The 135,306-nt window shown below is 41.0% G+C and overlaps 1 protein-coding gene across 1 annotated transcript; it reads right to left on the bottom strand.

The window, feature by feature from the left end:
• Positions 1-24,000: 24,000 nt before the first annotated feature.
• On the bottom strand, positions 24,001-112,027 carry LOC117515275 (zinc finger C3H1 domain-containing protein-like). The gene is given in 36 exon segments (XM_034175760.1): positions 24,001-24,189; positions 25,748-25,810; positions 29,223-29,262; positions 29,471-29,572; positions 29,901-30,001; positions 33,551-33,704; positions 34,271-34,375; positions 43,575-43,682; positions 46,559-46,653; positions 51,375-51,573; positions 52,897-53,002; positions 55,614-55,851; positions 58,005-58,193; positions 61,362-61,548; positions 61,647-61,824; positions 63,203-63,331; positions 64,783-64,884; positions 66,271-66,392; positions 66,494-66,625; positions 66,722-66,831; positions 66,925-67,268; positions 67,271-67,553; positions 70,585-70,713; positions 71,790-71,964; positions 72,101-72,250; positions 78,352-78,464; positions 79,935-80,075; positions 91,555-91,713; positions 93,123-93,314; positions 93,459-93,550; positions 93,703-93,826; positions 95,240-95,451; positions 95,729-96,173; positions 98,521-98,717; positions 108,599-109,018; positions 111,354-112,027. Coding segments are annotated over 36 exon segments (6,321 nt in total). The 5' UTR covers positions 111,901-112,027; the 3' UTR covers positions 24,001-24,051.
• Between the last annotated feature and the right edge of the window lie 23,279 nt (positions 112,028-135,306).

Raw genomic sequence — 135,306 nt, 5'->3', positions numbered from 1 at the left:
AGTGACCGTGTACCAGCTGCCAGTCTATCACAGGACTAAATGCAGGACAGTAAGAAGGATTTTTTTTTTTAAATGGTGCTGTTGACAGCTGAGCTTGAAGAAGGTGCACAAAAACACATTATAAAACCATTATTTGAACACTTTTATTTATTCACAGTATGAATATTGAAGCATTTTTCAATGGATTTCCTTCTAATTCTTATTTAAAAAATAGGAAAATAAGAACAATATATATCATTCTGATGTTTATTCCATACAAATATGTTATGCATTTGGGGGAATGATGCACTAATCACTGATTTATTTCAGGGTTTCCAGACAGGATTACTTTGAAATTCCTTCTAAAGTTTCCGGTAATCTAATTACAATTCAGGCTTTTCCCATAAAAGTTTGGTTTTTAGAAACACAATGCTGCAGCACTCATCCACTCAACTTCCACACGGGTCACACCAGCACAAAATAAGTCATTTCAAAATCATTTTGTAAAAATGGACATGTAAAATTTGTAAGAGGTAAAATGTAATATAGTCCTGTTCAGCAGTGTGTAAAATTGGTCACTGTAATGCTGAATTTGTGTGACTGCATTTTGTGCTTCCCGGAGGTTTTTGAAGAACACTGTGTTTCAGATGTGCTTCTAACAGCAGCAGCACACACACACACACTCCTCAACAACTGCTACAAAATGTTCTAAAAGTCAGTGCCAGTGTAATTAATACGCAAGATGTTTTTTTCTGATGTCTTGGCAGCGATCTGAGCTTCAACAGACTCAAGAGTTTTCCTCGAACCATCAGGACCCTGAAAAACCTGAGAGAACTGTAAGAGACACACACACACAATATCACTGAAATGGAAAGAGTACAAAAAAAGGAAAGGAATATTTGAAAAACAAGATACCAGCATAGTGAAAAAGTAAAGAAGGGAAGGACAAAGAAGGAAGGGGGAAAGAAAGATAAAGGAAGGAATGATGGACAGAAAGGCAAAGGAAAGAAAGAAGGAAAGGATAAAGGGGATCTTATTCATTCTTATCTGTAGGTCAGGATTCTGACACAATTACACAATTTCTTCAAGAACAGAATCTCAAAGTAAGTTTAAGTTTCACAGAGTGTCATGAATGTCTTTAGCATAGATTAACACTTCTCAGGACAAGAAGCTTTTAAGATGTAATTTTTGTATATATGAATTATTGTAAGAAGCTTCAACTTTAAAACATTGACTGAAATGGGCTCATTAAATGAAGCATTCAAGACATAATTTTTACAGTGGAGAAAATAAGTATTTGATATACTGTCAAAGTTTTCCCACCTATAAAGAATGGAGAGGTCTGTAATTTTTATTTTAGCTACACTTCAACTGTGAGAGACAGAATCTAAAAAACAAAATATCCAGAAAATCACATTGTATGATTTTTAAATAATTAATTTGCAGTGAGATAGTGAAGTGACACAAAAAGCAAAGCAAACCAAAGCAAGAGAATCAAGTGACAGAAAAATCCAAGGGCGGAAATCATGACATGCCCAAGACAAATAATAACTAACGTGAACAAAACAAAGGGGCAAAACAAGGAAATAAAGTGACAAGCCTAAAAAGAGGACAACAAGAAAATTAAAGACTATAACCAAACTCGAACGGACCTCAGAATGGCTACACTAAGATTAAATGAAAATTCAACAATGATAAAAACAAAATAAACACATGATTCAACTAATGATTCCCCAATGTAGAACAAACAACGGCTGGACAAAAACTAGGACAGAACGTGACTCATGACCAAAGTATAGCAAACAGAAAATACATGATAAACAGAAAACCAGACCAGTGACAAAAGCATAATACAAGAAATGAGATAAACAGAACCAAACTAAGACTGAAGTAACTAAGGGCCTTGAGTGAAAGAATAAAACGGTATTACAATAAATGAAACAATATGGCAAAACAACTACAGAAACTAAGACAGAACTACACATATGGCAAAAATGTGATACACAGAAGATAAATCCTGATCAGAAAAGAAAATCAATGATAACAGGAGATAACAGGAGACATGTAGACAAGTGTGTGCCTTTCAAAATCATGTCCATTCAACTAATTTATGCCAAGTGGACTCCATTTAAGCTGAAGACCACATCTCAACAGTGATCAGTGGAAACAGGAGACACCTGACCTCAATTTTGAGCTTCGTGGCAAAGGGTGCAAATACTTACATGTGATTTCTTAGTTTTGTTTTGGGTTTTGTTTGTTTGTTTGTATAAATTTGCAAAAATCTTATAAACAAACAAAAAGAAAGAACCTTTTTACACATTGTCATTATGGGGCATTGTGTGTAGAAGTTTAAGGAACAAAATGGATTTAGTCCATTTTGGAATAATGCTGTAACATAAAAAAAAATGTGGGAAAAGTACAGCGCTGTGAAAACTTTCTGGATGCACTGTATATTTAATGTGATGACTGTTTTTACACAGAAACCTCCAGAACAACAAAATTACAGTCATCCCAGAAGATGTTTTTATTGGAAATCCTTCTCTGGACACAATGTGGGTACCATCAAACTTTACAGTTACTATGTTTCATATATGACACTGCAGAATATGAGGGAAAATATCTGATATTTATGAACTAAGTCAAAACATTGAGGGAAAGTTATCAAAACACAGATGAGACTATTTAAGGTGTATGAAGGAAATTAAAGATGTTGTTATGCATTTTCTTCATTGGCAATTACTTGTTAGCAATACAAGTTTATTTCCACACAATTACAGCATTCTTCCTTTATAATTTTTCTGTTATTGTGTTTAATATTGAAATTATATACATTGTGAAAATTTGACTTGTATGAAAATCTGAACTGTATTTTTGTAAATCTGTGGATTCCATCATAACCCACATCGATGTATTTATTTTTTGAATTTATTTATTTATTTATTTATTTATTGTATATTTTTACTTGGACTCTTGTGTTCCTGCAAAGTTCTTGTAAAATCTTCAATAATAATCATTTGCTTGCTTGTTTATTTATTTATTTAAAGGCAGCCCAAACTGTTTTGGGCTGTGTTAGAAAAATTAGCAGATTTGTTGGTTATGATTTTTTTTTCAACAGAAACATGTGGAACAACCCTGTTCACAGTGTGGGACAATCGGCCCGTCAGCTGCTACCTGACCTCCGACCTCTGTATGACAGCATCAACTCACACAGCTGAAATTATATGCACACTGAGATTTTATTTATTTAAAAACAAACATCTTCTTGAATCACTTTTTGAAGATAACATATTTACATAATAACTAATGTCTTGCACGGAACACATCCCTTTAAAGTTGGCTGAAATAACATTTTAAACACTTATTTTTGATCTAAGGCAAATGATATAAACATCTGACCAGAGGTGGGTCACCCCGACTTCAGTGAGTCCTTGTCCATGTGATGTGCCCCTAACAGAGGTGATCTCATTGATGAACTAATCAGCTGGCTGGAACAAATCAGACTTACTGAAGCCGTGGTTTGCCACAACTTCACAACTTGAAGGAATGATCAAAGTTATTTAATCATTTCTCTCACGGATGCAAATTAATGAAACTTAATTCATCAAAATGTTACAACAAATTGTATCTTGCCTGCATGCAGTGGTATTTCAAGTGTTCAGTGTAGTAAAATGTGACCGGGAGAACCGATGTAGACATCACCGATATAGAGATTGTGGTGTCACCAGTGTTGAGCCTTGGAGCCAGGCTCCTGGCAACTGGCAGCATGCTATTGAGCAAGACTTCTACATATCTCAGTGCCGTCAAAGGTGAGCATGAGAGAAAAATAAGTCGACGCACTGAGTGAGCTTAGAAGAGAATCGACTTACTTCATTTTCCAAATGTATAGCATTTAATACAAGATGATAAACAATGGTGCAGAAAAGGTTTTGTTTTCATAGATAAGAAACAAAACCCATAAGATTTTGTGGGCTTCATAGATAATTGTCAAAGCTTCTGGGGAAAACCTGGTCTTGTTAGGAGAGACGGCATCCATCCCACTTTGGATGGAGCAGCTCTCATTTCTAGAAATCTGGCCAATTTTCTTAAATCCTCCAAACCGTGACTATCCAGGGTTGGGACCAGGAAGCAGAGTTGTAGTCTTACACACCTCTCTGCAGCTTCTCTCCCCCTGCCATCCCCTCATTACCCCATCCCCGTAGAGACGGTGCCTGCTCCCAGACCACCAATAACCAGCAAAAATCTATTTAAGCATAAAAATTCAAAAAGAAAAAATAATATAGCACCTTCAACTGCACCACAGACTAAAACAGTTAAATGTGGTCTATTAAACATTAGGTCTCTCTCTTCTAAGTCCCTGTTAGTAAATGATATAATAATTGATCAACATATTGATTTATTCTGCCTTACAGAAACCTGGTTACAGCAGGATGAATATGTTAGTTTAAATGAGTCAACACCCCCGAGTCACACTAACTGCCAGAACGCTCGTAGCACAGGCCGAGGCGGAGGATTAGCAGCAATCTTCCATTCCAGCTTATTAATTAATCAAAAACCCAGACAGAGCTTTAATTCATTTGAAAGCTTGACTCTTAGTCTTGTCCATCCAAATTGGAAGTCCCAAAAACCAGTTTTATTTGTTGTTATCTATCATCCTCCTGGTCGTTACTGTGAGTTTCTCTGTGAATGTAAGTGAGATAGAGTATCTCGTCAATAGTTTTACATCCTCATTGAAGACAACTTTGGATGCTGTAGCTCCTCTGAAAAAGAGAGCTTTAAATCAGAAGTGCCTGACTCCGTGGTATAACTCACAAACTCGCAGCTTAAAGCAGATAACCCGTAAGTTGGAGAGGAAATGGCGTCTCACTAATTTAGAAGATCTTCACTTAGCCTGGAAAAAGAGTCTGTTGCTCTATAAAAAAAAGCCCTACGTAAAGCTAGGACATCTTACTACTCATCACTAATTGAAGAAAATAAAAACAACCCCAGGTTGATGCCGGTATTTGGTTAGACTCTTTCTCTCAGATTTTTCTGTCTGAGTTATTTTCATTAGTTACTTCATCCAAACCATCAACATGTCTATTAGACCCCATTCCTACCAGGCTGCTCAAGGAAGCCCTACCATTATTTAATGCTTCGATCTTAAATATGATCAATCTATCTTTATTAGTTGGCTATGTACCACAGGCTTTTAAGGTGGCAGTAATTAAACCATTACTTAAAAAGCCATCACTTGACCCAGCTATCTTAGCTAATTATAGGCCAATCTCCAACCTTCCTTTTCTCTCAAACATTCTTGAAAGGGTAGTTGTAAAACAGCTAACTGATCATCTGCAGAGGAATGGTCTATTTGAAGAGTTTCAGTCAGGTTTTAGAATTCATCATAGTACAGAAACAGCATTAGTGAAGGTTACAAATGATCTTCTTATGACCTCAGACAGTGGACTCATCTCTGTGCTCAGTGCTGCTTTTGATACTGTTGACAATAAAATTGTTATGTGGGCCACTGAAGAGGAGGTACTGCTGGCCCACCACCACCAGAGGGCGCCAGACCTGGAAGAAGTGACAGCTGTCATTCATCCCCTGCACCAGCTGTCACTCGTTCATCATCATCACCATCATAAAAGCCGGGCTGCAACTCCACCTCCTCGCCGAGAAATCGACTACCATTAACAAGGTAATTTCTCTGCTGACAGACACTGTGTGTGTTTAACCTGAACTTCTGTTACAGCCGTTTTCCTGGAGTGTTTCCATATCTGAGGGATTGGCGTTTGGTGTGACAGCGACGGCTTCGCCTCACATCTCAACCCAGATAAGTGGTTAAACCAGGAGCTGTACGAGTGTGTGATTGGAGGTGGAGGAGCTCCCTCCTAACTGTGTATGGACTGTGAATTACTGAGTGTGCGGACTCACACTCATACATCATATCTCTGCTTTCTGCCAGCAGTACCAGGGTCGACAGCCGAAGACAGAGGCCACCTGGGGACTCGGGACTTGGCGGCTCCGGTGTTCTTCAGACCGTTGGTGGTGGAAGCCGTGTGGGACGCGGCTTCTCTCTCGTCAGGGGTCTTCTATCTTCGAGCCTGCCCACACGTCACCTGGTGTTTATTGACTGTGCAAATTTCTGTACATTTAGTTGTGTACTATCACAACATTAAATTGTTACCTTTTGGCTTATTCATTGTCCGTTCATTTGCGCCCCCTGTTGTGGGTCCGTGCTACGACACCTTCCCAACAAAAATTTTATTACAGAGATTAGAGCATGCCATAGGTATTAAAGGCACTGCGCTGCGGTGGTTTGAATCATATTTATCTAATAGATTACAATTTGTTCATGTAAATGGGGAATCTTCTTCACAGACTAAGGTTAATTATGGAGTTCCACAAGGTTCTGTGCTAGGACCAATTTTATTCACTTTATACATGCTTCCCTTAGGCAGTATTATTAGACGGCATTGCTTAAATTTTCATTGTTACGCAGATGATACCCAGCTTTATCTATCCATGAAGCCAGAGGACACACACCACTTAGCTAAACTGCAGGATTGTCTTACAGACATAAAGACATGGATGACCTCTAATTTCCTGCTTTTAAACTCAGATAAAACTGAAGTTATTGTACTTGGCCCCACAAATCTTAGAAACATGGTGTCTAACCAGATCCTTACTCTGGATGGCATTACCCTGACCTCTAGTAATACTGTGAGATATCTTGGAGTCATTTTTGATCAGGATATGTCATTCAATGCGCATATTAAACAAATATGTAGGACTGCTTTTTTGCATTTATGCAATATCTCTAAAATTAGAAAGGTCTTGTCTCAGAGTGATGCTGAAAAACTAATTCATGCATTTATTTCCTCTAGGCTGGACTATTGTAATTCATTATTATCAGGTTGTCCTAAAAGTTCCCTGAAAAGCCTTCAGTTAATTCAAAATGCTGCAGCTAGAGTACTAACGGGGACTAGAAGGAGAGAGCATATCTCACCCATATTGGCCTCTCTTCATTGGCTTCCTGTTAATTCTAGAATAGAATTCTTCTTACTTATAAGGTTTTGAATAATCAGGTCCCATCTTATCTTAGGGAGCTCATAGTACCATATCACCCCAATAGAGCGCTTCGCTCTCAGACTGCAGGCTTACTTGTAGTTCCTAGGGTTTGTAAGAGTAGAATGGGAGGCAGAGCCTTCAGCTTTCAGGCTCCTCTCCTGTAGAACCAGCTCCCAATTCAGATCAGGGAGACAGACACCCTCTCTACTTTTAAGATTAGGCTTAAAACTTTCCTTTTTGCTAAAGCTTATAGTTAGGGCTGGATCAGGTGACCCTGAACCATCCCTTAGTTATGCTGCTATAGACTTAGACTGCTGGGGGGTTCCCATGATGCACTGAGTGTTTCTTTCTCCTTTTGCTCTGTATGCACCACTCTGCATTTAATCATTAGTGATTGATCTCTGCTCCCCTCCACAGCATGTCTTTTTCCTGGTTCTCTCCCTCAGCCCCAACCAGTCCCAGCAGAAGACTGCCCCTCCCTGAGCCTGGTTCTGCTGGAGGTTTCTTCCTGTTAAAAGGGAGTTTTTCCTTCCCACTGTCGCCAAGTGCTTGCTCACAGGGGGTCGTTTTGACCATTGGGGTTTTTACATAATTATTGTATGGCCTTGCCTTACAATATAAAGCGCCTTGGGGCAACTGTTTGTTGTGATTTGGCGCTATATAAATAAAATTGATTGACTGATTGATTGATTGATTGATTGATTGATTGATTGATTGATTGATTGATTGATTGATTGATTGATCAACAAAGAAAGGACAGTGAGACTTGTGTGACAGGCTTTGATCTGCATGGAATACACATTGATCATTTGTATATGATGAAGAACAGGTGGTTGCTTGACACCCGTGGTTCATGAAGGACATGAAGGAGACCTTTAATGTCTGGATCGAATACATGTTGCACCTCGGCATATTAACACCCACTGTTGGACATGGGACATGAAAAGACAGTAACATGTATAAAGCAGGAGCAGACAATAGGTCGCCACCCGGACCGGAGTTCTGTCAGCAGACATTAATTTGCGTGGGATACAGCTTTGTGTGGCAAGCAGGAAAAGACACTGTGAAATTACATATGACTTTATGCTTGGTGACTGAAAGCTGCTTATGGTGAATTTGTGTCTCAGAGGTGGAGCTTGGTCGCTACAACCTCGATCTTTGTCCTTCAGCTGCTCAACAATCTCTGTATCTGTCTCCATATCGCTCTGTCCACTGCATCTTTTTCTGTCACATCAACCACCCGCGTGTACTTCTGAATGACATCCACAAACCTTGACTTTGTCCTCCCTCTTCTCCCACTGCCTGGTGACTCCATCTTCATTATCCTTCTCCTGATGTACCCTGCATTCAATCAATCAATCAATCAATCAATCAATCAATCAATCAATTTTTTTATATAGCGCCAAATCACAACAAACAGTTGCCCCAAGGCGCTTTATATTGTAAGGCAAGGCCATACAATAATTATGTAAAACCCCAACGGTCAAAATGACCCCCTGTGAGCAAGCACTTGGCTACAGTGGGAAGGAAAAACTCCCTTTTAACAGGAAGAAACCTCCAGCAGAACCAGGCTCAGGGAGGGGCAGTCTTCTGCTGGGACTGGTTGGGGCTGAGGGAGAGAACCAGGAAAAAGACATGCTGTGGAGGGGAGCAGAGATCGATCACTAATGATTAAATGCAGAGTGGTGCATACAGAGCAAAAAGAGAAAGAAACAGTGCATCATGGGAACCCCCCAGCAGTCTACGTCTATAGCAGCATAACTAAGGGATGGTTCAGGGTCACCTGAGTGGGGAAAAACGGTTAGAAATGTGAACGGGTTGGCGGTGTACACGGGGCTTCTGTTTAGGACTATGCTTCCTCCTCACAGTCACCCAGTCGGCCTGCTTTCCCGGCTGCTCGGGATCTGCCAGGGGGTAACTAACGGCGGCTAAGCTACCTTGGTCCGCACCGACTACAGGGGCCTGGCTAGCTGTAGAATTTTCCACGGTGCGGAGCCAAGTCTCCAATTCGCCCAGCCTGGCCTCCAAAGCTACGAATAAGCTACACTTATTACAAGTACCGTTACTGCTAAAGGAGGCCGAGGAATAACTAAACATTTCACACCCAGAGCAGAAAAGTGCGGGAGAGACAGGAGAAGCCGCCATGTTAAATCAGCTAAGAGCTAGTAGCTACGCTAAGCTAGCGGATTCCTAAAAACACGCAAAGTGAATAATGTGTAAATAATTTAGAGGTGATTCAGCAGAAGGAGTGCTTTAGTTAAGGCACGTAAAGATTACACTGGGAAACAAATCGTAATCTAGATAACTAGATCAATCTAACTGCGCAGATTAAACAGCTAACAGATACAGAAAAACACCGCTGTGGTCCGGAACAGGAAGTGATACAATACCGCAGTGAGAGCCAACCACCATTCCTCCTCTGCACCTGTCAATTTCACCTCCATCATATGTCAAATCATATATCTATGTCTCCAAATCACATGTCCCGTGCTGCCCATTTAATTCAACTGAGTTTATTGGCACCAAATCACAACATACAGTTGTGCTCATACGGTTACATACCCAGGCAGAATTTTATTTATTTATTTATTGGCCATTTTTCAGAGAATATGAATGATAACACAAAAACTTTTTTCCACTCATGGTTAGTGATCATAATGACAATAGAAACTACCCAAATGACTCTGATCAAAACTTTACATACCCCAGTTAGTAATACTGTGTATTACCCCCTTTAACATCAATGACAGCTTGGAGTGTTTTGTGGTAGTTGTAGACAAGGTTCTTTAATTTCTCTGATGGAAAAGCTGCCCATTCTTCTTGGCAAAAAGCCTCCAATTGCTGTAAATTCCTGGGCCGTCTTGCATGAACGGCATGTTTGAGATCTCACCAGAGTGGCTCAATGATATTGAACTCAGGAGACTGAGATAGCCACTCCAGAACCTTCACTTTATTCCACTGTAGCTAATGACAGGTCAACTTGGCCTCGTGTTTTAGATCATTGTCATGTTGGAACATCCAAGTATGTCCCATGCGCAGCTTCCAGGCTGGTGAGTGCAAATTTTCTTCCATTATTTTCTGATAACATGCTACATTTATCCTGCCATCAATTTTGACCAAGTTTCCTGTGCCTTTGTAGCTCACACATCCCCAAACCATCAGTGATCCACCTCTGTGTTTCACAGGCGGAAGGGTGTACCTTTCATCATAGGTCTTGTTGACTCCTCTCCAAATCTAAAAAAAAAAAAAAAAAGTTAAATTTTGGTCTCATTACTCCAAATGACTTTGTTCTCTGTGCTGTTTGGCGTATTGTAAGTGCCGGAATACTTTGTGGCATTTGTGTAGTAATGGTTTTCCTCAGGCGACTCAACCATACAGCCCATTTTTCTTCAAGTGCCTTCTTATTGTCCATCACACCACTTTTTTTCAGAGAGTCCTGTATTTCAGCTGAAGTTATTTGTGGGTTTTCCTTTGCATCCCAAACAATTTTCTTGGCAGTTGCTGCTGAAATTTTTGTTGGTTTCCATGACTGTGGTTTTATTCCAACAGAATCATTCATTTTCCATTTCTTAATTAGAGTTTGAACACTGCTGATTGGCATTCCCAGTCTGTAGGATATATATTTTATATCCCTTTCCTGTTTTATACAGTTCAGTTACCTTTTCTTTGACAATTCTTTTTGCTTTCCCTATGACTCAGAAACCAGAAACATCAGTGCAACACTGGATGAAAGATTCAATTCCATTCAATTCAATTTTATTTATATAGCGCCAAATCACAACAAACAGTTGCCCCAAGGCGCTTTATATTGTAAGGCAAGGCCATACAATAATTACGTAAAAACCCCAAAGGTCAAAACGACCCCCTGTGAGCAAGCACTTGGCTACAGTGGGAAGGAAAAACTCCCTTTTAACAGGAAGAAACCTCCAGCAGAACCAGGCTCAGGGAGGGGCAGTCTTCTGCTGGGACTGGTTGGGGCTGAGGGAGAGAACCAGGAAAAAGACATGCTGTGGAGGGGAGCAGAGATCAATCACTAATGATTAAATGCAGAGTGGTGCATACAGAGCAAAAAGAGAAAGAAACACTCAGTGCATTATGGGAACCCCCCAGCAGTCTAAGTCTATAGCAGCATAACTAAGGGATGGTTCAGGGTCACCTGATCCAGCCCTAACTATAAGCTTTAGCAAAAAGGAAAGTTTTAAGCCTAATCTTAAAAGTAGAGAGGGTGTCTGTCTCCCTGATCCGAATTGGGAGCTGGTTCCACAGGAGAGGAGCCTGAAAGCTGAAGGCTCTGCCTCCCATTCTACTCTTACAAACCCTAGGAACTACAAGTAAGCCTGCAGTCTGAGAGCGAAGCGCTCTATTGGGTTGATATGGTACTATGAGGTCCCTAAGATAAGAAGGGACCTGATTATTCAAAACCTTATAAGTAAGAAGAAGAATTTTAAATTCTATTCTAGAATTAACAGGAAGCCAATGAAGAGAGGCCAATATGGGTGAGATATGCTCTCTCCTTCTAGTCCCCGTCAGTACTCTAGCTGCAGCATTTTGAATTAACTGAAGGCTTTTCAGGGAACTTTTAGGACAACCTGATAATAATGAATTACAATAGTCCAGCCTAGAGGAAATAAATGCATGAATTAGTTTTTCAGCATCACTCTGAGACAAGACCTTTCTAATTTTAGAGATATTGCGTAAATGCAAAAAAGCAGTCTTACATATTTGTTTAATATGCGCTTTGAATGACATATCCTGATCAAAAATGACTCCAAGATTTCTCACAGTATTACTAGAGGTCAGGGTAATGCCATCCAGAGTAAGGATCTGGTTAGACACCATGTTTTTTTAAGATTTGTGGGGCCAAGTACAATAACTTCAGTTTTATCTGAGTTTAAAAGCAGGAAATTAGAGGTCATCCATGTCCTTATGTCTGTAAGACAATCCTGCAGTTTAGCTAATTGGTGTGTGTCCTCTGGCTTCATGGATAGATAAAGCTGGGTATCATCTGCGTAACAATGAAAATTTAAACAATGCCGTCTAATAATACTGCCTAAGGGAAGCATGTATAAAGTGAATAAAATTGGTCCTAGCACAGAACCTTGTGGAACTCCATAATTAACCTTAGTCTGTGAAGAAGATTCCCCATTTACATGAACAAATTGTAATCTATTAGATAAATATGATTCAAACCACCGCAGCGCAGTGCCTTTAATACCTATGGCATGCTCTAATCTCTGTAATAAAATTTTATGGTCAACAGTATCAAAAGCAGCACTGAGGTCTAACAGAACAAGCACAGAGATGAGTCCACTGTCTGAGGCCATAAGATAATTTGTAACATTCACTAATGCTGTTTCTGTACTATGATGAATTCTAAAACCTGACTGAAACTCTTCAAATAGACCATTCCTCTGCAGATGATCAGTTAGCTGTTTTACAACTACCCTTTCAAGAATTTTTGAGAGAAAAGGAAGGTTGGAGATTGGCCTATAATTAGCTAAGATAGCTGGGTCAAGTGATGGCTTTTTAAGTAATGGTTTAATTACTGCCACCTTAAAAGCCTGTGGTACATAGCCAACTAATAAAGATAGATTGATCATATTTAATATCGAAGCATTAAATAATGGTAGGGCTTCCTTGAGCAGCCTGGTAGGAATGGGGTCCAGTAGACATTTTGATGGTTTGGATGAAGTAACTAATGAAAATAACTCAGACAGAACAATCTGAAAGAAAGAGTCTAACCAAATACCGGCATCACTGAAAGCAGCCAAAGATAACGATACGTCTTTGGGATGGTTATGAGTAATTTTTTCTCTAATAGTTAAAATTTTATTAGCAAAGAAAGTCATGAAGTCATTACTAGTTAAAGTTAAAGGAATACTCGGCTCAATAGAGCTCTGACTCTTTGTCAGCCTGGCTACAGTGCTGAAAAGAAACCTGGGGTTGTTCTTATTTTCTTCAATTAGTGATGAGTAGTAAGATGTCCTAGCTTTACGTAGGGCTTTTTTATAGAGCAACAGACTCTTTTTCCAGGCTAAGTGAAGATCTTCTAAAATAGTGAGACACCATTTCCTCTCCAACTTACGGGTTATCTGCTTTAAGCTGCGAGTTTGTGAGTTATACCACGGAGTCAGGCACTACTGATTTAAAGCTCTCTTTTTCAGAGAAGCTACAGCATCCAAAGTTGTCTTCAATGAGGATGTAAAACTATTGACGAGATACTCTATCTCACTTATAGAGTTTAGGTAGCTACTCTGCACTGTGTTGTATATGGCATTAGGGAACACAAAGAAGGAAACATATCCTTAAACCTAGTTACAGTGCTTTCTGAAAGACTTCTAGTGTAATGAAACTTATTCCCCACTGCTGGGTAGTCCATCAGAGTAAATGTAAATGTTATTAAGAAATGATCAGACAGAAGGGAGTTTTCAGGGAATACTGTTAAGTCTTCACTTTCCATACCATAAGTCAGAACAAGATCTAAGATATGATTAAATTGGTGGGTGGACTCATTTACATTTTGAGCAAAGCCAATTGAGTCTAATAATAGATTAAATGCAGTGTTGAGGCTGTCATTCTCAGCATCTGTGTGGATGTTAAAATCGTCCACTATAATTATCTTATCTGAGCTAAGCACTAAGTCAGACAAAAGGTCTGAAAATTCACAGAGAAACTCACAGTAACGACCAGGAGGACGATAGATAACAACAAATAAAACTGGTTTTTGGGACTTCCAATTTGGATGGACAAGACTAAGAGTCAAGCTTTCAAATGAATTAAAGCTCTGTCTGGGTTTTTGATTAATTAATAAGCTGGAGTGGAAGATTGCTGCTAATCCTCCGCCTCGGCCCGTGCTACGAGCATTCTGACAGTTAGTGTGACTCGGGGGTGTTGACTCATTTAAACTAACATATTCATCCTGCTGTAACCAGGTTTCTGTAAGGCAGAATAAATCAATATGTTGATCAATTATTATATAATTTACTAACAGGGACTTAGAAGAGAGAGACCTAATGTTTAATAGACCACATTTAACTGTTTTAGTCTGTGGTGCAGTTGAAGGTGCTATATTATTTTTTCTTTTTGAATTTTTATGCTTAAATAGATTTTTGCTGGTTATTGGTGGTCTGGGAGCAGGCACCGTCTCTACGGGGATGGGGTAATGAGGGGATGGCAGGGGGAGAGAAGCTGCAGAGAGGTGTGTAAGACTACAACTCTGCTTCCTGGTCCCAACCCTGGATAGTCACGGTTTGGAGGATTTAAGAAAATTGGCCAGATTTCTAGAAATGAGAGCTGCTCCATCCAAAGTGGGATGGATGCCGTCTCTCCTAACAAGACCAGGTTTTCCCCAGAAGCTTTGTCAATTATCTATGAAGCCCACCTCATTTTATGGACACCACTCAGACAGCCAGCAATTCAATGAGAACATGCGGCTAAACATGTCACTCCCGGTCCGATGCAAGGGTCTGACAGGAGCCCAGAAAATCACTGACCTTTGATGCAAACACACTGATTACAAGCAAACAGACCACAGGTGAGGATGATTACCTTTAGTAACCATTCAAACCTGTTTGTATCAACTTGTGTGCATATCAGGCCAAAATTACCAGGGTATGTAAACTTTTAATGAGGGTTATTATGATTTAAAAATAGTAAACAGTTGTTTGACAATAAATGGCTTCACCTAACCACTAACCATGAGTGAAAAAAAGTTTTTGTGTTATCATTCATATTCTCTGCAAATGGCAAAAAAAATAAAAATGTAAACATTTGAGCACAACTGTATGTATGGTCGAGCATGATATGATCACATTCTCAGTGTACATGCTTCCTTTATTCCATTCAGTTCATACATGGTAAAGGGTGCATGCCTTGGTTTTGTTCAAATACTATTCCCCTGTACGTAAGCAAAGTGATGGTAGCAGGGTATTGTTTTCACTGGTGTGTGTGTGTGCGTGTGTGTGTGTGTGTGTGTGTGTGTGTGTGTGTGTGTGTGTGTGTGTGTGTGTGTGTGTGTGTGTGTGTGTGTGTGTGTGTGTGTGTGTGTGTGTGTGTGTGTGTGTGTGTGTGTGTGTGTGTGTGTGTGTGTGTGTGTGTGTGTGTGTGTGTGTGTGTGTGTGTGTGTGTGTGTAAAATCTGACACTAAGATTAAAAAAGCAGAATTTTGAGTTAAGAAGTTATGAAAATAAATTCAATTTTCAGAATAAAGCAAGTATATTAAAAATTATGTAGTATTCCTTTTCCCTCCGTAATACTGAATGATTTTTTTAATATGAAACATTTCAAACAAATGGTTATACTTTAACCAGTACAGTAATACATTTAAAATGTGCATAAAACAACAGGGCATTAAACTTTCTTTGGCTGCTTTTTGTTCTCAGATCTTTGAGTGCAACCAAAAGAAACGGCCGTCACCCGACGAACAGACTGGAAACACTGTAAGTTTGGTCAAAAATACTTCAACAACAGTTTGATCCACAAACATCTGTACACCGTTAGTCCAGTATCACTCTCACAAAGACTCACATCATCAAATTTTACATTTTAAAGCTAAATATTAAAAAATAAATAAAACATTGCAGACCTGTTGTGTTTCAGAACATGATGTTTAGTTGATTTATATATCTGCAGTTTCAGACTGAAACCATAAGAAAATGTTGAAGGGTAAAGTTTTTGTTAAAATTCCCACAACTACAGCTTTATCATTCTAAAATTTGAGATTTTACCTTCCCCAAACCCAGAGTTTGGTGATACTTGGTTCATTCTGATCATTTAGTTCTTTCATGCTATTTTGTGTCACCTCATCTATGAATAAATCATTAAATATGAATAAACACAACAACTCCTCTTTAATGTCAATAAGTGCTTCACAACAACAAACAAACAAACACATTGTGAGAAAAGAAAGCATTACAGACATTAAGTCAATAATTTTGTCACCTGGACAGCAATTACAAAATCAAATAAAATGAATCACATCATACCCTTTTATTATTATTAATTAATTAATCAACCATGTGAGTGTTCTGGATGAAGTACTTTTTGTAGGTGCAGTTTGATAGAAATGACTGCTTCTCATGGCAGCACAGTGGATTAGCGGTTAGCACTGTCACCTCACAACAAGAAGGTCAAGGGTTCGAGTCCCACCTGTGGCCTTTCTGTATGGTGTTTGTGTGTTCTCTGCGTGTTTGCGTGGGTTCTCTTCGGGTGCTGCGGCTTCCTCCAAGTGACATGCAGGTTAGGTGGACTGTAAACTTTAAATTGTCTGTAGGTGTGTTTATTTGTCTGTATGTGGCCCAGCGACAGACTGGCGTCCTGTCCAGGGTCAACCCCGCCTCACTCTGCCCCTTAACTGGAGTAAACAGATATAGAAGATGGATGGATGGATGGACTGCTTCTTGTTATTGAAAACACTTTTGGCGCCCCCAGGTGACTGAATAATATACAGATCTAAAATTAAAAAAGTTGAATGAATGAATGAATGAATTTATTCGGCACACACAGTCCAAAATAACAACAAAAAACTTACAATGAAGAAAGAAAATGAATTACAATGCATCTGTGTGCCTGAAAGGGTATAGGCAGAAGCAAAGCGTATTAATGCCTACCCCATTAACCAAACAGAAAATTATCTAGTCCAAAAGGAGTGGGTGGGAGTAAAAAAGCCACTTCAAACTCTTCAGGAGTTAAAGGACACAATCCGAATGCTACCAAACAAATTCACATTTACATTTACAACTGGCAACACACAAAACTCATCCTTCTCCAGCAGATACATATCTTGAAAACATCATGCCTTTATATTGATTTTTACTGAAACTTAAAAATGCTTATCAAATATATTGAATACCTGAGCACTCACTCACTCATCTTCACCTGCTTACCTCATTAAGAGTGGGGGCGCTGGAGCCTATCCCAGCAGTCATAGGGCGTGAGGTGGAGTACACTCTGGACAGGACGCCAATCTGTTGCAGGGACACATACAGACAAACACACACCTTCACACCCACCTACAGACAATTAAAGCTTCCAATCCACTTGACCTGCATAACATTTAAATGTGGGAGGAGGAAACCCACGCAGACACGGAGAGAACACGCAAACTCCACACAGAAAGGCCCAAGGTGGGAATTGAACCCATGTCCTTCTTGCTGTGAGTCAACAGTGCTAACCACTAAGCCACCGTGCTGCCTGAATAGCTGAGCCTTTAATATAATAATGAATTGTATAAAATAATTATTGTAAGTTGTATATATTGCCATTTTTGAACATAACTGGACACATGCTGCTCCATCAAAACTCACCTGCTTTTCACTTCTTGTTACAGCATCACTTTTTTTTGGTGTGACTGCTGCACTTGTAAAGCATTTTGTGCTTCATCTTCGATGTCACTGTACTTTTGTCCTGTTACTTGTTCAGGGTGGCAAAGCTGCTGTTTGTCTTCCAGTCAGTCACAGTGGACGGTAAGAAAATAATGTTTTCAATCAGGTCTGATCAATTCTTTAAGTAAGTAAGCAGCACAATTAGATCAATGGGCAATATGACAGTTTGGAGCATACGTATTTGGACACATTTAGGATTCTGTTATAAAGTTTAGGTTTCTGGCACCACTTTGAAGTTGAAAGTAAATAAAGAACGTTCAACCTTTATGGTGTTTCAAAGAAAAAGCAGATGAACAGTATCAGAAACACAGCCGTGCTTGTGTGTGGTGTTCACATGTAATTGGACATTTGGATACTTAACAGCCAGCTGTGTTATTTTCTCATCATGTGATGTACAAATAAGCATATAAAAAGCAGCCGATTTCACTCATTACATTTGGAATATGTTCACTCTCACTGCCAGGAAAGTAATTATTAGACAGGAAAAAATTTAAGAAAGTCAGAGAGAGGAGAAGCATTTGATGTGGCTAAACCCTCAGTTGTTGGCCAGATGAAAGAACACACTCCGAACACACACTGTCAAAGTTAGTCCTCCTACTGTGAAAGAATGACATTTTATTAAAAAAAAGTGGAAAGTACTGTTGCAGCAAGTCAGTCACCTGAGCCAAATCTGCAGAAGAGATATTTGCTCATTAAACCTGAATTCTGGTGTTTGTCTGACCCACCTCCAGGTCCAAACAGGCCACATATGTTGGCTCATCAGTTCATTCGGTCCAGTATTTGGTTCATCTTCGTCCTCTCCATCATCTTCAACTTCCTAGTTCTGCTGTCCATCATCACGTCTTTGGATTGGGAGTGCTGTGCGGTACAGCATCTCCATGGCGCACTCTTCTGCCTTTGGTTGTTGTCGGGGATTTGCGGCGCCACCTCACACGTCAGCAGTTTGGACTGCTTTGGCCTATCGGGCCTGCAGATGGAAGCTGAAACCGGATGTGGACTCTTGAGTTTCCTGTTCACTCTATGCTCTGAGGCCTGCCTGTTCCTCATCGTGGCCATTACTCTGGAACACCACAGCTGGCTGAAGGCGTGGAGCCCAGCTCGCGCTCAGGTTAACTGCACGGCGTGCTGCGGCCTGGCGCTGACTCTCACTGCCTCACCTGTCATCATGAGAAGCTTCAGTTTCCACCTGTGTCTTGACCAGGCTTACAGCACCACTCTGCTGGTGTTCAACAGTTGCTGCTACCTGCTCACAGCCCTCATGCAGCGCCGGCAGGAGCCACGGGGAGTCCGACCTGCCGCTGCACTGCCCACCTTCCTGGTGCACAGCCATGCTGTGCTCTTCTCTTTGGCCAGCATCCTCACCGTCATCATGGGTGTGCACAGATGTGCGGTTCTGCTCACTGTGGCTCTGCCTGCCTGTCTGGATCCACTCGTGTACATGATCCTCAATCCACACTTCAAACACAACCTTCTCCAGCACATGTCACCAAGTGCCAAAGCTCTGCAACCTCACACAGCATAGAGGCGACTCCCACCACGCAGCTCCTCATCACTGCTTTTTCCACCCTAAATTGTTTTTTTTGGGGGGGGAGGGGGGTTCAGCTACTCAGTCTTGCCAAATGGACAATTTTCAAGATCCTGCTAGACAGCGCCTACGCGCATGGTGATGGCGTCACAACTCTGTCCGATTAGGGAGACACGGTTCTGTTCAACAAAAAGAACTGTCAAGAAACTTTCTTGTGTGTGGTTGGAGCTGGGTGGAGGTAGGCCTTTTGAATGCTTGAATAACGATGTCAGGCACACAAAGAAATCAAATAATAGTGAAAATGTGCTCATTGCGCCCAGAATGTTGGTGTTTTGGTCGTTGAACTTTCCTAGCAACAAATGTAAAGCCCCAGTCACACGGCACTAACGAAGGACACTAAAGCCAGAACGAAACAAGAAATCTGGACCTACGTTGACAGTCAACTGCTCCGTGAAACGTCATAACAACGGATCAGTCAGCCGCTCGTGAGGCGTCCTAACAACCGGGAGCGACTACTGACCCGGCAGCCGGGTACCTGCAGTCAAAGCTTGCTATTCGCCCAACTGCTGTCTCTCTCTGCCCGGTGTGAGGGGTTCAGCACTCCCCTCACACCAGGACCACAAAGAAGCTCCTCAGCAGAAGTCCATCACTCTTCTGTTTTTTTGGATAACAGTCAAATGGAACGCTGACAGTACAGGAATTATGCAAAGGATGAGGAACCGTCAAGACAGAAAGCAAAACGGAATATGGACGACTTGAAGTTGTCGGGATTTGTACAGGAGCAAAGCTGGACGACGGTTAAATGATGTCTCTGAAAGTCAGTGTTAAGTCCAGATTCATTGTTTTGTTTTGGCTTCAGTGTCCGTTAGTACCATGTGACCGGGGCTTTAGATTGATATTCACACCACTGCAGCACTCCTTCTCATTCCTTCAGGGTTAACAACAACGACAACAAAATTACTCCCGATACGACGTGGAATTCGCCTCCAGTAGCCATTTCACTCCCTGGAAATCTGACAGCTGAGCAGGTGTTTCTAATGACACCAAACACGAGTGAGAGGCTCACTAACCGGAAGTCTCAGTTTCAAGATGGCGGTGGATCTTGAAAATTGTCCATTGGGTTGCAAAGAAGTGAAAAAAAAAAATGCTGGTGAAAACATGATTGTTGAAAAAATCATTCCCTATGAGGGCAACACAGTGTTTTAGTGGTTAGCACTGTAGCTCACAGCAAGTACGTTGTCGGATCACTTCCCCAGAGCTCTCAAGTCTCACTCAAGAGTGAGACTCGCACTTCAAAACAGTCCTGTCAGGTCCCATGCACTCGGCGTGAGACTCGATATGTTGTCATGCTCTCATGCTAATGCATGACATTCCACCAAAATGAACTGCAAGACAAGAGTTTGTGGAAAATAACCCCTTGAGTGTATCTCAAATTGAGAGCTCTGCTTCCCACCTGGTCCTTTCTGTGTGGAGTTTGCATGTTCTCCCTGTGTTCATGCGGGTTCTGTCCTGGTGCACTGGCTTCCTCTCACATGATCCAAACACATGCAGGTTATGTGGATTGGAAATTATCTGTAGGTGTGTGAATGCGTTTATATGTGGCCCTGTGATAAACTGGCACCCTGTTCAGGGTGTTACCCTGCCTCGTGCTCTATGACTGCTGGGATAGGCTCCAGCCCCCCATGACCTTTGACTAAAGCAAGTGGGTATAGAAAACAAATCCTCTATAATTCCCTCCCTGCAAATGTCCCATTCACATAGTAAAATGAAAGCATTTACTCTCAAGCTTTTGGTTTCCGCGCTGGATGTGCTTGTGCTAAGGTACAGTTGGTGTGGCTTCAATATTCATGCTTTAGTCCGCAGAATTGTAGAAATGATCCGTGCATGTGGTGGAACGCACACTGCATACAGGGGGTGTAGGCCTCAGCAGCTCAGTGTATGTGATTGAATAATGCACTGTGCAGGGTAAAAATATTCAACGAAATTTGCAGACTACTCTTCATAGACTAATCTTTAATTTCTGCAAATTTCCATTTATTCCCATATATTCCTGTGGAAAGTTTCTTAAAAATTTTGTTGGTTATTTTCACACCCAGTGTCCACATCATTCAAATAGCGAGTGCAGTTGTACTTGTGCGCTCCTGTGAGCATGTTTGGGCTGTCAGCTGGGGTCAGCTGCATTAGTATAGTAAGAGCAGAAAGAGACTGCACCTTACATCACCTAAAACCTGGTCTAAACTTGGGTGGATTTCTGTTTCTATGGCACCAAGATGTCTCACAGAGGTGGGTTTGAGACACGTGAAATTGAATTGACAAATTGACAAACTATAGACTAATTGGGGTAAAAACAAAACTTCACTGCTTCACCTCAGGTAGCTTGTGGCTGCTTTCCACTCAGGTTTTGATGCTGCACCCAGATTGGTTACTTCACCAAAGCATATGAGCTTCCAGAGGACTCTGGCTCTTACAAGTGATGACAGAAGGCAGTCAGATTGGTTTAATTCATATTCTGCATAAAGCACTCCTACTGCTCCCAGGTTTACATGCCCAAATCAACTTGATGTTTTAGAGCAGGGGTGCCCAAGTTCAATGAAATGAAAGGCTCATTAAAAGCCTGCTAATGAGTCTCACTGGATTCAGGTGTGTTGGAGCAGGGAGACAACTAAGTGTCAGGAAGGTAGAGCTCGAGGACCGAACTTGGGCACCCGTTTTAGACTGTCCCACAGGTCGTGGTAGGACCCCAAGAGTTAGTGAGGTGTTGGATCATCATGTGCAGCTGGAACAGCTTCAGTGCACCTCAGCACAGATTTGGCAGGTCTGCAGAGTACCGAGCTTCCAAAAGCTACTCTTGTCACTTGGCCTCTTGATGATGATGGTGGTGGAGAGCGCCAACACGTTGGACCAAAATCTCCCACAGGTTCAGGTGGGTTGAGATCTGGATGGAAACACCTACTGGGTTTCTCCTGATTCAGGGTTTTTGTTTTTTGCCTGTGATATACCTGTACATTAAAATGTGTCATATTTTTAGTTGTCCACTGCAACTTATAAAGAAGTCAAACATTTAGATTTTATTTTCAATAAGATTTGATAACCTGATAATGAAATGTGTGGTCGACGTTCTCAGGTTTTGCAGATTTCAAATTTGAAGAGTCACAAATGAAGGAAAAGTCCAAAAATGATCACCTCAGGTGGCAAAAGCTTTTGCACGGTCCTGTGATGTGGAACATGTAAATAACCTTCAGTATGGCCAAACATTGTAGATTTCATGCTTGTTTACTTTGTTTTTTTTTTTTTTTTTACATTTATGTGCATGTTTATGATAGCTTTTAATTGTGATATCCATGTTTTTATTTTGGAATAGTGATGTCAGTGGAACAGATTGTAAGGGACAACTCAACATTAAATTTGTTTTACATCCAGCTGATATTCTTATTGTGCTCGTTTTTTTGTTTTTTTGAGCCGCAGCATCAAACATTTTGTTAACCGATCAGTTTCAGAGAGCATCATTCATTATTTTGTTCATTTTTATTGACGTGCAAATAGTCACATTATAGAATGTGTTTGGTTTCCAGCACGTCAATATTTATGTGATTGTACATTTTTTTCTGCATCAACCTCAACAACAGTCACGTGTTCAGTGTTGGGAAAAGGCACAATGAATGTAGGACAGTGAAACTGGTTTTAATTTGCCAGCCTTATTAACTCACTCAACACATTTAAAGTTAAATCACTAATGTTGAAAATATACTGTCAAGCAAAAAGCACACACAGAAAATGTTTGTGATCAAAAATTACATTTGTATTAAAAAAAGTGTAGAAACCACAAACCAAATGAGTAACTGATGAGTCCAATATTAAAGATGCCTTTTTTTTTTTCTTTTAAATTTTATTTAAACATCTACAAACCTTTGTGCATCCATATAGATTTATTTACCCCGATAAAGGTCATGTTTTTATTTCTATTTCTCAGCTGACTAGAATTAGGCACTCTAGTTCATTAGCCCATTACAGGCGGTTTCAATGAGATTGATGGAAATTAGCAAACATAAATAAATAAAAGATTTTGTTGTGGATGTGAAGCCGGATCAGAAAGGCATTAGTGGAGGTGTCAGTTTAATATTCTCCACCTTCTTTCGTGTTACAAAAACAAAGTGGTTTTGGAACTAATCCCTGCCACATCAACACTGTAGTCATGACAACATGAACACATTAACAACAAGAGACCCGTGAGCTTTCTTCACAAAATAATTTAATAACATTTAATTCAATTTACAAAAGAAAAAAAAAATCAATACAGTGAAAGGACTTCAACCTCCTCGCATTGCTAATACTCTGTGATTATAGTAGAATTTAGTCCCAAAAACAAAAAAGGCAAATTGCACATATGAGAAGTTGTTAGCGAGGTCCTTGACTATAGCAGTAGTGCTTTCGAGGTGGTCGGCTGGAGGACAGTCGCAGCGTTGATCCGTCCTTGTGGCAGTCTCACAAATACAAGGGCCAATGTGGAAAAGCCAAATCAAATACCATGAGGCAGCGCTGTGGCGCATCGACTTCAAATTTTCAGTTTGTGGGGAGGGGTGTGGCTTTTTTTGTGTGTGGTTTTGTACCAGTATAGACCACAAAATAAAAGTCCCCTTTTCTTTCCTCGGGAGACTTCGGGACACAGAAATACAACATACAGATGTTGCAGCATCTCTAAAACATCACTTAAAGGACACAAACTTAACACCACAGTGAGATGTGACGGTCCGACCCAGCACCAACCCCGAGATAATAAAACAGGAAAATCCAAATGAAAGAACACGGGGGAAAGGAAAAAAGGAAAAAAAAAAAAAAGTGGCTGGGAGACAAATTAAAAATGGGGAAAAGGCAACACTGTTTCCCTCAGCGGGGTTGATACTTACGTACACGCTGTAAGACGATATAAGCAGGTCCAGGGTTTGGACTTTGGAGGATCACATTGGCCTCGGTGGTGAGTACTTCTTGTGCCGTGGACAATGAATGGAGCTGCAGCTTCTCCGGCTTACCTCTGCCGTGTCGAGAGATCTGACTGAATAATCTAGAGCCTTTTTTTTTGGCATTACCGTTTAACTCATAGCGAGCAAACGGTAGTGAGCATCACCGTTTGTCTTCCTGTGCTCTGCCCAGGCCTAAATTTAGTGGCTCACTTAGACTGACTCCCACCTCTTGACACTTTTCAACAAGTTTCCTCAGTTTATCTGTTTTACCTCCTTCAGCAGCCTCAAATAGCAGACGCTAGAAACAGGAGGGGAGGGGGCCAGAGAGGGGGTGGGGGGAGAGAAGGGAAGGGCAGCAGGTGAACAAGCTTCCACAGGGGGGGTGCCAGCAACAATAACACTAGAGTATTCAAGACCACTGCTGCAAAGAAAACCATGACGGGAAAAATAATATAAAATCTAGAGTCACTTTACAGCCTGCTAGTTATTTCATTCCCCCTGACCACCAGAGGGCAGTGCTGAACTATTCCATGCACCGCGGCTGAAACGCTCAAAATTTCTGGCATGCAGAAATTTCATGTCACTTGTGTGAACATTGCACAACCTATTTGAAAACACTGTGTGTCAATGTGTGTCACTGCGCACAGGGCATCTGAACAATTATGACAAGATGTTACATCAATAAACAATTTTACAGATAGATGATCTAATTCATGAGAAAGAATGAAAATGCAAATGTTTGAATGGTTTCAGCCACGTTCTGATGTGTCATCTAATATGAAATTAATATTATATATAGCGTGGCGTCAAGCAGGACAAAGCAGAAAGCATTGGCACAACGAATTGGGTGGCAGTGCGGGGATCAAATTTGTGCAAGTGTCAAGGTGCCTTTATAAATATATATTGTATTTGCACGTCAGAACATCCAGGGCGTTCCATACAAAATTATGCCTGAAAAGGGGGTGGGCGGATGCACAAAGGCACAGTCAGTATCATGTTTGTCAAATGCCCATTCCATATATTTCAACAAAATGTCTGATTTCATCACAAATAATTCACCTGTTTAGTCCCAGATAGTGCTAGATCAGTTTCACTGTATGCACAACTCTGGAATTGCAAACTTTCAACTAGGGCAGCGCAGTCTCATATGAACTCTGCGTGATATTGCAGAATTTGACCACTTATGGGGACAGCTGCTGTGATTGCAGTTGCAAAATATATACACAGCTTAACTTCACATGGGAAAATGGTGGACTGTTTTGTTTTCAGCTGCAATCACAGAAGCAGTCATGAAAAGTGCAGGTTTTTTTTTTTTGGTTCCCTGTGGAGAAGGGAAGACGAGGCAAATGGGAGAGGTTGTGTCGGTAAGTGTTAGCCTACACAGCTAACCAGAACAGCTACGTTCTCTCACATGCACAACTGCCTCAACACGTTTGAGCTCCAGGTCATAAACAAACTGCAACACATGTCCACTTTCCACTGCATCATCACTTTTTCTTTGTATTTTCACTTTGTTTGCGTGTAATTTGCCCAAAATCTCACAGAAAGTGCCAAGTTTCTGTCCCTGGAAGTAGAGAAATTACGTCGTGTGTCATATTTACCCCTTTATCATTATGCCATGACAGAAATTCACTATGAAACTTGCCTCAAAATATTTCAAATGTCAGCCTGCAAGTGACAACTGAGATTATTTCTCATACTAAGGCTTCAGTTCCAAAGCATGCAGACTTTAATCTTAAAACCTTAAGATATTTTTTTCTTTAACAACAGTGGCCCAAATACTCTGTCACAGTTTTAAATCTGAGTTATGTGTCAGCATGTCTTGAAGGTTGAAGAGAAACTAAGGGGTAAATTACATCTTTCCAAAGGTCAGCACACAGTGGAAGGTTTTGGAGAGCTTGCTGATATAGAAGTCGAACCTACACAGAAACAAACAAAAAAACATACAAATAACAAAAAAAAGGGGGGAGGGGAAAGAAAAAAAACAAAGGCCGAAGCATTGTGTCAGTTTAATGAAGGACAAAGACAAAAAAAGGAAAAATAAATAAAGGTGAAATGAAGTCAAACATTTAGTCTACACATTCAATCAAGAAGCTAAACCACCACATTACAGATTTTTTGTGAACTGTGACAAAAAAGCCTGTCAGGGAAAAGATTCAGTAAAAGCAGGTAAGAGTTATGTAAGATAATAAAAATTATACATGTCAGGCAAGGCGATTATAAACGATCCCAGTAACAATTAAAGTTTGCTTTAATGACAAAACGCTTAATACCGATATGGACTCAATTTAAGAACCTATCACACACCAGAAATAAAGCTGACAGCAACACCTGCAGTGTTTCAGGTTGCACATCAGTGTACTACGTGACAATTTTAAAGTGATGTCTGAGCTACTGTTGGCGACTTCAGAGAAAGCACTGGAAACAGGAGGGAAAAAAGGAGAGTGGAACTGATCAGGGGAAAGAAAAGCCACATTGTTGACCAAAAAAGGAACCTCATTAAAGCCCTGGTCCCACTGAATAATAAAGCCATGAATAATGAGCCACATATGTATTTGTCAGAAATTTCAGTGATTATTTGAGTGATGAGCCACATATATGAACACTGTGCAAACAATTAAAAACACTGCATGTGACTGACTGCATCAGCAAACACAGAGCAGCTCATCTGATTGATTATAACGAGAAGTAAATCTATCAAACATACTTTTACAGCTGGTCATAAGGAATGAACACGCAACTGTTTTACCAAGCCATTACAATATAAACATTACAATTAATTACCTTTTAGACTGTTCCAAATATGTTCTCCACCTCATGAAGCGCAGGAGAGAGGGGGGGAAAAAGGCTTCAACTGAATCGGTGCTCTGTGATTAGATAAGCAATGAGAGGTGTTTTCAACAGGAATTTTCTGAGAGAAAATGATTAATTTACTGCGTAATAATTATTTTATGTATGCAGCGTCCAGCGCATAAAGCACAGCATCCAACAGAACAACGCGGGTGGGTTTTTCACGACGACGTGCATGAGAGTGCGGAGCCAAAACAGCCGGTCCTGTCCTCGTAGCCACCAGGTACTCCAGATAATGGGCTTCTAACAGCCTCGTCCTAACCACTAACATGTATCTAACATCCTCGTTTGTCCTCATAGTAAAAGCCCATTTACACGAGCATACCTTTGTTTCACGCAACAGCACGAACTGTGTCGTGATGATCCCACCAACTGTGTTCACAGGTGAATGCCATTCTTTGTTCTATCAGCTGCCACGCGCTCTGCGCTTGACGCTGCATATATAAAATAATTTTGTGGCGGATTAATCATTTTTTCAGCAAATTGGCCATTGAAAACTGCTCTAATCACTTCTTGAATCACAGAAGAGACTGCAGCCGGAGCCGTTCATGCATGCATGCACGCACGCCTAACAAGCCGCAGAAAGCATTTTGAGCTGTCTAAAAAGGTAATTATTTGACTTGTTTACATCATCATGGCTTGATAAAACAGTTGCGTGTTCTTTTCTTCTTGTGTGGAGCTGTTAAAGTATGTTTGTAACAGATTTAACTTCTTGTTATAATCGTTCAGACGAGCTGTGCTCTGATGCGATCCGTTGACGTCACCACTCGCTCTGTTCACTGCTTGTTTACTCCACGTTTTGTTGAAGACTAGATCGCGCCACATAGCACAACATTTGTGCGTGAAAGATTTTTTGAACAATTCAAAAGTCTCTGTGCGTAATAGCACACACCGGCGCCCCTCTGGCGTCCTGTCTGCACCAAGACGAGTTTACGCTCCAGCACGACACAGGTCGTGATGTGTCGTGAAGCAAAGGCATGTTCGTGTAAATGCCCCTTAACCCGTCCACAAACTACCCCGCACTGTTTTTGCTAAATTTTTAGCTTCTAAAAATTAGTGCCACGCTCAGAGATGTGCCTTGTTAGCTGAACATTCTGCCTCTAAGAGCCTCTCAGAGCCACTATTCTCCGACGATTGTTGAGTAACTTGACTTGTTCAAAAAAACAAAACAAAAAAAATGCTCCGTGGCTCATTATTCATCGTTCATTATTCGGTGGGACCAGGGCTTCAGGGTCATAGCAGCATGAACAGTTTCAGCAGGATGAAAAATAAAGACATGCAGTCTGTGCTGTGTCAACAGATCACGAAAATGTATAGATTCAATTAGACAGAATTTTATAGATCCCTTGGGAAGACTCCCTTAGGGAAATTGAGGTTCCAGCAACATTGTATCACAGCACAGAGGGTAAGAAGCACACAGAGTATCAAAAGTGAAACTAAAAAAGAAAAACAGTTTGCAAATATAAATATGCGCTGAAGTCACCATTAAACACAGAAGCAAAATTAAATTCCTCCCTCACCGTTCACAATAATACTACACTGCTACCACAATAAAATATTTGTGCAGCAATCTTGACCCTCATATATAAAGTGATTCCCAAAATAAAAAAATCCAAGTAAATAAATGCAAAAATTGTGTGTTTAATTTATCAACACTCTGACTTCCTCAGGTTTCACGCAGTAGGGATACCCTTCAAAATAGAGCATGATTAAAATTACATCGTAATAAATAGCAATTTCATAAATACTTTTTGCCACAAACAGAATGTTTGTTCTGTGATTAACAACAACAAACAGCTGACAGTCTATAGACTGTCTATAGCAGGACTTAGACTATAGTTTAAGTCTATAGCAGTCTATGCTGCTATAGACTTAGACTGCTGGGGGGTTCCCATGATGCACTGAGTGTTTCTTTCTCTTTTTGCTCTGTATGCACCACTCTGCATTTAATCATTAGTGATTGATCTCTGCTCCCCTCCACAGCATGTCTTTTTCCTGGTTCTCTCCCTCAGCCCCAACCAGTCCCAGCAGAAGACTGCCCCTCCCTGAGCCTGGTTCTGCTGGAGGTTTCTTCCTGTTAAAAGGGAGTTTTTCCTTCCCACTGTCGCCAAGTGCTTGCTCACAGGGGGTCGTTTTGACCATTGGGGTTTTTACGTAATTATTGTATGGCCTTGCCTTACAATATAAAGCGCCTTGGGGCAACTGTTTGTTGTGATTTGGCGCTATATAAATAAAATTGATTGAATTGATTGATTGTTAACACTTTGTTCATCGGTAAAGCTAAAAAAAGAAAGAAACAAAGAAAAAAAAAAACACGAACAAGCTTTACTTTATATTTAAATTAAGCTTCCTATACTGGCATCCACAATTCGTTTAAGTTGTTTAAGAAAATCTTCAAAATATTTTCAACTTTATTTCTGTATTTATCCATCTCTTGAAGGAAACCAGCTTTAGACCCTGAAGCCTCCATCACTAACTCACCTCGGATCGCTCCTTTAGCTCCTTCTCCACCGCTATCACTCTGCCGAAAGACACAGCAGAAACACTGTGAGCTTCACTTCTGCAAAAACAACTGAGGACACCAGACGCCAGCTAGCGGCTGAATAAACTAGCAGTGGGTGGCTTTACAACTCCGACAGCTTTGTGAACATCTTCCATCTCTGCAGTCAGTCCATGTTAAAATAAGTGAATATCGCACTGATTCTGTTGGGATACATATTGGGACTTACATCTTCCAGCTGGCCAAACACTTTGGAGAGCTACTACTCAAAATCCTGGCCTGGAATTTCAGATGCTCTATGATTCCATCCTGCCACTCTTGGTGCACCAACCTGTACGGTAACAAATCAGCAGTAACACCATCGACTGAACGCAGCAACAACTGAACTGTTCAGTTCAACTGCCTCAAAACAAACAAACTAAACAAATGCTGTAGCTGCTACAGACCAACAGCTTACCAGCTACTCTCGTTTGTCAGGTGAGGAGAAAGACAAGCAAAAAAAAAAAAAAAAAAAAAAAACAACAACCCCGCAGGACAGAATCCCAAAATGATGATGACCTGTTAAAAGTGGCTTTACTGTCAGAAACGTCTCAACTTCATTTGCATGCAGTGGGGCTGAACCTTGCGCTAAGTGTGTGGGGTCATTCATGGTGTCGTACCTCAGGCCCAGGTCAGTGTTGTTGGGCATAGCATTTCGCAATCTCTCCAGGACAAGTGCATGCTGGGACTCTGGCAGACAGCTCAGATAAAAAGCCACCACCTAAAGATCCAATAAAGAGCAAATAAACTCAACATTATTAAATTATGCACTCAGGTCAACGTGCCCTTTCTTGATTTCACCATATTTCCAGTAACTCAGCTTTTAAGGTACTTTTTTGTGTACTTCCCATGTGTTGCATATCAAAATGTTCACACAACATTCTCACCTTACAGAACGTGTTATATTTGTCTGGAACACTATGTAGAAATAAACTGGCTCTAAATAATAATGAAAAAAGAAATGTGTTTTTAGAAAATTCTTCAAATCTTTACGGAAACTAAACCGTTCTTCATGTGGATGAACTACAACCCCAAGTCCAATGAAGTTGGGACGTTCTGTAAAATGTAAATAAAAACAGAATACAATGCAAATCATCTTCAACCTATATTCAATTCAATACACCACAAAGACAAGATATTTAATCTTCAAACTGATAAACTTTATTGTTTTTGTGTAAATATTTGCTCATATAGAAATGATGCCTGCAACATGTTTCAAAAAAGCTGGGAGAGTGGTATGTTTACCACTGTGTTACATCACCTTTCCTTCTAACAACACTCAATAAGCGTTTGGGAACTGAGGACACTAATTGTTGAAACCTTGTAGGTGGAATTCTTTCCTATTCTTGCTTGATGTACGAATTCAGTTGGTCAACAGTCCGGGGTCTCAGTTGTCGTATTTTGCGTTTCATAATGCGCCACACATTTTCAATGGGCGACAGGTCTGGACTGCAGGCAGGCCAGTCTGGTACCTGCACTCTCTTACTACAAAGCCACACTGTTGTAACACGTGCAGCTTGGCATCATCTTGCTGAAATAAGCAGGGATGTCCCTGATGGCAGAATGTGTTGCTCCAAAACCTGGATGTACTTTTCAGCATTGATGGTATGGGGGTGTGTTAGTGCCCATGTCAGATGCTGGCTTTTGAACTTTGCACTGGTAACAATCTGGATGGTCCTTTTCCTCTTTTGTCCGGAGGACACGACATCCATGATTTCCAAAAACAATTTGAAATGTGGACTCATCAGACCACAGCACACTTTTTCACTTTGTGTCTGTCTGTCCATTTCAAATGAGCTCGGCCCAAAGAAGGCGGCAGCGTTTCTGGATGTTGTTGATGTATTGGTTTCAATTTGCATGGTAGAGTTTTAACTTGCACTTGTAGATGTAGCGATGAACTGTGTTAACTGACAATGGTTTTCTGAAGTTCCCCTGAGCCCACGCGGTAAGACCCTTTACACAATGATGTCAGTTTTTAATGCAGTGCCACCTGAGGGATAGAAGATCACGGGCATTCAATGTTGGTTTTCGGCCTTGCCGCTTATGTGTAGAAAGTTCTCCAGGTTCTCTCAATCTTCTGATTATATTATGGACTGTAGATGATGGAATCCTGAAATTCCTTGCAACTGACTGTTGAGAAACATTGTTCTAAAACTGTTGGACTATTTTTTTCACACAGTTGTTCACAAAGTAGTGATTGTTGCCCCATCTTTGCTTGTGAAAGGCTGAGCCTTTTGGGGATGCTCCTTTTATACCCAATCATGAGACCTGTTTCCAATTAACCTGTTCACCTGTGAAATGTTCCAAACAGGTGTACTTCGAGCATTCATCAACTTTCCCAGTCTTTTGTTGCCCTGTGACAACTTGTTTGAAACGTGTTACAGGCATCCATTTCAAAATGAGCAAATATTAGCACAAAAACAAAAAGGTCTATGAGTTTGAACATTAAATATCTTGTCTTTGTGGTGTATTCAATTGAATATAGGTTGAAGAGGATTTGCAAATCATTGTATTCTGTTTGTATTGACATTTCACACAACGTCCCAACTTCATTGGAATTGGGGTTGTATTTTGGTGCTCAAAATGGGTTCACCGGGGTCTTTGGCTCAAAAAGCAGTATAATAAATGAGGAAAACTGTAGATATTTTTTTTTTAGTACACTGCTGTCTGTTACTCTACAGGTGCATTTCAAAAATTACAATATCATCAACAGGTCAATATTTTTTGTCAGGTATTTCAGAGTGAAAATTTTAAATAATCTAGTTTCAGTACATGGAAACTAAAATGTTTCAATGTGGATAATTACAGCCTAGTCTTGATCAAAGACAGCTACACCCCATACTTCAGAATAGCTGCACAGAGAGCAGTGGAACACCCCTGTAGTTCTTGCAATCCATTCCTTTGCAGAAAGGTACAATTTCCTTTACCCAGTAAGTTGAAATGATATACATTTCCCAAATGGAAGTCAAAATGGCTTACAACGCTTTCCCTTCAGCCAGAAGAGATCCTTTCAGTTCCACCCACCCTCATCTGTTTCACCACCATTAGACACAGGCCCCAAATCGTTATTTTGAATAAAAACTCCTAAGAAAATTAAATCGTCATTCAAATTAACTTCAAACATAGTTTGTAAAGTGCATTGGGGATTTGTTTGTTTTTTTAAGATACTGCAAATGGTGTATCAGAGAAGTTAACAACTACGGTTCCATGTTTCACATGTGAGAAAATACCTTTCCTCTGTGACACACAAAGATTTTCAGCAGAGAAAAATAACTGATGCACTGAATAGCACTTGGTGTTGGCAACCTTCACTCGGCTGCAAGTGACATCAATGATGTAGTCAAACAGCTGCACTGCACCAGGCCATCTGGTACACATACAGAAGGAGCTTAAGCCCCTTTCACACCGGGCCCACTTCAAGTTGCGTCGTGCGGCGTCATGACGACGCCACGTGGAAGCAACCCAGTGCTGAGATGAGGTAGCTCAATGCCAGAGCAGCACAAGGGATGCAAAGGATGAAGCGAATCGGACGCCAAAAATTAAACGTTTAATTTTTTTTGCATCCTGTGCTCGATGCAGAAATTAAGAGGCTTCAGCACAAGTCAGGGCAACACGACGGTATTCAACGTGACTGGAAGCCACACTCTCATAATACGTTACCCGACGCCAATTTATGATTCCTGCTGTGTTCCATTGTTCCCAAAGTATAAATCATGCAGGATTGTTTTTATACTGTGTACACAATGCAGCAAAACACACGCTCAAAAAGAGCAAAGAAAAAAAAATGCTTTTTGCAGCCTGACTGCAGCTGTAGCTACTCGCTCTTAAATTCTCTCACAACTGTGTTTAAATAAAGTCCACAAAAATCCTGCTCACAGACTGATTGTCAGAGACAGGACATGTCCACATTAAGTATAACTCCAGACATCTCCACATTTACACATGGACGGTTCATTCGCACGCGCAGCTCGCGGTCATAGGAGGAAAGATAAACTATAACAGGACTCAGATCACAGACCTGCAGCTCAGCACAAGAACAAATATAAACTAGAAGAGAAATCAGAGTGCACTGTCTGTCTGCAGCCAGACTGTGCACTCTGATTTCTCTGTGCATAGGAGGATCTGCAGGCTGTGTCCTCACCTCCTCTCCGCCCCCCTGTTTCGAGCACCTGACACAGACATTCCTGCATCGGCATGACGCCACATGAAGCAACTCGAAGCAGATCCGGTGTGAAAGGGACTTTAAACACTAGAGCCACACTTATCTTGCCTTGTTATGGAAGCAGTAACAGCTCCAGTACTCTGCTGGGTTAAAGGGAACCTCCAGCCGAGATGGGACGGTGCTCAAACAACGCTGAATCAAATCTGACAACTGCCTAGAGCTGGGGCCACGGGCCTGCTGACAGCTGCTGAAGAAAAGATAACTAGAGGAAGAGCAGGGGAAAAGAGGAAAAGAGACCTTTAAGCCCAACAGGTCAAAACACCTATATATATATATATATATATATATATATAAAGTAACAGTAAAGTTACAGTAAAGGAGCACAGAACTCAGAACTCACTGATTTACAAAATCATAATTTCAATTTAGTTCATTTATATAGCGCCAAATCACGGCAAAGTTGCCTCAAGGCGCGTCACACAAGTAAGTTCTAACCTTACCAACCCCCAGAGCAAGCACACAGGTGACAGTGGTAAAGAAAAACTCCCTCTGAGGAAGAAACCTCAAGCAGACCAGACTCAAAGGGGTGACCCCCTGCTTGGGCCATGATACAGACACAAATTACAAAACAATTTCCTAAACAAACATTTAGGAAATGTTGCCAGTGCACAGGACAGGATAATACTTTTGCAAACTGTTATACTGTATTTACAAAATACACTGGTGGACTCACATGACATTTTAGCATGTTACAATAATAAAAAAAAAAAAATCTTAAAAGAAGTTCAATACAGAATACAGCTGGTGAATTTTATGCATGTCACTTACGCCAGCCAGAGTTTGTGAAGTATGTCGAGCTGCATTGGTGTGCCCAGTGCGCGCTCAAATGCATCCACCGTCTCTTGCACAGTGCCATGAAGCCATTGCCATTGGCTGAAAAAACACAACACCAGTTGAGGTACAAGTGTATAATTTACAGGAAATGAGACAACAATGTCAGCTTTGCCAACCATTCTTTGTTCAAAAATGTTCATTTGATTTGTATTTACAATTAAGTTGCAATCTGGAGTTACAAGACTGAAAGGCCTGTGACCAGCCAAAGCTGAAGGTGTAGTCAAACTATGATGGACTAAGTAATACATAATTTGTCCAGTGGCAAATACTGCTTAATCAGTCTTCTGTGGATTAAAATTTTTTGCAAATTTATTAAAAATAAAAAAACTAAAAATCACATGCACATACAGTGAGGCAAGTAAGTATTTGATCCATTGTCGATTCTGCAAGTTTTTTCCTCAAATGCCAGGGACGGTGGCCAAGTGGTGAGTGCACTAGTTTTAATGCGGAAGGTTCCCGGTTCAAACCCCACCCCTGCCATATTTCTCCATGTAATATGGAGTTGTGTAAAGATGGGCATCTGATGTAAAACATGTGCCGAATCAACATGCAGATCCACCTCAGATTTGCTGTGGTAATCCAGATTAAAAACAAGGGAGCAGCCGAAGGGACGTACCATAAGATCTTTATTGTGTGGGATGTAAACATCTATATTAATAAACCGCTTATTAATGTTGGGGAGAGGGATCAGGAATACGTTAATCATTTTCCAAAGCTGTGGACTTTCTGCCAGCTCGGCTGTGCATGCACTTCTTCAGTGGGTTCAAAACCATATAGGGAAGAGACAATGGACACTTCGTCCTCAACTTAATTTTTTGAGAGATTGTCATTCTTTTTTTTTTTTAATCCAGATGTGAGTGGAGCCTGCTGTCTGTAGCAGAGCACAATAAGGCTGCAACCGATCTGATCCGGTATCAGGATCGGCTTCCGATACTGAGAATTCAAGTATTGGAAAATACTGATCCAACCCGCGACGTTTCCTGATACATGAGGAGCCACTGTGAATCCTCTCAACTGCTGCTGTTTCCTCTCTGCTTTGTCTGCTACCAAGTGTGAGGAGGGGAGGCGGGGAGGTTTCTGGAGCCAAGCCGTTTAAGAGAGCTCTCTTCCGCAGTGTTCTAGCTGCGGGCAGTGGCAAATTTCCGCCCGGCTATCAGGTTCAAATTGTCTGTTCATGGAGCATGGATTTTCAGAAAAATGAAGTGAATTGTTGCTGAAAAGTTTGCCACTTCAGCGTCCCGAGGCTGTGAAATGTTATGAAAAGCCAGCTCAGATCGCAGCTGAGGAGGACAGCTGATTCTGTCCACTATTGTTAGACTCGATTGGCTTTGCTCAAAATGTAAATGAGTCCACCCACCACTTTAATCATACCTTAGATCTTGTTCTGACTTATGGTATGGAAATTGAAGACTTAACAGTATTCCCTGAAAACTCCCTTCTGTCTGATCATTTCTTAATAACATTTACATTTACTCTGATGGACTACCCAGCAGTGGGGAATAAGTTTCGTTACAGTAGAAGTCTTTCAGAAAGCGCTGTAACTAGGTTTAAGGATATGATTCCTTCTTTATGTTCTCCAATGCCATATACCAACACAGGGCAGAGTAGCTACCTAAACTCTGTGAGATAGATTATCTCGTCAATAGTTTTATATCCTCTTTGAGGACAACTTTGGATGCTGTAGCTACTCTGAAAAAGAGAACCTTAAATCAGAAGTGCCTGACTCCGTGGTATAACTCACAAACTCGCAGCTTAAAGCAGATAACCCGTAAATTGGAGAGGAAATGGCGTCTCACTAATTTAGAAGATCTTCACTTAACCTGGAAAAACAGTCTGTTGCTCTATAAAAAAGCCCCCCGTAAAGCTAGGACATCTTACTACTCATCACTAATTGAAGAAAATAATAACAACCCCAGGTTTCTTTTCAGCACTGTAGCCAGGCTGACAAAGAGTCAGAGCTCTATTGAGCCGAGTATTCCTTTAACTAGTAATGACTTCATGACTTTCTTTGCTAATAAAATTTTAACTATTAGAGAAAAAATTACTCATAACCATCCCAAAGACATATCGTTCTCTTTGGCTGCTTTCAGTGATGCCGGTATTTGGTTAGACTCTTTCTCTCCGATTGTTCTGAGTTATTTTCATTAGTTACTTCCTCCAAACCATCAACATGTCTATTAGACCCCATTCCTACCATTAATTAATGCTTCGGTCTTAAATATGATCAATCTATCTTTATTAGTTGGCTATGTACCACAGGCTTTTAAGGTGGCAGTAATTAAACCATTACTTAAAAAGCCATCACTTGACCCAGCTATCTTAGCTAATTATAGGCCAATCTCCAACCTTCCTTTTCTCTCAAAAATTCTTGAAAGGGTAGTTGTAAAACAGCTAAGAGGAATGGTCTATTTGAAGAGTTTCAGTCAGGGTTTAGAAATCATCATAGTACAGAAACAGCATTAGTGAAGGTTACAAATGATCTTCTTATGGCCTCAGACAGTGGACTCACCTCTGTACTTGTTCTGTTAGACCTTAGTGCTGCTTTTGATACTGTTGACCATACAAGTTTATTACAGAGATTAGAGCATGCTATAGGTATTAAAGGCACTGCGCTGCAGTGGTTTGAATCATATTTATCTAATAGATTACAATTTGTTCATGTAAATGGGGAATCTTCTTCACAGACTAAGGTTAATTATGGAGTTCCACAAGGTTCTGTAGTAGGACCAATTTTATTCACTTTATACATGCTTCCCTTAGGCAGTATTATTAGACGGCATTGCTTAAATTTTCATTGTTACGCAGATGATACCCAGCTTTATCTATCCATGAAGCCAGAGGACACACACCAATTAGCTAAACTGCAGGATTGTCTTACAGACATAAAGACATGGATGACCTCTAATTTCCTGCTTTTAAACTCAGATAAAACTGAAGTTATTGTACTTGGCCCCACAAATCTTAGAAACATGGTGTCTAACCAGATCCCTACTCTGGATGGCATTACCCTGACCTCTAGTAATACTGTGAGAAATCTTGGAGTCATTTTTGATCAGGATATGTCATTCAATGCGCATATTAAACAAATATGTAGGACTGCTTTTTTGCATTTGCGCAATATCTCTAAAATTAGAAAGGTCTTGTCTCAGAGTGATGCTGAAAAACTACTTCATGCATTTATTTCCTCTAGGCTGGACTACTGTAATTCATTATTATCAGGTTGTCCTAAAAGTTCCCTGAAAAGTCTTCAGTTAATTCAAAATGCTGCAGCTAGAGTGCTGACAGGGACTAGAAGGAGAGAGCATATTTCACCCATATTGGCTTCTCTTCATTGGCTTCCTGTTAATTCTAGAATAGAATTTAAAATTCTTTTTCTTACTTATAAGGTTTTGAATAATCAGGACCCATCTTATCTTAGGGACCTCATAGTACCATATCACCCCAATAGAGCACTTCGCTCTCAGACTGCAGGCTTACTTGTAGTTCCTAGGGTTTTTAAGAGTAGAATGGGAGGCAGAGCCTTCAGCTTTCAGGCTCCTCTCCTCTGGAACCAGCTCCCAATTCGGATCAGGGAGACAGACACCCTCTCTACTTTTAAGATTAGGCTTAAAACTTTCCTTTTTGCTAAAGCTTATAGTTAGGGCTGGATCAGGTGACCCTGAACCATCCCTTAGTTATGCTGCTATAGACTTAGACTGCTGGGGGGTTCCCATGATGCACTGTGTGTTTCTTTCTCTTTTTGCTCTGTATGCACCGCTCTGCATTTAATCATTAGTGATTGATCTCTGCTCCCCTCCACAGCATGTCTTTTTCCTAATTCTCTCCCTCAGCCCCAACCAGTCCCAGCAGAAGACTGCCCCTCCCTGAGCCTGGTTCTGCTGGAGGTTTCTTCCTGTTAAAAGGGAGTTTTTCCTTCCCACTGTCGCCAAGTGCTTGCTCACAGGGGGTCGTTTTGACCGTTGAGGTTTTTCCGTAATTATTGTATGGCTTTGCCTTGCAATATAAAGCGCCTTGGAGCAACTGTTTGTTGTGATTTGGCGCTATATAAATAAAATTGATTTGGGGAAAAAAAAACTCCATTAAAGCCCTGTGCGTGAGTGTCACTGATGATACATTTAGAAATTTACGGTTGATTTTACAGTTGAAAGACTTCTTGTTTCCAAAAAGGTTAACGTTTAAGCACCTTGAGGCAACTTTGTTGTGATTTTGCACTATATAAATTAAATAAATTGAAACTGAAGTTTGCACAGCACAAAAAGAGCGAGCGAGAGAGAGAGATGGAGGGAGAGAGAAAGAGAGAGAGATAGAGGGAGAGAGAAAGTAAGCAAGAGAGCGAGTGAGAGTGCGAAAGAGAGCCAACGAGAGAAAGTGCAAACAAGAGACAGAAAGAGGGAGAGAGAGAACTTAATTTTTACTCTTAGCACTTGCTTTGACAATGTAAACATGCTTCCCATGTCAATAAAGGTCCACTGAAATTGAAAATTGAGAAGGAGAGACACACACACAGAGAGAGAGAGAGGACTTAATTTTTACTCTAACAATTGCTTTGACAATGTAAACATGCATCTCCCACATCAATAAATCTCCACTGAAATTGAAAATTGAGGAGAGACAGAGAGAGAGTGCCGTCTTTTCTCTTTAAGTCTATAAAAATAAGTCTACAAAAAAATAAGGGTACTTGATTCTTTCACCAAAACATCAAATCTAAGTTTTCATCTTAGATACACCTTCTGGCAAATTGTAGCTGAACTTTCAGGTCTCCTTTTTAAGAAAATCCTCATAAAATCAACAATAATGATAATATATTAAAGCAAACAGAGCTCTGGTATCGGATTGGAAAAGTATTAGTATCAGCAGATATCCAAATTCAGGTATCGGGATCGGATCAGAAGTGAAAAATTGTAGATTGTATATCCCTAAAGCACAAGGCTGTTTTAGCAGGCTGAACATGTAGCTGTATTTCTCTGACTCTACACTTTTCACCGTTATTGCATCTACAAAGACACATGAGCGTGCACCAAACTCTAACAGAGCATGGGCCTCTTTCAACAGGCTGCGTTTATGACTGAATGACAGGCCCACCTATCTGCAATCCCTCCACTCAGTGTGATTTTATCATGACTAGATCAAAATTAACACATCATCACTTTAAAAACCAGTCATCAAATCAAATCAATTTTATTTATATAGCGCCAAATCACAACAAACAGTTGCCCCAAGACGCTTCATATTGCAAGGCAAAGCCATACAATAATTACGGAAAAACCCCAACGGTCAAAACGACCCCCTGTGAGCAAGCACTTGGCGACAGTGGGAAGGAAAAACTCCCTTTTAACAGGAAGAAACCTCCAGCAGAACCAGGCTCAGGGAGGGGCAATCTTCTGCTGGGACTGGTTGGGGCTGAGGGAGAGAATCAGTCATAATGGAAAGATCCCACTTTTGTAGACTTTGCAATGAATCAGCAGTTCACACATGTTCAGTCAATACGGACCACAGATCAACCGTGATCCGTGACACCACCGCTTATTGTAAAATCTTGTCCACTTAAGATTCAATCACATTGTTTTATAAATATATACATTTTAAGGGTAAATGTAGGAGTGTAAATGGTGCAGCTCTAAATTAGAAGGGCATTTTTTTTTATCTTGCCTGGTGGCACATTAAATTACAAATATGCATTATCAGCTGCAAAGAGGATTTATTATTCTGAACTAATTATAAAAAAACAAGAATAATCCAAGATTCCTCTTTGATACTATGGACAAAGATATTAAGTTCTCAGCAATAAGCTGTTCACCAATCACATCCTAAAACGTGCAAGAATACTTTAGCAAAATAGAGAATAAAATACAGGATTTCAGGACAAAAATATCCCAGCAAACCTCGGTCAGTCACAATGATACAGTCAGTAAGTTAGGCATTAACTCGGATAGAAAACCAACATATACCATTTTGAAACTGCCAAGCTTGGAATGCTGTTGTAAATTGTGGCTAATGCTAAAAATGCCACTTTTCTATTTGATCCATTGACAAATTTAAGCATTGATCATGTTTATTATGAACCACCATCCTAAAAATTGTTCATCTGTCACTGACAACTCAGTCACTACATGCTTTAAAGCTGCAGTGATTAAACCGCTTCTTGAAGCCCCTTTCACACTGGGCCCACTTCCAGTTGCTTCCTGTTACGTCATGATGGCGCAGGAATTTCTGCGTCAGGTGCAAGCAGCAGGGGGCAGAGAGGAGGTGAGAACACAGCCTGCAGGTTCTCTGCACAGAGAAGTCAGAGTGCACAGTTTGGCTGCAGCCAGACTGTGCACTCTGATTTCTCTTCTAGTTTATATTTGTTCTTGTGCTGAGCTGCAGGTCTGCACGCTGTTCTGTTACAGTTCATCTTTCCTCCTTTGACCATGAGATATGCACGCGTGCGAGCAAACTGTCCGTGAGTAAATGTGGAGATGTCTGGAGTTATACTGGATGTGGACATGTCCGGTCTCTGACAATCAGTCTGTGAGCAGGACTTTTACGGATTTTATTTAGACATTTGTGAGAGAAGCTGCAGCTGCTTCGCAGTGCCTCTCTTCACCAGAGAGCTCCGCACACAGAAGGAGCTGCAGCTGCAATCAGCATTTTTTTTTCTGTGAACTTTGAGTACACGGTATAAAAACACTCCTGCGTGATTTATACTGCGGGAACAATGGAACACAGCAGGAATCATAAATTGGCGTTGGGTAACGTCGTCTTGTGAGGGTGTGGCTTCCAGTCTCGCTGAGTACTGTCCTGTTGCTCTGACTTGCACTGAAACCACTTAATTTTGCATCGAGCAGAGGGCGCAAACAAAAATTAAACATTTAATTTTTGTTTGCGCCCCTCGTGCTGTTGTGGCACTGAGCTGCATCATCTCTGCACTAGGTTGCTTCCACGTGGCGTTGTCATGATGACACACGACGCAACTGGGAGCAGCCCTGGTGTGAAAGGGACTTAAGAAACCCAAACTCTATCCTGGTTTGCTGGCTAATTAGAGCGTAACAATCCTACAGTTCATTTAAACCATAACTGAAAAAGTGCTTTCACAACAGCTTGTGTCTTATCTGGCTCACGATGATCTCTGAGCATTTTGCGGTTGGCATTTTGGGACTAATCACTCCACGGAAACACCACTTGAATGATCTTCTGCTTACAATAGAATCAGTGGATCAGCACTGGATAGGGTGGATCACTGCATGTTGTTCAGGCATGTGAGAGGCAAATAAAGAAAAATGCTTAAAATGGCTGGGGGTCAAAAGGGTCCTGGTTGAGGGTCTGGGGGGCAAAGCTGAAGGGTTTTAGCCATGCAAATGCTCCCCACCATTTTCTACAGTGAATGTGCAAGGAGAGATAGGGAGGATGGAGGCACCAGTTTACCCAACTCTTTACAAGCTGGACAAAATCTATCTTCATATGCCAGCAGCTTCTGCGCTGTTTGAGAGGGTCTTCTCCAAAACTGAAGAAGCTGAATGCTATTGAAATGATCTTGTTTTTAAATAAAAACCTTTGAAGCCCCAAATCCCCTTCATTTTGTACAACTATGATCATAACAGTCACTAGTTGCATTTCACAATATCTATCTCTATTACATACAGAATTTTATGATGGCACAATCACATTATTACACAAGTATATTATTAATTCCTTTAAATAAAAATATAGCCAAAAATTTCAAATGCACACACAGCCTTTATTATTTAACATACATAACAGTGCATGACTGTTTTATTGTTCCATGCAAGTGCTATGTTAAAGACTGGCCAGCAGATGTCCCCACATTTAATTGTATCGAATGCTTCCAAACACTGAACTATTTCAAAACAATTGCTTTATATTGATTCAGTGGTTCAAAACGCTTCAGTTTCTCCGTGACTAATAATTAGCAATAAAATGCATCATCGACCAGTAATTATAATCGCATGTGCACGGATAGACTTACAATCATGAAGACTTGCTAACCAGGACATTAAATAACATGCAACACGTCCTTTAAACACTAACTTACTGTAGAAAGAAGCACAGCAACTCGCCAGGTCTCACACAATACCCAGGCCCCACACAATACCCAGGCCCATGGCTACCTGATTACTGTTTTTCTGTCAATGTTCCTGGCATTCCAATCACCAGTTTTGTCACTTTCTATTTTCTCTCCACAGATTCTGACTAATTCTGTTTGGCTTGATGAGATTACAAAGCAAGGTTTTGATTTTTTTTTTTTTTAATTTGAGCACTTTTCAGTAATTTGCGCTCATTTACAGTGGCATTCAGATTAAAGACTGCACTGTTCTCTTTACCTTGTAATTACTAAAGACATAGCTGAATTTAATATGCAACATTTCTGTCTCTGCATGTTTGACAATTGTTTCTTGTGCTTTTAGTTTATTGGTTATATATTTTTTTTTTTAGTATGGACAGAGCACATGGTCACCCGACTGAGTCTCGTGTGCTTGAGGTTTCTTCCTATAAGCAAATTCCCAGAGTATTTCTTTACCGCTTTACCAATGTGCTTGTGGTTAGTCCTTCCTACTGTATAGTGCTTGGGGTGGCTTAAGTTGATTTGATCCTGTATAAATTAAATCAAAACTGAACAGAATTAAATATACTCTTGAAACAGCCAAAAAATAAATTGCAGTTCCTTGACTGTGGCTGATTACAAAACGGAGCACAATGCCATAGGAGAAATGTTAAATTGTTTGAGTATTTCATTACAAACACCTACAATAATATGGCTTGCTGTGTGGCGAAATGTCCTAATGTGTCTTCTAAGACATCTCTACTGCAATATTCATGCTGAGTGAAACTCTCGCATTTAATGTTTTACCCCTACGACGTTAGAACCACTGTGCAGTCACCAAAAATATGATTTAATAAACATCTGAACCGATGTTAGCCTGTTAGCTTGGGTGGATCGGTCTCAAAGCCACATTTTTGCAGGCTTCTTTTGTCAGACTGAGCCAGCCACATGCCACCCCTTTATGCATTAATGAGTTCATCATAAATCTGTGAGGCAGCTGCTGTCAACATGGCGATTCCCAGACACGGATGTCATACTGGCTGTTCCTGTCTCTATAGAAAAATCGATGGTGGCGTCACATAGGGTTAGTCCAGTATATATACAGTGTGTGGACTGAGGCTATGTAAAGAGCAAAGTTAAACAGCCTACACTCATGTTTCAATCTGTGACATCACATTTAAACAAATCTGCACATACCAGTGAACCAGATGGAGGTACGGCATCTGCTGGCTGAGCTGTTCCTTGAGTTCCTTTTTGACAATTGAGCCTTGCAGGATGCCCTCAGTAGGAAAGCCAAGGATGTGTCTGGTGGAACAGAAAAACTGAGGTCCTCTCCAAAAGTGCAACTGAGACGGTATTTGTTATGCTTTACAATATATTCACCAGAATTATGAATTGTGTACTTCAGTTCAAGGAAATAAATGATAAATGAGAAGGGCGGCAATGCTTTTTAGTTGCAGTTTCGTTCTATCACCAGATGCGGTGCATACGCACTGCCAGAGTTGTGCGTATACAGTAAAACATGTATAGAATGGATTCAGGTGGACCAGCAAATTTTGTCCATTATAGTCAAAATCTGCTATATGTATAAAACTGGCAAAAATCCATTACATGTACGTAATGGATTACACTGTTACAGCCAGGAGGCGCCAAATGATCTACCGGGAGTCCACAGCACCAATTTCTGCGTGTGTGTGTGTGTGTGTGTGTTCAGGTATGAACAATTATGCAATATAAACCACTATGTTACATTGTCATCAGTTAACATTGACATTAAAGTGGATATGACACTTAAAGACAACAGTCTTATTACCTGTAACAAAGGTTATATAATTCGGTCAACCTAAGTGTTTTGGGAAAATGGACGCAGTTCTCCCATTATATATAACATATGAACGTCCCACTGAGGTCCATCTGTTCCTGTTGTTAATCTAACAAAGACGTGAATCTACATTCTATGACGTCACGGCATCACGTGACCGCTGATGAAACGCTACCAGTGCGCTTTCCAAGAAACACACTTTTGAGAAACTGTACAAACTTTATTTCTCAGTGATAATTAAAACCACTTTCAACTTACTATATTGTATGTATATTTTGATATTTATATCAGTTTTACCTAATTTTTTAGGTGTCATATCCACTTTAATGTAGGTGACCGTGAACCCACCGCTACACTGTCATCTTCACAAAAACAACTTACAAAGACTTATTAAATCAAAACCTTTCCTGTCCAAGCAAATGGGGAGCTGGTTTGTAGTTAAGCCTGGGTCCCACCGAATAATGAACGATGAATAATGATTTACGCAGCACGTTTTCTTTGCTACGAGAGAGTTTCTTCAACTATCGTGGGAGTTTCGTGGCTCTGAGTGGCATTATCTTCAGTTAACGAGGCTCCTCTCTGAGCGTGGCGCTAATTTCAAGAAGTTCAAAATTTAGCAACAACAGCGTGGCACAGTTTGTGTACGAGTTACTGTGACGGCTTAGAGGGATGTGGGTGGTGCTTACGAGGCTGCTAAAAGCCCATTATCCGTGTGCCTGGCACCTACGCAGGACCTGAGAGGCTATTTTTGGAGTGGCTGCCCTCTTGTGTGCACAATTCCACCTGCTCTGTGTGCTGTATATGAAAATTATTTTGTAGCAGCATTTTCTGCCAAACTTTGGATGCTGAAAGCACCTCTAATCACTTCTGGAATCACAGAGGACTGTTTCATCTGGAAACTTTTTTCCTTTCTTTCCTGCTTCATATGGAATGTATTTTGAAACACTTAAGATACTTAGGATAACTATTTTTAATGTTTTTATAGCTTGATAAAACAGTTCCTAGCTGTAAACGTATGTCTATGGTTGATTTAATATCTTGTTAATGGATCACATGAGCTCCGCTGTATGTGCGCACTGCACACTGACTAAGTGACTCATCATCACGCTCCATAGGAGCATGTAGGCAGAACGCAAGCTCACAAAAGAGTGATTTTTCAGTCAATATTGGACGAACACAAAGTAAAAATTTGGATGACTTGCATAAAGTGGATGTGTGTTTAAAGCCATGGAAGAAATAACTCCAGTGAAGCCGCTAAAAACAGCGCTGAGCTGTGCGGCAACACAGGAGAAGCATGCAAAAGACCGATTTTGAAGACATAACACAAAGTTAAAAGTTGTATCATGGTGACTTGTAAGCTGCGGAATTTTATATATATATTTGTTTTTATTTTTTGGAAAGTGATCCACAGGTGTATTTAAGCGGCCACCTCATTCTGTATGCAGAATGGCACCGCGTGCAAAAGATCGATTTTGCAGAAATAAACAGACGAACACAAAGTTAAAAATGATCACGGTGTAAATATGACTGTGTTTAAAGTCAGGGAAAAAATAAAGCCAGCAAGCCATGGATGGAATTTAAGCCAGTGAGACGGAGCACAAAGGCGGCTGTCCAGGAATGGACAACAGCGGCGCACGCGCAAAAGAGCGATTTTGCAGAAATAAACGGAAGAACATAAAGTTTATAGTGGGATCATGGTGTGTGTTTAAAGCCACAGAAGAAATAAAGCCAGTGAGCCGCGGAGCCAGCAAGGAGCACAGAGGCGGATCTCCAGGAACCCGTGGTTCGGTTCTAGCTGGTCTGGTGTATTACAGGTGGACAGCAGCCTGGCGCACAGTGCACAACCGCGGGACTGTACAGGAGCGTCTATTTTTGGACTGCATTTAAAAAAATGTGACATCTTTAAATGCTGCTGTGAATTGAAAACCCACACTTTAAAGGGACCAGGTGTGGGAGAGCTGGAGGTTTGGGGCAAACCCATGCCTAAACGTGCACCAACATCGCATTGTCATGGCGCTATCACGGCACTACGTGGCTTAGTATGGCTGATGGGAGCCATTCGAGGCTCTAATGACAAGTCGGTCGTGGCTCACTAGAGGAGAGGAGCATGTGTCATGTGGCAGGGCACATGAGGGGTACAGAGAGGCACCTTCATAGCGTCTACGTGATAGATGAAAACGTGGGTCATTCTTCGAATAATCACTGACACACCCATGCGTGGCTCATTATACATCCTTCATTATTCGGTGGGACCCAGGCTTTACATTTATTTGCTATATAGCATCACATTTATCAGGCTACTCGCTGGGTTTGAATCTTAACTGGTAGTAAACCTTGATTTGAGTTTAACTGAACCTACCGTAGAACATCCACAGGTTTCTGCTGGCTCTGCTCATCCTCACAGAGGGACAGGATGAATCCACGAAACAATGGTGCAATGGCACCAGACTTGTCCTGTAGACAATTGGAGCAAAACCCCAAACTTAAAACATCAGCAATTCAGCGAAAAACATGCTCAGATTTATAATGTGACAATTATTGCAGTTTGAACAGTGCTTGGAAATGCAAAAAAGAAAAAAGTGCTGTTAAACCACAAAACGTAAGTGGAGTGTTTCGGGGGGGACAAAGCATTTTGGCTGGGAGGGCATTCCTGTGAAATACTAGAATAGACAGTTAATGTGTTCACACAGCCAGACCACCTGTGTACATCAGGCTGTATGTATGGTTTGGAATCTCTCAGATAAATCCCATTTGATTACCTCAGAGGTCATCAATTCCTGTTTTCAATTCCTGCATGTTTTTCTGTCAGTTCCACACTGCATGAAACATTTGACTGTATATACTGGGCAAACCCTCCATGACGTCACCAGGCACTACTCCTTTTACTCCAACAATCATAACTCCCATACCAGAATAGATTTATTTCTATTATCGACACAAGGTACCCAGAGAGCTTTAGAATCTATTTACTGATAATACTCCCAGATCATTCGCAATTCTATTCCATTTCCAGAGAAAATGCAAAACTTGGACAGGTAACGCTTGAAACCAACCCTTTAACAAAAAAAAAAAAAAAAACAACTGACTTCTGCAAGTTTATTGGGGAGCAGATGAAATTATTTTGTGACAAATTGTCGTTCCTCTCCCAACAGTTTTGTACGTTAAAACTTTAAGAGGACAGATCATTTCTTACACAAAAGGACTTGAGAAGAAATATTCTGCAGAATTAGAAGCGTTAGAAAAATACATCCTTCAGTTCTAAAAGAAGTTCCAATGATCTAGGGATAAAAATGTGTACAGTGTGTTCGTTAACCCTCTGGGGTCCGAGCGCATTTTTTGGACAGTTCACTCGCCTGGCATAAATGTTTTATTATTGCTGTTAACAGCTCTCCCTGCATCTTACAATCAAGTTTTATGTCTTTTTTTTTCTTTTTCAGGACAACCTGTGCTTTCATAATATATATGCTTTTGTTGTGTTTTATAAGTGTAATAAAGGTTTACAATCAGAAATAAGAACGGAAAAAGTAAAGCAGAAAATTTTCCACACACATTTATTCAAAACACACAGCAAACTATAATAAACAACTGTTTTGACACTTTATAAAGGTAAATTGAGGTCTTGTGTGAAAGACTGTACAACAAAAAGGTTCAAACAATAAATACAAATGCACATTTTGAACAATATATACAAAATGGTCTATGCATTTTGTTTGTCTTCATCTCAAAGCAATTTCTGTCTGCTATTACACAAAGGTTACATCACAAACTTCTACTTCACCTGTGTTTTGGAGTGTTCTGTGCTGCTCCTAAAGCAGCTTTCATTCACACTTTGGCTCCTTACAGTCTGAGGAACGGACCTCCCCCTCGCTCTATTGATATGGTAAACAGTGCTTTATGCCGAGAAAGCAACAGAGTTAGCCAGTAACATTCACATACAAACTAGTGGGGCAATCCTGATAGTTACACACTCTTTGTCTGAGCACGTGAGATTGTCATTAGAGGCTCTCCATCTGCTTTCACTAATCGCTGTGCGTAATGGCGGAGGGCGCACTGAAGCCCAATAGTATGTACTCACTGGAGCACCCAGGAGGCTATTCAAAAGGGCCAAGTAGTAACATATCACTCCTGAAAACGATCTTTGGCTGGTGAGGTAAATCTGCCCTACGATTGGATTTTGGAAAACCATGTGACGGTGAACCAATTCTGATTGGACACTCACACTGCGCATGTCATCACACGGCTTCTGTGAGGAGTACAAAGATGGCTGGCTCGAAAGTCCGCGGAGTTAACTTTTCAGCAAAAAAACAAACAAAAAAAAACAAAAAAAAAAGTAAGTTTCTATCTCATATCATTAAAAAGTTATTTACAGTTTAGTCTTAGCCGTCGTATACAACGGCGTCGGCCCCGGAGGATTAATAAAAAAAATTAACAATACATTCTGTACCTATAAGACTGACAGAAACATTCTGAGAATGAAACAAAGATGCAATGAACTGGGTGAGCAAGCTCACAAAGTCCTGGCCTGGTAATTGAAGGCGGAAGAAAGTTCAAGAACAATTAACTGTATTCAAAATGAGGCTGGCAACACCACACATAGCCCAAAAGAAATGACACTTTAAACAATTCTATGAAAATGTATATAAATCTGAATTGCTAAAATAAAATAGATGCCTTTTCTATCTAATGCTGAACTGCCCAAAATGGATCAACAGGAACAGAAGAATCTAGACCTTCCTAACTTGCCCTAATTTCCTTACCATCTAATTAGTCACCAGGGGAGGATGGTTTAAGGACTTACAGTAGTGTTCAGAATAATAGTAGTGCTATGTGAATAAAAAGATTCATCCAGGTTTCAAAATATTTCTTATTGTTACATGGGAAACAAGGTACCAGTAGATTCAGTAGATTCTCACAAATCCAACAAGACCAAGCATTCATGATATGTACACTCTTAAGACCATGACATTGGGCTATTAGTAAAAAAAAAAGTAGAAACGGGGGTGTTCACAATAATAGTAGTGTGGCATTCAGTCAGTGAGTTTGTCAATTTTGTGGAACAAACACGTGTGAATCAGGTGTCCCCTATTTAAGGATGAAGCCAGCACCTGTTGAACATGCTTTTCTCTTTGAAAGCCTGAGGAAAATGGGACGTTCAAGACATTGTTCAGAAGAACAGTGTAGTTTGATTAAAAAGTTTATTGGAGAGGGGAAAACATATATGCAGGTGCAAAAATTATAGGCTGTTCATCTACAATGATCTCCAATGCTTTAAAATGGAAAAAAAAAAAAAAAAAAAAAAGACACGTGGAAGAAAATGGAAAACAACAATCAAAATGGATAGAAGAATAACCAGAATGGCAAAGGCTCACCCATTGAACAGCTCCAGGATAATCAACAGATCAGCAGATGCTACTATTGTTGTGAACACCCCCTTTTCTACTTTTTTTTTTTTTTACTAATAGCCAAATTTCATAGTCTTAAGAGTGTGCATATCATGAATGCTTGGTCTTGTTGGATTTGTGAGAATCTACTAAATCTACTGGTACCTTGTTTCCCATGTAACAATAAGAAATATACTCAAAACCTGGATTAATCTTTTTAATCACATAGTACTACTATTATTGTGAGCACTACTGCAATCAATGGAGTGTCCAAAACTCAGAGCCTCCCCGATTCATTCTCTATGGCTATAATTACGGTACTTCATAAGAAAAATAGAAACCCCTTAAAATGCTCCGACCAATGTCACTAATGAACTCTGATTATAAAATTATCTCCAAAGCCATGATCAACAGGCTAAGTGAGCATTTATCAAAATGATAGACCCAGACCAGACCAGTTTTATTATAAAAAAAGATCCTCTGAGATTAAGCTTTGTAGGTTACATAATATTCACTTGGCAACCTCCAAAACAAAGCCTAGCACAGCCATTACGCTCTATGCCGAAAAAGCTATTGATAGGCTGGAGTAGCCTTATTAAAGCAATCAGACAAGACCTTTAGGGTGGGCCCCATAACCCACAAAATAAACCTTCTTTCAGATAATAAAATTCTATAATTGAATAGCCCATTTGATTCTCTTGATAAATTATAAACCCTAATAGATGCTTTTGGGATCATCTCAGGATACAAAGTGAATTGCGAAAAAAGTCAAATTATCCTACTCTTAAATTTTAACTATGCTGAATATCAATAATGGAGCCCACAAACAAGGGAGCAGCCGAAGGGACTTACTTTTTTATTTAGTAATATATCATATTTACAAAAATGAATTTACCTATTACACTGATTGGCCAAATATATTACCCAAGCTATCATACTTTTTCTAGTCTTTACCTATTCCAATACCAAAGAGCTTCTCTACTGCTCTCAATAAGCACATCAGACAATTCCTATGCAATGGTAAAAATCCATGTGACTATGGAAAACTCACCTGGGATTACACTCTGTGTGGCTTTTGACTACCTTGTTTTAAGAAGTATCGTTTGGTTGCTCATATGTCACTTGTCTCTTCTTTGACTTGTCTCTCTTCATTGGAAGGCATACTCTTGGTGAGAAAGCACCTGGGGAATTTATTTACTAATGGACCCCAACGACCAGGACTATAAAGACCAACAACCCCGTTTTGATGCATATAACCAAAGTATGGTATGAGGTCCGCAAATGTCTTGGACTGGAAGCTAGTCTGCCACCCAAAATACTTTTGAAACAGAATGAAGTCATACCTATGACTATAGACAAGATTTTGGTATCAGAAAGGGATTCTCTACATGGAGGACCTATGAGGATGGATCTCTCAAATGGGTTTCATTTGCTCTGCCCAGGTCACACAGGGTCTTGCCAATGCTCCACTTATGGGTTGTCCAGGACTGGGACGGCGTGAGCACTGTCAACACGGTGACACTCAGAGACACACTATTTGATCTTCAAAACCCACTCCTCAGAAAATCTGTGTGTGACATCACAGAGGGTTTGTCTAGCAACTACACAGTCTATGTTTAAAGAAGAGCGAGGGCAACTGCAATGACTAATTTTGAAGGTCATTGACCTTTATGACTGCATGACTTTTTTTTTTTTGGGCTGTAAAACAAGCAGGAATGTACAACACCCCCAAAGAACCACAGTGAAAAACACTACTTGAGAACAAGTGGTTATAAAAGAAACATCTGGGCTCACCTGAGCCACGAGGAACTTGCAAGAGTGATAGAAGACTTCAGCATTGTTGGGACACTCAGCCAGAGCATGAAGCCACATGCTGACTGCCTGATCACCACTTCCTTTCCTGATGTACAGGTCAGCTAAATCGTCACGCAGGGTGCAGGATTCAGGACAGAACTCCAGCAGCGATTCACACATGAGAATTCCTTCATCATATCTACAAATAAAAAAATAAATAGATAAAAGTTTCAATGACTCACTGGACAAGCTATTAATGATCACCTCCAATCATTAGTGTCACCACCAGCAACAAGGATTTTGAGTATTTCTAAAGCTAACTCCAATACATAAACACGCACAAATTCCCACTCATTGCTGACAGAGCAGCACTATCCCCCTGCTCCACCACAGACTGCTCCACTCATTATCACACCCTGCTCCGGTGAATTTTAACCCTGCTTCAATTAAATCACTCAAAACAAAATGACTGTCAAACTAAATTGCAAATAAACCGTATCAGTGAATAATAAAATAACACTCAAAATCATGGGGAAAAAAAGAGAAAAAAGAAGAAAAGCTGATCTAAATTTATTAAAAAAAAAAAAAAAAAAATCCAACACAATGAGGATGTCTACATTGTCTGATGACAGAGGAATAATAAAAATTTTATTTATAGCACCGCTTGGATAAATACATTTGTATGACCCACTGATCCAAATTCATACAGATTAGCGGTCCTGCTGAGCAGATCCTCAGAAAAAGTTGGGAATGCACTGCGAGCACAGCAGTCGGTTCAGGGGGTTCAACACTGTGCAGGGGAGAAATGGCCAACACTTCATCCTGTACCCTTAAAATTTTGGGGGAGATTCTTTCCATGTTTGGATCTACAGCCCACAGTCCAAAAGTATCATGAGACTGTTTTAACAGCCCGTGACCCAGGGTTTCCGTGACCATCCCCTGTTCTGAGGTATCCCATATCATCTGTATCGCTCGTAGCCTTGGAGGAGTCACATTAATGAGATACCATCCCTTTTCCTCAAAAGGGCATATCCCAAGGTTCCAAATCAAGGTGAAAATGAAATGTGAAGTGCAAAACTACACATCTCCCACTATCTATGTCTGGTTATATTGCATTTGTATCTGTAGCCATGTGAAGGGACATTTTGGACTGACAGACTGACGGTGAACCCCAAACCTACAGCAATGCAATGCAGCTAGACTTTAGCAGGTAACTTTGAATGACAGGATGATGCACATCATGTACATGTATGTAGCTTAACATATTGGCATATATACTGGTACTATCAATACATGTCATGCTGGTGACCTCATTCACATCATCAGCAGTCAGAAAGAGTTGATGACCTACATTTTCTGAATATGTCAGTAGGGCAAACATAATACAGATATGCAAAAAGAGGCAGTTCTGATCTTTCAATATGACAAACTCTGTCCTTTAATTCACAATCAGAACAGTCAGCATTCACCTCTGACTTTAGTCTGCACAGTGTATTTGAAAAAACAGCAGCATTGAGCTTACCGTTCCAGGAGTTTGTTCAGAAAGATGAGGTTTGTGTGAAGAGGCAGGCAAGCCAGAGTCCTCTCACTCTGAGGCAGAGTCTCATCACTGCACTGATGGATGGCATCTTGGGGACAAGTCAGAATTCCAATTAGTGCCAGACAGAAGTCGTGTGTGTGTGTATATGTGTGTGTGTGTGTATATATTATATATATACACACACACACACACACAGTAACCGAGCAAAATCCTGGTTCCAAACCAACAAAATTAATGCCTCGCAGATGTGAAGAAATCATGAAAAACTGTGGTTATACAACTAAATACTAGTTTAGTGATTCACAGGATTGCTAAAAAGCAGTTTGAACATAATAGTTTTGAGTTTGTAGCGTCAACAGCAGATGCTACTATTATTGTGAACACCCCCTTTTCAACTTTTTTTTTTTTTACTAATAGCCCAACTTCATAGCCTTAAGAGTGTGCATATCATGAATGCTTGGTCTTGTTGGATTTGTGAGACTCTACTGAATCTACTGGTACCTTGTTTCCCATGTAACAATAAGAAATATACTCAAAACCTGGATTAATCTTTTTAGTCACATAGCACTACTATTATTCTGAACACTACAGTATATATATATATATATATATATATATATATATATATATAAAATTAATTTTCATGATTTTCTTTTATAAATCATTGGTTGTCCAGATCAGAAATTTCAGTTAAATATATCATATAGCAGATGAACACACTGATATTTGAGAAGTAAAATGAAGTTTCTAGTATTTACATAAAGTGTGCAATTATTGTTTAAATAAAATTGGGCAGGTGCATAAATTTGGGCACCACTGTCATTTTATTGATTTGAATATATTTAGCACGAATTACTGTAACACAAAATTGGTTTGGTAAGCTCATTGACCCTTGACCTCCTTGCACAGGTGAATCCAATCATGAGATGGGGTATTTAAGGTGGCCATCTGCAAATGTTTCCCCTCTTTGCATCTCTTCTAATGAGTGGCAACATGGGAGCCTCTCAAATAACTCTCAAATGACCTGAAAACAAAGACTGTTCAACATCATGGTTTAGGGGAAGGATACAAAAAGCTGTCTCAGAGATTTCAGCTGTCTGTTTCCACTGTGAGGAACATAGTGAGGAAATGGAAGACTGCAGGCACAGTACTAGTTAAGCCTGAGGTGGCAGGCCAAGAAAAATCTCAGATAAGCTGAAGTGAAGGATAGTGAGATCAGTCAGTCAACCCACAGACCTGCAACATGATAGTGCTGCAGATAGTGCCTCTGTGCATCTGTACTTAAAATCTGTGGTGTGATTTTAAGTGGGCTGTCCATGCTTGGAAACCAACAAACCTGAGATGTTTTGTAAGAATGGTCCAAAATACCTTCAACCAGAATCCAGACTCTCATTGGAAGCTATAGGAAGCGTTTAGAGGCTGTTATTTCTGCAAAAGGAGGATCTACTAAATATTGATGTATTTTTTTCTGTTGGGGTGCCCAAATTTATGCACCAGCCTAATTTTGTTTAAAGAATTATTGCACACTTTCTGTAAATTCTATAAACTTCATTTCACTTCTCAAATATCACTGTGTTTGTCTGCTATATGATATATTTAACTGAAATGTCTGATCTAGACAACCAATGATTTATAAAGGAAAATAATGGAAGTCATCAGGTTTTTTTATATATGTCAGTATTATTTTGGAATAGGCAGTGCATGGTTTCAAATATTAAAACAATTCACACGCTCAGTAAACAAAGTCTTGATCGTACCTGTTACATTGTTTCAGTCAGATTCATCATCACAGCCAGATGAAAACTTATCCAAAAGAAGCATCTTTAATTTGGAAAACAACATCTGGAAATACTTTAAATCTGTGTTATGGCTATAGAAATGCAGCATTTTGAAAGAAATCCCTCTGTGTTTGTCTGCTCCAGGTGCGTTTGTCAACCCGAACCAAAGGATGTCGGCGCTTTGTCACAATACAGCAGACTAACTGCTCACCATATCCAGCGCTGATACAACAAAAATATGCAGATGGAACTACCGGTGTCGCAGAAACAGTCCGCCCCTAAAAATCAGTCCACCTTTTGCATCTGCGCGTGTGCCACATTGGAGCTCTGCCGCTCGTCTAAGACTGTCTCGTCACCCAAAGCGATCAAATGGATTAATGGAATTATTAACCATCAGATGATAAAGGTAAAACCTCTTAAATCATTCTAAAGTCAGTTTTAAGCAGAAACTCGATGAAATTCCGTGATGCTTTGAAATGGCCAACACGCAGTGAACGCATCAGCTAGCAGCTCGTTTAGCCGTGGTGCTCTGATCGCTTCTGCCGCCTTTTATGATGAAATAATGCTGAATTTATGTGGAAATGATTGTTGTACAAAAGCTTCAGCTATCTGTCGCTGAGATAAATGATGACTGGAGTGCAGTTTTAAGCAGAAACAAGGTTTTAATCCGTGAACCGCAGCTAATGGCTCATGCGCAGATACAAAAAGCGGTGCGATTTTTAGGGGGGACCGTTTGGTCGGCAACACCAGTACAAGTACTGAATGTCTTATACCAGTGATTCGGTAACAGTGACCCAGTACAGACCCTTAATCCTACCTAGAAAAACATGTAATGTTTAGCACATAAAGCTAAATAGAATTATACAAAATTTAACAGTAAATTTTTCCACATTACCCTGTTTCCTTTTAGTACACATGTACCTTTGAAGAGTGCAATAAGTATGTCAAGCGGTGTGCTGATGTCCTGTGATGTTTGCCAGGGGAGCAAAAAGGGCTCTGTGCTGACGAGTCTGGAAGGATTGGAGTTCCCTGGGTCGTACAGGCTGACCGGCAACCGATCAAACTCTGTCAGATGAATATAAGAAAGCCACACCAAGGCCCGGTTGCTTGCCGTCAGGTGGTCAGCAATACTCCTGTCGTGGGCTGATTTTAATGCATTCTGGAATAAATCAGACCGAATTTTTAAAAAAAATGCCATTCACTGGTCTCAAGAGGGTAAACATCACAATAAAGTGCAACAGCAATTTAACACACAGTCATATTTAACACACTTGCATTTTATAGTACGACGCACTGCAAAGTTTTAAAATGCAAAGGACATTTTTTTTGTTGATGCTATGCATTATTTTTTGGAAGTGTTTTGTTCTCTTCAAAGCAAACAAAAAAAATGTTGAATGATTGAGGTGTGAGAGTACCACATTATTTGAGAAAAATATCCATGCTGAGGCACTGCTTGGCCTTGTGAGGTTAAAAATAACTGAAACGTGATGTCAAAGGGGGGCATTAACAGGCACGCTGTGCTGCGCTACGCTCAGAAAATTTGAAATCATATAAAACTGTCGGTTTAAAGCATGTGCAGTGTCTTATTTGGGAGTTACAACATTATGTACAACTCCTGATGTACAGTGTTTTTATGGAAAGCACAAAAACCATGTCAATTACATTTTAAACCATACAATTTTTACAACACACTCATACAACCCCAATTCCAATGAAGTTGGGACATTGTGTAAAATGTAAATAAAAGCATAATATAATGATTTGCAAATCCTCTTCAACCTATATTCAATTGAACACACCACTAAGACAAGATATTTAATGTTCAAACTGATAAACTTTGTTGTTTTTGTGCAAATATTTGCTCAAAAAAGTTGGGACGGGGCAACAAAAGACTGAGAAAGTTGATGAATGCTCAAAGAACACTTAATTGGAAACAAGTGAGTGTCATGATTGGGTATAAAAGCAGCATCCCCAAAAAAGGCTCAGCCATTCACAAGCAAAGATGGGGTGAGCATCACCATTTTGTGAACAACTGCATGAAAAAAAAATACTCCAACAGTTTAAGAACAATGTTTCTCAACATTCAATTGCATTCCATCATCTACAGTCCATAATATAATCAGAAAATTCAGAGAATCTGGAGAACTTTCTACACATAAGCAGCAAGGCTGAAAGCCAACATTGAATGCCCATGACCTTCGATCCCTCAGGCGGCATTGCATTAAAAACCGACATCATTGTGTAAAGGATCTTACTGCATGGGCTCATGAACATTTCTGAAAACCACTGTCAGTTAACACAGTTCGTCGCTACATCTACAAGTGCAAGTTAAGACTCTACCATGCAAAGCGAAAGCCATACATCAACAACATCCAGAAACACCGCCGCCTTCTCTGGGCCCAAGCTTATTTGAAATGGACAGACGCAAAGTGGGAAAGTGTGCTGTGGTCTGATGAGTCCACATTTTAAATTGTTTTTGGAAATCATGGGCATTGTGTCCTCCAGACAAAAGAGGAAAAACACCATCCAGTTGGTTAACAGCGCAAAGTTCAAAAGCCAGCATCTGTGATGGTATGGGGTGTGTAAGTTGCCCATGGTTGCCCATGTAAGTTGCCCATTCCAAAGCGCTTGTAGGCTGAGCTGTAGATATTAATGGTTTGTTGGAGATCTCCTAGCGATGCGCTGATTGTTGCATTGTCATCCAAGCAACGTCTTTTTCAGGGACATCTCTGCATATTTCAGCAAGACAATGCCAAGCCACATTCTGCACGTGTTACAGCAGTGTGGCTTCATAGAAAAAGAGTACGGGTATTAGACTAGCCTACCCTGCAGCCCTGTCACCCATTGAAAATATGTGGCGCATTATGAAGCGCAAAATACGACAACGGAGACCCCGGACTGTTGAACAACTGAAGTCATACATGAAGCAAGAATGGGAAAGAATTTCACCTACAAAGCTTCAACAATTAGTGTTCTCAGTTCCCAAATGCTTATTGAGTGTTGTTAGAAGGAAAGGTGATGTAATAGTGGGAAACATACAACTGTCCCAGCTTTTTTGAAACGTGTTGCAGGCATCCATTTCAAAATGAGCAAATATTTGCATAAAAACAAAGTTTATCAGTTTGAACATTAAATATCTTGTCTTTGTAGTGTATTCAATTGAATACAGGTTGAAGAGGATTTGCAAATTGTATTCTGCTTTTATTTACATTTTACACAACATCCCAACTTCACTGGAATTGGGGTTATACATAGATCAAACAAGATGCATTAGATGCACGCAGTATTAACTTGCTGTGAGTCGCACTTCACCTGTAAAATGGCCAGCGCGCTCTCCATCCGGCCTGTGAACAGGCTGAGATCAACTCTGTAGAGCAGAGCCTCCATCAGCTGAAAGGACAGCTGGTCTGTGACACCAGAAGTTGCCTCTGTGAGGAGAAACTGCAGGAGACGATCGCATACGTAATCCTTCCCTTCAAAGGAGCTCTCCAACTTCAAAAACTGCAGTGACCAACAGAAAAAGCACCTTAAAACCAAGTCTTTGGACAGGTTCAACGGGTGAAAACGAAAATCAGTAATGATCAGTCAGAACAAAAATGGAAACATAAACTTTACATTTTTCAATCTTTAGGAAGCATTTGGAATAATGGCAACCGGTTAATTTTTGTTTTTTTTTACATTCTTTTATTTCCTTCTTTCAGTAAATCTGTGCTGAATTTCACTTCCTTCTGTTTTCAGAAAATCATGTGCAGTACCAGCGAAAAGGTTGGACATACTTTTCCCTGCATATCCCGAGTCCCTCCTCTATCCATGTCCAAACCATCTCAATCTCACCTCTCTGACTTTTCAAACTGTCTGAACACGCTGTAGTATATGGTGCTGTAATGCTTCCACCACCACAACAACAACAACAAAAACCAGAAGATGTGTAGTATGTGCGAAGCGGTGTCTGTTCAAGTCTGTCCCGCTGCGTTATTTGTCCCGCTGGTCTAAAGAGCTAATCAATGTAGCAGCAACTTTGCAAAGCGGCACAAAGTATAAAGTATTTTAATCTCAGCTGTTGCCTGCCTTCAGTCAGACTCATCATCAAAGCCTGTGGAAAAACTCTTATCCACAGAAAACGCCCTTGTTTTAGAATACGACGCTTGTAAATACTTTCATCTGTGGGGAAAAAAAGTCCATCGGTGTGAAAGAGGTGGGGCTATGACATCATCATTTCAGAAGCCTGACCAATGAGATGTGCCATAAGAAATCCCTCCAGGGGAACTATGTGCTGACTGATCAAGAGCGCAGTCGTTTGCGGTGGAGTCGCAAAACAGTCCGTGGACCACTCGAAGGCTCACACAAATCAATGAAAACATAGATATCTGTGACTGGTGAAGCTGCATATCGTAATCAACAACAACAAGACCCCCCCCCCCCCCTTTTAAATTCTCATCGGATCACCATTGATCTTATATTTGGCATTTTGGCAGCCCAGATGACAGAAAGCTGTTGTAGCAACGGACAACTTTAAATCCCTGCATTTTGCAAGAAGAGACATGGGGAACCTCAATTTGATCAGTTCTCTTGTATGAAAATGCTCATCTGTTCTTATGGTGCATTTACACATGAGCAAGATGTGTTACAAATGTCATTTTTCGGTCATTTGTGACACATTCCTGACATTCTTAACGTGACTTAATGCATCTGAATAGGTTTCTTAATAGTGCGTGTTGGTGCATGATATTCTTGGAGCATGTTTTTGCCTGTCAAAAAATCTTCCACGAATGTCACACACCACCCTCATTTCATCTCATGTCGTGGAGATCGCAACTGAGCGTGTTGATCCGTCTTGATGAGTAGTGATCCTTAATAGAACATGACAACGTTCGTAGTGGTTCCTGTGATGGTTCTTGGAGCCCAAACTGTCATGCGTTATTATGAAGTGAAACGAAAACTGTCAAGTTTTGACACGAGTTGTAACGCAGCGTCACATTTCATTGCACGCCACGACAAATCAGTTTTCTGTCATGTGCGCACAATTAAACTCGGCTCCACAGCGTTCAGTTTGATACAGTATGCCGAAGAGGAACAGTGACGCGAAGTCAGCCAAGTGTCATTTCACAGTTCCTGCTGAAGCTCCTCAGCGCACTCCTGCAGGTGTTCCACCTGCTGTTATTGAGCGGGAGAACGAGTCTGAGCCAGAGGAACCAGAGGAGCGAGAGGAGACTCACGTAAAGCCAGACATCTCTGCACCTCCTCCAGTCCGGCGGAGGAAGAAGCGCGCGCACAATTAAACCCTGCTGCACCACTTTCAGTTTGATTGCTGACACCAAGTCGGCTAAAAGTCATTTAGCCATTTCAGTGCTCTTCAGCGCGCTCCTGCAGGTGTTCCACCTGCTGCAAGTACCTGATGTTTGGGAAAACGCGCGAGCCGCATGAAGCCACAAATCTGGCTTTGTCCGTCTCCTCCTCCTCCTCTCTGCACCACTCCATGGCACAGAGCCCAACTACACATGCAGTCACAAAGTTCTTCTGAAAAACTGGAGCGATCTGAATTCGGTTGGATGAATATGGGTGTGTGTGGAGACAATTCACCTCGTTCACAACGTGACAGAACTTAACGATGCGCTGTTACGCGCAACAACGCGGAACACTATTCTTGACCGTGCGTAATGGTTCCTGATAATTCTCCAGCAACATGTGCCATTAATCGTAACGTGTGGTAACAGGTTGCAGCAGTTCCTAAGGACACCTGACGCCTCTGCCCTGAATCATCACATTCGTGATCAGTGGCCAAGAATGTGTACTTCGTGGCATTCGTGACTTGTCGTCGTTATGTGTAAACGCAGCTTTAGTCACAGTGAGGCTATGACTGGTTGGTGCAACAGACAAAAGTTGCACTTTTCAGTTTTTATAATGACTATTTATGTAGGACTTTCCCAGGAATCAAAGCACTAAACAAAATGAACCAATAAAAGTATAAACTAGCGTGTTGCCTGTGGGGATCCATGGGTCTAGATTAGGTAGTGTTTATAAAATAGGTAGCTGACATTTTTCAAGGGTGGTAAAGTAGTAGATTAGTTTAAATATTTGGGGTCAACTGTCCAAAGGAGGGTGTGGTAGAGAGGTGAAGAAGAGAGTGCAGGCAGGGTGGAGTGGGTGGAGAAAGGTGGCAGGAGTGATTTGTGATCAATGAATGTCTGCAAGAGTGAAGGGGAAAGTCTACAAGACAGTAGTGAGACCAGCTATGTTGTGCGGCTTAGAGACGGTGGCACTAACAAAAAGACAGGAGGCAGAGCTGGAGGTGACGAAGCGGAAGATGTTGCAATCTCTTTGGGAGTGACGAGAATGGACAGGATTAGGAATGAACATATCAGAGGGACAGCTCAGGTGGGACGGTTTGGAGACAAAGAGAGTTGAGATTGAGATGGTTTGAACATGTGCAGAGGAGGGACCCAGGGTATATAGGGAGAAGGATGCTGAGGATGGAGCCACCAGGCAGGAGGAGAAGAGGGAGGCCAAAGAGGAGGTTTATGGATGTGCTGAGGGGGACATGCAGGTGGTTGGTGTGACAGAGGAAGATACAGAGGACAGGGTGTGATGGGAATGATCCATTTGCTGTGGTGACCCCTAACAGGAGCAGCCAAATGAAAAAGAATGAAATTTCTGATTATTGGGACTTACACTCCACCACACTTGATAATCAGGTGCGTGCTCCACAGCCATCTCACACATCTCCTGGACTTCCTCCTTGCTTCCTCGCTTGGAGAACAGCATGAGGTAGTGGCTCCAGACCTCTGGGTTGTCACAGTTGTTTTCCAAAGCACGAGATAATGTGTTCAAGGCAGCTTCCAAACAATCTGATGCAGAACTACAGAGGAAGGATTAAAAAGGAAAGCTATAATGATGCCAACATGGAAGGCAGTGCTGCCTCTGTTCTTCGCGATAATGAGGTGTTCGGTCACTTACGTATCATTCTGACTGAGATATCGAAATGCTAGCTTGATCCAAAGCTGAGTGTCACAGGGATTCTCCAGAACACTGGTCTCCAAGTTGGATATGTCATCTGTCTCGCTGATAAAATAACGTTTGTCATCTGATGTGATGCAGACATCCAAAGCAGACAAGCTGGTCTTGGAGCAGTCATCTGTGCAAAGACAAACACAGCAATGAGAAACTGGTCTGGAGCTGATCACAAACAGCATCCAGCTTGTTCACTATATGAAAATCAAACATCTGAAGTGGCTTTTTTACAGGAATCCAGGAATTCAATAGTTTTGCTTAGGATTATGGTCACAGGTGAATTCTAAAGACAGCATTTGAAATATGTTCAGAAATAAATGCTAAAGAAAATAGCACTGGTATACAAATATTTGTAAGTTGCCTGCTTCAGAAAAAAAAAAGCTATTTATTATGGATTTTGGCATGTTGAATTAAAAAATGACAATAATAATGCCTAATTGGCTACTGTTTCCAAGAAATATAAGGCTTTTACTTTTTGCATCTCCGTATATTGTGTTAACAGTAGAGTTTTGATGAAAAATCAAACATAAAAATCAGCACAAGGGTTATATAGCAACCCTTAGTAGCACAGTAGTAGCATTTCTTAAAACTACAGCCAATCAACAATTTCAAACAACATTTTCATTCTCAGTGGCCCAAATTAGTAAAGTTTGAGCATCTTTATTTCAGAAGCACTTTGGCTGCAGACCAGTGTAATCAATGCTGTATTTAAGAATGATTCAAACTTGAGCTCTGAGAGCAAGCTCATGAAATGCAAGGAGCTCAAATGCACACCAGGAGATTAAGGGCCTTGCTCAAGGGCCCTTAGTTTAAATTCCTGTCAGAGTACAAAATCACTGACAAACACCTGGTCTCAAGCCCAAGACAATAATCCCAAGACAATCATAAGTGCATAACTGTCAACAGATTTTCCCCCAAAACTCAGTGTCCTCCGTATACAGTCCAAATGACCACATCTAGAACCCGTGGTTCCCCACATGTCAGAGTCATTTTTTATTTTACCTCAACTGCAAAGAGAAATTACATAAAGACTAATATCTCATTTTGTAGTAGGCTGTTAATTTATTGTAATACTTTTATGCCTTTTGAATGATTAACGGATTATGCATTTGCAGCTGCTCACATTTCACAATTTCATATGTAAAAGTGCCTTAATTTCTTGCCAGCACCCTGCCCATTTTGAACGCTAGCTGGAACACTGAGGAGGGATTACTACTTATGGCTTCTTAAAATGGAAGGACTTGTAAATAAAAATAGCTGTAATTCCTAAATGGAAATGCAATTATTGTCAAACCCCTTGAAGCCAATAGTCGACACTACAAGCACATCAGGACTGCTTCATTTCAACTGGTGTACCAATGCAAGTTTACAAAATTTTTGTCCCTCTCCAAATATTTATGTACTCCACTGCATCTACTAACCTGTAAATAGAAGAAGGATGATATGCATATGTGACTATGAAACTGAACAAACAGTACAATAAACAATCTCATCTTCCTCACCAAATTTCCCCGTCATCTGATGATTGTCTGTCGTTTCATCCTCGCTGTTATCTTCAGGACTAACGTTGGTCTGCAGCGATGGCTTTGGTTTCCACTTCCTCATTTCTTTAAATGTGGTGTAAGGAGGAACTGGAAGAGCAGGAAGACATTTAGTTTAGATTTACACTGTAATCGCAGTACTTAAAAACAACGCACTGCTAAAATACCCTCGGACACATGAGCATTGTCCTCTTTATAATTTCCAAGTTTAACTGGCATCCCAGTGCAAAGTGTGTGTGTCTATATATATAATGAGTTATACATTTGTTGTTATTTACATTAATTATTAAGATCATTATGTACAATTTGTACATGCTCAATAAAGCCCATCTATCAATCAAAAACAATATTTACATTTTAATGGGGTCTGCAGGAGCATGTGCGCATACATGAGCTTTAGACAATAGCGTAAGTTAGCTTTGAGTTAGTGTGAATGCTGACATCCACAAAATGTCTGTTATCGGGTTACAAAAACAGTGGTTTCAATTTTAGAAGTGTTTATGTCTCACAAGCTTAATATATGACAAAAAGGTTATATTTACATACAAAGAAATGATTACTTGATGCATCTTTTTGTCTATACGGGATTTATTTTTTCACACTGTGACAAATCAAAAGTATTTGTAATGATCCACAATTAATTTATTTCCAATATATTCTGTAACAGTTCAGCCATAATTGTACCCATGTGTGCATCTCATTCACAGATTCTACATTCCAAAACCCAGGGGTTGCTATTACCCTGTTCCACCTGCTAAAGCCACCTGTGTAAGTGCGGGTTCAGACTGACTCATGTTTGGAATGTTACCGCTGGGAAAAAAAAAAAATAGAAAGGTCAGACTCACATCTGCACCTTTGTCATGTCTTTACCGTAAAGGCGCCTCACTGGCATGCACACTGGCTGTGCTGCATTAAACTGCATGCTACTTGTGCTGGAATAATTTAAAACAAGAACACATGCGCTCCAGCGCATATTACAATGAAAATATTGGTGAAGGTGATTTAGATGGAACCAGCTACAATACTTTTACTCTTTAAAGAAAATTTCAGTGATGAAATATGACTGGACAATAAGTTTTTAATTGGAAGTCAAAATGCAAAACAATGCAGGTGCATTTTGAAACATTTTAACGAGTCATCTTGTATTCAATGCCACTTCAGTTCTGCTTTCTGAGCATTAATTTTAATATGCAGTAATTGCATTTGCAAGGACTGTAGATGGATTGAAGGACTAGCCACAAGCAACTCAGTGGCTTCTAGCACACATTTGTTTCTTTCTGCTCACCCAAATTAGCTCCTCTTTTCACCCCCAACTAATGCCCTTGTAAATCAATCAATCAACTCTCTCCCTAATCCCTGTTCCATTAATATACTGTATCAAAGTATATGATGCAAAATGTTTTAATGCTTCAGGTTCAATGAAGGCAGTAAAAAAAAAAAAAAAAGGAGGATGCTGTAAACACACCAAACCATAATCAGGTATACTGTTTTAAAATGTATGTTCCAAAAATAAGCAAATTAAATTAAGAAGCTTCACCTACCATGCCGTTTGCTTTCATTCACTTTACTAACAAGGAGGACGGCTTTCTGGTCAATTCCCATACGGTCCTTGTTTGCACCAAACAGCTTCTTGATATATTTCTCTAAAAATAAAACAACAACATTAATAACAAGATTCAAAGAAATGTATTGTCATATGCACAATATAGAACATGAACATGTTCCCTGCACAATGAAATGTGTCTACTGCATTTAACCCAATCCTAATTGCCAGTAGGAGCAGAAGTTGCCATTAGGTGCCCGGGGACCAGCTCCAGATGTACATCCCTGCCTTGGTCAACAGCAGGGCTGAGCAAACCAACACCGACCCATAACAAACAACACACACACAACACACAGCACATGGGCCGGCCCGGTACATAAAACATATATATGAAAGCAAAACACGACGGAAAAGGAGAAGAAAAAAAACCCTCATAGCTGCTGCATTACACAGCAGCAATGAGGAAAAAAAAAATCCCCATCAGCACAGAAAAACAATAATCACAGAGACAAAAACAAGGACAGGACGACAACCGAGATCTGAAAGGACCAGTTTATCAGAACACTCCGGAGGCAGCCTGTTTGGCGCCGTCAACGGCCTTGTCCGACAATCCTGGAGGGGGGGGGGAGCAGCCCTGCGCAGTCTGAGCAGTCCTGAACAGTTCTAACAGAGCTGGAGAAGCTGAGGGGAGGGGGGAAGACCAGGGAGCGAGGCTTAAGTGTTGATCTTCTGAGGAGGTTTTATCACAGCGACCTTGAAGTGCAGCTGTATTTGGGGAAGCCAAATGAATAGCCAGATTAGCAGACGCCTGAAAGATTCCACAGTTCTGAGAACGGAGTGGCTCTCAATGCATCTGAATGTAGAATGTGGTCTTCACAGACGGTCATAGCGGGTTTCCAGGGCCGCAATCCTGCTCGAGATGTTTTCCAACGCGCGGTTAACCCCCGCCGACTGCGCAGCCACTGCCTTCCCAATCGAATCAATCATGTAGGGCAGCCTGGAAGGACCAATCAAAGCTGCTTCCACTTTCTTGATTTTCCGGTAAACCAGCAGAGTGCCTGCTCCACACATCAGAAAGCCGGTCACCACCAAGCCGAATATGTACACATCTTCAACGTCCTCCACAGAAAGCATGTAAAGGCACGACCTGCCATCTCCTCCACGAGTCCATCACGTAACCCATCACATGCGTCCCCGCAGGACAGGTCGGGTCCTCCGCCCCCGAATGTCTTGTAGAAAAAATAGTGTCAATTGCGTTCAGAGACCACTTTAACAGATCCATTTTTGTCGTTTTCCAGAAGAGCAAAGCTGCAGCCTCACAGACAACACGCCACAGAAGCAGGAGAGATAAGGAGGGAGGGAGAAGAGAAAAGTGCGTCCGTCTCAGTCGAGTGCAAGCTGGCAACAATAAATAAAAACAAAGTATGGCCCATATCCAAAAAGTAACATCAATAAATAACTGAACAAAACACTGTGTCTTACTTACCTGTGGCAATGCTGACTTCTTCATCGGAGCTCATCTCAGTACAGCCAATCAGAGACAGGTTGTATGATAGAACATCATGAAAAAGTTGGTTTCCAACCAAAGTGCAATTTCTCATGTGCTGCCTGGTGCATAAAGGAAAATGTACAAAGCCATTAAACACACACACACACAAAAATCAGAAACACCATACATTTGGTGAAGAAAAGAATGATTTAATTTTTACCATCTGCAGTCATCGTCATTACAGGTACCAGTGAGGTCAAAGCGACAAAAACTCTTTTTTGAGTCAATGGCATTGCTGTATGTAACAGATCTTAGGGACAACTTCTCTTTGGTCCTGTAATAGGGACTAAACCTGAGGAGGACAACACAAGCCTTTTAATCTAAAGTTTAAATGTTTTAAGTTCAATGTGTCTCAATTTGATACCAAGATACCAATTTGATACCATACCTATATGATTTGAAGACCAGGAGAGGACTGTGATATGGTTCAAAAGCTACAGGCTTCTCCTCTGAAGCCACTGATTGGTTTGTGGCTGAATCTAGCTCCAATGGAGTCACTGTACAGTGGACACATAGGAAAAACACAAGCATTGAGGCAAACTACAGCTTTGGAAATACTCCAAGTTTGGATTGTAAAACATTTGATCATACCTTTCCATATGGGGGAGGTTGCAGAGTCTCTCCCACCTTCTGTAGCTCTCTCAGCAGCAGATGTCCCAGCCGGGGCTGCTGGTGATACCTCTGCTTTAGTGCATCCATGTCTAGACCTGCAAATACCTCTGAAGAACCTAGAGAGGTGTTTAAGGTCTTTGCTGGCTTGAGAGTGCTGATCTCTTTCACTTGACTTGCACCCAGCTGCTCCAGATTGGGCTTGGTGGAGGAGTTTGACTGGTGAAAAGAGTGGCGACGGGTGCCTTTGGTGGTGACGGGTACAGGTGTGGATTCTGGTTCATGATCCTCTGACTCTGTGATGTCTTCGCTGTCTAGCGTCAGCTGTCCTGGGTGAGGTCGTGTAAGGAGGGCTGGGGTAGTGGAAAGGGGCTGGCATCATGTGGCAGCTGGTTCTGAAGGTCTGGTGGGGTGGAGGCTCGTAAGGGTTGTTCTACAGAAAGTTCAGGTGCAGCTCCTCTGTTGCGCAGAACTTGGGCCTCCTTCAGCTTCTGGATCTTGAGGGCATATTCAGACTCCAGCTGCTGCAGTCGCTGCTTCTGAGCAATGAGCCGAGCAAAATGATGGTCTGAAGCACGAGGGGCTCCATCCACAGACCGCAGCTTATTGGGCTGAAAGGTAAAAACACAATCTCAAGTCAACTGCTACATTCAGTAACAGAAAGACATGTTGAACAGTTGCCTTTTCTAAGATTTAAGTGAATGGGTTTTCATTAAAAAGGCTTCTACCATTCAAACAAATAAGGCAATGCCCCCTCCCCTCACAATGGGATTTTGAAGACATTAAAAGGGACCTCTTGTAAATTTATTGGTATACAGTGGTCCCTCGCTATAACGCGGTTCACCTTTTGCGGCCTCGCAGTTTCGCGGATTTTTTTAGTGCAATTTTGCATGTTTTTTTTGTTGTTTTTTTTTAAACAGAACATTGTGTTCTGCGTCCTTATCAGGCGGGCCAGTCGCGGCACCGATCGGAATCACCGCGATTGCTCTCACTGTCTCCGATGCACTTACTGAGTCTGTGGGCTCGGTAAACGCCGCAGCGGGCCACTCACAGTGCCCCCTCTCTGCTGTGTGGAGCTGCGGACAACTTTGGCAACAGGTACAGAGACTACGCTCGCTGTTTTGATGCAGAGCGCTCCGGCAGCCCACAAGGATAGACTTCTTGCAGATAAATCCACCGCGCCCGCTGCATGATCTCGGTAACCGCAGCCACAGAGCTCCTTGGCCATGACTTGGATTCTTTGTGGGTCCCGCATCCATACCCCCGGAGGCAGTGAGCGAAGGGAGAACATGCGCACTGTTCTGCGTGTGTCTGTTTATAATCTTCTTGCCCAGAAGAAAAAAAGAGAGTGTTTACACAAGAGAGAAAAGTGAGAAAATGTTAATGTCTGTTTGAGAAAAGTGTATAAAGTGTGTAGTGAGGGGTTTTATAGCCTTAAAACATCTATAATAATTGTAAAAAAAATAATGCTGACTACTTCGCGGATTTCGCCTATCCCGGGTTATTTTTGGAACGCAACTCTCAACTAATAGAATCATTATAAGTAGTAAATAAAACAAATATTTACTTATTTTCAAAATTAACATTTTCTATCAACATTAACTGTGAAAAACATTTGCTAAAAATGAATCACCACAAGAGGTGCTGCAGTGTGATGTCAGCGTGTGGTAGTGCAGCAGCAAGACAGAAGCTCTGAACCACTTTCGCTTCTTATAGGATGCCAAACAGAACAATTTGATTAATTTTATTTTAGTGTCAGTGGATAACGATATGTTTTTTCATTGCGGGAAGAGTCGACTGATGGCTGTGATAAACGCTGACATGTGAATGATTGAGGCACAGTGACTCTTCAAATTTTAATGTAACTCCATTTTCTTGTGGAACAAAAATGCCGGCGTTCTCTGGTTAAGGCTTAAAACTCAGAAGGGACTTCTTTTAAAACACTACATTTCAGCCACGACAAGGAAATATTTTCAGACATAGATGTCCACAATCAGGACACGTTATGTAGATAAGTTTTCATCAGGCTGTAAAGACTGACTGAAATGGCGTAACACGTAAGAGACTTTGGCTGCAGCTGAGCCCCGTTTTTACACACTTACTGCAGTCAAGTAAGGTTGGAACTGCAGTATCTTTCAGCAAGTTATGTGGTTTTGAATGCATTCTTAGCGTGTGCAGCAATGGCGTTAGTGGCCGCATCTATAAGTGAGTGAGTTACACTGTATTTTTAGACAAGCAGGGAGCCAAATGCACCCAAACACAGAGGCTGCATGTGACAGTCACGCTGATCACACCTATTGTGAAACTTTTGTCATTCCATCTTATGAACACTCTCCCTCTGTTGCACATAGAATTAAGTATGGATACATTAAGGCGGGAGCTTGGTCAACCACATGCTTACATTATAAAATTTCTGACCAATCAGTGGTGTCTTTATAGTTTATTATCAAAAATAAAAAGTCATAAGAAAATGCATGTTTTCAGTGTTTTATCAAATAAAATGAATTATTTTTAAGCTAATTCATCTGTCTTTTTTATACAAAGCTTTGTTAACATTTGTTTCTAAGAAATAACATCTTTAGGAAGCTGTTATTTAGCTGACTCACAAAGTACTAATGCAGCAGATAACAGAATATTTACAGAGGACTCTTTAAAATAACAAGTAATTGGCACAACTACTCCTTAGTAGGAGTCAATTAAAGAATTACACAGAGGTCACAATATAAAAATGCTCCAATCATATTGAAAGGTATTTCAGATTATTTGTCTGATCACAAAGATTCCAAAAAGGTATAGTTTGGACCATCTATGACTGAATTCTATGGAGGTTTGGGGTAAAAATAGCAAAAATATTGACAACGGTCAAAAGTTAAAGTTGCTCCAATTTTGGTTAAAAGTGATGAAAATTATTGGTCAAGTTAAGAGAGTTTAAAAAGGAATAGTTTGCACCATGTGTCATGGTTAGTTATATTACAGGGTGACATGTCACATGCCATCGAATCCAATAGACATCGACTGACTTTTACTGTTGACAACAAACATTCAACACTGTCAAAACTCTTCCATTTATTAATCCTATTAGCTCAACCAATAATCATCACTTTTTACCAAAATTAGAGCAATTTAACTTTTGACCCCAGTAAAACTGAAATTGACCTTTGTCACTATTTTTGCTGTTTTTATCACATAACATTCAGTAAGATAGTCCACACTATATCTTTTTGGAATCTTTATGATCAGCCAAATAACATGGTAGTTTTCAATATGACTGAAGAATTTTTTAAATATCGACCCCCTGGGTAATTGCTCACTGCCCCCTACCTGGCCGCCTATTGAAAATTCAAGTGGGCAGACTGCTATTTCAAAAGGGTAACGACTAAGGATTATTTGTGCTGTGTTTGGTGCTTTTATCACCATTTGAAAGATCGTTCCAGTTATCTGCTGCACTATACAGGGATGATAGTCTCACACTGCAGCTAAAAAATATTACACCACCAGTCCATGTGCATACCACTGGCTTCATGCATCAGTCACCTCTGTCCAATAACCAAAACTGACAGATGCAAAGAACACAGGATGGAGTCCCTGAAAAGTAGCTACCCTGGATGACACAGCGGCAGCAGAAGATTTTGTGCCACTCACAATATGCTGGGTGAAGTCTTGTTTGCGCTTTGATCCTCTACCAGCAGCAAGCTGGGCCTGAGCCAGCTCTTTCTCCAGCTTGGCAGAGAGGCTCCTCTTCACAGACACACGGTGTTCAACATGATGCATCTACAAAAAAAGAGCAGGAATCCAAATCAAAACTCAAGAAACAGCTCCCCACATCTCTTCCTTTAATATACTGCTCAAAATAATGAGGGGAACACAGTGTTCCTCTCAGGAGGAGGTGGTGGTGGTGATAGTGGCAGGTGTGTGTGCCAACATGGTGTAGATAAACACTCATTCATATAAATGTTTAGCCTTTCATATAAATGAAAACGCCCCCCTACCCCCTTTTTCCAGTTGCACCTATACAGGTCTAGGGATATTGTTCAGTACAGTAATGTTATTATGGGTTTGTGTGTTTATATGCACTTCAAACCTCTACACCTTTTGGCAAACTCCAGGCGGGCTGCCAACTGCCTTTTACTAAGGAGTGGCTTCCGTCTGGCCACTCTACTATACAGTGGTGGATTGTTGCAGCGATAATTTTCCTTTTGGAAAGTTCTCCTCGCTCCACAGAGGAATGCTGGAGCTCTGACAGACTGACCATAGGGGCCTTGGGTCACTTCCCTTACTGGGTCTGAAGGTCTTCCATTTACAGATGATGGAGGCCACTGTTGGGACCTTATATGTAGACAGGTGTGTGTCTTTCCAAATCATGTCCAATCAACTGAATTTACCCCAGTTGGACTCCAATTAAGCTGTAGAAACATCTCAAATATGATCAGTGGAAATAGGATGCACCTGAGCTCAATTTTGAGTTTCATGGCAAAGGCAGTGAATACTTATGTACATGTACATGTGATTTCTTAGTTTTGTTATTTTTAACAAATCTGCAAACATCTCAAAGACCCTTAATTCACATTATCATTATGGGGTATTGTGGCTAGAATTTTGTGGGGAAAAAAAAAATTCCATCTTTTAGGAATAGGGCTGTAAAATAAAATGTGGAAAAAGTAAAGCACTGAATACTTTCCAGATGCACTGTACACACCGGGAGTAACTTGGGATTAAGGACCTTGCCAAACAGCACTTTGTGATTTTCCAGCCCGACAGGTTTGAACACAGGCTCCTCTGGTCTCAAGCCCCCTGTTTAACCACTAGCCCATCACCTCCCCTCATACATCCAGGTCATTTCTACCCACCTGTTCCTGAAGCTTTTTAAGGAGTATCTTGTTTGCGCTGACAATCTTCTCTGATGCTTGTAGTTGCTCTCTCAGCCTGACCACCTTCGCCTCTGCCATCTTCAGAGACTCTCGTTTTTTCAGCTCCTGCTGGAGCAGCTGCCTGAGAATGGCCTCGTCCTTCTGCAACAGGTTTCTAGGTGGCAGGTGGAGATGGAACAATGATTCAATGAGTCACAATGCTGCTGCTGTTATTGATAATACCAAACTGCATCAACAACAGTAAATGAATGTTCAGATGTTTTCTCCGTTACCAGTCTTGAAGGGCACACCTGTGTTTGTTCAGCTTCTCCTCTGCTTCAGTCAGTGTCACCTCTGCTGCTGTTTTTGCTGATGAGTCCAAGACAGAAGAGGATAAGGTGCTCAAAGCAGCACTAAAAGAGCTTTGAGTGTGGTCCTTTAATGTCTTCTGCTTCTCCCTGCTGAAAACAGCCAGGACACGATTCCAAATTAATGCATCTGACTGACCAAAACATAACATTTTCCCAAACTAAAAATTGCAAAGTATCCCAAATTAAGACACTGCTGTTCATAAAACAATTATTTTCGCACAAAACCTAAAAAAATTAATAAAAAGGCATGACAATACTAATTCTTTTCAAAGAACAGAAAAATCACATGGACATCGTTGGATGAATGAGTGAAAAAGGAGTGGTTTAGTTTGTCGAGCAAAATCTGGAAATCAAACTACTATGAAGGGGGGGGCTAGCCGCCTTCCCCCGAGAAACATAGAAAAAAAATGACATGCTTTTAGATGCATTTCAGCTCATACTTTGAGGCATAAAACTTGGCTTTACAAGGACCCCAAGCACCTGAGACCACTGTAGTTCAAAATGGCTGTGGATCTAACTTACATTTTTCAGACAGTCTGGCTAATTTTAGTTTTATCAGCTATATCTGGGCCCACAAAAGCTAAAAACTTGGAAGAAATTATATTCTATTCTAAAATATAATTATTTATAATTTGGCAGGTCCCTGCTGTGGATGCAAACATTAAAAATGTTTGTATCCAAATCATTATCTGTCAGTAATATAAAAGAAATGACATCTGCAGTTTGTGATGTGCATTCTGCATTGCCTTTTTTTTTTATTACAAATGTTTGAAAACATGATAGACAACCCGAGAAATGCCATGTTGAAAAATAATAGGGGAGGTGATGGTCTAGTGGTTAAGGTGTTGGGCATGAGTCCATAAGATCATGGGTTCAAATCCCTGCCTGACTGGAAAAAAATCACTAAGGGCCCTTGGGCAAGGCCTTTAATTCCCTATTGCTCCCGGTGTGTAGTGAGCGCCTTGTATGGCAGTACCCTGACATCGGGGTGAATGTGAGGCATAATTGTAAAGCGCTTTGAGCATCTGATTCAGATGGAAAAGCGCTATATAAATGCAGTCCATTTACCATTTTAATAATAATAAAAAAAACAGGTGTTACAATTGACAGTTAATACTTGAATGTTTACTTTTCTTAAACCATCTCAGGAGTGCTGAAAATTATGCTACGTTTCCTTCCCACAGGTTAACCGTTTACATTTAGTGTCTCTGAAAATTGATCCCAAAGCTGCCTGCAGCTCATTTTTCCACTCTGAAGTTTTTTGGTCACCCACTGATTCAAAAACATCACGATTAAAAAGGTGCACTCTGATTGGCTTTAGGCACCTTCCGTTTCAGCTCCCTTACATGCAAAACCACAGCGTCAGCATTTATCGTGTACATGGTCCGATTACCTCTTAATTTAACGTTAAAAATAGCGTCAGCATCAGCAGTGGAATATAATTCTAGTGCTCTAGTGCTTCCGGCCGTTGATATATAATGGACCGCCATGCATGACACTCGCTGCTGGTCCTCCCCAGAGAGGCTTGCATTGACTGACGAATGCTATATTTGCTACATTCAGTGTTTGGAGGGCGCCCCCAGACTTGGCTCTATAACCAAACAAAAACCAAGGATTAGCTGAAGCCCGATCCCCATGCATACGTCAGACATACTTCCGGGTCTACATTCAGTCAATCAATCAATTTTATTTATACAGCACCAAATCACAACAAACAGTTGCCCCAAGGCGCTTTATATTGTAAGGCAAGGCCATACAATAATTACGTAAAAACCCCAACGGTCAAAACGACCCCCTATGAGCAAGCACTTGGCGACAGTGGGAAGGAAAAACTCCCTTTTAACAGGAAGAAACCTCCAGCAGAACCAGGCTCAGGGAGGGGCAGTCTTCTGCTGGGACTGGTTGGGGCTGAGTGAGAGAACCAGGAAAAAGACATGCTGTGGAAGAGAGCAGAGATCAATCACTAATGATTAAATGCAGAGTGGTGCATACAGAGCAAAAAGAGAAAGAAAGAAAGAAACAAACACTCATTGCATCATGGGAACCCCTCAGCAGTCTAAGTCTATAGCAGCATAACTAAGGGATGGTTCAGGGTCACCTGATCCAGCCCTAACTATAAGCTTTAGCAAAAAGGAAAGTTTTAAGCCTAATCTTAAAAGTAAAGAGGGTGTCTGTCTCCCTGATCCAAATTGGGAGCTGGTTCCACAGGAGAGGAGCCTGAAAGCTGAAGGCTCTGCCTCCCATTCTACTCTTACAAACCCTAGGAACTACAAGTAAGCCTGCAGTCAGAGCAAAGCGCTCTATTGGGGTGATATGGTACTATGAGGTCCCTAAGATAAGATGGGACCTGATTATTCAAAACCTTATAAGTAAGAAGAAGAATTTTAAATTCTATTCTAGAATTAACAGGAAGCCAATGAAGAGAGGCCAATATGGGTGAGATATGCTCTCTCCTTCTAGTCCCTGTTAGTACTCTAGCTGCAGCATTTTGAATTAACTGAAGGCTTTTCAGGGAACTTTTAGGACAACCTGATAATAATGAATTACAGTAGTCCAGCCTAGAGGAAATAAATGCATGAATTAGTTTTTCAGCATCACTCTGAGACAAGACCTTTCTAATTTTAGAGATATTGCGTAAATGCAAAAAAGCAGTCCTACATATTTGTTTAATATGCGCTTTGAATGACATATCCTGATCAAAAATGACTCCAAGATTTCTCACAGTATTACTAGAGGTCAGGGTAATGCCATCCAGAGTAAGGATCTGGTTAGACACCATGTTTCTAAGATTTGTCTAATAATACTGCCTAAGGGAAGCATGTATAAAGTGAATAAAATTGGTCCTAGCACAGAACCTTGTGGAACTCCATAATTAACCTTAGTCTGTGAAGAAGATTCCCCATTTACATGAACAAATTGTAATCTATTAGATAAATATGATTCAAACCACCGCAGCGCAGTGCCTTTAATACCTATGGCATGCTCTAATCTCTGTAATAAAATTTTATGGTCAACAGTATCAAAAGCAGCACTGGGGTCTAACAGAACAAGCACAGAGATGAGTCCACTGTCTGAGGCCATAAGAAGATCATTTGTAACCTTCACTAATTCTGTTTCTGTACTATGATGAATTCTAAAACCTGACTGAAACTCTTCAAATAGACCATTCCTCTGCAGATGATCAGTTAGCTGTTTTACAACTACCCTTTCAAGAATTTCTGAGAGAAAAGGAAGGTTGGAGATTGGCCTATAATTAGCTAAGATAGTTGGGTCAAGTGATGGCTTTTTAAGTAATGGTTTAATTACTGCCACCTTAAAAGCATGTGGTACATAGCCAACTAATAAAGATAGATTGATCATATTTAAGATCGAAGCATTAAATAATGGTAGGGCTTCCTTGAGCAGCCTGGTAGGAATGGGGTCTAATAGACATGTTGATGGTTTGGATGAAGTAACTAATGAAAACAACTCAGACAGAACAATCTGAGAGAAAGAGTCTAACCAAATACCGGCATCACTGAAAGCAGCCAAAGATAACGATACATCTTTGGGATGGTTATGAGTAATTTTTTCTCTAATAGTTAAAATTTTATTAGCAAAGAAAGTCATGAAGTCATTACTAGTTAAAGTTAAAGGAATACTTGGCTCAATAGAGCTCTGACTCTTTGTCAGCCTGGCTACAGTGCTGAAAAGAAACCTGGGGTTGTTCTTATTTTCTTCAATTAGTGATGAGTAGTAAGATGTCCTAGCTTTACGAAGGGCTTTTTTATAGAGCAACAGACTCTTTTTCCAGGCTAAGTGAAGATCTTCTAAATTAGTGAGATGCCATTTCCTCTCCAACTTACGGGTTATCTGCTTTAAGCTGCGAGTTTGTGAGTTATACCACGTAGTCAGGCACTTCTGATTTAAAGCTCTCTTTTTCAGAGGAGCTACAGCATCCAAAGTTGTCTTCAATGAGGATGTAAAACTATTGACGAGATACTCTATCTCACTTACAGAGTTTAGGTAGTTACTCTGAACTGTGTTGTATATGGCATTAGAGAACATAAAGAAGGAATCATATCCTTAAACCTAGTTACAGCGCTTTCTGAAAGACTTCTAGTGTAATGAAACTTATTCCCCACTGCTGGGTAGTCCATCAGAGTAAATGTAAATGTTATTAAGAAATGATCAGACAGAAGGGAGTTTTCAGGGAATACTGTTAAGTCTTCAATTTACATACCATAAGTCAGAACAAGATCTAAGATATGATTAAAGTGCTGGGTGGACTCATTTACATTTTGAGCAAAGCCAATTGAGTCTAATAATAGATTAAATGCAGTGTTGAGGCTGTCATTCTCAGCATCTGTGTGGATGTTAAAATCGCCCAGTATAATCATCTTATCTGAGCTAAGCACTAAGTCAGACAAAAGGTCTGAAAATTCACAGAGAAACTCACAGTAACGACCAGGTGGACGATAGATAATAACAAATAAAACTGGTTTTTGGGACTTCCAATTTGGATGGACAAGACTAAGAGTCAAGCTTTCAAATGAATTAAAGCTCTGTCTGGGTTTTTGATTAATTAATAAGCTGGAATGGAAGATTGCTGCTAATCCTCCGCCTCGGCCCGTGCTACGAGCATTCTGGCAGTTAATGTGACTCGGGGGTGTTGACTCATTTAAACTAACATATTCATCCTGCTGTAACCAGGTTTCTGTAAGACAGAATAAATCAATATGTTATGATATGTTATATCATTTACTAACAGGGACTTAGAAGAGAGAGACCTAATGTTTAATAGACCACATTTAACTGTTTTAGTCTGTGGTGGAGTTGAAGGTGCTATATTATTTTTTCTTTTTGAATTTTTATGCTTAAATAGATTTTTGCTGGTTATTGGTGGTCTGGGAGCAGGCACCGTTTTTACAGGGATGGGGTAATGAGGGGATGGCAGGGGGAGAGAAGCTGCAGAGAGGTGTGTAAGACTACAACTCTGTTTCCTGGTCCCAACCCTGGATAGTCACGGTTTGGAGGATTTAAGAAAATTGGCCAGAAATGAGAGCTGCTCCATCCAAAGTGGGATGGATGCCGTCTCTCCTAACAAGACCAGGTTTTCCCCAGAAGCTTTGCTAATTATCTATGAAGCCCACCTCATTTTTTGGACACCACTCAGACAGCCAGCAATTCAAGGAGAACATGCGGCTAAACATGTCACTCCCGGTCCGATTGGGGAGGGGCCCAGAGAAAACTACAGAGTCCGACATTGTTTTTGCAAAGTTATACACCGATTCAATATTAATTTTAGTGTCCTCCGATTGGCGTAACCGGGTGTCATTACTGCCGACGTGAATTACAATCTTACCAAATTTACATTTAGCCTTAGCCAGCAGTTTCAAATTTCCTTCAATGTCGCCTGCTCTGGTCCCCGGAAGACAATTGACTATGGTTGCTGGTGTCGCTAACTTCACATTTCTCAAAACAGAGTCGCCAATAACCAGAGTTTGATCCTCGGTGGGTGTGTCGCCGAGTGGGGAAAAACGGTTAGAAATGTGAACGGGTTGGCGGAGTACACGGGGCTTCTGTTTAGGGCTACGCTTCCTCCTCACAGTCACCTAGTCGGCCTGCTTTCCCAGTTGCTCGGGATCTGCCAGAGGGAAACTAACGGCAGCTAAGCTACCTTGGTCCGCACCGACTACAGGGGCCTGGCTAGCTGTAGAATTTTCCACGGTGCGGAGCCGAGTCTCCAATTCGCCCAGCCTGGCCTCCAAAGCTACAAATAAGCTACACTTATTACAAGTACCATTACTGCTAAAGGAGGCCGAGGAATAACTAAACATTTCACACCCAGAGCAGAAAAGTGCGGGAGAGACAGGAGAAGCCGCCATGCTAAACCGGCTAAGAGCTAGTAGCTGCGCTAAGCTAGCGGATTCCTAAAAACACACAAAGTGAATAATGTGTAAATAATTTAGAGGTGATTCAGCAGAGGGAGTGCTTTAGTTAAAGCATGTGAAGATTACACTGTGAAACAAATCGTTATCTAGTTAACTAGATCAATCTAACTGCGCAGATTAAACAGCTAACAGATACAGCAAAACACCGCTGTGCTCCGGAACAGGAAGTGATACAATACCGCAGTGAGAGCCAACCACCAGTAGAGGCAAGCCTCAGTGTCTGTGTGTTTTGAGTTAACCAGGTCAGAAATACAATACCTTATAATTTCCTCCTTCAGCAGGCGGTACTCAGCTTTTTTGGCTTCAGGCAAATCTTCTGGGGTTCTGAGTGGGTTGTTCTCCTTTTCTGATGCCGTCTTAGGTTTTGCCGCCTGGAAACGTTACAGACCAATTTCAATTCACACGTCTCATCAGATAAGACAGATTTCTGAAGTCAGCATTTCTCCTCCAGACAAGAAAGGGTGGTAGGGTGGATGTCAAGTATATTACACATAAATTATTGATAACATCTACAATAAGGAAAATTTTCTAAATTAAAAATAACAATAATAATAATAATAATATAATAAAAAGAAGTACAAAGCATTATAGAACAAAAACTATTTTACGGTCTATAAGATGCACTTTTTTTTTTTTTTTTTCTTTTTTTTTTTAAGTCTTTTGCCTGGTGCTGCAACATATTTTGAAGCAACTGTCAAAAAATACTACATTATCCTCTACGGCCAGAAGATGGCACCACCTACACGTGATAAACTGCTCCAGTATACTGATCTGATGGACACACGGTCTTATCAACACTCTGGAGCAGAATGTGGCAGTAATGCACCATTAAACCATAAAAAAAAAAAAAAAAAAAGTATAGCTGAATGAGGAGGAAATGCTGGGTCTTAGAGAATGAATGAAATTCATAAATAATGCTCTGAAGCCCAAACACCACAATCTTAATTAACGAGTGACTGTCATGCACTTTTCATTAACCCTCTGGGGTCCAAGGGCATTTTCTGGACCGTTCATTCGCCTGGCATAAATGTTTTATTACTGCTGTTAACAGCTCTCCCCGCATCCCACAATCAAGTTTTATGTCTCTTTTTTCAGGACAACCTATGCTTTCATAATATATATGCTTTTGTTGTGTTTTATATGTGTAATAAAGGTTTGCAATCAGAAATAAGAAAGGAAAAGGCAGAAAAAAATTTCCACACATTTATTCAAAACACACAGGAAACTATAATAAACAATTGTTTTGACACTTTATAAAGGTAATTTGAGGTTTTGTGTGAAAGACTGTACAACAAAAAGGTTCAAACAAACACAAATGCACATTTTAAACAATACATACAAAATGGTCTATGCACTTTGTCTTCATCTCAAAGCAATTTCTGTCTGCACAAAATGGTCTATGCACTTTGTCTTCATCTCAAAGCAATTTCTGTCTGCTATTACACAAAGGTTACATCACAAACTTCAAATTCTACTGTGTTTTGGAGTGTTCTTTGCTGCTCCTAAAGCAGCTTTCATTCACACTTTGGCCCACTTTGGCTCCTTAACAGTCTGAGGAGCGGACCTCCCCCTCGCTCTATTGATATGGTAAACAGTGCTTTATGCCGAGAAAGCAACAGAGTTATCCAGTAACATTCACATGCAAACTAGTAGAGCAATCCTGACAGTTACACATTCTGAGCACATGAGATTGTAATCAGAGGATCTCCATCTGCTTTCACGGATCGCTGTGCGTAATGGCACAGGGCCCATTGGAGTCCAATAGTATGTACTAATTGGAGAACCCAGGTTTGTTATTCAAATGGGCCAACTAGTAAGCAGAAGTACCAAATGTGACCCACCTCTACCGTCCTTCTGGCTTCTTTGATCATAAACTCCAGGCCTCCAAACACCGATGCCTGCATGGAGCTAGAGGTGTCGATATCAGAGTCACTGTCTTCTGAATCATTGAGCGACACCACCACTGACTTGTGTTTTGGCAACTGGAACGACACACACGCACACACACACACACACACACCCAAAACAGGATGCAATTAGCAGAGTGATAGCGTTTTCAAAACAAACTGCTCACTGCAGCTTCAAAAGAACAGAAAAGTTCTATAATAAAACAGACACCATCAGTCTGAAGTTTTACATGTCTCACTCGGTCTCTGAAGTCAACACAGTTTTTCCCATGATGATATTATATTTAATCTCAGAATCATATGACCAGCAGGAGGCTGGGATGAGAAGAAACTCAAACTGAAGCAGGTCAGGAAAAAGAAGTCTTTTTGGATTTACTGGTTGCTCTCACTACATTTTTTTTCCTGCAGACAGAGGAACTGGATGCCAGAGTGTCACAGCAAAGGCAGGTCCCCAAGCCGACCGCTGAACCAAGATTGTGGTTGAGGACTAAGCTTACGCTTCAGTTAAACAGTTTCACCTGCAGACAGTTCACAGCCTGTTCGGCTGATCATGAAGGAGTAGCACCATAACAGAGTTCTCCCTTCTCCACCAGCAAGTCATCAAAACCCTTTTAATGTCCTGAATGAAAACAATTTTGCTCCACTCTATGAAACCAAGCAACTGCCAGCTGACTGGCACAGTCCAAAGTCACCACCCCCAATAGTTAAGCCTAACCGCTTCCAACAGCAGCACACACAGGACGGTGTTCAGTAAGCCTGATGGTGGCGCACCACTCTCCACAGTCCAGTACTACAAGAACACCGTCAACAGACTTTAAAGGTCCCTGTGTCTCCAGTAAAGGATTCAAGTTGTCAAAGACATCAAATCTTTTGATGATGTCAGATTGACAGAAACAGGTAGGGAGCAAATTCCTGACAGGCAATGCAGCCGACTGGGCAAACACTCCATCTCCAGTTTGTCACATGAAGGAGGAGATGATTCTATGACACCTCCTTGATGGGGCCGAAGTCCATCTCAGGTTATTCCCAAACCACGGGTGAAATAAGTCAGTAATGAGCAATGTTCTCTGAAATGTGAACTTTTTTTTTTTTTCCCCCCTCAGGCACTAATTTGCAGACTTAATAGGCTACCAGGGCTGTGAAATGAAAATTGCAAATTTGGAGGAAAATTTACAGGGGGTCTTGGGGGAGTAGGTGTAGAAGCCTACAGGCCCCAGAATACAAATTAATTTAGTACCTAATGATACATTTTGAACAACGCTTTGCGATAGGCATTTTCCTCCGCGGAATACATCAGATTTTTTAAACCAGTACGATGTCGTAAAAAAATAACACTTTGCGATAGGCATTTTCCTAACTTGTGATGATCACAATTATAGACCATCGGCAGAGTACAACACCCCCCCATGACGAAATTCTGCAGATTTTTTTACAGCCCTGGGCTAAGCAGGTGCAGGGTCCATTTCAGCCACATTCGCTCAATCAACCATCGCTGCAAAAATGGGTGCTGATGACGTGGCACAAAGTGAAAATCAGTCACAGAGCGTATTCCGATCATGTTCAGTCTCCTGCCACTGTATTCGCATTATACACTGCCAGAAAGGCAGTTCTTTTATGTTTCTTTTAAGACGTGTTTGTGATCCAAAGGTGCAGCACCTTTGGATTCTCTCACACACGTCAGACTTTTTGAATTGTGCACTGCACACAGATAAAAAAAAAAAAAAAAAAAAAATCCCACATCATTGAGAAACATTTGTTTTGTGTCTGGTGGTCAGGTATGCACAGAAGGCATACAGCAAAAATGTGAAAGACACAAAACTTGAAGCTACATGAAATTACCAATGAGACCAATTCATTTTTTCCAGAGCTGAGGAAAAAAAAAAAAAAGTGCACAATCCTGTAATTTACTATCTTTTTTGAGGAGTGACTAAGCGGTAAGCTATGATGGGCTCAGATGAAGCCCAACCAGAAGAAAAAAAAACTGCAGTTATTTGACTAGCAACATGAGAGAGTAGCTTAAAGAGAGTAGGTTCTCAAGTTCACATTAAAATGTCCAACTTCAGAGCAGACATAACATGTTTACAGTGGTTAAAAAAAGAGAAAAAAAAAAGTTTTTTGATAGTTTCCCTCACCATGAGAACTGTATGGGGGATGTTTTTAAAGCCATAAACCTCTGCGTGATTACAGGTGTGGACGCTTTGAGTGACAGCGGCTGAGCTGGTCCAACCTTGTAACATCAGTACCTCAGTGTTCGCTTGTAGTGTTTTCTCTCAAAAATTCTTGAAAGGGTAGTTGTAAAACAGCTAACTGATCATCTGCAGAGGAATGGTCTATTTGAAGAGTTTCAGTCAGGTTTTAGAATTCATCATAGTACAGAAACAGCATTAGTGAAGGTTACAAATGATCTTCTTATGGCCTCGGACAGTGGACTCATCTCTGTGCTTGTTCTGTTAGATCTCAGTGCTGCTTTTGATACTGTTGACCATAAAATTTTATTACAGAGATTAGAGCATGCCATAGGTATTAAAGGCACTGCGCTGCGGTGGTTTGAATCATATTTGTCTAATAGATTACAATTTGTTCATGTAAATGGGGAATCTTCTTCACAGACTAAAGTTAATTATGGAGTTCCACAAGGTTCTGTGCTAGGACCAATTTTATTCACTTTATACATGCTTCCCTTAGGCAGTATTATTAGACGGTATTGCTTAAATTTTCATTGTTACGCAGATGATACCCAGCTTTATCTATCCATGAAGCCAGAGGACACACACCAATTAGCTAAACTGCAGGATTGTCTTACAGACATAAAGACATGGATGACCTCTAATTTCCTGCTTTTAAACTCAGATAAAACTGAAGTTATTGTACTTGGTCCCACAAATCTTAGAAACATGGTGTCTAACCAGATCCTTACTCTGGATGGCATTACCCTGACCTCTAGTAATACTGTGAGAAATCTTGGAGTCATTTTTGATCAGGATATGTCATTCAAAGTGCATATTAAACAAATATGTAGGACTGCTTTTTTGCATTTACGCAATATCTCTAAAATCAGAAAGGTCTTGTCTCAGAGTGATGCTGAAAAACTAATTCATGCATTTATTTCCTCTAGGCTGGACTATTGTAATTCATTATTATCAGGTTGTCCTAAAAGTTCCCTAAAAAGCCTTCAGTTAATTCAAAATGCTGCAGCTAGAGTACTGACGGGGACTAGAAGGAGAGAGCATATCTCACCCATATTGGCCTCTCTTCATTGGCTTCCTGTTAATTCTAGAATAGAATTTAAAATTCTTCTTCTTACTTATAAGGTTTTGAATAATCAGGTCCCATCTTATCTTAGGGACCTCGTAGTACCATATTACCCCAATAGAGCGCTTCGCTCTCAGACTGCAGGCTTACTTGTAGTTCCTAGGGTTTGTAAGAGTAGAATGGGAGGCAGAGCCTTCAGCTTTCAGGCTCCTCTCCTGTGGAACCAGCTCCCAATTCAGATCAGGGAGACAGACACCCTCTCTACTTTTAAGATTAGGCTTAAAACTTTCCTTTTTGCTAAAGCTTATAGTTAGGGCTGGATCAGGTGACCCTGAACCATCCCTTAGTTATGCTGCTATAGACGTAGACTGCTGGGGGGTTCCCATGATGCACTGTTTCTTTTTCTTTTTGCTCTGTATGCACCACTCTGCATTTAATCATTAGTGATCGATCTCTGCTCCCCTCCACAGCATGTCTTTTTCCTGGTTCTCTCCCTCAGCCCCAACCAGTCCCAGCAGAAGACTGCCCCTCCCTGAGCCTGGTTCTGCTGGAGGTTTCTTCCTGTTAAAAGGGAGTTTTTCCTTCCCACTGTAGCCAAGTGCTTGCTCACAGGGGGTCGTTTTGACCGTTGGGGTTTTACATAATTATTGTATGGCCTTGCCTTACAATATAAAGCGCCTTGGGGCAACTGTTTGTTGTGATTTGGCGCTATATAAAAAAAAATTGATTGATTGATTGATTGATAGTGGTAGTGACTGCTAGCTGTTGTGGAGGGGTGTGTCTGTCGCTTTTTCAGCATTTTATTATAAATACTTGGAATAATATGGTTTGCTGGGTGGTGAAACATCCTAACGGATCATCTAAGCTGTGATCAACCAATCAACTAGTACTAGACACATGAATGAGCTAATCACCTTGTAAGAGCAGAAAGACATTGGAAATTTAAATTTAAATAAAATACAATTTGGGACAAACCACTTAAAACCGGCAAATGAACAACACATTTAAATTATGATGCACAAGTTATCCAGTTATTATCAGGTGTCAGGTTTATTGTAGTCACTTGCAGGGGCGCCAAAAAGGGAGGAATAAGGAGAAGGACTCTAGGGGTCAATGATTGACAGGTGCCGAGAGAGGCCCCGAATACAATTATAATACTGACAAAAAATATGATGCTCTTACTTAAACTCAAACTTACAATCACAGATATAGTTTATTTTAATCACAATGTATTGGTAACACCAAGTTTATTTGTTTTGGAAATGTTTCTCAACACCCCCACCCCCACCACCACCACCTGTATTTACGTAAAATGGTGTAGTCAGACTGCTGCAGAAACTTTTCACAGACAAGCGGTGGATGTGTGGCAGGACAGCCCAGAGAGCCAAAAAAAAAAAAAGCTTAGACCAGAGGAAGAAGCGAATGGTCAACAGTATATCATAGGTATTAAAGGCACTGCGCTGCGGTGGTTTGAATCATATTTGTCTAATAGATTACAGTTTGTTCATGTAAATGGGGAATCTTCTTCACAGACTAAAGTTAATTATGGAGTTCCACAAGGTTCTGTGCTAGGACCAATTTTATTCACTTTATACATGCTTCCCTTAGGCAGTATTATTAGACGGCATTGCTTAAATTTTCATTGTTACGCAGATGATACCCAGCTTTATCTATCCATGAAGCCAGAGGACACACACCAATTAGCTAAACTGCAGGATTGTCTTACAGACATAAAGACATGGATGACCTCTAATTTCCTGCTTTTAAACTCAGATAAAACTGAAGTTATTGTACTTGGCCCCACAAATCTTAGAAACATGGTGTCTAACCAGATCCTTACTCTGGATGGCATTACCCTGACCTCTAGTAATACTGTGAGAAATCTTGGAGTCATTTTTGATCAGGATATGTCATTCAATGCGCATATTAAACAAATATGTAGGACTGCTTTTTTGCATTTACGCAATATCTCTAAAATCAGAAAGGTCTTGTCTCAGAGTGATGCTGAAAAACTAATTCATGCATTTATTTCCTCTAGGCTGGACTATTGTAATTCATTATTATCAGGTTGTCCTAAAAGTTCCCTAAAAAGCCTTCAGTTAATTCAAAATGCTGCAGCTAGAGTACTGACAGGGACTAGAAGGAGAGAGCATATCTCACCCATATTGGCCTCTCTTCATTGGCTTCCTGTTAATTCTAGAATAGAATTTAAAATTCTTCTTCTTACTTATAAGGTTTTGAATAATCAGGTCCCATCTTATCTTAGGGACCTCGTAGTACCATATCACCCCAATAGAGCGCTTCGCTCTCAGACTGCAGGCTTACTTGTAGTTCCTAGGGTTTGTAAGAGTAGAATGGGAGGCAGAGCCTTCAGCTTTCAGGCTCCTCTCCTGTGGAACCAGCTCCCAATTCAGATCAGGGAGACAGACACCCTCTCTACTTTTAAGATTAGGCTTAAAACTTTCCTTTTTGCTAAAGCTTATAGTTAGGGCTGGATCAGGTGACCCTGAACCATCCCTTAGTTATGCTGCTATAGACGTAGACTGCTGGGGGGTTCCCATGATGCACTGTTTCTTTCTCTTTTTGCTCTGTATGCACCACTCTGCATTTAATCATTAGTGATCGATCTCTGCTCCCCTCCACAGCATGTCTTTTTCCCGGTTCTCTCCCTCAGCCCCAACCAGTCCCAGCAGAAGACTGCCCCTCCCTGAGCCTGGTTCTGCTGGAGGTTTCTTTCTGTTAAAAGGGAGTTTTTCCTTCCCACTGTAGCCAAGTGCTTGCTCACAGGGGGTCGTTTTGACCGTTGGGGTTTTACATAATTATTGTATGGCCTTGCCTTACAATATAAAGCACCTTGGGGCAACTGTTTGTTGTGATTTGGCGCGATATAAAAAAAATTGATTGATTGATTGATTGATATCACCCAGTTCTTCCATAGGCAAGGCGAGTCCATGATGGAATGTTAGCCTGTTGTCTGTTCCCAACTTTGTCCATAGTTTATAAGCTAGCTCACTTTTCTCCTCATGTTAGCTCACTTTGCTGGAGAAAACTCTGGATTTATACAACCCCTGGCAAAAATTATGGAATCACCAGCCTCGGAGGATGTTCATTCAGTTGTTTAATTTTGTAGAAGAAAAAAAAAAAAAAACAGATCACAGACATGACACAAAACTAAAGTCATTTCAAATGGCAACTTTCTGGCTTTAAGAAACACTATAACAAAATCAGGAAAAATAATTGTGGCAGTAAGTAACGATTACTTTTTTTAGACCAAGCAGAGGGAAAAAAATATGGATTCACTCAATTCTGAGGAAAAAAATTATGGAATCATGAAAAACAAAAGAACGCTCCAACACATCACTAGTATTTTGTTGCACCACCTCTGGCTTTTATAACAGCTTGCAGTCTCTGAGGCATGGAATTAATGAGTGACAAACAGTAGTCTTCATCAATCTGGCTCCATCTTTCTCTGATTGCTGTTGCCAGATCAGCTTTGCAGGTTGGAGCCTTGTCATGGACCATTTTCTTCAACTTCCACCAAAGATTTTCAATTGGATTAAGATCCGGACTATTTGCAGGCCATGACATTGACCCTATGTATCTTTTTGCAAGGAATGTTTTCACAGTTTTTGCTCTATAGCAAGATGCATTATCATCTTGAAAAATGATTTCATCATCCCCAAACATCAAATCAAATCAATTTTATTTATATAGCGCCAAATCACAACCCAGCCAATATGGTGCTGAAAAGAAACCTGGGGTTGTTCTTATTTTCTTCAATTAGTGATGAGTATTAAGATGTCATAGCTTTACGGAGGGCTTTTTTATAGAGCAACAGACTCTTTTTCCAGGCTAAGTGAAGATCTTCTGAATTAGTGAGACACCATTTCCTCTCCAACCTACGGGTTATCTGCTTTAAGCCGCGAGTTTGTGAGTTATACCACGGAGTCAGGCACTTCTGATTTAAGGCTCTCTTTTTCAGAGGAGCTACAGCATTCAAAGTTGTCCTCAAAGAGGATATAAAACTATTGACAAGATAATCTATCTCACAGAGTTTAGGTAGCTACTCTGCCCTGTGTTGGTATGTGGCATTGAAGAACATAAAGAAGGAATCATATCCATAAACCTAGTTACAGCGCTTTCTGAAAGACTTATACTGTAATGAAACTTATTCCCCACTGCTGGGTAGTCCATCAGAGTAAATGTAAATGTTAAGAAATGATCAGACAAAAAGGGGTTTTCAGGGAATACTGTTAAGTCTTCAATTTCCATACCAAAAGTCAGAACAAGATCTAAGGTATAATTAAAGTGGTGGGTGGACTCATTTACATTTTGAGCAAAGCCAATCGAGTCTAACAATAGATTAAATGCAGTGTTGAGGCTGTCATTCTCAGCATCTGTGTGGATGTTAAAATCGCCCACTATAATTATCTTATCAAGTCAGACAAAAGGTCCGAAAATTCACAGAGAAACTCACAGTAACGACCATAAGAAAAGTGTCCAAAATATCAACGCAAACTTGTGCATTTATTGATGATGTAATGACAGCCATCTCCTAGTGCCTTTACCTGACATGCAGCCCCATATCATCAATGACTGTGGAAATTGACATGTTCTCTTCAGGCAGTCATCTTTAGAAATCTCATTGGAACGGCACCAAACAAAAGTTCCAGCATCATCACCTTGCCCAATGCAGATTCGAGATTCATCACTGAATATGACTTTCATCCTGTCATCCACAGTCCACGATTGCTTTTCCTTAGCCCATTGTAACCTTGTTTTTTTCTGTTTAGGTGTTAATGATGGCTTTCGTTTAGCTTTTCTGTATGTAAATCCCATTTCCTTTAGGCGGTTTCTTACAGTTCGGACACAGACGTTGACTCCAGTTTCCTCCCATTCATTCCTCATTTGTTTTGTTGTGCATTTTCAATTTTTGAGACATATTGCTTTAAGTTTTCTGTCTTGACGCTTTGATGTCTTCCTTGGTCTACCAATATGTTTGCCTTTAACAACCTTCCCATGTTGTTTATATTTGGTCCAGAGTTTAGACACAGCTGACTGTGAACAACCAACATCTTTTGCAACATTGCATGATGATTTACCCTCTTTTAAGAGTTTGATAATCCTCTCCTTTGTTTCAACTGACATCTCTTGTGTTGGAGCCATGACTCATGTCAGTCCACTTGGTGCAACAGCTCTCCAAGGTGTGATCACTCCTTTTTAGATGCAGACTAACGAGCAGATCTGATTTGATGCAGGTGTTAGTTTTGGGGATGAAAATTTACAGGGTGAGTCCATAATTTATTCCTCACAATTGAGTGAGTCCATAATTTTTTCCCTCTGCTTGGTCTAAAAAAGTAACCGTTACTGACTGCCACAATTTTTTTCCTGATTTTTTTATAGTGTTTCTTGAAGCCAGAAAGTTGCCATTTGAAATGACTTTAGTTTTGTGTCATGTCTGTGATCTGCTTTTTTTCTACAAAATTAAACAACTGAATGAACATTCTCCGAGGCCGGTGATTCCATAATTTTTGCCAGGGGTTGTACATTTCACTGTTGTTTTAGTTAAATAATCAATGCAGGCAAATTTTTAGCAAGCTGCTCTGCTCAAAAAAAAAAATGACGTTTGTTCCAAACACACGTCAGGAGCAGCAGCACATCTGTCAGCCCACCTGAACAATCCCAGGAACCCCTTCAGGAAGGAGGTGAGCAGCTGTGTGTTGAATTAATCAATTATTATGGAGAAAAAAAAAAACATTAAAGAATTAAAAAAAAAATCATTCTGAAACAGAAAGACTATAGTCTATTTCTTTCAGAATGATTTTGATGGTTTAAAAAGCATCAACTGTCACGGAAATATAATGTTTGGGCAGTAGTTTGGGACTCTCATCCCCCTGCTGTGCAGTAGGAACAGAGAACATTTCTTGTGCGTGCAGACTGGGTGACTGCTCTCAATCCAATCAGAGAAATGTTTCCATTTTCTGGAAATCAGACGATTAAATACCAACAATCAGCCTCATATGTATTTTTGACAGTCTAGAGTGTCAGTCTTGTAGCAAATAATTCAACCTAAATGGATTTCATTGTATTTTTTGTGCTTTCCCTACCAAATAACTGCCAAATCATGTTTTTCTTTTTACAAATATGGAAATGATAGTCAAAAATATCATTAAAATGCATAGTTTTATGTAGCACAGTATGAAAATTTTCCAGGGCCCAGTAAGATTTCTTTTCATGGGGCCCAAAATCCCTGGCGGCGCCCTGGTCACTTGTCCTCTGCATACGACAGCAGTCAATTTCATCCTTGTGATTCAAACCACATTTGTTCCAGTAAAAGCTCATGTCATTCAGTCGTGTGTTTTCCATCCATCCATCCATTTTCTTCCGCTTTATCCGGAGTCGGGTCGCGGGGGCAGCAGCTCAAGCAAAGCCGCCTAGACCTCCCGATCCACACACACCTCCCCCAGCTCCTCCAGGGGAACCCCAAGGCGTTCACAAGCCAGCCGAGAGATGTAATCCTTCCAGCGTGTCCTGCGTCTTCCTGGCCTCCTCCCAATGGGACGTGCCCGGAACACCTCTCCAGCGAGGCGTCCAGGGAGAATCCGAAAAAGATGCCCGAGCCACCTCAACTGACTCCTTTCGACTTGGAGGAGCAGCGGCTGGACTCCGAGCTCCTCCCGAGTGACCGAGCTCCTCACCCTATTTCTAAGAGAGCGCCCAGCCACCCTGCGGAGGAAACTCATCTCGGCCGCTTGTACCCGCGATCTCGTTCTTTCGGTCATGAGCCAAATCTCATGACCATAGGTGAGGATCAGAACGTAGATCGATCGGTAAATCGAGAGCTTTGCCCCCCTACTCAGCTCTCTCTTCACCACGACGGTCCGATACAGCGACCGCATCACTGCAGACGCTGCACCGATCCGTCTATCAATCTCACGCTCCATCTGTCCCTCACTCGTGAACAAGACCCCGAGATACTTAAACTCCTTCACTTGAGGCAAGGACACGCCACCGACCTGAAGAAGGCAAAGCACCTTTTTCCGGTTGAGAACCATGGCCTCGGATTTGGAGGTGCTGATTTTCATCCCGGACGCCTCACACTCGGCGAAAACACACTTGTGTGTTTTCTTCTGAATCAATTCTTCTCTGTTGGCCATTTTGACACTGGGGATGCTTTGTGTAGTTTAAAATTTCTTTACAACTAATGTAGCTGTATTTCAAGTCTAGCAATCTTCCCATGAGCGTGCTTTGTAAAAACTGAAGACTGCAAATTACTTACAAACAGAAAGTCTTGCCTCACAGTAAAACTTAATTATCAGTACATGAATCTGGGTGGCAGCATGGTGGCTTAGTGGTTAGCACTCACAGCAAGAAAGTCATAGCGTCACATTCTTTAGAGTTCTTTGTGCATGGAGTTTGCATGTTCTCCCCTTGTTAGGTACAGCTTAGGTGAATAGGAAACTTTAAACTGACCAAAGATGTGTGTGTGAATGTGTTTGTCTGTCTAAATGTGGTCCTGCCATAGACTGGTGTCCCGTCCAGGTGGTACCCTGCCTCTCACCCACTGACCACTGAGATAGGCTCCAGGTCACCTGTGACCCTTAACTGGAATAAGCGGGAAGAGAATGAATGAATCTGGGTTAAAATTAGAAGGCACGGGTATAACAGACAATAAGTGACAGAAAGGGGGGAATCAAAGCCAAACCCCTCTGTATTGTAGTAAAGCGGAGGTTACTTCCCAACATCAAAATTTTAAATTTTAACTAAGTGTTATGAAATTGTATAATCTAAATCAAGTCAATTTTATTTATATAGCGCCAAATCACAACAAACAGTTGCCCCAAGGTGCTTTATATTGTAAGGCAAAGCCATACAATAATTACGGAAAAACCCCAATGGTCAAAACAACCCCCTGTGAGCAAGCACTTGGCGACAGTGACTTGGCGACAGTGGGAAGGAAAAACTCCCTTTTAACAGGACGAAACCTCCAGCAGAACCAGGCTCAGGGAGGGGCAGTCTCCTGCTGGGACTGGTTGGTGCTGAGGGAGAGAACCAGGAAAAAGACATGCTGTGGAGGGGAGCAGAGATCAATCACTAATGATTAAATGCAGAGTGGTGCATACAGAGCAAAAAGAGAAAGAAACAGTGTTTATCTTGCAGAGACTAAACAGATTCTCTACTAGTAGAAATTCAGTTATTTCAAGAGAGCAGAGCTAACTAACCTACCTCAGGCAAATGTGGCTAATGACACTTTTTTTTTTTTTAATTCATGCATCTTTTACAACTGAGCTCCTGTTCTTACCACGAGCGGCGGTCTTGGAAGGTGATGCCCTCTGGTGAACTTGTTGGTCCGTGGCTGAGGCACTGTGTTGAGGCAGACAGTGCTCAGGTTTACCCTGGGTTGCGGCTGAATGCTGACAGCCTGGAAACTTGGTGATGGAGGACCACTGGAGGTCTTATCCTTGAGAAGAAAGCAAACATCACTAAGAAAAAAAAACTGCCTTTATACTCTGTTTTATTCAAGGCTTTGAACCGGTTCAAGGAACAAAAATGAAAACCAGAACCTTTGTAATTTTGTTAGGAACAAAAATGAAACCAGAAACTTTATACTTCTCTATGTTCCCGGAAAATAAGTTTCTTAAATAATTGTAACTGGTTAATACAGTTATTTATTTCATTTTTGAAAAGGCTTCTGCCTACAATGACTCTGTGAGAACATTAAGCTCCATTAATGCTCTCCACCCAACAGGTGGTGGTGGTAATGCATCAGGCTGGTTTGCAAACCGCCAATAAACTCGACAGAAGAAGAAAACGCGGTAAGGTTCACTTCTGCCTGCATTTTGTTTTGGTTGTTGTTGGCAGGACAAAGCACTACTGTCCTGTATTTCACTCTGAGAAACACACCAGGAGCAGACAAACATCGACGGACATCTTTAAAAAAAAAAAGTCCATTTATTGGGGTCATTATTAAGCTTCATTTTTTTTCTTGGTGGATCAAGTAGGATTTATTTTCATTGCAAGCAGAATGCTAAAGAAATGTCAGATGGCTGAACGTTGGCGGGAATATATTTCAACTTTTAAAATAACTTATTTTTCTTGCTGATGGGACAAAGCACTGGAGTTCTCTGGTTCAGACTAAGAATCACGTCCTGAGCAGACAAACACTGGGGGATTTCTTTTAAAAACACTGCTTTTGTTCAGTAATTTCCAAAATAAGGAATTAAAGTATTTCCCAGGTGTCATTTTCCAAAACAAGAATGTCTTCTTGTCAGGATGTGATGAAGAATCTGACTGAAGCGATGTAACAGGTCAGATTAAGACTTTATATTTATTCAGTGTGTGAATGGATTCAGGAAGTGGCTATATGTACAAAGCTGTGTTAATAACATTAATACATATCAGCCTTGTTATGGTTATGGTCGTGTGAGGACTTGCTTTAGCTGCTGAGCCAACAATGGGCAGCCGTGGGTTTGCACTGTCTTCTCTGTGATGTGGAGAGCAATACAGACAGGGCCGTGGCTTTTAAAAATACAAGCACACTGCTTCACTTTAAATACACAATAAGTCTATTTTAGCTGATCAACGCAGACTCCCTATATGTGGTCTGACAATGGATTGGTGACCTGTCCAGGGTGTTCCCCGACTCACACTTAATTGGTAGGATAAACACTGCCCCGTGACACTTAACTGGAATAAGCAGGTATAGAAAATGAATTAGTCCAAGCTACTGTGGAATGACCTTCTCTGTGGTCTTAAACTTTAACTTTTTGTTCCTTCAAATATTCCCCCTTACGCATTTAAATAAATATTTTGCATACAATTTATGAGCACAACACTGATTAGGCCCCTGGAGGCACAGCAGAGACACACCTCTGTTGCAGAAACCCTCTTGCTGGCCATGGACATGAGACAGGTTTCTCTAAGCTGCATCTCCTCCTCCTCCTCTTCATCAGCAAAGGGGGGTTTGGGAGGTGGCTCCAGTTCATCTGGTGGTGGAGGGAGAGGAGGTGGAGGAGGAGGAAGACCAGACACCATGTGTGGCATAAAGGGCTGAACAAAATCCTGAAATAAAGAGGCAAGAAAGAACATTAGTTCTCACGCTTATGTTTGCATCTGATTCTTCCACATTTTATAACTTCTTTTCTGTGCTGGTAATGGCACTGGACTGACATACAGTGGTGCAGCTAAATTAGGTGAGGACTATACCATTCCAAAGTGAGAAGGATCCACCATGCAGAGCGGCATCTGAGGGAAACACCCTGGAACCTCTACAGCAAAGGGGTGTTGTGGTGAAAGCACTGTTTCAAAAGACAGATTGCATTTTGTTTACCTTCACCAGTGTACAGTGCTAACTTCAAACTTTATGATCAGACATCATTTCAGTCATTCTTCAATGAAGTAACAGATTCATAGATTAAAGGTTCCAGCAGAGCTTCTGATTGGCGCTCACCAGGTGAACTGGTCTCACTGTCTGTGTCCATGGCAACCTCATCATAGTTGTCATACTGGTAGAGGTTTCCTGAGGTGTCCAAGCCTTGTTTACCTGTTGATTTCCTGTGTTCTCGATCCCTACACTGAAACACAACACCACCACACATAGGACAATCACATTATTTGTTCTTCATATAAACAGAGCTCATGCAATTTCAAGCATACTGGAAGATCAACATCTTAACTTCCCAGGTTTCTATTTGTCTGGTCAAACCCTGTCTATGTGTACCAATGTAAAATATCTAGGTCACATTGTTAATGATAAGATGGAGGAAGATGCTGACATGCTCAGACAAAGAAGATTGCTGAATGTCAAAGCCAATGTGTTAGTGAGAAAATTTCACAACTGCTCTGATGAAGTGAAGGTGAACTTGTTTAGAGCTTACTGTACTCCTATGTACATGGCCCCCCCCTTTGGGTGAGGTATAAGAAGAGCTTGCGCAAACTTCAGGTTGTGTATAATGACTGTCTCAGAATCCTGCTCAAGAAACCCAGGGGTAGTAGTGCCAGCAAGCTTTTTTGTGATTTAGGGTTAAACACCTTTCAGGCCACCCTGAGAAGACTGATGTACAAGTTTATATGTACGACTGCAGGGGTCCAAGAATAATCTCATCATGCAGTTGACCAATCCCAGGTGCAGTTCTGTCAGATACCAATCCCATATGTGGAAATACTGGTATTTGTGCCTTTTATAGAATGTGTATGCAACCGCTGACAATACAATGTCAGAACCCGCCGATCCATAAATGACCGCACTAGTGGGGGAGCCCAGAACATTTATTCAAGTGAAAAGGGCCAGAACGTTTGACCTCATAGAGCTGAAGGGGTCATCCCCCCACATCACAAAAATGCATTGCTGCCAGATCACAGCTGATTCCCAAAAACCACCCCTCACGAATCGGAACGTAGGTGAACAGATGCTCAGCAACAACCCAGGAACCATCAAGGCTCAGGCCTGCCATGAAGTGGAAACTGCTGGAACACCAGCGTCACTGTCCACAGTGAAGCAAGCTTTACATCAACAAGCGGGTACCGACCAAGAAAGCTCCTGCTCCAAAATCAACGAGGTGATCGAAATGTGGTCAAATTTCCAGCCAGAAGCTTGTTGATGGCTACCAAAGGCACCTGGTCAAGGTGCAGCTTGTTGAAGGCCACTGAACCAAAACCAAATAGTGGGATGCATGTACACATTTGTTTTATCACTCAGTGGTCTCTAGTGTCATCTTCTACGCTGTGGTTCGCCAAGTTGAACGGTACGTTCCATCTTTCACCGAATTAATTATTTGTACCATTGATCTCAAACATTCATTATTTACTTCTGTCATATGTTCTTTAGGAATAGGAGCCACCCAGTAACACATGCCACTTTTGGTCACCAAGTTACACTACTTGTCAGTAATTAATGCTGAGGGAATTCAAATAATGAATTCCATTTCAGAAAAACAACACAGCGCCAGCATTAAGTACTACATTCAGATTTGTCTGCACCATCTTACTTTGCTAAGTGTTTGCATCTTTCCTCCCACCAGCTTCATGAATCGGTTGTACTGCTCATCCTGGTTGGACAGGTCTCGAATCCTGCGAATTTCTTCCTCACGCTTGCGTCGCTCTTCTTCTTCTTGCCGTCGCTTCTCCTCCTGCTCCTGTTGTTGCTGTAGCTTCCAAGTCCGCAACTGCTGCTTCCTGAACGCCTGTTTGGCTGCTGAGCCTGCGTGAGGTGAGAGAAAACTTACATTTCAGACCAAATTGTGGTCAGGTGTAGCTTTGTGTGCTGGGGCACCAATGTACATACATTTGAGAATATTTTTGATGCGGTTGGGAAGGAAAAAAATAAATCAAGTTTTTCGGAGGGCAGCAGCATCCACATTTCCCACAAGACACTTTTTTAAGTGACAATGCAATAAAATATGAAACTTGCTTAAATCTTAGTTTTAAAAGATAAACTAACTTCATCAAGTGAGTTATAGGGAACTGACATTTCTCACGTGTGTTCATCATCTTGGCCAAATAGGGTTTGGCTGGAGTTCGACCCCTCTCCGGTGGAGGTTTTTTCCCAGGCTTAAACCGTTCCCTTTCCAAAGTATTTGGCCTCTCCCTGTCTCGCTCTGGAGGCCTTGCTCCAGATTTGGGCCCAAGCTTGGGCCTGTCTCGCTCCCTCTCCTGAGGTTTGGACCTGTTTCTGTTCCACTCAGTAGCAGCAGCAGCAGCTGCAGCAGAGGAGGCAGACCTGGTGGTGACCCTCTGTCGAGCAGGAGAAGTGGCACTGGGGCCCGAGCCAGCACTTTTCTCCTGAGGGCCCTTGCTGATACGTTCCTTACCCTTCTTCATCACCTGCTGCTCCTTCTGCTGCCACTTCTTACTAGCCGACTGCAGAGCCAAGAGGCGCAGCTGCAGCTCTGACAGTTCCTCTTCCTCGACCTTTGCCCCTGTCTGAATGCAACAGAAGTTTAGAGTTATTAACTTAAACCAAACAATTATAGCAGGAGGTGGTAAAATCACATGTCAGAATTTCACTACATCCACTTGGGAAATGATTCACAATGTTAATACCAGCATTTTGGCATCAAAATTAATCTTATATCTTGAAAATAACCCCCACCCCTTGAATGTAACAAAGTATGGTCTATTTTCAATTATCTGGCTATTCCGCTATGTGTGAAGTTTGTCCATGCTCTTCAAAAATTTTATGAACACAATTCTTTCACAAAGGTTTTATTTCAGTCACACTGTGTGAATAACAGAACTTAGGAGGAGGCCATGCTCTTCAAAAACTTTAAAAACTTAAACCATTGTCAAAGGTTTTATCAAATTCTTTAGCATGAGATCTTGTTTTTGGCTTGGCCATGACACTTGATTTACTACAACTTGCCATGCTGTGACTTGAAATTACATGTGTAATTGCATGATCACTGTAATAATATCAGTACTTATGTAGCTTTTGTGACTTCTCTAAAACAAGTACTACCAAGTAGTAAGTCCCTTCGGCTGATCCCTTGTTTGCACTCGGGGTCGCCACAGCAAATCCAAGGTGGATCTGCATGTTGAATTGGCACAGGTTTTACGCCGGATGCCCTTACTGACGCAACTCCACATTACATGGAGAAATGTGGCAGGAGTGGGATTTGAACCTGGAACCTTCTGCACTGAAACCAAGCGCATTAACCACTTGGCCACCACCCCTGCTCAAAACAAGTCCTAACAAGTCAGGAGCATTATATATCATAAACTTGAATGTTGTGTTCAATGCAGGGTTCATCAAAATTAATCATGAAATCAAAACAATTACATTCTAATATTTCAAAAGATGTTAAAATTACAGTATATATTGCAGTTTTCTTTTTTGCATGGGGTGGGGGGAATTTGTCATGGGAGACACCCACTTCCTATATGAAATATCTCCCAAATTACACAATGCACAATCTCTGAAGTGGATGTAAGCATATATAATAGGGGAAGAGAGAAAGAAAAATCGATTCACGCCCGCATTACGATTCTTATTTATTCCGATTCTGAATCAATCCAAAATGTCCAAGAATCGATTTTTAAAAAGCATTTTTTAAAACATTTTCTTACTTACTCACTGCATGTACTGTTTGTCAGACAATGGCTTCCATACTACAGCGTCCCCTCGAGGGGAGGGTCCGGCATGCTTCAAACATTCATGAGCTGTAGCTTAGCATGGCGGACAAAGAGCTAATTCAGCCAGCACCGTCTTTGCTGAAGGCAAATGTTTGGGCGCATTTTGGATTTTATTATTTTCTGCGTAAGAAGGAGCTTGACATGACTTATGCAGTGTGCAAAATCTGCAAAATGAAAGTCAAGTACTTCGGAAACACTTCAACTCCACAAGCCTACATGCTACGCTGTGACCCGGAGCTAAAAGGAGCGGCGCAGCGGTAATTGCCGACGACTGACCAACGCTTCGCTAAACTGCCAGCCAACTCTGAACAAGCAAAGCAGGTAAGTAAATTTACATCTAGAATCACTTGATTAACCTTGTAAAGCTGCATTTTCTTAAACATAAACATTTTTAAGTAATATAACTATTTCTCAGAGCTCTTTGAATCGAAAATCGATTCTGAATCAAATCGTCACCCCAAGAATCGGAATCAAATTGAATCGTGAGTTGTTGTACGAGTCACATCCCTAATATATAAGCATAATATATATTTCCTACCATTACCACGTCCTGCTAACAATTAATTAAAAAAAACAGTCATGTGTATCTGATAAAAGCAACAACAGCTAAACTACAGAGTACTGCAGAAACAAACTGATTACCATTCTAATCTATATGAAGCCTGTTTTTACTTTGTATTTTATACCTGTGTAAATGTCACCAAGTTTTTTTTTTTTTTAAAGCTAAACCAGGGCTGACCAATTGGGGACTGAGGGCCATGTGTGGCCAGTCATAAAGCCCAGTACACCATTTAAGGGAAAGAGTTAGTTTTAGATATGTTACAATGGAAGTCTTAAGAATTACTGCAGTTCCATATCTGACCACAATTTTACATGTAAAGCTTGTATGGAGTTTCTGTCATGGTCAATGCGCTTTAATTTAATTTTTTGTATGACTGCTCCTAAATATAATTTGGTCAAGATATGGACTGACATGAAGCTCTAACACAATGTTGGAGGTGCTCTTACGAACGCTGTTCATAAGTTTTAATATTTAGTTTTAATATTCTGCAACAGACATGCTATGTTTTGCCTGCTAATGTCATTACTCCAGCTGCAACCCGACCTTCAGTAGGGAAGGTTACTGCCACTGTCGCACCTTGTCAGCAGAAACAGAGTCCTCGCTGTGACCAGATGACTCGCTGGAGGCTGTAATTAACTTTTTGGCTTTCCCCTTCCCTCTTTTCTCTGTTCCTTCACTGCAGCACACACATGGCTCTACCACTGAACTGTTGCCAACCTCTGTGTTGGTTTTTTGTTCCATCTCCTGTCCCTCCTGTGTCGTTTTTGTCTCACCTAGCAGGACAAAACACAGCAAATGAAACCATAAAATGATGCAAGACCAACAGAGCACTCCTTAACAACAGTTAAAAAAAAAAAAAAAAAAAAGCCTCAACCAAAACACAGCTTTCAGCTTGTATGGACAACTGGAATGTAGTACCGCAACAATTAATTAATGATTATTCGACTATTTTGATAACTGATTCAACGTTTCAAGTTTGTTTGTTTTTCAGTTTGTGTTGAAATATCCAAATTCTGTGATTTCAGTTTCTTAAATGTAAATACTCTCTGGATTATTTTAGTAATTTTTTTGTTGTTGTTTTTTACTCATTTCTAGCAGTAAACTGAATATCTCTGGGTTAACCACTCCCCAAATTATTCACAACTTTGGGTCTTACAATAGCTCAAATCACACATTGGGAAGGGCACGCAGCTTGCAGCAATGTCACGAACTGAAAAATGTCCCACTGGTTTTGCAGCTTTTGCACCATGGGTGTACCCTACCTCACCAAGGTTTCCTCTATGTGAGCTGCAAAGTTATTACAGACAAAATTATTACAGCATTATTACAGTCAGTCAGGCACACACTATACAACCCCTGGCAAAAATTATGGAATCACCAGCCTCGGAGGATGTTCATTCAGTTGTTTAATTTTGTAGAAAAAAAAAAAGCAGATCACAGACATGACACAAAAGTAAAGTCATTTCAAATGGCAACTTTCTGGCTTTAAGAAACACTATAAGAAATCAGGAAAAAAAAAATTGTGGCAGTCAGTAACGGTTACTTTTTTAGACCAAGCAGAGGGAAAAAAAATATGGAATCACTCAATTCTGAGGAAAAAATTATGGAATCATGAAAAACAAAAGAACGCTCCAACACATCACTAGTATTTTGTTGCACCACCTCAGGCTTTTATAACAGCTTGCAGTCTCTGAGGCATGGACTTCATCAATCTGGCTCCAACTTTCTCTGATTGCTGTTGCCAGAGCAGCTTTGCAGGTTGAAGCCTTGTCATGGAGCATTTTCTTCAACTTCCACCAAGATTTTCAATTGGATTAAGATCCAGACTATTTGCAGGCCATGACATTGACCCTATGTGTCTTTTTGCAAGGAATGTTTTCACAGTTTTTGCTCTATGGCAAGATGCATTATCATCTTGAAAAATGATTTCATCATCCCCAAACATCCTTTCAATTGATGGGATAAGAAAAGTGTCCAAAATATCAACGTAAACTTGTGCATTTATTGATGATGTAATGACAGCCATCTCCTAGTGCCTTTACCTGACATGCAGCCCCATATCATCAATGACGGTGGAAATTTACATGTTCTCTTCAGGCAGTCATCTTTAGAAATCTCATTGGAACGGCACCAAACAAAAGTTCCAGCATCATCACCTTGCCCAATGCAGATTCGAGATTCATCACTGAATATGACTTTCATCCAGTCATCCACAGTCCACGATTGCTTTTCCTTAGCCCATTGTAACCTTGTTTTTTTCTGTTTAGGTGTTAATGATGGCTTTCGTTTAGCTTTTCTGTATGTAAATCCCATTTCCTTTAGGCGGTTTCTTACAGTTCAGTCACAGACGTTGACTCCAGTTTCCTCCCATTCGTTCATTTGTTTTGTTGTGCATTTTCGATTTTTGAGACATATTGCTTTAAGTTTTCTGTCTTGACACTTTGATGTCTTCCTTGGTCTACCAGTATGTTTGCCTTTAACAACCTTCCCATGTTGTCTGTACTTGGTCCAGAGTTTAGACACAGCTGACTGAACAACCAACATCTTTTGCAACATTGCGTGATGATTTACCCTCTTAAGAGTTTGATAATCCTCTCCTTTGTTTCAACTGACATCTCTCGTGGTGGAGCCATGATTCATGTCAGTCCACTTGGTGCAACAGCTCTCCAAGGTGTGTTCACTCCTTTTTAGATGCAGACTAACGAGCAGATCTGATTTGATGCAGGTGTTAGTTTTGGGGATGAAAATTTACAGGGTGATTCCATAATTTATTCCTCAGAATTGAGTGAGTCCATATTTTTTTCCCTCTGCTTGGTCTAAAAAAGTAAGCGTTACTGACTGCCACAATTTTTTTTCTTGATTTCTTATAGTGTTTCTTAAAGCCAGAAAGTTGCCATTTGAAATGACTTTAGTTTTGTGTCATGTCTGTGATCTGCTTTTTTTCTACAAAATTAAACAACTGAATAAACATCCTGCGAAGCCGGTGATTCCATAATTTTTGCCAGGAGTTGTAGCTGGCCTCTGACCTCTGTAATACGTGGAAAACCCCCGCCAGGCCAGAAATGTGTTAATAATGCTTGGGGGAAAAAAACAAACAAAAAAAAAAAACTGGCAAATATCCATTAATTTGGATGTCATATCTTACTGGCAGCCACCTGACAAGAGCACAACTATTAAAAATTTGGAAACTGAGATTCTTAACATGCTCTGCATGGCAGACTGTGGCACAGCAGCTTGCCTACTGAGTAGTACATGAATGATTGTTACCAACTGCCACCTCACGGGCCATAATACGCCCAGCCTCCGTTTGTGTGCACATGCTTTACTGAGGCATATGGACTTTGAAGAAAAAAAAATGACTGGGGAGGGGGGATTCTGGCAATAAATGAGAGCGTTCACAATGCTGAGCATAAAAAAATGTAGCAGTGAATATATATATATATATATATATATATATATATATATCCATCCCAGCATATATGTGTTCCTCAATCTTGGGTCCTCTGCCAGAGACCTGGGAGTTTTAAGGTTCGACGCAGTATCTTAGCTGTTCCTAGGACTGCACTCTTCTGGACAGAGTCCTCTGATGTGCCTGGAATCTGGAACCTTCTTTCTGATGTTGCTGTCAACTGCCACGTCGATCACAACTGCAGTTTTCTTTCCCTTCTCAACCACCACTATGCCTGGGTTGGTTGGCCAGCAGCTGCTTGTCTGTCTGGAATTTGAAGTCCCACAGGACCTTAACCCTGTTGTTCTCAACCACCTTTGATGCCATCTCCCATCAGGACTTTAGAGATGAGTATTGATAAGATTTTATTGATATTGATGCCATCATCGAGTCTACTTATCGATCCAATTCCTAATCGATACCGCCTGTGAATTTTCTGTGTAGTAAAAATAGGCTTTTCAGGTTTTCTCTGTCAACAACATTTTATTGAGTCTTAAAGTAAATAAATATGAAATTGGTCACTGGATCCTTGTTTTCTGGACATAAATAGAAATAAACAAAATCTGTAGTTTTTATCAGAAGTACTTACTTTCAGATAATAATGACAAATGTAAACCGACAGCCTCTGAACTGAGGTCAGCCGGCTGCGCTGCTCATCAGGATGTAATTCATAAAACACGGACGATGTCTCATTTTGTGAGAAAAAAAAAATGTTTTGGTTTGTTGTTTGTATTACAACATTTGGAAAGAGGTGTCATTTGATTTAAAACAGCGATTCGCTTTGAAATTATTAATTCCGACTGGACTGTAACTTGACTCAGAAGAGAGCATAGGTGTGGGGTGATTATTCGAAGAATGACCCACGTTTTGATCTATCACGTATCCACTATGAAGGTGCCACTATGTGCCTCTCTGTACCCCGCATGTGCCGCGTAGCAGCCTCTAGTGAGCCACGACCGACCTGTCATTACAGCCTCGAATGGCTCGCATCAGCCACACTAAGCCACGTAGTCCCATGATAGCGCCATGATAATGCCATGTTGGCGCACATTTAGGCATGAATTTGGTCCAAACCTCCAGCCCTCCCACACCTAGTCCCTTCAAAGTGTGGGTTTTCAATTCACAGTAGCATTTAAAGATGTCTTTTTTTTTTTTTTTTTTTTTAAACGCAGTCCAAAAATAGACACTCCAGCACAGTTCCGCAGTTGTGCGCTGTGCGCCAGGCTGCTGTCCACCTGTAATGCACCAGACCAGCTAGACCCGAAACACGGGTTCCTGGAGAGCCGCCTCTGTGCTCCTCACTGGCTCTGCGGCTCTCTGGCTTTTCTTCTGCAGCTTTAAACACACAAAACTTTATGTTTGTCCATTTATTTCTGCAAAATCGCTCTTTTGCGTGCACGCTGCTGTTGTCCTTTCATGGACAGCCGCCTCTGTGCTCTAAGTGGCTTCCTTTCCATCCGCAGCTTGCTGGTTTTATTTTTTCCCTGGCTTTAAACAGTCATTTTTACAACATGATTCCACTTTTGACTGTGTGTTCGTCCGTTTATTTCTGCAAAAGTGCTCTTTTGTGCACGGTGCCGTTCTGCATATAGAATGAGGTGGCTGTTTTATTATATACACCTGTGGATAATTTTTAGTATATATTTCTTTATTTCTTCTGCAGCTTACAAGTTATCATGATACAACATTTAACTTTGTGTTATGTCTTCAAAATCGGTCTTTTGCGCGCTCTCCACCTGTGTTGCCACACAGCTCCTGCTCTTAGCTGCTCCACTGGAGTTATTATCTTCCATGGCTTTAAACTTTACACATCCACTTTCACGCAGTCACCCAAATTTTAACTTTGTGTTCGTCCAATATTGACTGAATTATCACTCTTTTGTGAGCTGGCGTTCTGCCTAAATGCTCGTTTGAAGCGTGATGATGAGTCACTGCCTCAGTGCACACACAGCGGAGCTTCTGTGATCCATTAATTCCAGAAGTGATTAGGGGTGTTTTCAGCATCCAAGGTTTGACAGAAAATGATTAATCCGCTACAAAATAATTATTTTATATAGAGTCCAGTGCACAGAGCAGGTGGAATTGTGTGCGCAAGAGAGCCACTCCAAAAATAGCCTCTCAGGTCTTGCCTCAGTGCGCACACACAGCGGAGGTCATGTGATCCATTAAGATATTAAATCAACATACTTTTACATACAACAGACACCAACATACAGACATACTTTTATAGCTAGGAACTGTTTTATCAAGCTATAAAAAAAACACATTAAAAATAATTACCTTAAGCTGTTCAAAATACATTCCACATGGAGCAGGAAAGAGGAAAGAAAGTGTCCAGATGAAACAGTCCTCTGATTCTAGAAGTGATTAGAAGTGTTTTCAACATCCAAGGTTTGGCAGAAAATGATTAATCCACTACTAAATAATTATTTTATATAGAGTCCAGCACACAGAGCAGGTGGAATTGTGTGCGCAAGAGGAGAGCTGTTCCAAAAATAGCCTCTCAGGTCCTGCGAAGGTGCCAGGCGCACGGATAATGGACTTTTTGCAGACTCGTAAGCACCACGCAAATGCCTCTAAGCCGTCGCAGTAACTCGAACACAAACTGCGCCACGCTGTTGTTGCTAAATTTTGAACATCTTGAAATTAGCGCCACGCTCAGAGAGGAGCCTCGTTAACTGAAGATAATGCCTCTAAGAGCCACTATACTGCCACGATAGCTCACGAAACACACACACAAAAAAAAAAAAACCAGGGTGCGTGGCTCCTTCTTCATCCTTCATTATTCGGTGGGACCGCGGCTTTACACGTCACAAAAGAATAAGAAGGGTTTGTTTGTTTCGTTGTTCTCTACAGTCATGTTTTGAGAAAGAGCACGTTTCCTGTCAAAATTATGCCATAAAATACTTTTTATATATATATATATATATATATATATATATATATATATATATATATTTTTTTTTTTTTTTTTTTTTTTTTTTTAAGTTAGCGGTTTTATATGATGAAATAAATGGAACATGGAAACAAATTTTTGATGAAAATCTGTATACAAACGCTGGTTTTGCAACCCTGAATTTCACTTCAGTATGTACACAGTATAAATACCTGCACCACCTTTCAAAATTTCAGTGATTAACATTTTAACTGCATGAATAGAATTATTGGACATGCGCCTGAACACTGGATTTTCAGTCGCTGACCGGTGTCAGAAGCTCAGCACTCCCCCTTACTGGTACACGTGCTGTGGGGCTTTGAGGCTCGCTGTGCCCCTTCCACGCTCTGACCCGGGCAGATTAGTCCATTTAATATTAATTTAATGACATGTTTCTTCGTCTTGTAGTCTTCTTCCAAGGTTTTGTTGATGAAATACGAACATAACGTGCAGAGAGCTTTACCTGGGAGTTCAACTTTGCAGACGAATTCACACATTCTTGCCTTTGTCCCGTAAACGTCCACCTCCTGCTCCAAACATGTCCACTTAAAACTATTTTTTAATACCACTATCGGTGTCTTTAATGCGGTCTTTGTCCTCTCTCTTGGTTGGCCATGGTACAGACGCAGCTCGACAGCACAAACTTGCAAAAAAAAAAATCAAAGTGTCCACATCCAGGTACTTTCAGTGACTTAAAGATTTTGATTGGCTGAAAGTTTGCTGTTGTAGAAATGTAACCAATGACATCTCACGTTTTAGCAATGCAGCTCTGTGCATATGAGGAAAGGTTTAATAAGTACGGTGCACCCATCCCCACCCCAATTTTTCTCAACGGATTTACAATGATCTCAGAAATGGCCCAGAAATCCAGAAAAAGTCAGAAATCCACAGATCTGCAGAGAATTCTCATCTCTGTTTTTGGTTAAACTTTCTGAAGAAAAGGGGAAATTAATTTCATTAATGCTTCCAAAGATCCTGGGTCAAACATTCCAGTTACTGGCTGTTTTCCTCTGTTCAACTTAAACAAAGCAGGCTGGGGAAAGAAGGACCCCACCTTCCTGCACACATCATGAAACTGAAGGGGCAGCCTTGTCAGATAAAATCAAATGTCTGTGACTTGTGGGAACAAATACGTACGTCTATAATCCTACTCTGCAGCCTCATATCATGGTTTCTGTGCACTGAACCGCCGTGTATGTACCGTCCGATTCAATATAAATACGTGTATTGTGGCACCACTACTTCTAAAAAGAAACTAAAACCCGAGAATAATTACACAGACTCAACAAGGTTGCAAGCTTTGCCACGGAAGCAAATATGCCTCGGGCACTGATAAATAAACAATTGTATTCATACATATATAATATTAAGGCTAAATACAACATTTTGTTTCCAAATTAATGCTAGAGCATTGCTTTCACAATATCTGACAACTGTAATGCAATTGTAAATCAAATTGTCCCATTATACTGTATTTCCACAAAATGGGGACCATGTCTCCTTGGCTTCTTTTCCCTTCCAGATCACTGTTAAACTGATGATTTATTAAAGCTCCTCCAGCTGCTCCCTTATTTGCACTCTGTGTCACATACATGTGACAAATAAACTTGAAACTTAGAAACTGTGTCATTGGATTGAGCAAGTACGTAGCGCTGTACACATGTTCAGCAGAGAGCACTGTGCTTTGTAGATGCACAGGCCTGAACCAAACCAATATCCGGTCAGATATTGACAAAGTCACTTTTTGGATAGCAGTGGGACAGGGTAGAGCCATAGATCCAAGCAGTCAATGAACCTTACTGTGGTCAAGATTTAAATCTGGAATATTGGAATTATCAAATCTGTTCTTTACAAGTTAAAATGTAAATGGAAAAATGATTCATACAGGAGTTTGTTTTCCTACAGGTCCACATTTCAACAAATAGGCGAGTATGTTTATCGATCAGGAGAGCAGGAGGCATGAACGCAGGAGGGCAGGGCATGGGAGGCTGATGGAGATTTTCTGAGTTATCATTTATTTAATTAATCATTGCCTGCTTACATGATATTCAATGTAATAATGTAGTAGTAGTCTGAGTTAAGTTTCTGTTTCTTGTGAAATGAACTGTTTCAACTATCTGTTATCTGTGTGATATGGGAGTGAAACCAGCCACAAGACTGAAAGAATATGTGTCTTAGCTGACTTGTTAAAGGATTCTACATTTATTACTGTCTGAATTATATTCTTTTATACTTCATTTACTCATTTAATCATAATAATTATGTACCCATTCATATATGCTGCACTTAAGCTAAATGATTGCTCAGCCACAGTGATGAACTCAGGACTCTGTTCACATCGAAACTTAACAGCTTACTCCCTTCTTTTGGTGAAAGAAACAAGCATGTTTCACAGGAAACCGTAACTCACAAGCAACCGTTCACCCCTCCCTTCCCCAAACACAATGTACCCTGATGCTATGTTGTATTGTTTATGATTTTTTTTTCTTTTCTAATAAAAGAGCAGAGCGCCGGAGGGGCGGTGGAGAGGAGCAGGAAAAGCAAGGTTGGTCTTAGGTTTGTACGCTCTCTCCGAAGCTTCTCCCCTTTGTGCAAAGCTCACAAAAGAGATCTCTGTCTAATGTTGTCTCTTTTTATGTGATTGTGCTTTGAGAAACTGTGTTTTGCAGGATACGATCTCAGGCAGTTTAAGTACCAGGTCCAGTTAGGGCAACGGACCTGACAGAGGCGGAGGGCAGGTTGCAGCGCCCTCAGAAATCAGGTTAGCCAGAACACAGTGAATCATTACGAAACACAAACAGCCCCATGGCATTGCTTTGGTTAAAAAAATTTGGAAATACATCATTTCAACAGGTTTGCTGGAACTGCATTTTTCACAGAAATACTTTTAATGAATTTTCAAAAGGCAAAATATGATTCCATCATGGGTTTTATCCAGACTGGATGTTTGAAAATGTAAAGTGAAAAATACCTGAAACACCTCTAATTGTTCCACCCCCCACACATTCCACTTTTAGACATCCACTTCCATAGAGGATACACACTGACATCATGAAACCACACCCTGAGACAGGTATACCTCATGTTGAGTGGAAAAAAGTGTTAACCTGCCTGTTATGATGTGTGTTGGTGCCTTTCTTGGCCAGGTCACCCTTGTAAAATAGGATACAATCTCAATGGGCTTTTTATCTGGCTAAATCTGGCTGAATCCATTTAAATAAAGGTTATTATTATTATTATTGCCTATGTTTTAGGGGCTGCTGGCAAGCAAATCCATCTCTAATATCCAGTAAATGAACATCTATAACTATCTTGCCAGGTATGCACATACTTTGTTGCGGGGTCCGTGAACAAGATCATCTCATCATAGCAAAGTTGAGCTGCTTTGTGTACCATTTTGTTTTAATTTTTTTGTTTGTTTTTAAATAGCAGCAAGGAATATCAATCTATTGGCGCATCCACAGTGCACTGGTTACTTTAAGTTGCTTCTCCCACTCCTCCTCCTCGTTAGCGAGACATGCACTTAAAAGTACATCAATTACTTTTCATACAAAAGTAACTTGCTTTAATGATTGTCATTGTTTTACCACAAATGCGAGAGTTTGTGCGTTTAGTTATGTTAATTCACAAAACAGTGGTTTGGCTTTAACGATCATTAAACAGCCTCAGCACAAATAGGTTTAAAACGGTCTAAAGCTGATTCATGATGTCACATGTGGACTGTCCCATCATCCATATTGTGAGATCCAACAACACCGATGGTTCGGCTTTAATGATCTTTAATACAACCAGAGCTACCACAGACTTAAAACAATCTGAAACGGTTTGACTCATTATGCTTTGATTCTAAAATGGTTTGGTTCAAGTTGTCACATGTGGACTGTCTCGTCGTCCACATTGTGACATGTGACAACGCCGCTGGTACAGCTTTAACGGTAGTTAATAAAACTACCTCACAGAGCTCCGTCAATCTAAAACAGTTTGATTCTTGATGTTTTTCTATTTCTGGTTCATGTTGTCACAGTGTGGGCTGTCCCATCGTCCACACTGTGAGAACCGACAACAGAGATTATGGATGAGCAAACGCGGTTAGCTGTCGCTTTGTTTACCATCCAGCATGGCAGTACACTGCTGCCTTCCGGGTTTGACCATGTCATGTGCATACTCTCTATTAAATACTAATGTGATGAATACAGTCATATCAGCTACGCTATTGTGGCCTGTATTCAGGAGTAAAAACACCCAACAAAGTTTATGTAGTTCCAACTCACCATCCTTACTGTCGCCATCACCACTCTTATCTTGCTCAACACAGGTGATCGTCATTTCATCCAAATCACTGGGCGTGAGGAGTTTCTGACGAAGCGGTTTGATGTTGAAAGCCAGGAAAACTTTCTTCTGGGCCATGTCCAGTTCAGGTATTTCCTCTGCGGCTACTGGTATCTGGTCAGCTACTGTTTCGGTTACTGTACTGCTTTCAGAAATACTGGCGGCATTCTCACATGGCTCATCAGTCACAGAGGAACCTTTCGGCTCCAGAACCATGCTTTCTTCTTTGCGGATGCATTCCAGCTCGAGCTGAATCTGCTTATACTTTGACAGCAAGTCCTCGAAGGTCTCGTCAACACTGCTTTCTGATTTGGCAGCAACGTAAAGCGGTTTTCTTGCTTGATTTCTTCCTAATTGCTTTGCTGAGGTAAAATGTTAAGAAAAACTGAAGGGCCGAGGCTCTGAACATATAAAATTATTTTTTTTTCACAAGCAAACAGAACATCCGTAAATTAAACATCAACACAAAGTGCACTCCTGGTCACTCAAGACCCATTTAATGACCGTAGGGAATATGTGATCACAGACACATAGTTGTAAATAATTGCACAACCCACATAATGACCCAAATAACTCAAGTTTGAGGCACTTAACTGTCTTAGGGCTTTGTTCAAACTGCAAGTTCAAGCAGGACTGACTGCATACCTGATCTCACTGATTAACTGTTCATATTATACATAATGAGCAAATGACAAGATCAGATTTGTGTCCCTGCAGCAAGCTATTTAACCCTTATCCACATCAGTTGCTACAGTAATGCAGTCACACAGGGAAATGGTCACATGACTGCTGTCAGCATCACGCTGCAGCTCACATGCTGCAACTTGCTGCACAGTGTTCTGAGATATGTGGATTATAATCTCAGTTGATGCTGAGTTGATTTTTTTTTTTTATATTTATGAGTGTCGGCTGCACATAAACGCGCAAATTTAAAATGTGACTGTGCTGCCCTAACTCGCATTGGAAACATGGTCACAGCTAGAAGACAGTGGAATCATGTGGAATAAAAGTGATGTGGAAAGACTCAACTCTAAGGCTGTTAGACAAGTTGTACAAGAAAAAGGAATAGGCAGTAAATATCTGTATGTATTAATGTAATAATTGTATTTATACAAATTTCTAGCACTTCTGACTGGTTAGGTGATTATAATGGTTGAAACACTTTTTTTTAAATATGTTTTCTATCTGTATGTAGGGCCAAAATGACAATCCTTAAACACTTTCCGTAGTTCCAAAATATTTGTAATTATCTATCATTTTAACTACACTGCAGTCGCTTAATACTTGAAGGCAAAAAAAAATTTAACATGATTGGGACTCTAACTTGGGGCTGCTAGCACAGATGGCTGACATTCTACCTCTCACAACACAGCATCTCACAGTCTGGAACAGACATCACCACACGTACTAATGGAGAAACCCTAAAGCCAACCTAAAACCTAACCATATATCTTTAGTCACATATATAACATATGGCACAAGTACAGACCTAACATGGTATGTACATATGAAGAGTTCAGATGCAAAACCCAGTAAGTGCTTTTTTTTTCCAAATGGAGATTTAAAGGAAACCCTATGCAGAAATGCACAGACTTTCATCTATAACATGAAAACAGTTTGTTCAAATTCTTTCATATTTTGCACACTGATGGTCTCCTTGACAGCCAAGTGTTGGCGTCAACTAAAAATTTATGGTTTTGGAGATACTCGGTTTTGCATATGAACTCTTCATATAGAATTTGGCATCAATACAGTGATGTCTGGATGACCACTTTGAAAGGAATAAGATATTCTATCGATAGATGACTTCAGAGTCCCAAAAACCTTTGCACTTATTGAGTGGTTCCATCACATGCTAAAATGAGGTTGTAAGGGAATCTATTGTTTCCTCACAGTTAAGGACCTACTGAATGGGAATATTAATGGTATGTAACCTGGGGGGGGGGGGATATACATATACATATATACACACACACACACACACACACACACACACACACACACACACACACTAACTTAAATTTTTCTGTGACTGCACTTAATGCTGGTTTATGGTTCCTTTACGATGAACGGCGATGACATTTTTGTTATTTACAAACAACGAGTCAAACCGGTGTCACAGATTACCCCTTACCATATTTGTATATTCGCTATCTGGACATGTGCGAAAAACAGGAAGTTTGTCGTTTCCTGTGTAGAGCGAAATCAGGTTTAATGTGAATAAATTCTGATCTTATCTCTTAATGATATTACTTCCCTGGACTCATTCAGCAATACTGTGTCTGGACAAGGTTTAAATCATATGAACAAGTTATTTTTGAAACAAGCTCTCCTTTCCACACACAAAGGGCAAAATCAGTACAGAACAAACTTCCAGTTTTTGCACACGTGCAGGCAGCAAATATACAAATCTGGTACTGGTACGTGAGACCGGAACCACCCCTAGTGGGCAGGAGATGATGGATCCCTGAAAGGCCAGTCTCTAAAAACAATAATCCCAGTTCAACATTTAAGGACTGTGTAGCCTTGGCTGAGGTGTGCACAGAGTGCTTCTCTAATTCTCAAAGGAAAAAATAAATAAATTAACTGGCAATCAGTTAGGTTAAAACACAGACCTTATCTGGGCACGTGTTTACAGCCCGGTGCATTGTCATTAAACTGAAATGTAACAGTAATTAAGTGCTGCGGTAAGGATACGTTTTCTCGGTGGAGAGTCCATGATGTGGCTCTCTCCGGGCCCGTAACGACCGGGAAGAGCTCTGGCGTTTCCATCGCCCCAGTTTCCTCGGTTCCATCCCCCGCGTCCGACATTGGGCATGGCTCGGTGGCGAAACCTGCCCAGGGCGCCGTGACTTCGCTCCCAGAAGCTGGACCTCGGGCTGTTCTCGCAGAGAGGACCGAGCCCCGGCAGCGGCGGAGGGACAGGAGGCGGAGCGGGAGGCCGCTCGGGCCCGCTAGGCCCGCACTGCGGCCGGTGGCCCGGGCCAAAAGGGTCGTGTCCGTGAGGGCCGACATTGTAAGGCAGCCGACGGCGAAAGTCGTGCGTCTGAACCGCCATGAGTGGCAGCATGTTGTGTGAATGTTGGTGAGGCTTCCGTGCCCGCGGAGGAGGGCCGCCGCCGCCGGGCCTCCGACCACTTCCCACCGCCACCGAAGCTCTCTCCTCCGGCTCATCGTCGCAGATTTCTCCGTCTTCGAGCTCCCCTTCTTCTTTCGGAGAGAGAGTGAGTGTTTTTGAATCCATAGCTGAGTGAACCCTTAGCGGTCCGCTGGAGAATTTAAATTTATGCTACTGTACCCGAGTAAAGTCATAATGTGGTTCTGCCGATTACAAAAGTGATACACTTTCCTGTCGCGTTTGGGCAAAGTGCTAACGCGATAACAAACGAGACCGGAACAAACACACCATATAAGGATAAAATCGATACAAGTCATTTTTTTTTCTCACATTCTTCAAAAAATAAAATAAAATACGAGCTGTAAGTGTAAAGTTAATATACTGCAAAATTCACTTAATAAAAAATTAATTTGCTATGTTTTTATTACAAACAAATCAACAGCAAAGCACAAAATTACCAAACTCACCCATTTTCCATTATATATATATATATATATATATATATATATATATATATATATATATATATATATATATATATATATATATATATATATATATATATATAATAGTAGCGTGTTGGCCAAGATTTGGGAGTGTTTATAAAATGGGTAGCTGACATTTTTTAAGGGTGAAAATTATGCAAAGTTTCAATAATGATTTTATCTGAAAGTGCAGGAAATTATTAATGGTGACATCAGTGCCCATTGTTCACTGTTTTTACCTAATATTTCAATTTCAATTCACAACAATGTTGCCTCAAGGTGCTTCACACAAGCAAGGTCTAACCTTAACAACCCCTAGAGCAAGCACACAGGCAACAGTGGTGAAGAAAAACTCCCTCTGATGATATTGAGGAAGAATCAAATCAAATCAAATCAATTTTATTTATATAGCACCAAATCACAACAAACAGTTGCCCCAAGGCGCTTTATATTGTAAGGCAAAGCCATACAATAATTATGGAAAAACCCCAACGGTCAAAACGACCCCCTGTGAGCAAGCACTTGGCGACAGTGGGAAGGAAAAACTCCCTTTTAACAGGAAGAAACCTCCAGCAGAACCAGGCTCAGGGAGGGGCAGTCTTCTGCTGGGACTGGTTGGGGCTGAGGGAGAAAATCAGGAAAAAGACATGCTGTGGAGGGGAGCAGAGATCAATCACTAATGATTAAATGCAGAGTGGTGCATACAGAGCAAAAAGAGAAAGAAACACACAGTGCATCATGGGAACCCCCCAGCAGTCTACGTCTATAGCAGCATAACTAAGGGATGGTTCAGGGTCACCTGATCCAGCCCTAACTATAAGCTTTAGCAAAAAGGAAAGTTTTAAGCCTAATCTTAAAAGTAGAGAGGGTGTCTGTCTCCCTGATCTGAATTGGGAGCTGGTTCCAGAGGAGAGGAGCCTGAAAACTGAAGAGCGAAGTCTGAGAGCGAAGCGCTCTATTGGGGTGATATGGTACTGTGAGGTCCCTAAGATAAGATGGGACCTGATTATTCAAAACCTTATAAGTAAGAAGAAGAATTTTAAATTCAAATCTAGAATTAACAGGAAGCCAATGAAGAGAAGCCAATATGGGTGAAATATGCTCTCTCCTTCTAGTCCCTGTCAGTACTCTAGCTGCAGCATTTTGAATTAACTGAAGGCTTTTCAGGGAACTTTTAGGACAACCTGATAATAATGAATTACAATAGTCCAGCCTAGAGGAAATAAATGCATGAATTAGTTTTTCAGCATCACTCTGAGACAAGACCTTTCTAATTTTAGAGATATTGCGCAAATGCAAAAAAGCAGTCCTACATATTTGTTTAATATGCACATTGAATGACATATCCTGATCAAAAATGACTCCAAGATTTCTCACAGTATTACTAGAGGTCAGGGTAATGCCATCCAGAGTAAGGATCTGGTTAGACACCATGTTTCTAAGATTTGTGGGGCCAAGTACAATAACTTCAATTTTATCTGAGTTTAAAAGCAGGAAATTAGAGGTCATCCATGTCTTTATGTCTGTAAGACAATCCTGCAGTTTAGCTAATTGGTGTGTGTCCTCTGGCTTCATGGATAGATAAAGCTGGGTATCATCTGCGTAACAATGAAAATTTAAGCAATGCTGTCTAATAATACTGCCTAAGGGAAGCATGTATAAAGTGAATAAAATTGGTCCTAGCACAGAACCTTGTGGAACTCCATAATTAACCTTAGTCTGTGAAGAAGATTCCCCATTTACATGAACAAATTGTAATCTATTAGATAAATATGATTCAAACCACTGCAGCGCAGTGCCTTTAATACCTATAGCATGCTCTAATCTCTGTAATAAAATTTTATGGTCAACAGTATCAAAAGCAGCACTGAGGTCTAACAGAACAAGCACAGAGATGAGTCCACCGTCTGAGGCCATAAGAAGATCATTTGTAACCTTCACTAATGCTGTTTCTGTACTATGATGAATTCTAAACCCTGACTGAAACTCTTCAATAGACCATTCCTCTGCAGATGATCAGTTAGCTGTTTTACAACTACCCTTTCAAGAATGTTTGAGAGAAAAGGAAGGTTGGAGATTGGCCTATAATTAGCTAAGATAGCTGGGTCAAGTGATGGCTTTTTAAGTAATGGTTTAATTACTGCCACCTTAAAAGCCTGTGGTACATAGCCAACTAATAAAGATAGATTGATCATATTTAAGACCGAAGCATTAATTAATGGTAGGCCTTCCTTGAGCAGCCTGGTAGGAATGGGGTCTAATAGACATGTTGATGGTTTGGAGGAAGTAACTAATGAAAATAACTCATGAAAATAACTCAGACAGAACAATCGGAGAGAAAGAGTCTAACCAAATACCGGCATCACTGAAAGCAGCCAAAGAGAACGATATGTCTTTATAAGAAACCTCAAGCAGACCAGACTCAGATGGGTGACCCACTGCTTCGGCCATTCTAACATTTACAACATTTTTACAAAGCTTAAGAAACAGAAAACAGGAAATCAAACAACATGACATAATAAAAGAATATGTATTTGATGAGAAGTCCACACAGCCGTTTATGCCACAGGCAGGGGTCATCCAGCAGTCCTCATGCCCTCAGTTGGCCTGTTCCCGCAGCAATGTCCATTCCAAATGCAGACTGCAGTATGGAGTCTGTCTTTCCCGCACCCTGTCTTCAGTAGCCATCCCGCTATCCATACCTTGGACAAAGAGAAAAAGAGCAGAATTCAGTCTCTTGGAAAAACTACATATAAAGTATAATTAATCGGCAGTACAGCGACAGGAAAGCAGAGAAAATACTAAGGTGAGTGACAGCCGCTAACCCTAAGCTTTACTAACAGACCCAGAATTTAGATAGCGTTGAGGCTGAGATCTGTTCCATTAGAAATAAAATAAATTTAAAAGGTTCTGAAGCACAGATCCATATTATATACAGGCTCTGTATGCTTGTCATTTGATTGGTGGCTTGTATGTCACGTGACACAGATTATTCGTACCATTTGCCATTGTGTTTCATTGACCGTGCAATAATTCTTTTACCGTGCAATTTTGGTGCTATATGAAATGTGTTATTGCACACTCCGACCACCGTGCATGCTCACCCTACCGGGGGCGGTGTTTAGCTAAACATGGCAGAGTTTGTTTTGCTGGCGGACGACAATTTGAAGGAGCTAATTAATGCTGCTAATTCCTCTAACACAAATAATAAATAAATTCACCACACTGTAAGCCATCTGGAGGCATGAAGAGCTGTTAGGATGAAGTGAGGATGAAAAGCTGGACAAATTTCTAACACGATTTTTCGCTGGAGTGAAGAAAGCAGATGGCGGTCTCTACACAAAGTCAGTGGACAGTGGTATTATGGACTTCTGAAAACAATTTTGGACTCCGACTTAAAGTTTATGTTGGACTGTTAAGCACCAGTGACGAACACCAAAATGTAAGTCAAATGACAAGGATCTATTTTATTTTTATATAAAACAAATAATGAATGTTTTTCCATTCTTTCAATGGAACAAATATTTAATTCAGTGAAAGCTGGAACGTAGCACTCAATGAGGCTTCACCTCATTGAGTGCTACGTTCCATCTTTCACCTCATGAAATAGTCGTACCATTGAACTCATAAACATTCATTATTTGTATACAGTGCCAGAATGCTAGCCATACAAAAGTGGAGAATAAATGCATCTTAAGTCTGGACTTGAACATCTCTCCAGAATCAGAGTGTTTTATCTCCACAGGGAGATCATTCAACAAAACAGGTGCACGATAAGAGTCTGCGGGCTCTGTGGCCCGCAGACTTTTTATTCACCCTAGGGACACAAAATATCCTGTGCCTTGAGAACACAGAGCGCTGGTTGGTACGAGGTCTGTTCATAAAGTATTGTACCTTTTTATTTTTTTTTTAAACTATGTGGATTTGATTCATATGTTTTCACGTCAGACAAGCTTGAACCCTTGTGCGCATGCGTGAGTTTTTCCACGCCTGTCGGTGAAGTCATTCGCCTGTCAGCACGCCTTGTGGAAGGAGTGGTCCCACCCCGTCGTCGGATTTTCATTGGCATGTCAGAGGACAAGTTTGGACATGTCCAGCTCTCCACAATTTCACTGATACTTACTGGACTGGTAAGTATTGAAAACCGAGATAGGCATGTCCAAACTTGTCCTCTGACACGCCGAAACGGAGGTGTTCCTTTGTCTCGCTTCCAAAGTGAATCGGTTGTGACGCGCAAAGCCTCCGCGCAGCTTTCCATGACAAAATCTCTTGTTAAAAGTGAAATCTGATGGAAAATGGCTGATGTCCAGCTCTTGTGATAACCAGAGAAAGAGCACACGACGGTCTCGTGTCCACAGAGCCATCAGCTCAGAAATAGTCCGGTGGCTTGTGCCGTGTCGTCGCAGCTCGGAGCGCGGCGCGTTGAGCGTCCTTAAAGGGGTCCTTAAAGCTGTACTACCAGACCTTATTCTCTGTGAAGCCCGTAAAATTTTCACCGAAAGCCAGATAAATTTTTTTGAATAGTTTCCAGGTGCCAGTCTCTAACAGCTTCTGAAAAAAATTCTGATGGAAAAAAACCCCAAATCATTCCGCCATTTCCAGACAATGAAAATCCGACGGGACCATTCCTTCCACAAGGCGTGCTCACAGGCGAATGACGTCACCGACAGGCATGGAAAAACTCACGCATGCGCACAAGGGTTCAAGCTTGTCTGACGTGAAAACATATGAATCAAATCCATATAGTTAAAAAAAAATAAAAAGGTACGATACTTTATGGACAGACCTCGTACATAAGGTTTAATTAGGTCAGCTAAGTAGGGAGGTGCTAGTCCGTGAACAATTTTATAAGTTAATAGGGGGACCTTAAAATCTTATCGTACAGAGACAAGTGAGTGAAGAGATGCCAAAATGGTTCTCTTCACTGGCTAATATCCCTAAATTCTCCCAAAATTTTAGTTCTATCAACTTTCTGTTTTCATAGCATTCATCCTTGACTTAAAATCCATTAAGCATAACAAATGGAAGATGTCATCTCTCCCCAATTTCTCAGTGATCGAAGGTACACACACGAGCGCGCGCACACACACACACACACACACACACACGCATGCATGCATGCATACAGGCTTACACGTACACACTACGCAGAGGCCACTTGGCTTTTAATACTGTATATAGATATCTTACTCCAGTTAAAGGTCTCTGCTCAGGGTTCATGTTGGGCCTTCATGGTTACCACAGTGGCCACAGGACACTCAAGGTCCCCACCATATTTCAACCCAACAGACGATCCCCTACTTGTTCATCTGTATATACTAACAGTTACTATTTATAACAGAATAGAAATGATTGATCGGATCTATCTCATATTCCAGATCTTGTATGTGATGCTCGGTATACTGAAAAGGTTGTAATTCCTGCAAAGCAGGAAATTCAAGAGATTCAGCTGTCATAAAATAAAAAAGAAAAAAATCACAAACGAAGAAAACAGTCAACTAAAGTCTAGCTACATGATATAAACATTTGCATGCTATGGAAAAATTATACTTGAATGTCTTTGACAACACAGGCATAATCCATTGATAAACAAATAAACAAATGCTCATTACTTCAATCTTTCCAAGTCTGAAAGCTCCTTTAACATTATGATTTCAGCTTCTTCCGGAGATCCATTTAAGTGATGATTAAGAATTTACATTTCTTAGTTATTCACTTTATATTATTCATTAATAGCTCCATCTATGACATACTGCATTTAGGTTTTATATATATATGAGGTCTGTCAATAAAGTATAGGTCCTTTTTATTTTTTTCAAAAACTATATGGATTTCATTCATATGTTTTTACGTCAGACATGCTTGAACCCTTGTGCGCATGCGTGAGTTTTTCCACGCCTGTCGGTGACGTCATTCGCCTGTGAGCACTCCTTGTGGGAGGAGTCGTCCAGCCCCTCGTCGAAATTCCTTTGTCTGAGAAGTTGCTGAGAGACTGGCGCTTTGTTTGATCAAAATTTTTTCTAAACCTGTGAGACACATCGAAGTGGACACGGTTCGAAAAATTAAGCTGGTTTTCAGTGAAAATTTTAATGGCTGATGAGAGATTTTGAGGTGATACTGTTGCTTTAAGGACTTCCCACGGTGCGAGACGTCGCGCAGCGCTCCCAGGCGCCGTCGTCAGCCTGTTTCAAGCTGAAAACCTCCACATTTCAGGCTCTATTGATCCAGGACGTCGTGAGAGAACAGAGAAGTTTCAGAAGAAGTCGGTTTCAGCATTTTATTCGGATATTCCACTGTTAAAGGAGACTTTTTTAATGAAAGACGTGCGGACGGGTCCGCGCGTCGGGATGCAGCCGACGCGGTGTGGCGGCACAGGAAAAACACCTCCGTGTTGATAACCATTTGTAAAATCCAGGCGGCTTTTGATGGCTTTCAGTGGAGTGAGTATATGAGAAATTGTTTAACAGCTGGACATGTTCCAACTTGTCCTTAAGGCTTCCAACAGAGGTGTTTTTCCTGTGACGGAGCGTCGCAGCGGCTGCGAGCCGACGCTGCAATCAGCCCGCACGTCTTTCATTAAAAAAATCTCCTTTAACAGTGGAATATCCGGATAAAATGCTGAAACCGACTTCTTCTGAAACTTCTCTGTTCTCGATCAATAGAGCCTGAAATGTGGAAGTTTTCAGCACCGAAAAACTCACGCATGCGCACGAGGGTTCAAGCATGTCTGATGTAAAAATATATGAATGAAATCCATATAGTTTTTCAAAAAAATAAAAAGGACCTATACTTTATTGACAGCCCTCGTGTATATATATATATATATATATATATATATATATATATATATATATATATATATATATATATATATATACGAGGGCCGTCAATAAAGTAACGGTCCTTTTTATTTTTTTCAAAAACTATATGGATTTCATTCATATGTTTTTACGTCAGACATGCTTGAACCCTCGTGCGCATGCGTGAGTTTTTCCACGCCTGTCGGTGACGTCATTTGCCTGTGAGCACTCCTTGTGGGAGGAGTCGTCCAGCCCCTCGTCGGAATTCCTTTGTCTGAGAAGTTGCTGAGAGACTGGCACGTTGTTTGATCAAAATTTTTTCTAAACCTGTGAGACACATCGAAGTGGACACGGTTCGAAAAATTAAGCTGGTTTTCAGTGAAAATTTTAATGGCTGATGAGAGATTTTGAGGTGATTCTGTCGCTTTAAGGACTTCCCACGGTGCGAGACGTCGCTCAGCGCTCTCAGGCGCCGTCGTCAGCCTGTTCAAGCTGAAAACCTCCACATTTCAGGCTCTATTGATCCAGGACGTCGTGAGAGAACAGAGAAGTTTCAGAAGAAGTCGGTTTCAGCATTTTATCCGGATATTCCACTGTTAAAGGAGATTTTTTTTAATGAAAGACGTGCGGACGGGTCCGCGCGTCGGCTCGCAGCCGCCGCGACGCTCCGCCACAGGAAAAACACCTCCATTGGAAGCCTTAAGGACAAGTTGGAACATGTGCTGCTGTTTAACAATTTCTCATATACTCACTCCACTGAAAGCCATCAAAAGCCACCTGGATTTTACAAATGGTTATCAACACGGAGGTGTTTTTCCTGTGCCGCCGCACCGCGTCGGCTGCGTCCCAACGTGCGGATCCGTCCGCACGTCTTTCATTAAAAAAATCTCCTTTAACAGTGGAATATCCGGATAAAATGCTGAAACCGACTTCTTCTGAAACTTCTCTGTTCTCTCACGACGTCCTGGATCAATAGAGCCTGAAATGTGGAGGTTTTCAGCTTGAACAGGCTGACGACGGCGCCTGAGAGCGCTGAGCGACGTCTCGCACCGTGGGAAGTCCTTAAAGCGACAGAATCACCTCAAAATCTCTCATCAGCCGTTAAAATTTTCACTGAAAACCAGCTTAATTTTTCGAACCGTGTCCACTTCGATGTGTCTCACAGGTTTAGAAAAAATTTTGATCAAACAAAGCGCCAGTCTCTCAGCAACTTCTCAGACAAAGGAATTCCGACGAGGGGCTGGACGACTCCTCCCACAAGGAGTGCTCACAGGCGAATGACGTCACCGACAGGCGTGGAAAAACTCACGCATGCGCACGAGGGTTCAAGCATGTCTGACGTAAAAACATATGAATGAAATCCATATAGTTTTTGAAAAAAATAAAAAGGACCGTTACTTTATTGACAGCCCTCGTATATATATAAAATACTAATTCAACATTGTTATTGCAAAAAGTAACCATGGAACATTCTGAAATTCATGGACTTAGTTGATCACAGTACAATACGTTTAATTAAGTAAAAAAAAAAGAAAAAAACCTCAGATTCCAACATGTTCCAAATTTTGGTAATCTGAAGATGAAACTACAAAACATATATAAATAAGTGAATCCAATGTCTGCATTTTGTTATTGTTGTATCCCTTGTGATGACTGTAGTTTCCTGGGGTAAAAAGGGGGTGGCTGATGGATATAAATTGGAGGATCAAATTATTTTGTATCACCAGTTATCCATCTTCATGATGAAGTGGTATGGAGGAGGATTTTCTTAAAAAGAGGATCTGAAAGTTTAGCTACAAATTGCCAGAAGGTACATCTGAGATGCAAGCCTGGATTTGATCTGTTTTGGTAAAAGAAAATCCTTCTCTGCTCTACTCCACTATGAAGCTAAGAGTAGTGATGCAAAATGCAAAGCTTGCACTGTGCACAATTTCTCCACACAGCCACATAAGCCCATAACGTCTCCTGGGTTGTCTGGGTGTCTTGGTGGCTTTCCTCACTCTTCTACTTCTTGCATAGTCACTCAGTTTTTAGAACTGTCTACTCCATGCAGATTTACCATAAAGTGCCATACTGTTTGTATTTCTTTGTAATTAATGTAAATAATGTCCAAAACATATTCAGTGGCAGCTTCACCGTCAGAGAGCCTCGTCCAAAACTACCACAAAAGACTCCAAGCTGTCGTTGATGTTAAAGGAGCAATAAATACACAGTATTAAGAACAGGGGTATGTAAACTTTTGATCAAGGTCATTTGGGTAGTTCTCTTGTCATTTTGATTTAAAAAGAGGAAACACAGTTGTTTGACAGTAAATGGCTTCACCCAACCACTAACCATGAGTGGAAAAAAAAAGTTTTTGTGTTGTCAGTCATATTCTCTTAAAAATGGCCAAAAAAGCAAAAATTCTGCCAGGGTATGTAAACTTTTGAGCACAACTATATATTCCTCCACTATCTCCACCGGCTCCTGATGAATGATGATAATGGCAGCCTCAGTCAGCTGTCTCTGTTTGGATGAAAAAGTTATAATCATCTCCTTGTTCTTATTAATGTTCAGCTCAAGCAGGAGTTTTCACACCACAAGACAAATAGTCCATGGGCCAAGCAGGTTTTCGGTACCACTTAAGGGGATGAAACGATGCTTAGAGTCCAGCCTCAGTGTACCATGGCCTACACAAAAATGTATGATAACCATCCCAGTGTGGTAGTTGTAGCCAGGTAGGGGTCAATGAAGAATTACACAGAGGTCAAAATGTAAAAATGCTCCAGTCATGTTGAAAACTATATCATATTATTTGTCTGATCGTAACAATTCCAAAAAGGTATAGTTTGGACTATCTATGATGGAATGTTCTGGAGTTAAGGGGTAAAAACAGTGAAAATGGTGACAAAGGTCAACTGTAGTTTGTACAGGGGTCAAAAGTTAAAAGTACTCCAATTTCAGTAAAAAATGATGGAAATTATTGTTTGGGTTAATAAGGTTCTAATAAGGAATAGTTTGCACCATCTGTCTTGCTTCGTTATCACGTTACAGGGTAACATATGTCACCTGTCATTGAATTCAATGGCTGTTGATCTTGTTTGACCTTTACTTTGGAGACCAAACATTCAACAGTTAAAACTATTCCATTTATTGATCCTTTTATTTCAACCAATAATTTGCATAATTTTTTACTGAAATTGGACAACTTTAACTTTTGACCCCTGTATAAACTGAAATTGTCCTTTCTCATCATTTTTGCTGTTTTTACCCCATAACTCCAGAATATTCTGTCACAGATAGTCCAAACTATACCTTTTTGGAATAGTTATGATCAAACAAATAATGTGATATAGTTTTCAACATCATTAGAGCATTTTTAAAATTTAACCTCTGTGTAATTCTTCATTGACCCCTACCTGGCTACAGCTACCACCCTGTGATGGTTATCATACATTTTTGTGTAGGTTATGATACACTGAGGCTGGATTCCGAGTGTCGTTTTGTCCCCTTAAGTGGTACCGATTAGGTCAAAATTGATAACTTGCTCATGGACTAAAAGTCCTGCAGAGCTGAGCGGTGCTGCTGAGTGTTACTGGAGAGATTTTGAAATCAAATCTCTCGTTCTGTCTCTCTCTCTCTCTCTGTATCTGTCTCTCTCTCTCAAATTTCAATGGTGCTTTATTGACATGAGAAACATCCATCAATCCATCCATCCATCCATCCATCCATCCATCCATCCATCCATTTTCTTCCGCTTTATCCGGAGTCGGGTCGCGGGGGCAGCAGCTCAAGCAAAGTCGCCCAGACCTCCTGATCCACACACACCTTACATTGCCAAAGCAAGTGTTACATAGAGCAAAAAATAAGAAGATATACATAGTAAATTATTCAGTAAATAAATGTGTATAAAGGACATATGGGATTGAAATAATAGTTAAAACTGTGCTTTCGGTGTAAAAATATGCTATCCTATAAAATGTGTTATATTGTACATAGATAAAGTGACACACACACACACCAACACCTGACCAACACTCCAATCCAGTTGGTGGCGGTAATGCTCCATATAAGATGGTTGCCAACCGCCATGAAACACGAAGCAGAAGAATTATTTGCGTTAGCTTCGGAAGCTAGTAGCTAGCTGGATACCCTGTTCTTCGAATAGATCAAATTTGAGTCTCTAAATCGCTAATGTTTATTTTTTTAACGAGCTCCAGAACCTTAAAAACTCGACAATAAACCGGAAGAAGAAAAGACGTAGTCAGCGCGGAAGAGTCCAACAGCAGCTGACAGTTGCTAATGATGATGAGAGATATTTGAGAAGAAAAAAACACAAAGTACAAAGAAATTAGTGGTTTAAAAGAAGAAAAAAAACGAGAAACGTGCTGAATGTCGTTTTCAAGCTTGAAGTTCGCTGATACGGAGCAGGTTTGTATACGAACATCAATTATTTGAGACAGACAGTCTTAAAAACGCAAAACCTTATCAAGTGTGCACAAAATATCTGCTTAAACTTAGGAAGTGGTTGTTGTAGGTAGCCTTAAACTGAATATAAATCAGAATAACCTAAATCTAATTTCAGTTTGCTATATTTGCCTTTTTCAAATTTAAAAACACCTTGTAACAACTAAAAATCTGCCAGTGGAATAAATGAAAATAAACTTAATTTTTTTTTTTTAATTAGCCGAGAAAACTAATTTTGAGCTTGGTTTTACTATGATTAGGAGCTGTTACGTCTTTTACAAATACCTCAGCATCCTACTTATCTTAATGTTGAGTCAAAAAGCCTGTTTTGTCAGAGCTATCACTCAAAGATGTTTCCAAGACTCTTTCATGTCAAGCTTTTTAAGGCTTATTTTCCTGAAAACAAGTAATTATCACTTCCTGAAACTTAACTGAAGTGATTTTTGTCTACAGCTTCTGGGTTTTTAAATCATAAAAATGACTGGGGAGTGTCAGTACACAGCCATTTTCAGATCTCTCCAGAGATGTTCAATCGGATTCTGGTCTGTGTTCTGGCTGGGCCCCTCGGGGACATTCACAGAGTTGTCCTGAAGCCACTCCTTTGATATCTTGGCTGTATGCTTAGGCAGGGCTGGGCAGTGAGGGCCAAGACTGTGCAGGCTTTCCTTGCAAACAATCACCTCAGCAGGTGGGTTTGCTGATGAGCTTCTCCCCTGAACATAAACACCAGAAAATGAATGAAATCACCTGCTGAGACACGTAAACATCAATGAAATCATCTGCTGAGGTGATTGGTAGAAAAGGAAGTGTGCAGTGTCTTGGCCTTTCTTGGCACGATTGCCCACCACTGGCTTCGGGTCATTGTCTTTCTGAAAGATTAACCATCGCCCCAGTCTCTGAGGTCAAGAGCACTCTGAAGCAGGCTTTCACCCAGGATGTCTCTGTTCATTGCTGCAGTCCTCTTTCCCTCAATCTTAACTAGTCTCACAGTTCCTGCCGCTGAAAACTTCCCCACAGCATGTTTCTGCCACCACCATGCTTCACTGTAGGGATGGTGCCTGGTTTCCTTCAAACATGACACCTGGCATTCACGCCAGGTGTCATGTGCCGTTTACTAAAGAGAGACTTCTATCTGACCACTCTACCATGCAGGCCTGATTGCTGCAGACATGGTTGTCCTTCTGGAAGAAGACTGCCTAATCTGACTCATGGCACCGACATTTCTGTGTCAGAAGCAAAATGGGAACTTAACTATCCCAACTGGCATGTACTCATCTATCAGGTCTTGATTAACAGAAATTTTTCATCCTACCCAGAGACTCTCCTAGCGTTAACCTCACTTCAGAGTCTTGCATTCATGCAGTCACCCATTAGTTGACCAGGATTAGAGGGGAGCAACCTGCTGCGGCAACCCCCCAATGCGCACACGCACACACACACACACACACACACACACACACACACACACACACACACACACACACACACACACACACACACACACACACACACACACTTCTGACATCAAATAATGTAAAGATTTGATTCCTTTTTAACATTAACTCACATTATGAAATTCTTTTAGATTTTGTGAAACAATATCATGACTCCAATCTGTTAATGAATTTCTGTGATGTTCAGAATATGAGAGGGCTGTGAAGGCGCAATCAAGAGTCAGACAACTCAATGCAGAGAGATTTATTATTTTCATTTGAAGCAGATCAGATGCATCTGAAGAAGTCGGCGATACAGCGTGCATTGTATCCTCCAAGAATGTTCTGTCCCCTGATTCCTAGAGGCCCATTTTAAGGACCTCAGCCATAATAGAAGAAGAGTCATAATGCAGATATGGTCTTTAGCTAGTCAGGGCCATGATTGGATGTTTAGTTGTAAATTGGAGAAACACAAAGTGGTATATCAACAAAATACAGGAGGATGATCCTGAGCAGTGCATATTCTGCTCTACACACATGAGGAAAACAACCATTTTTGTCCTCCACAGTGGTTTGTCTGGTTTGTTGCCAACCAGGATTGAGTACAGGTCTGTAGTGTGGTAGTGGTGGATACAGCAACATACAACACCAACATATGATCCTACTTAAATTCCTCTGTGCAATATCATCCTGTCCTCAGGCCTCTCTCCCTCTTACTTTCTCTCACAAACACCACTATACTGCTTTATCTTTAATATAATGAATGTTGTTCATGTTTTTATCCATCTAAATTCTTCTTTGCAGACATGCAACAGTTGTTAGTGAGTAAAGAAGACATTCTCCCTGGGCAGCAGGAATGGAATCTGAATCTGGACCAAAAGGGCCTAGAGGCTCCAAACATTAAAGAGGAGCAGGAGCAACTGTGGGTAAGTCAGAAGGAGAAGCAGCTTCATGGGCTGAGGGAGGTTGATACTTCTCAGGTCCCTTTAAATGTTGTCTCTCTGAAGAGTGAAGATGAAGAAAAACCACAGTCATCACAGCTTCTTCAAAGCCACAGTGATGAGAGGACAGAAATGGTGCTTCTTGCCAGCAACTCAACTGAATGCAGAACATTTAAAGTGGAAGCAGATGCAGTTTACTTTGGAGGTTCACAACCAGCCAGCAACTCGGGTCCATGCAGTCATTTACAACCGCATACTGACGGTAAGAGTGACATGTCAGTCTGGCATATAATTTACATCATCCACATATTTAAAAAATAAAACCTTTTTTAAAATTGTATTTTCAGAATAATCAACATTCACACAGTCACTGCACTTGGAAGTTGCTGGTTTAGAAACATCAAGCGGTATACTTAAAATAAGTCAGCAACTACCAAAAATAAAAGTCCAAAAACATATACCATGACATAAATATGCACACACACTACACAGAAAATACATAATAATAACATTAATTTACAGATCAATTTACATCTACCTTAATTATCGTATATACAGTGGGTTAAAAAACTATTTAGTCAGTCCCTGATTGTACAAGTTCTCCTACTTAGAAAGATGAGAGAGGTCTGTAATTTTCATCATAGGTACACTTCAACTATGAGAGACAAAATGAGGGGAAAAAATCCAGGAAATCACATTGTAGGATTTTTAAAGAATTTATTTGTAAATCATGGTGGAAAATAAGTATTTGGTCAAAAACAAAAGTTCAACTCAATGCTTTGTAACATAATCTTTGTTGGCAATGACAGAGGTCAAACGTTTCCTGTAAGTCTTCACCAGGTTTGCACACATTGTTGCTGGTATTTTGACCCATTCCTCCATGTAGGTCTCCTCTACAACAGTGATGTTTTGGGGCTGTCGCTGGGCAACATGAACTTTCAACTCCCTCCACAAATTCTCTGTGGGGTTGAGGTCTGGAGACTGGCTCAGCCACTCCAGGACCTTGAAATGCTTTTTCGGAGTAACTCCTTTGTTGCCTGAGCGGTGTGTTTGAGATCATTGTCATGTTGGAAGACCCAGCCACGTTGCATCTTCAATGCTCTCACTAATGGAAGGAGGTTTTGGCTTAAACTCTCAATACATGGCCACGTTCATTCTTCCCTTAACACAGATCAGTTGTCCTGTCCCCTTTGCAGAAAAAACAGCCACAAAGCGTGATGTTTCCACCCCCATGCTTCACAGTAGCATTCTTCCTCCAAACACGAAAAGTTGAGTTTTTACCAAAATGTTCTATTTTGGTTTCATCTGACCACATGATATTCTCCCAATCCTCTTCTGGATCATCCATATGCTCTCTGGCAAACTTCAGATGGGCCTGGACATGTACTTGCTTAAGCAGGGGGACACGCCTGGCACTGCAGGATTTGAGTCCGTCTCTGTGTAGTGTGTAGCCTTTGTTTCTTTGGTCCCAGCTCTCTGCAGGTCATTCATCAGGTCCCTTCGTGTAGTTCTGGGATTTTTGTTCACCGTTCTCGTGATCATTTTGACCTCACAGGATGACATCTTGCGTAGAGCCCCAGGTCAAGGGAGATTATCAGTGGTCTTGTATGTCTTCCATTTTCTTACAATTGCTCCCACAGTTGATATATTCACACCAACCTGCTTGACTATTGTAGATTCACTCTTCCCAGCCTGGTGCAGGTCTACAGTTTTCTTCCTGGTGTCCTTCGACAGCTCTTTGGTCTTGGCCATGGTTGAGTTTGGAGTCTGACTGTTTGAGGCTGTGGATAGGTGTATTTTATGCAGACAATGAGTTCAAACAGGTGCCATTAATACAGGTAACAGGTGGCGGACAGAAGAGCTTCTTAAAGAAGAAGTTACAGGTCTGTGAGAGCCAGAAATCTTGCTTGTTTGTGGGTGACCAAATACTTATTTTCCACCATAATTTACAAATAAATTCTTTAAAAATCCTACAATGTGATTTTCTGGATTTTTTTTTTTTTTGTCTCATAATTAAAGTGTACTTACAGTGAGGAAAATGAGTATTTGAACGCTTTAAGATTTTGCAAGTTCTCCCACTTAGAAATCATGGAGGGGTCTGAAATTTTCATCTTAGGTGCATGTCCACTGTGAGAGACAAAATCTAAAAAAAAACAAAAAAAAAACATACATTGTGATTTCCGGATTTTTTTTTTTTTTTTAATAATTGTGTGTTACTGCTGCAAATAGGTATTTGAACACGTGAAAATCGGTGTTAATATTTGGTACAGTAGCCTTTGTTTGCAATTACAGAGGTCAAACGTTTCCTGTAGTTCTTGACCAAGTTTTCACACACTGCAGCAGGGATTTTAGTCCACTCCTCCATACAGATCTTCTCTAGATCTTCCAGGTTTGGAGTTTCAGCTTCCTCCAAAGATTTTCTATTGAATTCAGGTCTGGAGACTGGCCAGGCCACTCCAGGACCTTGAAATGCAAAAGTGTCTTTTGGTCAATAATGTCGGGGGGAGAAGAAAGGGGTCTTGGAATGGCATTAAGAAGAAAAAAAAAAAAAAGGAGGTCGACGGCGAAGATACAAGCGGCAGCGATGAGGCTATGCTAGCAGAAACAGTAACGTTAGCCTCCATACGCGATACCATTAACGAAACCATGGTTAAAGCCATGTCTGGACTACAAAACAATATTTCCAAACAGTTAACGGATATTAATCAGAAGCTGGGGGAAACTGCGGGGAAAATAGAGACCATTTTAAAAAGACTAGGTGAAGCCGAGCAGCGCATCGGAGAAGTGGAAAGTTTTGGCGTGGAGGTGCAGGAGGTTTTAACCCAAATGCAGAAAACCCAGCTGGAGCTGAAAGCAAAGATTACGGAGCTTGAGGGACACTCAAGTTGCAACAATATTCGGATTTACGGCATCAAGGAGGGAGCTGAGGGGACCTCAATGCTCCGCTTTGTGGAGAACTTTATAAAAACTGAACTGGGTGAGAGCACCGGCCTGAATGATTTCGGCATCGAACACGCACACAGAGCAGCCGGACCTAAACTTGCTGACACTGCCCCCCCCAAGATCGACGGTCGTCAGGTTTCTGAAATACACCACTAAGGAGAAGATCATCAGCGCAGCGTGAAGGAAAAAAATAATCCTGGATGGGAAAAGGGTGTATTTCGACTACGACTATGCAACAGGTGTGATGGGGAAAAAAGGAAGGAATACACACCGATCAAGAAAGTTCTGAAAGAAGAGAGAATCAGATTCCACACACCGATGACTAAAATGCGAATTTTTCTGGAATCGGGGACAATCACTTATGACAGCACGGACCAAGCCGACCGGGATCTACGAGCAAGGGGCCTCCCGATACCACCAAGACCTGAGGGCGGAGAGCGAGAAGCACCGCGACCGGGCCCCCGCTGGGAGAAGGTGAAGAGCGGCCGGCGCGGAACCGGATGTGAATACCAGCAAAGGGTCCGAGACAACCTCCGCGGATTTAACCGACAGATCGGCACAGACAACGAGGAGTGTTGTTATTCTTTTTTCCTATTTGGTAACCTGAAACAGGACAGTGAGCAGATTTTTTTTTTCTTTTTTTTCCCTCTCCCATCTTTAAACTGTTTTGATTGATCATGACTAACATACAGAGGAGATTAACTGATTTAATCCTGCCTATTTTTTATTTAAGAACGAGGTAGTCGGTCTACAGAGTCTGAATGATAGCCACCCACATAAATGACTTGAGGGGGCCCTGCCACCTAGTGGCCAAAACATCCCCCTACACAAGAGGTCCATGGACAGCCTCTTTGATGGAAGTCCAGTTTTCATTATGTACTGTATTTCTTCACTGTTGCAGCCATTCTGTGCTCATTGTTCATAGAAGCTGTTCATTGTTTGGGTTTGTGAGCATAAGTTTGAGAGAATTCTGGTACCCACATGCATAACAAGGAATTTAAGGTTGTCACTCTTAATGTAAATGGTCTAACTAGTCCTATAAAAAGGAGTAAAATAATACAAGGTCTGTTAGAAAAGTATCTGACCTTTTTTATTTTTTCAAAAACTTGATGGATTTGAATCACGTGTGCTTGCACGAGCCAACCTCGAACCTTCGTGCGCATGCGGGATTTTTTTTTTTTTCACGCCTGTCGGTTGCGTCATTTGCTTGTAAGCAGCCTTTGTGTGAGGATGGGTGTAGTCTCTCGTTGTTTTGTCTTTGCAAGGAAATGGCGGAACGACTGGAGCAACACGACTGCATCAAATTTTGCCACAAACTGGGCGACAGCCAGGTGGAAACCATTCGGATTATTCAGATGGCTTTCGATGACGATCCTCTGGGCATCACACAGATTAAGGAGTGGTACAACTGGTTTAAAGACGTCCGCACAACGGTGGAGGGCGCGCCGCGCTCCGATCGGCATCAACACGCTGAGATGACCGGATCATTTCCAAAGTGAATGCTGTGATGATGTGGTACTGTTGTGTGATTATCCGAGAAATTGCGGAAGAGGTGGACATCAGCATTTTTTCGGCACATTCCACTGTGAAAGAAGATTTTGCCATGAAAAGAGTGGCGGCGAAATTCATCAGCACAAAGCTGATGGTGCAGCAACAGCACCTCCGTGATGAAGCCTCACAGGACATGCCCTGACATATCCACCTTGTCCACAATTTCTCGGATAGTCACACGACTGAAAAGCCACCGAAAGCCATCTGAATCTTCCGAATGGTTGACGAGCTGGGCATGTTACAACATGTCCTGTGAGACTTCATCACGGAGGCGCTGTTGCTGCACCATCAGCTTTGTGCTGATGAATTTCGCCGCCACTCTTTTTATGGCAAAATCTTCTTACACAGTGGAATGTGCCAAAAAAGTCCTGATGTGCACCTCTTCCGCAATTTCTCAGATAATCACACGACGGTCCCACATCATCACAGCATTCACTTTGGAAATGATCCGGTTGTTTCAGCGTGTTGATGCCGATCGGAGCGAGGCGCATTCTCCACCGTTGTGCGGACGTCTTTAAACCGGTTGTACCGCTCCTTAATCTATGTAATGCCCAGAGGATCGTCAACGAAAGCCGTCTGAATAATCCGAATGGTTTCCACCTGGCTATTGCCCAGTTTGTGGCAAAATTTGATGCAGTCGCGCTGCTCCAGTCGTTCCGCCATTTTCTTGCAAAGAAAAAAACGACGAGAGACTACACCCATCCTCACACAAAGGCTGCTTACAAGCAAATGACGCAACCGACAGGCGTGAAAAAAATCACGCATGCGCATGAAGGTTCACGGTTTGCTCATGCAAGCACACGTGATTCAAATCCATCAGGTTTTTGAAAAAAATAAAAAGGTCGGATACTTTTCTAACAGACCTTGTATGTACGGTAAAGAGGGAGAAGGCACAAATTATATTTTGGCAAGAGACCCACCTAACAAGCCAAAAGCATGAGAAAATAAAGAAAATGGGTTTTAGACACACCTATTACTCATCGTTTAAAACAGGGTGCAAAAGGGGTGTAGCTATCCTGATTCCAAATTCTGTTCATTTTGAGCCTCTGTCAGAAACCAAAGACAAAGAGGGCAGGTTCATAATGGTGAAGGGTAAGTTAGATGATAAAGAGGTGACTTTGCTAAATGTTTATGCATTTCCAGCTAGTAATAAGGTGTTCTTTAAAAAATATTTGAACTAATTGCACTCCAGACAGGAGTTTTGATTTGTGCAGGTGACTTCAACATGGTTTTAAATCCAAAGATGGACACAACTAACAAAAAAAGGAAAACCACCAATATTGAAAAATGGTTTAAAATAAGAGTTCAGGACCTTGGTGTGATAGATGTCTGGAGAGATTTTCACAACCAGGTTCGACAGTATACATTTTACTCAAATCGACATAATACCTACTCAAGGATTGATTATTTAGTTATGCATAACTCTGAAAGACACAGGTTAAAAGAGTGTGAAATATGTCAGGGGGGACATATCAGATCACTCTGCTATCCACTTAAAATTGCACTTGGATACGAGGTCTATTAGAAAAGTATCCGACCTTATTATTTTTTTCAAAAACCATATGGATTTGAATCACGTGTGATTACATCAGACATGCTTGAACACTCGTGGGCATGCGAGAGTTTTTTCACGCCTGTCGGTTACGTCATTCGCCTGTGGGCAGTCTTTGAGTGAGGAGTCGCCCATCCTCTCGTCGTTTTTTCATTGTTTAGGAATGGTTCCTGAGACTGCTGCTTTGTTTGATCAAAATTTTTTCAAAACTGTAAGGCACAACTGAGTGGACACCGTTCGATAAATTCAGCTGGTTTTCAGTAAAAATTTTAACGGGTGATGAGAGATTTTGGTCTGGTAGTGTCGCTTTAAGGACGGCCCACGGCGCCTGACGGCGATCTGCGCTTCGAGGCGGCAGCGTCTTGCCGTTTCAAGTTGAAAACTTCCACATTTCAGGCTCTGTTGACCCAGTAAGTCGTCAGAGAACATAGAACTTTCAGAAGAAGTCCGCATGAGGAGTTTATTCGGACATTCCATTGTTAACGGACATTTTGTAATGAAAGAATGTGTGGGCAGAGTCGCACGTCGGGCCGGACCCGACCGCGGGGGGTCGCGACAGGAAAAACACGTCCATTGGAAACCTTAACGGGCAAGTTGGAACATGCCCAAGCTGTTAAACAATTTCTCAGTTACTCACTTGTTGAAAGCCATCAAAAGCCGCCTGAATTTTACAAATGGTTTTCAACACGGAGGTGTTTTTCCTGTCGCGGCGCACACAGATTCGCTGAGTCGTCACGGAAACGACTCGGCGAATTTGCGCGCACGTCTTTCGTCTCTGTTCTCTCACGACGTTCTGGGTGAATTAAGCCTTAAATTAGGATGTTTTCAGGTCGAAACAGGCCGACGACGGCGCCTGGAAGTGCTGCACGACGTCCCGCTCCGTGGGAAGTCCTCACACCGACAGAAACACCCCATAATCTCTCATCAGCCGTTAAACTTTTCACCGAAAACCAGCTTAATTTCTCGAATAGTGTCCACTCGGATATTCCTCACAGGTCCAGAAAAAGTTTGATAAAGTAACGCGCGCCGTCTCGAGCATCGTGTGAAACAAAGGAATTCAGCCGAGAGGGCGGGACCACATCTCACTCAAGGCCTGCCCACAGGGAAATGACGTCACCGACGTGTGAAAAAACTCACGCATGCGCACGAGGGTTCAAGCATGATTGGTGTAATTGCACGTCATTCAAAGCCATATAGTTAAAAAAAAAACAAATAAAAGGGTTGGTTTATTATCTAAGAGACCTCGTAGTGTATATAAAACAACAACATGGAGATTAAATATCAGTATGCTAAATAACCCTGGGTTCAGGGAAAAAATTAACAACGAACTTAAAACGTACTTGGAGGATAATGACAATGGAAATGTGAACCCGGTCATACTGTGGGATGCTGCAAAGGCAGTTTTGAGGGGGAAAATGATATCAAACTGCTTTTGTTAAAAAGATCAAAACTCAGACTCCTAGAACTGCAAAAAATACTTCTGGAGCTCAAACAATAGCACAGCAAAAAGAAGGATCCACAATTACTTCAGCAAATGAGACCAATTAAACAAGAAATTGGTAAGTTATACTGTGATGAAGTAGAGAAAACGTTAAGATTTACAAAACAGACATATTATGAATCAGGCTCTAAAGCCTCAAAGATACTAGCGTGGAGGCTGAGAAAACAGCAAACACAAAATACAATCTATAAAATTAAAGATCCCATTACTAAAAAGTTAAAATACAAATTAGAGGAAATACAAACAGCATTTGAGAAATATTACCAGGCTTTATACACCCAACCTACAACATTTAATGCCTGCAAAGTTGAAGAATTCCTGAACCAGCTGGACCTGCCCTCTCTTGGCAAAATGCTAAATGAATTAAATATCTTCTGAAGAAATTGTTAGGGTAATTTCTTCCTTGAAGTCCGGTAAGTCTCCAGGGACTGACGGATTCCCAGGAGAATGGTACAAATCACTTAGAGAGCAATTAATACCATTATTACAAAAGAGCTTCAATTACACCCTGAAGGAGGGAGTTCTCCCCCCATCTTGGAAGGAGGCCACAATTACAGTTATTCCAAAAGAGGGTAAGGACTTAACAGAATGCGGAGCATACAGACCCATTAGTGTCCTGAACCAGGACTATAACATTTTTGCATCTGTTCTTGCCAAACAAATGGAGGAGATGACGCCCTTCCTGATCGATGAGGACCAGTCTGGTTTCATCCAATGCAGACAGACTCAGGACAATATAAGGAGGACCCTGCATATCACTGAGTATATAAACAAAGAAAAATGTGGAGCAATTTTACTGAGCATGGACGCTGAAAAAGCGTTTGATTCCTTGGGATGGCAGTTCCTCTACAAAGTTATGGAAAAATTTGGTTTCCATAAGAAGTTTATAAATATCACCAGAACATTATATACATCTCCTATGGCCAGAATCAAAGTAAATGGGGGGCCTCTCCAGAACAATATATCTGCAACGTGGCTGCCGCCAGGGTTGTCCGGTCAGCCCGCTGCTCTTCAACGTGTTTATTGAGCCACTCGCTCAAGCCATTAGACAAGATATAGACTTAGAAGGTATCATAATAAGAGGGACAGAATACAAAATATGTCTTTATGCGGATGATGTTCTAGTCAGCCTCAAGAACCCGGAGTCTGGGGTTCTTAGATTAATGGATCTGCTGCAGACCTTTGACGCTTTATCAGGCTACACTGTCCATATTGATAAAACACGGGCTTTGGTGTTTAACTTTATTTCATCTCTAGCTCTTAAAAATAAGTACAAGTTTAATTGGGACTCTGCCTCGCTTAAATATTTAGGTGTGACATTAACTAAAGATATATCTCAGTTGTATCCAGAAAATTACACCCATATTAATAAACACAGATGATCTTGATAGATGGACCCCTCTGCCCCTGGATCTGGGTAACAGAATAATGGCAATAAAAACAAATATTTTGTCCAGGTTGCTTTACCTGTTTCAGTCCCTACCCATTCATATCCCAGATAAACAATTTAGAGAGTGGGACAAGGTAATCTCTCGGTTCATTTGGAATACCAAAGTCCCTAGAGTGAGATACAGAACTCTGCAACTGCCGAAACATAGCGGAGGGATGGGCTTACCGAACCTCAAAGATTATTATTTAGCAGCTCAGATAAGACCTCTGGTGCTGTGGTCTGACAGTTTGTGCAGAAATTCTTTGATTATGCAAACTGATTGTTTCAGCAGCTGTCCGAGTGGCTGGTCTCAGACGATCTTGGAGGTGAACATGCTGAATGTGGAGGTCCTGGGCTGGTGTGGTTACACGTGGTCTGCGGTTGTGAGGCTGGTTGGATGTACTGCCAAATTCTCTGAAATGCCTTTGGAGACGGCTTATGGTAGAGAAAT

Source organism: Thalassophryne amazonica, chromosome 8 (assembly GCF_902500255.1).
Source record: "Thalassophryne amazonica chromosome 8, fThaAma1.1, whole genome shotgun sequence".
Lineage (NCBI taxonomy): Eukaryota > Metazoa > Chordata > Actinopteri > Batrachoidiformes > Batrachoididae > Thalassophryne > Thalassophryne amazonica.
This window is presented reverse-complemented; position numbering and strand designations above follow the sequence as displayed.